The sequence below is a fragment of the Semicossyphus pulcher genome, unplaced genomic scaffold (assembly GCF_022749685.1).
Source record: "Semicossyphus pulcher isolate SPU_LCO1_2020_fin unplaced genomic scaffold, fSemPul1.0.p SCAF_11, whole genome shotgun sequence".
NCBI lineage: Eukaryota > Metazoa > Chordata > Actinopteri > Labriformes > Labridae > Semicossyphus > Semicossyphus pulcher.
This window is the reverse complement of record NW_027211615.1, coordinates 28,423,621-28,565,449: the sequence shown is the minus strand read 5'-3', so window position 1 is coordinate 28,565,449 and position 141,829 is coordinate 28,423,621. Positions and strand designations below refer to the sequence as shown.

At 41.4% G+C, this 141,829-nt stretch overlaps 9 protein-coding genes and 1 long non-coding RNA gene across 11 annotated transcripts in view; 5 read left to right on the top strand and 5 right to left on the bottom strand.

Moving 5' to 3' along the window:
• xrn2 (5'-3' exoribonuclease 2) overlaps positions 1-25,133 on the top strand; it is a 41,674-nt gene extending 16,541 nt beyond the window's left edge. Inside the window, exons 19-31 of the mRNA XM_069657651.1 lie at positions 1,292-1,399; positions 2,620-2,709; positions 2,924-2,996; positions 3,368-3,451; positions 3,860-3,957; positions 6,038-6,117; positions 6,258-6,314; positions 7,233-7,301; positions 8,843-8,971; positions 10,852-10,967; positions 19,546-19,609; positions 22,339-22,576; positions 24,762-25,133. Of these exons, the coding sequence (XP_069513752.1) occupies positions 1,292-1,399; positions 2,620-2,709; positions 2,924-2,996; positions 3,368-3,451; positions 3,860-3,957; positions 6,038-6,117; positions 6,258-6,314; positions 7,233-7,301; positions 8,843-8,971; positions 10,852-10,967; positions 19,546-19,609; positions 22,339-22,576; positions 24,762-24,824 (1,269 nt within the window). The 3' untranslated portion in view covers positions 24,825-25,133. The remainder of the gene's footprint in view (positions 1-1,291; positions 1,400-2,619; positions 2,710-2,923; positions 2,997-3,367; positions 3,452-3,859; positions 3,958-6,037; positions 6,118-6,257; positions 6,315-7,232; positions 7,302-8,842; positions 8,972-10,851; positions 10,968-19,545; positions 19,610-22,338; positions 22,577-24,761) is intronic.
• Positions 25,134-25,944: 811 nt separating this feature from the next.
• On the bottom strand, positions 25,945-27,772 carry nkx2.4b (NK2 homeobox 4b). Its single transcript, XM_069657468.1, has 2 exons — positions 27,289-27,772; positions 25,945-26,597 (listed from the first exon to the last, which is right to left on the bottom strand). Exons 1-2 carry the CDS (start codon positions 27,770-27,772, stop codon positions 25,945-25,947), a joined length of 1,137 nt encoding a protein of 378 aa, XP_069513569.1.
• A 15,218-nt stretch (positions 27,773-42,990) lies between these two features.
• Positions 42,991-44,489, bottom strand: nkx2.2b (NK2 homeobox 2b). Its single transcript, XM_069657695.1, has 2 exons — positions 44,261-44,489; positions 42,991-43,538 (listed from the first exon to the last, which is right to left on the bottom strand). The coding sequence occupies exons 1-2, from the start codon at positions 44,487-44,489 to the stop codon at positions 42,991-42,993; spliced, it is 777 nt and encodes a 258-aa protein (XP_069513796.1).
• A 6,231-nt stretch (positions 44,490-50,720) lies between these two features.
• Positions 50,721-57,493, top strand: pax1b (paired box 1b). The gene is made up of 5 exons (XM_069657479.1): positions 50,721-50,824; positions 52,212-52,775; positions 53,690-53,817; positions 54,873-55,089; positions 57,154-57,493. The coding sequence occupies exons 1-5, from the start codon at positions 50,821-50,823 to the stop codon at positions 57,222-57,224; spliced, it is 984 nt and encodes a 327-aa protein (XP_069513580.1). The 5' UTR covers positions 50,721-50,820; the 3' UTR covers positions 57,225-57,493.
• Positions 57,494-62,383: 4,890 nt separating this feature from the next.
• LOC138610871 (uncharacterized) lies at positions 62,384-85,969 on the top strand. Its single transcript, XR_011309585.1, has 3 exons — positions 62,384-62,654; positions 64,540-64,688; positions 85,924-85,969. It is a non-coding gene; the product is annotated as an uncharacterized lncRNA (long non-coding RNA).
• Positions 81,898-84,635, bottom strand: LOC138585231 (hepatocyte nuclear factor 3-beta-like). The gene is made up of 2 exons (XM_069657522.1): positions 84,561-84,635; positions 81,898-82,953 (listed from the first exon to the last, which is right to left on the bottom strand). The coding sequence occupies exons 1-2, from the start codon at positions 84,633-84,635 to the stop codon at positions 81,898-81,900; spliced, it is 1,131 nt and encodes a 376-aa protein (XP_069513623.1).
• A 1,918-nt stretch (positions 85,970-87,887) lies between the features above and the next one.
• LOC138585369 (protein CEBPZOS-like) lies at positions 87,888-89,958 on the top strand. Its single transcript, XM_069657680.1, has 4 exons — positions 87,888-88,014; positions 88,433-88,550; positions 88,663-88,707; positions 89,855-89,958. Exons 2-4 carry the CDS (start codon positions 88,433-88,435, stop codon positions 89,935-89,937), a joined length of 246 nt encoding a protein of 81 aa, XP_069513781.1. The 5' UTR covers positions 87,888-88,014; the 3' UTR covers positions 89,938-89,958.
• A 4-nt stretch (positions 89,959-89,962) lies between these two features.
• cebpz (CCAAT enhancer binding protein zeta) lies at positions 89,963-96,991 on the bottom strand. Its single transcript, XM_069657681.1, has 17 exons — positions 96,785-96,991; positions 94,757-96,261; positions 94,399-94,630; positions 93,923-94,091; positions 93,720-93,808; positions 93,492-93,545; positions 93,243-93,345; positions 93,006-93,065; positions 92,808-92,874; positions 92,581-92,687; positions 92,296-92,356; positions 91,987-92,183; positions 91,579-91,614; positions 91,144-91,239; positions 90,927-90,991; positions 90,725-90,806; positions 89,963-90,140 (listed from the first exon to the last, which is right to left on the bottom strand). The coding sequence occupies exons 1-17, from the start codon at positions 96,980-96,982 to the stop codon at positions 89,980-89,982; spliced, it is 3,282 nt and encodes a 1,093-aa protein (XP_069513782.1). The 5' UTR covers positions 96,983-96,991; the 3' UTR covers positions 89,963-89,979.
• Positions 96,992-97,611: 620 nt separating this feature from the next.
• ndufaf7 (NADH:ubiquinone oxidoreductase complex assembly factor 7) lies at positions 97,612-105,122 on the top strand. The gene is made up of 10 exons (XM_069685918.1): positions 97,612-98,015; positions 98,258-98,418; positions 98,539-98,619; positions 98,817-98,927; positions 99,275-99,488; positions 99,772-99,830; positions 100,390-100,503; positions 101,208-101,351; positions 102,540-102,713; positions 103,572-105,122. The coding sequence occupies exons 1-10, from the start codon at positions 97,937-97,939 to the stop codon at positions 103,794-103,796; spliced, it is 1,362 nt and encodes a 453-aa protein (XP_069542019.1). The 5' UTR covers positions 97,612-97,936; the 3' UTR covers positions 103,797-105,122.
• LOC138612563 (serine/threonine-protein kinase D3-like) lies at positions 104,880-137,201 on the bottom strand. 2 transcript variants are annotated; one of them, XM_069685897.1, is made up of 18 exons: positions 136,709-137,201; positions 124,138-124,276; positions 120,824-120,955; positions 119,963-120,120; positions 117,911-118,103; positions 117,733-117,810; positions 116,915-117,098; positions 116,342-116,465; positions 116,057-116,134; positions 113,982-114,258; positions 110,754-110,806; positions 109,484-109,556; positions 109,131-109,237; positions 108,880-109,041; positions 108,546-108,644; positions 108,199-108,466; positions 107,653-107,738; positions 104,880-107,036 (listed from the first exon to the last, which is right to left on the bottom strand). In XM_069685897.1, the coding sequence occupies exons 1-18, from the start codon at positions 136,979-136,981 to the stop codon at positions 106,863-106,865; spliced, it is 2,658 nt and encodes an 885-aa protein (XP_069541998.1). In that variant the 5' UTR covers positions 136,982-137,201; the 3' UTR covers positions 104,880-106,862. The 2 variants fall into 2 exon arrangements, with proteins under 2 accessions (XP_069541998.1, XP_069542006.1); XM_069685905.1 differs by having other exon boundaries at positions 117,911-118,100.
• Between the last annotated feature and the right edge of the window lie 4,628 nt (positions 137,202-141,829).

Here is a 141,829-nt window from a genome sequence, read left to right as displayed (position 1 = left end):
TAAGCTTCACACCGCAGAGGAACTTCAGCGTAAAAAGGGCAAAGAAAAGCTTTTATTTTCTTTTAATTTCCCCGTCCGCTTTTAAGTTTCCTTTCGCTTGTTCAGCAGGAAATGAGTGAAACGTGACGCAGAAAGTGAAGGTGTTTTGTAGTGTAACAGGAAGGGCAACAAAAAGTTTATCTTTGTAAAACAAAGATCTGTTGCTGGTTTGAGGATCAGATTTATTACCTCACATGTTTTACATAACAAGGAAGTCGGCCTGCTCTGAAAGTGCAGACAAAGATTATGTAAAATATGGTAAAAGGAAACTTATGATGGACAAAACAAAAATCTGCTTAAGATTGCAAACATTTACAGTTTGGAGTTTTATTTCTTTATTTGAGCGGCGACGATGCACAAACATTAACCTTATATAAAACAAGGAAAGCTGAAAGCACCGACTTTTAGCTAATTGGTATTTTCCGCCCGTAGTCCCCGGGTCGGTAAGAAAAATAATAGTAAGAAGAGACATTAAAAGAGTATAAAATACTTGTCAATGAATATTCTAAATTCGAATATATAGCCAAATAGTAAACAAAAAAAGTATTAACCTCAATATTCGATGTGAAAATGCTTTTTCTGTAACGTCTGAATGTCCCTCTGGGGATAAAACAAGGATTTCTGATTCTGAAAAAAATCAGCGCTACAGCGGCTGTCTCACGAGCTCTCGCGTGTTCTCGCGTGTTATGGTATGTGCTCGCGCGTTCATCTGCACCTTTAAATGCACACAACCTCACTTCATACGTTATTAACCTAAGTCGATCTGAAACGAGTGAATAAAACGGCCGTGTGGTGATGATGGCGGAGGATTCAAACCCAGCCCGGCTGGAGAGAGAGAGGTTCTCACCCCCAGCATAACAGACAGGTGGAGGTAGCCTGTGTGGATTTTTTAAAATTCTTTCTCAAAATAGTTCGAACCTTTGTGTTTTTTTTTTGAAGGAAGAATGGAAAGTCCCACTCCCCAAACACACTCGATTACACACAAAACTAGACATTGAAAGAGCACCCTGACCCACACACTCACAGAAACAGACATTAAAAGAGAACGATCTCCCGCCCACTCTTTCCTCATGACAATTTAACAGTCTAACTATTCTATAATAGAATGAATAATCATTCATGACGATTATTGTGAGCCTTGTTTCAATGGTAAATGCTGACGCCTGGTAGAGTCAAACACAAGCAGCTCATGTCCCGTGTGTGGCAGAAATGTGAAGTCATATTAAAGTCAGTGATTGTTTCCGTGTTGCAGGGCTGCGCCTCCTGGAAGTGGTACTTCCCGTTCCACTACGCCCCGTTCGCCTCCGACTTCAAAGACATCAAAGGGATGTTCACCGATTTCGAGAAGGACACCAAACCAGTAAGAACGGACTTAAACGTATTTCTCCTCCCTCCCTTTCTAGTGCTTTCTTTTGTTCTCTCTTGTACCAGAGAAATATTTGAATTGTTTGTATTAAAAGCCTGAGCATTTTTTGCTCCAAACAAATGCCAGAAAAATCGCACTGACTTGAGGTCATGTTAGTAAAGAAATCCACCAAAACGCCCACAGTTATAGCTTTTTAACAATAAAGGAAAAACACATGTTTTTTTTTTTAACTATAACCAATAGCAAAAAAATCACCATCTGCCGGTCTTTCATTTTTTGGCTGCACGTTGGTGAAGTTGTTAGCGCTGTTGCCTCACAGCTAGAGGGTTCCTAGTTCAGACGTAGTGTTTCTTTCTGTGTGGAGTCTGCATGTTCTCCCTGTGCATGCGTGGGTTCCCTCCAGGTACTCCGGTTTCCTCCCACAGTCCAAAGACAGGTTCACTGGTGACTCTAAATCGCCCGTAGGTGTGAATCTGAGCGCGAAAGGTGGTCTGTCTCTCTGTGTCAGCCCTGGTGACCTGTCCAGGTGTAACCCCCCGCCTCTCGCCCAATGACGGCTGGGATCAGCTCCAGCCCCTCTGCAACAGGATAAGCGGTGGTTTAGTGTTAGATAAGAATTTTACAGGCCATTGTAAAAAGAAGAAAATAGAGAAGAGAAATATTCTGAGGTTAAAGTCTTAATTTGGCAGATCCTCGCTGGAGGTCGTAGGGTAACTGTCATGTGTGATGTAACCCCTGGGGCAAACAGGGAGCATAGAAACGTGTGTTTCTGCAGCAGAGGGTCGCTCAGTCTTTCTCCTCTATGTAGTCTGCTTCTTGTGTGCAGAGAAAACAGGCTAAATATGCTCTGAGCTCCGTGCCATGCACGCCTGTGTGAGCAGCAGAGCCAACAGGGCAGAGAGGAGACACAGGTGGATCAGAGGGAGGGGGCCGGGAACCACAACAAACTTTTTTGGGGGGTCGCAGCTCAAAAAGTTTCCTATAAACACGATTTTACTAGTTTTTGTTTCTCGCAGGTTTATGACTTTATATTCTCATAAATTAACCTTTTTTTCTGGAAAATTACTTTTAATTTAGAATATTATTATTTATATTATTATTTATAATATTAATATTTCCCTCCTCCAGCTCTGTGTTTTTATCACTTAATAAGGCTGAGTTACTGAGTGATTGTTTGGATATAAGTTTTATAACGTGTGTGTGGTTGTTTGCAGTTCAAGCCCCTGGAGCAGCTGATGGGAGTGTTTCCTGCAGCCAGCGGCAACTTCCTGCCTCCAACATGGCGAAACCTGATGAGCAGTCTGGTAAGTGTCGAGTGTAAAGAAATCGGATTAGTATCACATTTCAGAGGACTTTAAAACGTGTGAGGTCAAGATAGGTTTGGTTAAAAGGGAATAAAATCTGCTGCAGAAGGAAACCTCTTCCTCAGAGAAGTTTTCTGTCAACCATGGCCTTCGTCTTTTTACAAACTGCAATTTCAAGTGTATCGCATTCTTTGAAACGCCTCTTTTGACACAGGATTCTTCCATCATCGACTTCTACCCAGACGACTTCGCCATTGATCTCAACGGCAAGAAATACGCCTGGCAGGGTGAGTCTCTGTTCTCAGTAATAAACCTGTGGGTCAAGGTGGGCAGGCAGTCTTATCAGCATGAATAAAAACATGCATATAAAGACTGTGCAGGGGACTTTTTCATGAAGTTAATTCTGTTTAAGGACTTTCTCAGAGTTCTCAGGCTCTGCTTTCAAAAGTATGGTACAGTCATGTTTTATTTGCTGCTTTTGTTTTATCACCAAGCTTTGAAGCCTTGACTGCAAACAAAGTAAAAAAATATACTTTATTAATCTGAGTAGATTATTTTCATCTAGTTTTTTCATGCAGTCACACACCCTCATGTCACTCGTTGGGCAGCAGAAGCTGGACTAGAGGTTCATTTATGTTTATGTGCTTTTATTTTGAAGGTGTGGCCTTGTTGCCTTTCGTGGATGAACAGCGGCTGAGGGCAGCTCTGGCTGACGTCTACCCCGACCTCTCAACCGAGGAAGGTGAGCTCAAATTAAATCTACCCACCAGACAAAAGACACTTCCAGTGCTTTTAATGTCCTTTTTACAGTTAAAAAAAACAAGCAATCACTGATTAGGGGTGCAACGATAAGTCGTCGTCAAGTCGTCGTCGTGATGACAATTAATAGTCATTCATTAGTTGGTTATGTCTTCGAGCGTTGTTCATGCTGTGTGCGGACATAACATTGTTTTCCGGAGCTCAGTTGCTGAGGGGTGAGCCATCTCGCATCCTCACTATCTCTGCTGAGAGTGAGACATAATTTTGAATGAAGAACTCATATTTATTATCTTTATTGTTAATCCCATCATCTCTCCTCTCTCTCCTCTCCTCTGCAGTCAGAGATTCTGTCTGTCCAGTTCTAACAGCAGCTCTCTGTTCTCTGTTGCAGTGAAAAGGAACAGCCTGGGAAGCGACGTGTTGTTCCTCGGGAAGTCTCACCCGCTCTTTGACTTCATCCACGAACTCTACCGCACAGAAGCTCACGAGGTAACCAGTCCAGTTAAACAGCCACTGTGATTTTAGACGTGAAATTATGTTATGTTTTCAAACCGGGAAACTTCCAACTTGCTGCATCTGAAAAGTTTCCCTGTAGATTTGAAGTTTGTGTAACTTGTGCAGATCAACATCGTTGTTGTGATGCATCATGCAGCTGAGGCCTTCCCCGCTGCACACAGTCAGCTGCCAGGCTCACACGTGTCTGTAATAATAGTCGTTCTCTGCATCAAACTCTCACATCAGATAAAGATCTGCATTTGTTGCTGCGTCACTCCGCTGCAGATGTTTGTGTGGCTGTGCAGGTGTCGTCGAGTCAGATTGAGTTTTGTTGATTGTACGTGTTTAAGCCAAATAGTTTTATTTAGTTGATGAATTTTTCGCATGACTGAAATTGCAAATTGCATAAAAAATTAAGCACTTAAAGCAAATCTGATCAGCTTCGGCTCAAACTTACTGAGAGGAACACATAACCACACATTTAAAGATGGGTTAAAAGATAAACATTTTTAAACCACAAAGCTTTTATAAAGAGCTCACACTTAAAACAATAAAATCAGAGCTGAGTTAAAAGGTTGAATATATTCTCTGGGTCACTGTTAGGCCAAAAGGGCGAGTTGAAATGACAGATCTTTGAAAAAAGAAGTGTCCTGCTTTACGAGACGTGTGCAAGGGAAACAACTAAACAACTGGACTATGTACCGATGACTGTATATAGAGATGGATGATGCGTCTCCATCTACTCTCATTGCACGAAATTGAAGCCAAAATACCCCCATTACGAGCGTTGCCATCGAGCTCTGGTGACGTCATTTGGAGCCAGAGTTGCGCAGTAGAGATCAGCGAGTGGAGCCGCTGTAGCCACTGCCGCAAATCAAAACACATAGATCCCGCATGTTGGCGTGTTTCCCTTGCAGAGCAGCTTCTTGTGTCGGTCTGAAGCAGATATTCATGCTTATGGAAAGTTCAATGACTGTAGTGTTAGTGTTAGTTACGTCTCCTCTCGCCGTTCCTCCTCTACTCTGCTACTCGGGAACAGAACGCTGCAGGAGCCCGGTTTGTCAACAGAGCTGTCAATCATGAGGCCACACCCCCTTTTTATAGCATCAAATAACTAACTAAAAGTTGTCAGAAAAATGAACACTTGGACATAAATCAGCATGTTAAGAACTAACTATAATGACAGAAACCATGTTGGAGAAAAAGGTATTTGACGTGTATTTTGATTTTATAGTTTGACTCATGTCCCATCTGTTAACATGGAGGAGGCGGGCTTTATGAGCTATTCTGCAGCCTGTCAGCAGGGGGCGATAGAGAGGGTTTGGCTTCACTTTAAGGGAGCTCTGAGTCGGCCATCTTTTTATACAGTCCATGATGTACACACATAATAAACTCAATAAAGATCCTCTGTGCAAAGCCGACACGTTAACCAGTCAGTGAATTTCAAAGCATCTTGTCTTGTATTCTCGTTATGCTCGAAGGACAAAATGCTTCAGAGTAATTCTTTTTGATAAGGCTTCATTCAAAGTCTTAAATGTTTTATAATTCAAGATCAAGATTCAAAGATCCTCACATCTGATATGAATCATTACTTTTGATACAAAATGATCCTTTCCTCGTTTCTGCATGCTTTTATCTACTTTTCTTTGTTTTTTGTGAGGCACTTTGTTTCCTTGTTAAGAGAAGGTTCATATAAATAAAGTAATCACAACGCGGGTGTCTCACACCAGACAACAGGCACACTAAAACTAGAGTAGCTGACATGGAAGCTAAAATGAGTGTTTTCCCTTTAAGCTCTGTGGTACGTCGAGGGTAAGCATCTGCTCTTGAAATACGCACACCTCCTCTGACCTTTGACATTTTGCATGCATGCTTATTTAAGGTAGTGAGCTAACTATTTTATCTGCTCATCCGCTTATTACAGAACAGGTGGATTTTGTTACCACATCAGAAACATGTCGGACAGAAAAGATCGACCTGTGTTCGATGTCTGCTCGATGCCTGCTTTTGGTTTGGGCCCCTTATGAGTCCTTGAATTATCTCTTAAAGCAAACTCGACCTTTCTCTCTTCCAGGGCACTGAGATCCCCGCAGAGCTGTGCCATGGAATCCAAGGTACAATAAATCTTGATGACGACCCTATTCTACCAGATAAGTAAGGAGACGCCCGCTTTACTCTCACTTTTGTACATTCTGTCCCGTGTTCCTCTGGTTTTAACTCTCCAACCGGCTTAAGGAGAGCATGCACAATGTGACAACACTGACCTGCTTGTTTTATCCTTTATTCTTCTTCAGGAAAGTGGAATCACCCATCCCAATGCTGCGGGACATTGCACAGAACAGCGCCATCGGGTAAGAAACATCTAAAAACAGAAACCCTAAGAGCAGAAAATTCAGGACTACAGGAAGAGACGTTAATATTGCTGTCAGAGATCAATACCTCTCATCACAATTCATTTTCACAGTGTATTTTTGCCGCGCTAAAAATAGTTGAGCCTCCTATTCTCTACATTTTCGGCACGTGTCACGCCAGCAGTGTGAAAATTAACACGTCCTGCAGCCGTCACGCTCACGCCACGCTTCCAGTGTTGCCCACTAAAGCGCACATTGACCTGAAGCGGTCAGCCACAGACTAGGTTTAGACCTGGTCTTGTTCAGCTGGAGTTTGCAGTGGAGTTGTTGTATTCGCTTGTGTTACATGTCAGGTGTTGTATGAGTGAAACCTGCGATTTGAAGACGAGCTTTATAAACATTACAAGCCTTCATACGCAGTTCAGAATCACAGCGTTGAGCTATAAATGGACAGTTAACACAGTAGTTTGTTTACATACACATGTAAACTTTACGTAAACGGCCTTTTCAGGTCTCTTTTCTGTATTTTCTCGGTCCCAGTGATTCGCTGAGATCTTTCCATGCAGACATTTTCAGCACAGCTCCACAGCCGATTATCTTCAGTCACATGGCAGCGTGGAGCCGTGTGTGTCTGTACACCCACCAGTCATTGGAATAATACGAGTGTGCAGCCGTTCTCGGAGGGTGAAATGACATTCCTGTTGAAAATGACAGGGTGAAGTAGACCCAGCAGGTTGAGAAGAAAATGACAACACTTAAATCGCAGAATAATCCTCGACATCAAACATCACAAACGCACCATCTCCGTGTTGAGGAGCAGATATTTCCTTTGGTAGAAATGTTCCTTTTATGAAAATATGAGCTAATGGAACTCGCTTTGTCCTTCTAATTGAAAGTGATTTTTCTTTTGCTTACCAGAGTGAAGTTCAAGGATCCGCTGTATGCAGATGACTTCGTGTTCAAGGCGGTCCTCCTTTCTGGAGCCAAGTGAGACTTGTTCTTTGTTAAACTTCGTGTATCTCAGGAATGTTTAACATTTAATCCCCTCCTTTTCAAGTGTTGGATTCTTTCATTTTGCTCTCATCATTATCAAAGGGCTGGTGCTGTTATTCAATATGTTTCTTATTCTTTATATGAGGATCTAAACCAACAATGTGTTAATCAGTCTGTCAGTACGGTCTGACCTCTCTGCTCCAAACCTGTTGGTTCCTACAGAAGACATTATCTTTAAAGATTAATACACACATTGTTTGATGTTAATTAAAGTTTTCACTTTGCTGCGCTCCTAAAACAGATACTGGCTGGAGCTTCCAGCAAACGAACAGGAGTAAATTGTGCAGTTTCTTTGAGGACTATTTTCAGCAGCGGATTAATCCACATTTGGAGCTCTAGGACAGTCAGGCGTCCTTTGCAGTGGGGTGGTCTTTTATGCATTTTAAATCATTGTAGTCTGTAATCTACATGACAGTAGAGTCTCCATGGTAAACTTAAAAAACAGATCTATTATCAGATTTTAAACCCTTAGATGTAACGCTGCACGATATATGCAATTAAGAGAAACACGTTAAGCTGCTACTTTAATGTTGCTCGGTGCAAAACGAAAACTCTCCAGTTTCTCGCACTACAGATCTGCAGAAAAAGTCTGTCCAATGTCGCGTTAGTGCAGCTCTTCACCAGAGCGCAGAGTGAAGTGACCGCTGAGCTGCAGACTCTGTGTCACCTGCCTGTAAACAAGCGTGCAACGCTGCTGCCGTCACAGATCATGTCGGCGAGATGGAGGCGGACTCTCCACTATGCAAGTGCACGTTAATGCTGTGGCTACGTAAATGGACTGTCCAGAGCGGACGTGCCGCTGAGTGTTTACTTTTAGCGGCTACACCTGCAGCGCACACACGGTGTGAGGTAGTGTAACAAGAAGTAGGAGACCGTCACAGAGCTCATCACGTTGATTAAACATTTGACATAACGTAAAGTAACACAACTGCAGCCCACTAGTTTGTTTGTATTTATTTATTTATAAAGAAGCACGTCGCTCCACGTGCACTCTCTTTATATTTCCATAATGGTGTCGCTGAACCAAGTGTGGTAAAAGTAGTGGGGGTGGTTCTGATAGAAGAAAGTCCCAAATAATACAAAGTATGATTGTTTATATGTATATGAAAACTTGTTTATCTGGTATAATTTCCTGTATTTTTAGATATCGCAGAGAGAAAATTGTCACAATGTCAGCTTTTTTTTTCGAAATCGTGCAGCCCTAATCGTATCCATAGTTAACTTTAAATACAGATTTTAAGCCCTCAGATGTGACGTGGTCAAACAACCTAGAGAGTGAGTGAGGAGAGGGAGCAGGGAAGCGAGAACAAAGCTGCAAACCAGAGAAATAAAATACTTTTATATTTTCTAGGTGTATATATGTTTGGTTTAACTCTTGTTTGATTGTGAAACATTTTGACTTCTGGAGGGGTTTAGAGTCATTGTTTTTTCATGAAAATCTCTGTCATTACTCGTTGTGTGTTTGTTTTATTCAGGATGCCCAATAAGGTCCTGAAGCCAGGGGACTGGGAGAGGGGGAACAGGGAGCCATGGAGGCCCCAGCTGGGCTTCAACCAACACAGGCAGCAGGCTCACCTGGACCAGTCCGGCTTCCGGGCTCTGGGGTAAATTTCTCTGTTAACCCCTTTTTCTGCAACTGCCATTAAAACGTCAGAGGAGCTTCATTAGAACCTAAAGACTATTTCTATCATAAAAATTAAGTATTATAAGAAAGATTTCAAAGTTGAGGACAGATGAAGGAGAAATTGGAAGAAATTTAAGCATCTTTCTCGCAGCATTTGAAGATTTACAACACAGTAAACATTTTATCTGCTCACAGTAGATTTCCATATAATTCAATTGCAGATGGAAAGAAACTGTGCAGAAAAAAACCTCTCAAACTGAGAGAATCTGCACGATGAAGCAGACTTAAATGTTACTCCTTTGTTATCGACCTCTGAAGAAACCAGTCTTATAGAATACAACCTGAAAATCTTCAGTCTCGGCTCTTACTCTGGTCGTTTTCCAGTTTTTACGCAGCTTAATAAACATGTAAACAAACACACCTGCTTCATAAACATCTGACAGTATAATTTTATAGTGAGGAGTGTTAAACAATGCCTGCTGATTCTGCAGTGACTCAGTATTCAGATTAGGAGGATTACAGTATTTTAAAATGAAAATGTGTTTAAATGTTTGCACCCCCCACCCCCCCCCTCCAGCGGTCCCCATTAACCAGCCGTGCTTGATTATGATCTAAGCTCTCTCCTCCACACATTGATATTATCATTAAGGAAATGTGAATAATTGAACATCTGGCTCGGTCCGACAGTGGCGTGTTTGGGAATTAATTATGCACGGATTTGAAGAAACACAATGTATTCCAATTTTTTTTTTTTTCCTCTTTTTGCGACTAAACTCAGTCGTTAATTCAGTAATTCAGGCAGTTATGTGCCTTGATGGGGCCAAACAGGCAGGTGCTCGGGGGCTGCTGAGCTGGGGACGAAAAGGATCCTTTTTGTTGCGTTGATTTCAAATCTCTGACTCCTCTGTTGAGGCAGGGTTGTGTTGTCGTCGGAAGCAAATCTTCACCGGTCAATGTTAAGAACAAAATACCAACTGTGCAACCTTTTTTCTTTTGTTCGTCATTCGGTGTCAACAGGTAACGTCTTCAAAGCTGCAGCGAGCAAAAGAGAGAGCAGCTGTAGTCGAGCGACATAGACAGGAAGTGGAGAGAGCGAGCGCCGTTAATGTCAATAAAGCAGTGAAACTGAGAAATAAGACATGATGTTCTGATTGTTTCACAGCGCTTAAACAAACTAACACGCCTGCACCTCCGTACGAGCGCGCAGGAAGGGACAGGGTTCAGTTTTTATAGGCCGAAGTCGACTGTGTCTGTCTGCTCCGCCCTCCGACACACCTGGAGCTCTGATACGGCAGCAGACTATTCTCCACAGAACGACACATGAATAAGTTTAGTGAGGTCCCTTTAACGTCTCATAAAGATGCAGACAGAGAGCAGAGCAGAGAGAGCGCCATGTTTTCATGTCGTCCCGACCTGCGGACTGTCGGCTGAGCTCCAGAACTCTGCCCAGCGATGGACGTCCAGTAACGTCCCAAACACAGCAGAACAATAAGAAGAAGAATAGAAACACAGACAAAGGGCAGATCCTCTTTTTTTCTGTAGCAGTGTGAAGGTGGGAAATTAAAAACCAGAAAATTACCAAATTTTTTGTTCCTCGGACTTCTACTTTTGTTGCCATGGTAACGAAACAGGAAACACGTTTTTTTACTAGTATCATAACGAAGTTTGACACTCTGGTGTCATGACGACCCTATTAATCGCTGGCTGCACCGGAAACCCAGAAAAGTTGGAAGTTGCTCCTAGAGACTATATCGTTATAAGATTGCGATTAGGCAACCTGAGATGAAATGTGAGCGTCTGTTGTTGAAATGAATGTTGTTGTGAATTAGTCTTTAAGTACAACCTCTCTTCTTCCTTCAGTCACAGTATGAACAGAAACCAACATGGTGGAGGACAGTACAGCAACGCCCCGCCGCCGAGCAACTACCAACAAGGAAACTACCGTCAACACAGCGGCGGCCACCAGCCTTTCCAACGTAAGACAAACACACACGCACACACACACACACACACACACACACACACACACACCATGGTTAAACTACAAGTTAGTTTGGATGTGTCTAAATGTCTTTCAATCACAAATTAACATGGTACTAATTTAATCTGAGCTTTTTTAACATGTTTGGAGATCGTTGTGTAAATCAGTCAGATTTCAGTGTTTCCGCTACAGTCATCTTGCAGCGGCGGCCCGCTTATTATTTTTGATTATTGCTGCCGCTGCTTCAGATTACTATAACGAGTCTTGAAGTTCCAATTAAAAGACAGAGATGTCTTTGCTCTCTGTCCGCACACAATCATATGCAGTTCTGTTACGGGATGTAAACAATCCTATTGTGTATCTCCGTATGTCCCTACTGTAAATGCAGTGATTGTCGCTGTTTATAAAGCTTATAAAAGGTGCAAATGTCATTTGGTAACGATTGATCGTTTTGAACACTACGTCATTAATAACGTCCCTCGTTAATTGCGATCAATTAATTACAAAGCCTGAAAGTAATGAGATGAAAACACTGGATTTGTGAGAGATAAGGTAACCGTTATTTTATTTATGAAATGTTTCTTAAGCAGGATTATTACGTCCTCTGTGTAAAACGCACGGAGGTGAAATGTTGGGGCGAGGATGTTTTGCTCTCATCGGAGGTAGTAAGTAACACGTGTCCTGACAGCATGCGAGCGTTGGGACACGGTGTAAGGGATAGTGAGCAGGTTCTCGCAGAATGGACCCCGGCAGGGTGAGCGGGACCCGTCTCTACATTATCCTGCTTATTACTCGAGTTATTATTTGACACTGATGATTGATTAGGAAATTATTTTATGAATTAAGAAATTTATTATTTTTCCATTTTCCGTTTAAAAACAGTCCATCACACTCGCAGTGAGAGCTGTGTCCATAGCAACGGTTAACTCTAGCATTCTTAATGCTAACCAAGCTAATATTACTTTCATTAACATGCTAAGCTAGCTGTTATTTCTCACATTCTGTCTCGTCACTGTCGGAGTCTGTTGACATTTTCTTTTCCACTCACCATCTTTAAACACCGCCGTATCCCGTCCTGTGTTCTGTTTCATGTTTACTTCATGTGCCGTCTTCAGTTTTGATTTCTGCGTCGTTTAACCTTCATAGCTTCGTCTCTGCTGTTTTCGTCTCTTTTCGTTTTTCCCTCGGTAAACGGACAGACGTATCATTTACCGGACTTCTTTCGGCGGATTGATATGATTACAGTTAGTCCTCCAGGATCGCAGGTGTGATTAGAGCCACATCCCTAGCAACCCCTAGCCTGTTCTTCATAACAATGGTCTGTTATCGAGAAATATCAGACCTTGGAATGCCGTAATTAACCAATCAGGTTGTGTCAAGTGTTTAACACAGCCTTGTAATAACAGAGTCGTCAGTGTTTCCACAACACTGGAACGTGTAAGAGCACACTGGGGCGGCTTGACGCCGGCGTTGCTTGGTCCAATGTGTAATGACAAAAGCAGCATAATGGTTAAACTTCGTTACGGCGCTGTGGCAGAATTGCCGTGTAAAAAGGGCTTTAGGTTTACTTCCTCTTTTAATTCATCATAAGACTCAAATTCAGTGTTCAGTGGCCGAGTAATAAAAACCCTTAAAGGAGCCGAAACATTCCTGGTTTGCAGTTTCTGTCCGCATTGTCCAAAAATAATTACATTAGTGAAACATTTTAGAGCTTTTAATTCAGAAAAATGTCTTGAATGATGTAAAAAAAGACGCAGCTGAATGTGGTGACACGAACTTTTCATCTGCAGCATCCCAGGCCAGAAGACTCTGAACAAACGGCTGAATTTAACACCTAAAAAAAGATGTAGTTGAAAGTTTAGTAAAAAATTAAGTGGACTTTTCAAGGTCGCGGATGAACAGTGAAATGGTGTGAATTGTTGGATTCAGAGCTGCAGCCTTGTGTTGAACAATACATTAGGATCTTTATTATGACGCACCTACTTACAGCAGTCTCATTAAATTCTGCTCAAACTTCCTTTCGGCTCGTCTTCTTGAAAATGTTCCACCTCTGATGAAAAGAAAACTGTGAAGAAAGGACCAAATCTCAACTGCCAAAGTTTAATAAGATTTCTTTATTTCCTTTTGATCCTGTCAGTAAAGTTTTCCCTACAAACCACAGCCTGAGCTCATCAACGCTACGTATCATACTCTCACAACTGTTCATCATATAGTCTCTTTACGACTTGATAAATTAGGTCAAATAATTAAACATCTCCATTGTTGTTCATCACGCGAGGGTTTGTTGAAGGGCTCGTCACATATGGAGGCAGGATCTCTTCCCCGGCTCCTAATCACGCGGTGTGCTCGCCCCGCCCTCGGCCCCGCGCTCCTCTGCCAGCTCTTCTCCAGTTTGACTTTGATGTGCCAATTTGCAAGTAGATGAATAATCTCATCTGCCCACTGATGGCGTGCGGGGGAGTCGCAGCTATTCTGGTGGCACTTGATGCAAATGGGGGTTTTTGGCTCCTCCGGATCGCGGCAGCACCTCCCCTGGCCTCTGCCGCTCGTTCTTAATGTTAAACTTGGCAATTAGCGCTCCAGGACAGTCTTTTTTTTAATCACACCTGCTCTGTAGTTTCTCCATCGTGCCTGGGGAAATGGTTACTTTTAACAGATTGGAAGCTTTATGAATGTTTAGCATGTTGTTAGTTCTGCCTGTTCCTGGAGACAGAGGATGGTTTGTATCACATCAGGTTTATTAGAACAAGTACCTGTTAAAGGAAGGACTGAGATCAGATTTTATTTCTGCTGATTTTTAAGGTTTAAAGGTGCAAACTGTAGACTTCCCATGCTCACCAGGTCTTTCCTGGTTTAAAGCCAGCAGCTGGAGGGGATCACATTTGTCTGCTTAACTGACAAATCTATACATTTCCTGTTAACTCTGAGAACGAACCACATTACATGTACTAATTAACCTATATCTTGTGGCGAGATGCACCTAATTTTTATTCCTATTTGAAGCCAATAATTAAAGATGTGTTCCCTTACTTTGCCAAGAGATTGAAAAGAGGGACAATCGTGTTTCCACTCATGCTGACGACTGTATGTTGCTCAGCCTGGCCCGGAGTCAAACAGACACACCTGCAGCCTTTTACATCCGTGTTACATTTCTGTCTAAGTTGTCGGGTTGTATGGCACCAGATGAGGAAAACACCCACTTTTTAATTAATTTAATACCTCTGTAAACATTGTCCTAACGAGTTTATGGTTTTAAATGCAGTCTCTAGTCTTCAATTCAAATAGAGGATAAAGCAGGATATCATTATGGCATGGCTACAGATTGCTACTCCAGGGACCTGTAAACCAGGATAGAGATGTAACGATGAGTGTAAACCCTCTCGTCTAAATATGGGCTCTTCTTCTTGCAAAAAAATAAGATGGCAGCGGACAAAATGTCAGACTCAAGGCTTAAAGTTGTAATCTCTAAGATCTCAGTTTCGTTCTCTTGGCGGCACCTGTGGTGATAAACGGTAATTACAGGAGCACACTTCCCAGATATCCAGACAGTGCTGCATGTGTGACGTCCACGGTCGGCTCCGGTTGTAACTCTTGATTTTTGCTTCATCTGAGCGTCGAGTTTGTTTCTTCTTCTTTGGATTTTCACTTCTTGTTGAAGTTGTATCTGTAGTCATCCATCTTTTCTTTGTTTGTTCAGCCATAGTAGATTACTGTTTACTCGCAACACTTGCAGAGAGCGGAAAAGCAGCCGCTTAGCTCCGCCTACCCTCTCTGGCAGACCAACCACTGCTGGCTGATGGAAAACGCGTCACTAACTGGGCGCTGCTTGTGATTTTTTCCCGTGAAAGTCACCACAGACAGCCAGTCCGTAAAAATGCAAAGGCTTTAATCACCATTGTTACCTCATTCAGTGATAGTGACTCAACAGACATTTATTTACTTTAAATTGTCATCACCAACCCGATGGATAACGTCACAGTCTATGGCTGGAAGTAAAGATCTCGTATTTAAGTTACCATCCTCCTTATTCAACAGTTGTTTCATAAATAACTAATTTCATATTCGTGGGGATTTGATTTACTATTTAAACTCTGTTTTTATCATTTAGCTGTTGGTAATTTTCCGTGATAATCCTCATAAAGAGCCAACATTTCCTCTGTGTAGGAAAGATTTTGGCCTTTTGAAAAGATTTTTAACAGCAACTGGAATTATTCTTTTTTTGAATAGCACAAAAGATGTAAATCTTCTTATTACTTTTTAACATTGATGGTTAACATTGGCCAGCTATAATATTGCCTTCTTTAGGAATGTGATTATCCAGACAAGTAGGCCTGATCCTGCAGCAGGAGGCCGGAGCTCGCCTTTGTCCAGATAACACTTTCTCAGAGCCAATCCTCTGCTCGGCCAGTAATCACTGCAGGCTTTTGTGGGGGGTTTCTGGGGGGGTTTGCTGCTGATTAGCGTTGTGGGAGACCTGGGCCGGTAATGAGACTGTCGAGTGGCTCCGCTGGACACAGTGGCCCCCTCTGATAAAAGCATCCGGGAGGATCCCGTTTGATTGGGCTGTGTGATGCGCTCTGAAGAGGGTTGAAACCAAAGTTAACTTCCCCCTTTGACGACGCTGCTACCTCCTGCGGTGATGTGTCAACACGCTGCCTCTGAATCGGGCTGCGGGGCTTTGTGTGCCGCAGCCGGACCAGCTGGTGTTTAATAACCAGCCGGGGAGTCTCTGCTGGTGGCCATTATTGTCTTGACACACAGTGACACCAAATTTTAACCAGGGCAGCAAAGTAACAGATTCACCCAGCGGCCACAGTGGCTGATAAGCCTCCAAACTCCCCGGCCACTTGAGAATAACAACTGCACATAATAGCTGCTAACACCGGCTCTCACCAAACACACGTGGCCTTGATGTTGCATTGTTCGTACCCTCTGTGTTCTTATCAAACTTTTCTCATGTCCAAAAACTCTAAAAAATGTCTTCTTAAAGCTTCTATGAGACAGTCGTTTCCTCTCACAAGAGATGAATTCGCTGAAGCCTCCGTTTTGCTTTTGCTCAGTGCTAACACTCTCATCCTTTGAAGCTCTGCAGCCTCACAGATTCAGCTTTAAAATGGTGCAACAGACACTTAAACACAAACCTTTAGTGTAGTGTGTCGCAGGTATTTCAGAGGACTCTACAATAGCGCAGTATTCTTGGTAGTCGTCTCTCAATGAAATCATGAATATGTATTTTATATCCTTTAATAATTCTATAAATTCTGCTGCGTGAAAGAGTCCAAGGACATTGTAATTAGAAAGAAAGAGGCCTGAGGTTTATAGTGTGAAAAGCTTAGCTGAACATTAGAGTAGCACAGTGAATGCATTGCACATTTTTGTGATTTACTGGCTTCTTTCTTTCAGAGTTTTGAGGACAGACCTGAACGTAAACACTGCCCAAGTTAAGTTCTTGTACAGCAGCAATGCAAACAAACACAGATGCCTTTTAGACGTTCAGTGTACTTTTTATTTGCACTTGAAGTCTGCCGTCAAACAATCACCAGCTTAAGAAATATTCAAATAGAACCGAGTCATAGAAATACTCTTCATTCAGAGGTTTTAATCTTTCTTGGGTTGTGCAGCAGCGACAGATGAAGTTTTGTGCGTCCGTCTGTCGGCTTTGTCCCGCGCACAGAAAAGTTACTGTCCTGCCTCGGTGACCGCTCCTGAGCCGGCTGGACGGGAGCTGAGTCAAATAGTCGCTGAACTAATTGAAAAGAGGGCGGAGAGAGACGTTTAGTTGTTTAGCGCGGTTGTAATCCCGGCGTTAATACAGTGGACGCAGCGTGTTTTAAGGATTTAAAGCGTAATCCTTTGTTGGCTTTTGTGCGGCGCAGACTGGAGGTCTATACACTTTCAGATCATTGTTAATTAAGGAGATTGACAGGTGTCCACTTGTAATTCTCTCTTTTGAGGCATCGCTGGCGATGAGGAAAAGAAGAGCGGAGTGTTGTGGAGTTATAATTGGAGCCCGACTGGGTGGTCCACTTAAAGTTTGTTGGTGGAGGAGATAATCAAACATGAAAACTGAATGACAAAAACCAGATGATGATGTGCCGACAGCAGTCTGCCTGCTGGCTCCTAATTGTGTCTTTTTACTACTTTTCCAGCAGTCAGACGAGAACTGGTGGAATATTTCCTGCTTGAATTCCCTTCAGATTATTTCAGTATAATATTCAATTTGAATGAGCTCTAAAAAGATATAGGATGATTATCAGATATCAGGCGGTCCAACATTCCTGTAAACCTGCACTGACGTTTTTGGTTTCCTTCTATTTAATTTCTAATACATTTCTGATGTTAATTTTCCGTAGAACACTGATGCTCTTTTCTTTGTTTAATGTGGTTAAGCAGTTATTGGACATACAAAAGCACAAATTCTGCTGTGAATTAGTGTCCTATGATGATCTGGATGTAAGGAACGTTTACTGGGAACTTGTTTTTGTGGAAGTATATAAATTAAAACAAGAGTTCAGATATTTTTAATTTTAAGCTCAAATCAAGTCTGAAGTTCTGCTCGCAGCTCTGTGAGGCTCTGCTTAGACACATCAATGCTTCACCATGAATGCTAACTGCATGCTAACATGCTCAAATGTAATATTAGAGAAGCAGGTGACGGAGTTTGTGACGGCCCTGGGTGAAGCAGGAAGTGGTTCGTTTTTGATGTTGTTTCCGGCGCGATGCTATGCTCCGTCAGTAACTTCTGCGACTCCTCGTCATCTCAGCTACAAATTCCGCCCGTCTCCGTCCGAGCAGCGCTCGAACATCGTTCCAAATGTGTCGGCTCCGAGTTTGATAAACAGACTGAATGAGTAACAGATACAATAAAGACCGAACCACCGTAACATCCTCACTGGTTACTAACCCTGTCTCCGGCGCGTTTGTGAAATCAGACGGTGACGCAGCAGAAAAGAGACAGACAGGAGGATACTTCACTGACAATGGGAAAAGACAGCATCTATAAGCAGGTCTTCCCGGGTCTGAAAAACCTGCGTCAACGAGCTTATTTCAGGTGGGAAAGGGGTATCAGCGTGCTCGCTCAGGTCTGGCTTGGTCTTTTTGTCATCCTGCTTGTACAATTTTCTGCAACTAAACAAGCAACCAGAGATTTTTGCTTTTACTGATGATGAGATCAAGAAAAGAGAGGATCGTGTGTTAACGTTTTCTTTTTGTGTGAAGATGAGTTTTTAATTAAAAAAATAAAGTGGTTTTTTTTTGCGTCGGCTAAAGTTGTAGACGTAGCCTTAAGTTTTGGGGTTTACCTTCGTTCACGAGTATCTGCAATGCCTGGAAGGAATTTTCTCACATCTATATTTAATTTAAAAATGAACGCCCTCTGTGATGGATCAGCGGACAGTCCCTCCTCGTGCTATCCCTCGCACACTGCAGGTTGACTGCTTGGTGAAGGCGTACAACTATGAGGCGGTAACTGTAGTTTAACTGCAAGAAGAGCAGAAGTTAAACTGTCACTCAAATAGTTCCATTATAACGAAAGTATTTTCTGTATGAAGTGTTTCCAGTGATTAGCTGCTCTTTTATCTTATTTTTGTTTCGTTGAGTTGTTGATTGGACAAAAAATCAAAGACATGTTTACAACCCAGCCTGATGATGAACTGCTCCATCTCTATATCTGCTCTGTATCGGTTTTAATCCTGACCTTCAGTATCGGCCTCTCTGACCTCTTATCGGTCGGATCCTAGTTTCTACACCGACTCCTCTCCGGGTTTCTTAACGTGGGTTTCTGGCTCTCTTTTTTTCCCTCCGCACCCTTCACCCGCCCCGAGCCGAGCCACTCAGCGGTCCTGCCCCGATAAACAAACAAGTCCGCGGCTCGCAGCTGGTCATCGCCTTGGCAACAGTGAATCTGGAAGAAGCCGTTAGCTCCTCTTTTTTTTTTTTTTTCTAAGTGTGTCTTTGTGAAGGGCCTGCAGCGATGGAACCAGGGTACTTGAGGCGTCCACAATGCTGCCGGCTGAATGCTTATTTCATTTTCTGAACAAAAAATGCAAATGTGGCGCTCCGGCTCTCCCTCGTCTGCCTCTCCGCCTCCACCCTCCACCTCCATCCAGAGCCCGCCGCAAATACAACCATTCAATAAGCTTAATTTTATCATGGCAACAGTTTGTTCTGTATCCATAACAGAAGTGAAATAGTGGATATATTTTTGATTTGCTTTTATTCGAGGTTAAAGCCGACTTGTGTTGGGTTAATTTGTCTCCATGTTTCATGTCAAATCCCTCCAGTTTGTTCTTCTAAACAATAAAACTGAAGGATTTTCTCAGGTTTTATTGCAGCTCAAGGCGACCCAAGGTGCTTTTAATGTGAAATGTTTATCCCTTTTTATGATCCTGTTGATTTTTCAAAATAAAAGCACCTTAAAGCACAAGAATAACAAAGCTGTCCCGCTCTGTGCTGCTGGTTTGCTCACATGCATGTTCTAGATGGAGCTCAAGTAGTCGTCTTTCCCCTCTGCTCCTTCTGAAACTTCACCGAGCAGAACCACTTCTGAACATGTCGTCTTTTGTTCTCCGCAGATTCCAGGCAGCAGAACAGTTTGTTGGGAGCGCCTCCCCCCTTCCACCAGCCCCACTTTCCAAGGTGAGTCGGCTTCATGTGCATGTTTAGGTCGAGCTGGGGAGGAAAGTTGACCGGCTGTTAGAGCCACTCTGACGGTAAAGTTTGGTGTGAACACTGCTCTAAAAAATAAAGAGGAAGTAAGTTCAGGATTTAGTCTTTGTTGCAGTTTCAGCCAAGGACTTTGTGCACAGTTGGTTTGATTGTGTGCTCTCTCAGATGTTATTTTACTATGAAATGTCCTCAAACGTCCCTCAGCTTGTTTCCTTTTTAAATCAGAGGTAGAATTAAACACGTCAAGGCCCTGGTTGCTGCTCATTGTAGCTCCTCTCCGGCTAAATCCCCCCTGTCTTCCTACACCAGCGCTCTGCCGTCCTCCGTCAGGGGAGCTTTACTTCTGGCTGCTGAATTAAGATTTTTCCCCGTCGCTCTAAAACAAATTTCTCTCGAGGAGGTTTGTGCAACTTAATGAGGCATCACTAATGCTGTTGGAGGCTGCGCAGCTCCCCGCGCCGCACAGACCGGCTATTGATTCTGGCTCCAGACCTCTCCAAAAGTCCTAATCAGGTTCCCCGGTTCAACTTTTCAGGCCCATTGTGGCTCGGTGTCAGCTCAGGTCAGTAGTTATTAGCAGAGACTGAAAACAGTTTCTTTAGCTGCTCGGGACCGGACCAAATGAAATGCAGGAGGAACTTGGAGAGGAGGGGGATTACGGATTCCAGCGCTCGCTTAAGTCCGGCGCTGGCCAGAGTGTGACATGGTTCAGTAATGAGGGATGGGGGCTGCAGCTCAGTTTCTCTTCTCTTCATTGTCCCTAAGAAGAGACTTTTAATATCAGCTCTGGATTGACACATTGTCCGCCGGCGGTTTGGAGGGCCGTGGCGTGCCGACTCTTCACTCGGTCCCACGGAAGCAATGCGGCCGCCTCATTTCAGAGGATCCGAGCCATATGTGAATATGTTTCATTTCATACTCTGCAGAGGTGCACATGAAAGAGGGCAAAGTCAGCTCAGAGGAGAGGCTGTTGTATCTGTTTGAGGGCTCGATCCCTCGGTAAACGCCCGTCGAGAGGGGTTTTAGGGAGGTTAAAGGTCACCTCGCTCCCTGGATCAGAAAGGCCAGCAGTAGATCTGTCGCTGGATATTCAAAATTACCAGAAAACATCTAAACCATTAAAGTCTGTTTGTTTTTTATGAATACAATAACACCTGAGGACTTGTTGGAGTAAGGACTGTTGTTAAGAAGCTAAAGTTGGCTCCAAATTTCTGTTCTCTCAGTTGAAACCTTATTTTCTTCAGCTAACGTTCTTTTACAGCCTTAAATCAAGTTAATAGTTTTGTTTAATTGATTAATATGCGTAAAGTTTTTTTCACTTCATGGTTTAATTCATGAACACAACAATGGATGCACGATATTGGATTTTATGCCGATATTTTCCGACCCTTTTTGCCGACTTCAATACCGATATATTGGACATGTTTTTTTCCACCTAATGCAGAGAACATGAAGTCTCCCCTGTAGTGGAGTTGATATCATGCCTGCTCTTATTGTAGTGGCCTGCTGGCAGATGCAGAAATAACATAATACAGTGCTTTTTAAAATGTGCACATTCACTGAGCGATATAAGAAAACTACTTAAACTTAGGTTTTGTACAAAATGCCATATTCATTTATAACATTTTCTTTAAAATAAAACTGTAATATTCAAACTTAGACAGGCTTGGATGATGCTCTCCCTGAGACAATCCTGGCAATAGTCACAACTAGGGCACATTTTACCTTTTGCACAGAACAAATACATAAATAAAATCAACCTTGCTGTCCGTTTCGGAAACTTTGAAAATCTGCCGCAAACATCTTGCACCCTTCTTCACGCCTGATGGAAGAGGCGTGGTGCAGGCAGTGCACGCACTCTCACGCTAAGTTGATGTCGTAGCTTTATGTCAAGATTTTTTAGGGAATCATCGAGCATTAAGACAAAATTATAGCGTTGTTTTATCGGCGGAAAATATCGGCAGAAAAATGGCATATCTGCCGATAACGTGCCGATAATATTGTGCAGCCCCAACACGAGAGTTTCCAATAACATAAAACTGAGAGGTCTGAACCTGACGCCGACTTCACTATTTTTGCTTTATAAGTTACTGAACCAATTAATCAGTGAATAAATACTTGTCACTTATTGTTCTCAGTGAGCTGAAAACTGCTCACAGTGAAGTAAAGTTTGGCGTCCTCTCAAACAGAGGTCGATACCAGAACTCCTGTTTCAGACGTACTATTGAAAATGTCTGAACGATAATGAAGCCCACTGATAAAGTAAGGAGTGTTTGATTTATGTATTTAAAGATAGAAACAAAGCTACCATCTGTCCAAACAGGAAGCTGAATAAAAACTCTCTCTGGTTTAATTTATGGTCCTTTGAGCCTTTAAGAGCTGAAGTAAATTTACATGATGCCTTGATCTGGTGACTTAACCTGTTTTCAGCTGGTATTTCTAACGTCACCCTGAGCTGACCTGTTAAATCTGAGCTCACATGGTTTTATTTTCTATCAGCTGCATGAACAGGTATGCGGATATTTCAGCTTTCAGTGCAGGTGCCTCTTCGTCCAAGGCCTCACATCCTCTTCAGACAAAAACGCGACCGGGACCTCTGCGTGTTAGACAATCTCTGCATGAATCTGAGACCTTGCTGTGTAGTGTACTTAACGGTGCTCCTGCAGAGGCTGACAGATGTGTTGTGTCCGTGTTTCCAGGCAGCAGCAGCAGCAGCAGCAGTACGGCAGCGGAGGCGGAGGCGGAGGTGGAGGTGGAGGCGGAGGCGGGGGCGGGGGTCACGGCTGGGATCGAGCCCAGCAGTCGCAGCAGTCGTCGTACCAGCAGAACCTGAACCGTGGCCAGGGAGGGGCGGGGCCAGGCGGATACCAGCAGCGCTACGATCAACGTAGAGACGACTGGCAGGGCGGCAGGGACAACCGGGGGCAGCAGCACCAGGTAACAAAAAAACAGACCAGCTCTACAGTTTTTAACCCTTCCTCTGCCGGAGCAGACGGGGGGGTTCTGTCTTCTTGTGATGTCGTTTCTTTATTGGCTTTTAGAACCACGTAGCTTTAAAAAAATACACAAACTACTTTTTCTTCAGATTTAGCAAAATACACGAGCAAAGCTTATTGTTACAAACAATGTTGTTCATAGAAACAAGAAGAAAGTATCTTCTCACACTATATTGAGATGAGCTTGTCAGTTTAATCTACTTTAATGTTTCTTTCCACGCTTTACATCCCTAGAATCTGCTCAACCTGAAGCTCATCAAAGTTATGCAAGCTGTGCTCTTACAGCTCGATGCTATTATGGTTTTTATTTAAGATGAATTCACGCTAACAACGATGTCCTGCAGCGTGAACACGAACCCCTGCTGTCGGCGTCTTGTCACCACATGTCACACCGCATGCACGCAACGTAGTGACGTCATCAACAACCAGAAAACACAAAGGACACTTTCAGGATTATGTCTTTAACTTTATGTTGATTTTAAAAAGGATTATGTAAGCAACAGCCTCTAGTGGCTTCACACTGGAGGCCGTTTTCATAGCATTAAATATACATACAGTTTAATGTTCACCTCATCGGGCTCGCTGTCCCTGTCTTTAGCTGTGTGTTTGTTCTTGTGTAGCCGCCCAACAATCTGATTCTGATTCTTCTAAATGTTTTATCTTCAACCCAAATCATCTGAAGTGGACCGACGACTTCACCGGCAGGTTTTAGTTCAAGACTTAAACAATTCACGAGCTTCAGTCACTGAAACGTTCCAAACTTATTTCCCTTCTCGTGTGTTCACAGCTGCACTAAATGAAACCGAGGAATCTGATTGGCTGTTTCTCGATGATGCTGAAAACTTAAAATGGTTTAAAGTGAATTAAATCCCTTTGACACGATCGAGTGTTCGTTTGAGGCATTTCTGTTGACGATCGTTTCATCTGAATCTTGTTTTTTTTTTTAAACATTTTAAACATTTAATTTCTTCTGTTAAAGATGGTTTGCTTCTTTAACACTTAATGTTGAAACAGTTTTAAGCTGTTTTTAGAAGAAGTAGACCTGTATGTGTGGACTCTTCTCTCCTATAATAACTTCACTGTGATGTGAACTCACTGGACTTAAAATGTTGGCCAGGTAACTTCCTGAATTGTTTCGTCTCTGTGCTGTGACTTCCTGGTGTTTAGTTTTTATATGTTGACCCTTGCGAGACTTTAACTCTGCAGAATGTAGGACTGAAAACTTTGACCCCACACACACACACACGCACACACACACACACACACACACACACACACACATACATGCAGACCGTCTTCTGATTGGTCGACAGCTTCTTACCTCTGTGGAAAATACAAAAAGGTTTCAGAAAAGTTATTTATTTTATTTATTTTTAAACTTTATGAACAGACTGCGTTCACTTACCTCAGAGCGGTGTGTCCCCACAGATACTTCTGCTTTTGTTTGGGTTAGTTAATCTGTCGGTGGTTTTAATGAGGACTATTTCTGCAGAAGAAAGTAGTTCTGTTTTTTTGTTTAAACCTCCACACAGTGGGAGCCAGGGATCGAACCACTGACCCTGAAAAGAAAACATTGTTTCTAACAGGACAACATGAAAATACTTTATGTTGTGCTGAAGAAATATTTAACAGCTTTTAAACTTCAGGAGTGTAAATGTGGTTCTGCCAAACATTCAGAGACAAAAACAAACTAATGCTTAATTTTCCTCGGCTCAACAACTTGTGCATAAAACGTGCGTGGGAAAAAAGAATGAGTTTGTGCTTTATGAATAAAGTTTGAATTGAATAAAGATGCACTGAAAATAAAAGCATCTTCACATTAAGTTAAAGATCAGGATCGAAGTGAACTTTACCTTTAAATATTTTATATCTCTGCGTAATAAATACTTGTGTGGATTTATATGTTAAGATCTTAAAATAGTTTTAATGTGAAGGAAAAGTGACGTTTTTACTGCAAAGAACAAAACAAAGAGGACGAGTTTCCTTTTTTTAAACTAAATTAAATCAACTTGTTTCTATTTTTGTATTATGCTATATTTTCTGTAAGATGTCTGATTGTATTTATTATAAATCTTTTTCTTTAAATGCAGAACTTGTTGTAACTGAAAGATGTGTGTGTGTTTCAGGGCTACAGCTCCGGCAGAGGTTACCCTCCTCCTCCTCCGTCCAGACGGTACAACTGGAACTAAAGTCAAAGGAAAGTCGGACTGTGGGCTGGATTTGTGCGGGGAGGGGGTTTGACTCTTTTTAGGGGAGACATGTCATCTTTATCTTTTTATTGTCCTCTTGTACAATGAATTTTTTTCTTTTTATTTTACTGACAAAAAAACCGTGTTATGTAACTTGTGATTTTTAAGATGATCAGCCTGTAAAACTTGTCAAATACAAGTGAGTCAAGGACAAAGAGTCCCGCTGTGTTTCTTTTTGAGAGAGATCTCCAAAGTGTCCGAAAACAAACAGGAAATAAAATGTTGGGATGTTTTTTTGTCTGCCAGGAATTACCTCCTTCATTTCCAGGGTTTTTTTCCTTGAAATTCACACTTAAATTTAAAAAGCAAAGCCACTTAGAAAGCCACTTATTTTTTAATAAATCTCCCATCAGAATAACAAAATGAAAAGTGATCGTTTGTGTTTACTAATTTGGATTCAACCAAAGCAAAATGCCTGGAGGATATTCGGGTACATTCATGCAGCAAAGAGGCATCAAACCACCGTTTGTATCCACCTCCGTCTCTACCCCGCTGTAACTGTCTCCATTGTTCTTGTTTCTTTTTAAAAACACTGAAAATCTGCAGAATCCCGCTTCCGGCTTCACAATAAAAGCATTAAAATGTCAAAAGAAAAAACATTTATTCAATACCGGAAATAAATTTAAAACAGCTGAAACAAAGAATATTTAATGACTTTTTACTTCTGTGTAAATATTTAATTTAAACCAGGAAGCAGCTGCTGCTTTACTTTGTGTGGACTTCATATATGAGCGCAGTGCGCGTGCCTCATCCTGAATCTCCTCAGATTAGATTTTAACTTTAAATCACATCCTCAGTAACAAAACAAAAAAAGCTTTATAACAAATATTTCGTTCATAATTATCAACCTTCGGATGAGTTTCAGGCCCTCGTGTACAGTTTTTATTTTTGCACCTTGTTGCTCAAAACCACCGAGTGTCTTTTGAGTCCCTGTGTGCGTAAAGGAACCAGAACTTTACGCACGGTACGAACGAACGAAAAAAACAAGTCTGGTGCGAGTTTGTTGTCCCAAAAAAATCCAACTCATGTCCGGATCCCGTCAGTCCTCCTCCCGGTGTCACTACCAAGTCCTCCCGTACAGTAAATTGGAGCCGATCATGCTGTTTGTGTACTCGATTAGCGCCGCGTCTGTCTGCGTCATGTTGATCTGCGCGTGCAGTCCCAGCGGCGGGCTCGGGGACAAATCATCCAGCTCCTCCGTGGACGACAGCTGGTTCACCTGCTGCTGCGGGGTCGCCGTCATGGCCTCCCCCGCGCTGCTCTGTCTGTTTCCAGTCTGGTTGGAGCCGCTGGAGTCGTTCCTGCAGCTCTTACCGGTCTTGGATAGAACCGGGGATACGGAGGAGGAGCGGCACAGACCTCCACCGCTTCCTCCTCCACCACCGCCGCTCCCGTCCTGCAGCTGCTGCGTGCTCTTGTCCTTGGCCTGCCGCTTCAGCTTGTAGCGATGGTTCTGGAACCAGATCTTTACCTGGTTCGGGGTGAGGTGGATCAGTCCGGCCAGGTGTTCCCTCTCCGGCGCGGACAGGTACTTCTGCTGCTTAAAGCGCCGCTCCAGCTCGTACACCTGCGCCTGGGAGAAGAGCACCCGCCGCTTCCTGCGCGGCGCCGCGTGCAGCGTCACCATGGACTTGGCGCTGGAGTCCATCCCAGCTAGGCTGCCCACCATCCCGGACATGTTCATCCCGGCGGAGGGGCCCATGAATCTGGAGACTTAAAAAATATTCCAAATAATAACGTTTGAATAAAAACTGCTACATTTTACTAGAGAAGACTGAAGAAAAGCTGCATCCCAAATCTATCCGCAACATCAGCATCACTTGTGAATCTAGAGTAATTAAAAAGCTTGTTTTAAAATATGAGAAAAAAAAACATTAAATACACGAATTAAATAAGCCGAAAAGTTTTGTGGAAAACGAGGAAACGTTTTGCTTTATTTTTAGGGATAGGCCTCCGTCCCGTTTTCAAAACAAATATGAAGCCATTAGAAATAAAGACAAATACGGAAGTAGATTCTTTTTTTAAATGGAACATTTAAAACAATTAGTCATTAAATAATTTAATAAATTGGTTTTAGCGCCACAGATACTTTAGATAACTTGTACTTTGACAGTGCTTTAATTGTGCTTTATATTTCTGGAGGCCTGTTCAAGTCCTGATAGAAGAAGATAATAATGATGCTAAAGGAAATATAGATGCCATAAAATATACAGAAAAGGTCACTTTAATCCCAATAATTAGTGCCAAAAACACGCACTTAAATTCAGCCTCACCACAACATGGCCGTTTTTATCATCGTGCGTAAAAGGAGGCCAAACTGTCCGGCGCGTATTTTCTCTCTTTTTAAAACTTTCCAGATTTAAAAAAACTTAACTTTTTTTTTTTTTTTAAATCAAGTTCTTACTTGTGGGGTATCTGGGCTCCGGGTTGCTGTACCACGCCGCCGCCCCTCCGCCCCTCACAGTCTCCTGGTAGGACGGCAGCTCTCCCACGTTCCCGATGCCGCCGTTGCAGAACCCTCCGACGGCCCCGGAGAACTGCGGCACCCCGTGGGGCACGTGGTAGGGCCCGCCGGGTCCCAGCGCGGCGGCCGCTGCTGCTGCTGAGGCTGAGGAAGAGGAGGAGGATGAGGATGAAGAGGAGGAGGACAGGTGGTGATGGTGATGGTGGTGGTGATGATGGTGAAGATGAGGCGGCTGGTGCTGCTGCGCCTGCTGCTGATGCTGCATACCCGGCTGGGAGACTTGCGGCTGCCGGTAGGCGCCCAGCGGGGACCCGAGGCTCCCCGCGGCGGGATCCATCCCTCCGAACCTCCGGTAGCTGTCCTCCATCGGGCTCAAAATGTCGCTGACTGAGAAGGGGGTGGAGTGTTTGGGGCTGAAGGACATGGTGCGGACCCCCCGGGCTCTGGCTGGATGTGGTCGGGTCAGTCCGGCGGCTCTCTGCCTGCGTCCCCCTCCCTCCCTCCGGCTTCGTGCTTCCTCTACGTCCCTGGGAAGAAGTCCAGCTGATCGGCTGCACGAGGAGACGAGTTGCCCTTATCCCGCCGGACTCAGACTCCAACACACGGAGGGGCGGAGCGACGCGGACACAGCGGCAGCAGCAGCCAACAATGGTAATTGACATTACAGAGGTAAGTGGAGAAAATGGTTTGGACCTACTTTCTCCATCCGCTGAGGCTGTTTGCTTCACGAGGTTTGACCAGAGTCACGAATTCCTCTAACCTCACAGATGAGCTTCACTCTGTCGAAATGATATATTATTAATAAGTCTATTGATCACTGAACTGGAGCTGGTGCACGTGCTTACTCACCTGCAGGTTACAAACTGTTACTGATCAGATGAGCGTCACATCGGCAGCGATGAGAGCGGAGATTTCTCCTACAAAGATGTTTACATTTTGGGAACTTAAATCTTTGGAAGCTTCAGTCTGATCTGTTAAAGTTTACATGTGAACATTTTATTATCACTTTGACCCGTTTTTAATCCAAACTCACCTGTAACATCTGCGCTACATCCACGTGTCTGACAGGCTGTAAGTCTTTCTGCGTCTGTTGTCTCACTTTCATCTCCAGTTACGCGCAAACACGGAGAGCTGTTTTCTATCTGAAGAACGACCTGATATAAACTTTAACACTCGTTTACAAAGTGTCTCCTGATTTATTCATTTAGTTTTAAACATTAAAATGAAAATAGTTTAAAATGAGTCAAGTTTCTTTAACTGTGTATTTATGTTTTAACGTTTTCATTTAAAGAGGCAGCGTCAGTTTATTTTAACTCTTTATATTTTTATTAAAAACTGGTGACGGCAGAATTGAGTAACTTTTCGACTTCCTGTTTATTATTTTCTTTTCTTTACTGGTTTTGAGGACAGAAGTTTTTATCTGTCTCTCGTCTCGTGCCTCAAATGAGTACTTGGCCATTTCTAAACGTATAAAAGAAATGATCCCAAATATATATCATTAAATATTTCATTTTTTTATCTCGTGTTTAGGCTGTAACTTGTGCTTCGTAGTTGTAAAACAAAACACTTAAATAATGTGCCATCATAATTTATTACTAAGATCCCGGTTTGGTTTTCTTAACTATTAATAAACTTCAGTAATAATTGTCGTTTGTTTAAATATTGTTAGGCTTTATAATAATTCTGCAGGCTGTGTCCGTCTGTTCTAAACAAAGTTTAAACACATTTAAAACCAAACTTTGTTAACAAAAGTAAATTATAAATTATTCGTTCATTTAAATAAAATAAATGTTCAGGGGTTCAAAGTTTGAGGCACACACACACACACACACACACACACACACACACACACACAGAGGAAGTCTTAACAACTTCAACAAATTAAAATATTTCAGATTTTAATTTAAACTTATAAACTGATTTAAACTTAAATAATTAATTTAATTACAGGAAGAAAAATGTCACATTTCCATTGAACGTTAAACTCCTCGTTGTTTAAAGCAGCGCTGCAGCTGAACGCACCTTTGCACGTGCAGCTTTAGCTCACTTCAGTGTAAACAGTCCGAGCAGCCAATCACCTGCTGACCTGCTGCGTCACGTCCCTTCACGTCCTCTTTGTAGTATTTTTTTTTTTTCTTGTGTCGGCGGATTAAAAAAAAAGACTCTTGTCTGTTTGCTCTCCGGTGTTCCGCTCAGCTGCGGGACACACCGGGACACACCGGAGCCTCTGCCCGGCTCAGCGCTGCTGCTGCCGGCTGTGAGAGAGGAAACCCCGCCGGGACCTGATGGAGGAAACAGGAGAGTATAAACTTTCAAACTTACCGTGTAGAGAGCTGAGGCTGTTCGCAGCTGCAGACAGTTTCTGATCAGATAACTACAGCTGAAAGCTCTTTGATTTCACTGTAATCATCTGTAGAGCTTCAGTGTCATATAGATTTACATCTCTGCTACTGTTTAATGACTTTAAGAACTCTTCTTACAGATGTTATAATATCACAATACTCCTGCAGTATTCTGAGCTAGTTTAAGGTGTTTTTTACACACTTAATATCTTTATATTTTTAATGCCCTCTGTGCCTGTATCAGCACTATTATACTCAGTATTATAAATATATCGTGTGTCATGAGATTATGCTGAAGTGATTAACTGGACTCTTTAGATTTCAGTGATCACAGATGAGTTAAAGGAGTTCCGGCCTTGAACGCATCTCTGCTACTTTTTAAACTTTATTTTGACCTAAAAGAAGTTATTTCATGATGTCATGTTACAGTGATGATCTCATGACTCTGAAGTTTTATGTGTAACATGTAATCACACCTGAACAGTGAATGTTTCCTCTGCTACTTTAAAGTGTTTTATAACCTTATTCTAACTTTAAGAACATTATAAACCTGTGCTACTTTAACACTTTAAACTGAAGCATATTTTAACTCTTTAAATACAGATGATGTTTTATCTCTAAATGTAGAGGTTTCATTCAGACACGCAGCAGTTTAAAGACCTCACTGAGACAAAAGAGGCTTTTTAATCAATCCGAACATCCTCACAGGATCTCTCATGTAACCATGGTGATTTGTTATGATATTAGGATGAATTATTTATACTGAATGTAGTTTTAAACCCTCAACATGTAACTTACATCCCTTTAATGCTCTGATGGAGACGATAATCATCTGATGCTGAAGCTTTAGTCACGTGTTCTGGAGACCTAAAGTTTCATGTCTGTGCGGAAGCTGACGATGAGTTTAAGATTTAATTCTAATAATGTGTTATATACTGTTATACATAATGTTAAATGTGAAGTGTAGCAGACTAACTGGAGGCTTAATTAACCTTTAACTTTTGTTTTTAATCAGTTTCCTTTCAGTATTTCGAAGGAAAAGTTCTTAAAGAGTAAACGTTTCATCGTCTTTATAAATTAAATCAATTTAGTATAAAAAGTAAAGTTTGCTTTTAAACATTCTCATAGTGTTTGTTTAATTATATATTTAAATATTCATAAAAGAACTTGTTAGTTTAAAGTTAACAGGGCTGCACCTTGTTTTTTTTGTCACCTTGCTGTAATGAAGAAGCCTCGCTGTGTTCTGCAGCGGTGGAAGAAGCTCTGCGATCTTTTGAACTGAAGTATAAAACAGCAGCACCACAGTGTAACCTCACTCTGTTATCAGTTAATATATTACATTAATTTAAAGTTTGTTTTCTGAGAAGATTCCAGAAGTTTGACACACAATAGGTTTAAATTGTGACGACTTCAAAACAACAATGAATCAATAGATACATTTATTATTCTGCATTTCTGCTCCTGGATTGTTTAACAGTTAAATTACAATCGAACAGTTAATTTAATTAATTTTTTTTAACAGTTTTATTGTAACTTGTGATTTTAATCTTTAGTTTTCAGATGACTGTAGTTTGACTTCCCTCAGACAGACGTGTTCGTTACTCAGAGCTCGTTAAAAGTCTTTAGTCGGTGTTTAAACTTGAATCTCTTCAGCTCTCACTTTCAGTATAATGTCACCTTAAAGCTGCAGACCAGTTTCCCTCTGCAGCTGTGTGGCTCCTGTTTTCCCTCCTGCAGTCTGCTTGTATAGAAACCAGGAACAGTGACAGACACACAAACACTCCCGTGTCCCTGCCCTCGTCTGCAGCTCCTCCTCTCTGCGTGCACGGTGTCACGGACCTCTGCAGGTGAGTGAACTCTCTCCTCTTCAGCGTTTGTGATCAATAAAAAAAATTCCTCCTGCAGATCAGAGAATAAAAGCGTTTTCACGTCCAAGCAGCCGCGTCCTCGACCCCCAGACGGCTCCTGACGCAGACGCTCTAATGCAGCTTCACGGTGTTTAACAGAGTTAATGTGCAGACACAAGGAAACACTGAGTGTAAATAAAGTTCAGCTTTCAAAGAAACAAGGAAACTTTATTTATTCCGCTTTATTTAAAACCATCGAGTGTTACAGAGAACTCCTGAACAGGATTTCATCTGTTCAGAATTTCAGATTAAAAGCTCAATTTTAGCTCAACTTCATAAAAGATGTGTTTATTTTGTTCTAGATAATCACCACAAAAAGGGGAACGTTTTGATGCCTTAGATTTATTTAATGTTGTGTGTGTTTATATTCACTTTATATTCACTTTGTGAGGTGAACATTTATAATTTTACATGTTTTTTTTCTTTCGTCTGCAGGAAACATCTGCTCCTCCTGCAGCGAGAGGAAATCATGTTCCAATAAAATCCTGTTAAACTTATTTGGCAGAGATTGTAGTAAAGATATTTATAGCTTATTTATTTATTTATTTTCACAATTCATTTGTTTTCTTGGCTTTTAGTTGTTAGAACTCCACTGACTTCTTATGTGCAGACGGTGTGTCATCATGCGTCACAGAGAGGAAAACATCAGGTGACTGACAGAGCAAAGAAAGGTCTCACAGAGGTCTGCTGAGCAGAACATAAACATCTTTTTTTAGGTAATTTATTAAACTTTTGTTGCTCCGGCCTCTCAGATGTTTTGCATTTTCTGCTCTTTGGATGATTTGTCTATTTTTCTGGATAATTTTCACCGCATTTTTTATTGTTTTCAAACTTTTTACGAACCAAACAATCAGTTGATTAAAGAAGAAACTGATCAGCAGATGAATCCATCTTGAAAATAATCAAACTCCACTTGAACCAGCAGTGAAATCCTGATTTTACATGAATCATAACCCTCTCATATGTTGAAAAACATATCAAATAGAGCAGTCACAAGAGACATTTAACTTTTCTTACTTCAATGACATTTTTCCAGATGATTCTTAATTATTTTTACTTAAAGTAATCTCCAAGATTTTCATTAAATAAATGTCTGTTAAGTCTCCGAATGAGGTAACAACGGTGTCTGAGCCCGCTGTAATACTGCACATGCAAAGGCTTTCATCAGACTGGATCTGGGTGTAAGTGTGCTCCCGCAATGACCATTTATCACCATTAGAGGCGCCAAAGAGAACGAAACTGAAATCTTCAAGATTTAATTTTTTTGTAACTTTCAGTTTTATTTTTACTTATTAAATTGTTTATTAACTGTGGTATTTGTACATTAAGTAAAAGTGGACAAACTGTCACTTGAAACAACCAAGAAGACGTTTATTTATTTCTACTTTAACTCTTTACAACTTTTCCAGCACATTCTCGCTCTGCTCCATTTGTTGCTACAACATTAAAATACTAAAATAACATGTACTTATTAGTAATAGAAACAATGCAACATTATTGTAAAAAATAATACACTTTGAAAAGAGTTGTTCTCTATAATGAGTGCTTTTATTTTGAAAGTACATTTTGCTTACGATAAATCTGCTCTTTATTTAAAGGATAACTTCGGGATTTTTCAACCTAGACCCTATTTTCCCATGTGTGTGTGTAAGTGACGAGTGGAGACAACAAATATTGAAAAGGATCCAGTATTCAGGGAGGGAGCACCGGCTGGCAGCCGCAACATGAGATGCAATGTAACTAAACGGGGCACCGGGCATAAGCCAATATACAGCCACTAAAAGCGCTTGTTTTTGCTACTGACAGGCTCAGATCGTTATGATAAGTGTCTCTGTTGTTGTCTGTAACCAAGTCTCGCTCACGGAGAAGTCTCGCACTGAAATCTCGCGTGAGACTATAGTTGCAGGAAGAAGGAGAGAGGAGTGAGAGAGGACGAAGACGAAGAGGGAGAGGTGCCGTTTGTTGTGTTGGAGTACAGACAGTGTCGCTCAGTGCTCTCTAAAAGATTGTCATGGCTGAAGATTTATCTGATTTCTATGATTCACTCCTCTCCTTCTTCCTGCAACAACTACGGTCTTGCACGAGATTTCAATAATTGTTGTCTCCACTCGTCACATACACACAAACACAAACATGGGAAAATATGGTCTAGGTTGAAAAATCCCGAAGTTATCCTTTAAGCAACATTTGGATGCAGAACTTGTAATGCCGTGTTGGCCGCAGTATTTATACTTTAACTGAGTTTCAGAAGTTTCTCTCCCTGCAGCACTTTTTATTTAACCCTTAAATCATCTTTCTGTTCCTCCACACGTCCTCAGGAGAAACCACCTGTGACGTCAGAGGCACCTCCAACTCCCCCCCCCCACTCACTCGCCCTCCTCCTTTCACTCCCGCTCTGCAGACTCTCCCTCCCTGTCCGTCTCCCCTCAGTTTAATCCTCGGCTCTCTGGAGGAGCTTTAGGCCAAGCAGCTGGGGCCCCTGAACGCCTCTTGAAAAGGCACCCCACTCCAACCAGGAGGGTGAGGAGGGAGGGAAGGAGGGAGGGAGGGAGACGGGGGGGAGGCGTCCAGACCACCTGGCTCCTGAAACATAACATAAAAAATCCTTCAACCTACAACTCCACTCTGAACTTCAGAGATAGACTTTTAGATCGATTTGTACGGTGGCCCTGAAGGCTCAATACACTGCAACACACGTGAACTTACAGAAAAGCTCCAAATTAAGTAAATGTCTTGAATCCCTGAAAGCAGCTTAGATGACATAAAAAGTGATGCACAATATCGGGGCATGCACGCTGTCTTTTTCCTACTTAGTCCGATCTTTCTTTGTAGTGATTGGTTAGTACTCATGTCCTCACAGTTTGCACACAGCTGTTTGTGTCTCATTTAGAAGTCAACACTGAGTTTTTATTTCAACCCAATCCACAATCTTTCCCTGAACATGATAGTTTATGGGCCTGTGTCCACTCACGTCTTTTCATTGCACTGGCAGCGCCTGTTTTAAAACCAGTGCAGCGTCCTCAGCATAAAAACACAGCGGTGTCAGCTGTTTTTTGTCGCTGCGCTCTCAGTTGATAATAGTTCAACTTTTTGAACACCGCCACGCTCAGCAATGTCTTCTCCCTCACCGACAAATCAGAATCAAGAAGAGGGCTGGATATCAACTTTGTCAACAGCAATGGCGCAGGAGAAGCTAATCCTTTCATTTGTTCGAGGGTAGAATAACGCCAGGACACGATTCCTTTACATCGTCTCTACGTTTCCTTGAATACAAGCAAATATTAAGCACACAGAGCGATTTAAAACGGACTGAATCATCACTACCAAGGGAAGCGGAAGTGCCGCCAGACAACTTTCGTAACCTAGCAACAGTAAGTGCCAGTGAGAGGGATGCTGACAGCGCATGAAAATGCTGTTAGTGGACACAGGCCCTTATGTTCCGAAAATGCTGTTTCACCACGTACTACAGTACACGTTTAGTTTCAGAAGAACTATGAGAAGGTTCGGTCAGATTTAAAGGAAGGTCAGATTTAACCAACGTGCTCCTAATAGACGATGTTAGAGTTCTGTGCAACTTTTTTACTTGCCAAACATTTTCTCCTCCTCAGCACATCCCGAGTCTCTGCTCCGCTGCTCCTTATTTATATCTTTAAATCAAGGTCACATCTCTTTCATATTTCAGCCTGTATCAGGAGGGAAGAGAAGGTTTTCATCTCGACCTGCAGCGTTACAGTGTGCACAGAAAAGGTCAAAGGTCGCGCCTTCAGAAGTGGTTTTCAGAAATCATTCAGTGTGTCTGCTGCAGGTCGACCGGGGGGGGGGGTCACGGCTCCGTCTCTGCACCACTTGGAAGGTTGAAGCTGCATTGAGAAACATGAGAAACATGGAAAACACTCCTGTGTGTGTGTGTGTGTGTGTGTGTGTGTGTGTGTGTGTGTGTGTGTGTTGAAGTGCTCTCTCCTGGCTGTTTAAGCGATGTGAAGACTCTGGAGCTCCAGGGCGCCATCATGAGGTGAGTCTGTGCTTCTAATTGTTCTTATTTTTAAGTCTTTTCTTCTTTTGTGTTGTCAGAATGTTTTTCTTCTTATCTTAAAAAGCTTTTTAACTCTTCCTTTGATTTTCTGGAAAATGAATCTTCGCAAAGTTGAAAACAGACGTTATTTTTCTGAGTTCATGAAAGAGAAATGTTTAGACACCTGGTTTCACAGAGACACTCAGAACCAGAGATGTGGACCTGAGACGTCCACTCGAGTCACTGTTTTGATGACTTGCGACTTGACAAAAAATAAATGACTTGACGCATGATGACTCGGATGACTTGCGTGTGTTCATAAGTTTGAATGTTAGCTGTTCAATACAAAATGATAAAATTCAATGTTGTCACGTTTCTGTCTAACTATCAAGTATGTACGCAGCGCAAACTGTGAATCATGATTGGACGACTCAAAAAGCTCCCCGGTATGTGATTTGTCATGATTGGATGACTGGCTGTCAGTCAAACTCCTCGCTATAGCAACACGCAACATCAAAGCCCCCAAAGAGAATCCTCATCAGTCGTACTCGTTACTACTCAATACGGTCTCAGAGCAGACCATCATCACGGCTGCGTCTGTGCCAAGATAACACAGATACAAATCACTGTCATACTTTGTCAACAGGTTATATAAACTGGCCAATAATATCATCATTAGACGGGCTGCTAACACCTTGTGTTTTCTCTTTATAAAGACCGGATACTACAGGTAAGAGTGCTGGATCTGGGGTGGGAAAAAAGTGACTTTACTCAGGACTTGATTTGACTTGCCCAAGAAGAAATGACTCGAGACTTGCTTGAGACTTGAGCAAAGATGACTTGGGCACAACTGCTCAGAACATATGATGACATTTAAAGTAGTTAAAATATGCACAACCTTAGACACTAACATTTAAATGCAACGTACACATAAATTCAGCTGCAACATTAATCCAGAAGCATCACACCTTTACCTTGTGTCCTTGGCGTGTTGGAGCCCTCAGGTGTCCTTGGCGTGTTGGAGCCCTCAGGTGTCCTTGGCGTGTTGGAGCCCTCAGGTGGGCTCAGTCTGCAGCAGAACAGCTTCTTGTGTCGGTCTGAAGCAGATATTCACGCTGATGGAAAGTTCAATGACTGTAGTGTTAGTGTTAGTTACGTCTCCTCTCGCCGTTCCTCCTCTACTCTGCTACTCGGGAACAGAACGCTGCAGGAGCCCCATTTGTCAACAGAGCTGTCAATCATGAGGCCCCACCCCCTTTTTACAGCATCAAATAACTAATTAAAAGTAACCTTGTGAGAAAAATGAACATGTGGACATAAATCAGCACGATAAGAACTAACTAACGTGTATTTTGATTTTATAGTTTGACTCATGTCCCATCTGTTAACATGGAGGAGGCGGGCTTTATGAGCTTTACTGCAGCTATAGACTGTATAAAAACACGGTTAACATGACAGCTCCCTTAAAGTAAAGCCAAACCCTCTCTATCGCCCCCTGCTGACTGGCTCAAAGGATGACTGGCTCAAAGGACCTCACTGTTACACTGGGTAACATGTTCCTTCTTTACCAAGAACACACACACTGAACTTTATTTTTCAATCACACACACACACCATCCTGCTGCCCTGAATACTCACTAGAGCTCCAAGTGTGGAGTAATCCACCTCTGAAAATAGTCCCCAACAAATGCCTTTTATTTCCTCCTGTTACTGTCGGTGCTTTTTTCAAAATAAGTGATTTCCCTCTTCATTAAAAAACAAAAGGCTCGCTGAGAGCCACCGACAGGAAGTCAGAAAACACGGAGAGATTGAATAATTGATAAATTAACTGATACTTGAAAGTATTATGTAACAGCAGCAGGTGCTTCAGGCGCTGAACAGGAACCAGAATCACACGGTAAACGAACACATCAACACTACAACAGAGAAATATATCAAACAAAATGTAACTTCTGTATGCTACGGAAGCCCTGAGCGGACATGTATCCATACATTTCGTTTACTCCATTTTCCCGTCATAACGAGTCATTTCCGGGTGTTTTCTCGAGATCTCGACTTATTTATTTCGGGATATCAAAGCTGGTTTTCTCTGATAACGAGATAATTTTCAGAACAACAGGCTGCTCACTGTGACGGCGCAGAGCAGGACATGCTGCCGTCGCCCACACTGATGAGGTCAGTTCAACATATTTGTTGTCACTCCGGTTATAACCGTACAGCTGGACATAAAATGTAATAAAATAAAATGTACATAACAAAATGAGGAAGCAGTAAAAAAAAAGAAAATGTGCATTTAGAGCTAAAGATACATCTAAGGCAAAATATATGTACATGTAAGACGCAGGCAGAATTATAAAAGTATATAAATACACTCAGAGTCAGGTGTGTACTGCACACATGGTTACATGGTTAGGGCTATAAAATGTATGTCCGCTTAGGGCTTCCGTTTTAACCTCCGTAAATATGATTCGGTACGTATCTACACATTAATATAAAGATATTGTAGAGATAAGATGAAACACGGTTCACAACAAGGTGTGCAGTGGTTTATGTTGTGCTGTGAGGTGAGTGACGTGTGCGGTAACTCCCAGCGTGTTTGTCCGTCTCTGTGAAGACCGGCAGCAGTGTTAGACTGAGGTGATGCTTTTCACTGTGGTGGTGGTCAGAGGAAGGGACGAGTTAATGAGGCTCCTCAACATTAAGTGAGATGATATGGTGTGAGTGTGTTTGTGTTTTTCAAGCTTATGCTGCCACCTGCTGACTGTGAGATGAACAGCAGGTATGATGTCTGCTCGTGTTTACATCAGAGGACGTCTAAATAAACTCCTGCTTTAACTATAACCAAACAAAGAAATCAATAAAGGCCTAAAGAAGACAAGAAATAATAAAGTAATGTATAAAGACATTTTAACATGCAGAAAAAAGAGATTAAGAAGAAAAAACATTAAAAACGTGTATTTATACTAAAGCATGAGAGACGAGACAAAGACGGACATGAAATAAGTAAGTAACTATTTTTGTTATTACAGAAATGAGACAAAATTAATGAAATATAAGATTGTACACCTGTGAGTTATTATAACAGGAGGAGGCTTTATGAATCTGTGTAGATTAATATTTCTGCTCTTTTTTCAACATGTTTCTGACTGTTGGTAAAAAGAAAAAGAAGTTTATTTAAAGAGCAGCCTTCAAATATCGAGCTATTCAGAGTGCAACTGTGGCTCAGCGGCAGCGTCTGTCCTCTCATAGTCAGAAGGTTGGTGGTTCGATCCCCAGCTCCCTCAGTCTACGTGTCGAAGTGTCCTTGGGTGAGACATAGGGCGAGGCCTCTGCCATCAGTGTGTGTAAATGTGTGAATGTGACCAGTAAACGCTAAACTAGAAAAGTGTCCACTTACTCTTTTATTTCAAATTGTTTAATTACAGAATAGATAGAAATGATTAATGGAGTGCAGAGAAGGTCTTTAAAAATATTTGAAATTAAGTTTTTAAGAATAAGTTTGCAGCCGTTAGAGAGCAGAGCGGTTGGATTCAGATTCAGAATACTTTATTAGTCCCAGAGGGCCGTTCATTTTTACACTCTTACACATTCATACAGAGAAGAACAGAAGAATAAATATATAGAACAGATAAAATGCATAGGCTGACGTCCCAGTCAGACAACAACAACATGTCAGTGATAAGAGCAGGTTCACGAGAGGCTGAACAGAAACAAAGGACATTCCCAGTCGGATCATGCATTCAAACTGTTTAGATGCTTGATGGCAGAAGGAATGAAGGAGTCTGCGTATCTGTTTGTTTTCCATGTCGGCACGTAATATCTCTTGCCTGAGGGCGTAAGTGGGAAATCCTTGAATAGGATGCGGTCAAGTTGACAGATTATTCCTTCTGCTTTCTTCACTACTTGCTTCCTCCAAAGGGAACAAAGGTCGTCTTGTTGGGAAGACTCTCCATAAAAGCTTGGTAGAAGCTGCATAAAATGTTCTCACAGACACCAAATGAGTTCAGTTTCCTCCACAAGCAGGCGGCGTGAAAGAGTTTTGAGCTTTGACTTTAAGGCGCTCAGAGTCGAGGCCGCTCTGACATCACCTGGGAGATGATTCCAGGTCTGTGCTGCATGACAACAAAACGCTGCTTCGCTGTGGTTTCTTCTAACTGTTGGGATGTCAGGTGCTCTGTGGTTCCTACTGAAGACGTGAATCTTTGTTAATCATCTCAAAGATTTGATGTTTCATTGTTAAAGTGTCAGCTCTTCCTCAAACAACTTTTTGTCCAACAGGAGGAAATGATGCATTTGTTGGGGACTATTTTCAGCAGCGTATTAATCCACATGTAGTGAGACGTCGGGGCAGCAGGACGGTGTGTGTGCACGATAATACGATACTTGTTAGCAGATAAAATCAGTGTTAACAATCGCGTGTTTGAGACCGTCTGACGTCTGCTGAAACAAACGAGAGCAGCAGACGAGTCCTTTAAACTCTGCTGGCTTTCTTCTCCTCCTCCTTTATAGCAGCAGGTGACACATTATAACTGTCTCAAAGCTTTCACACCCCCCTCGTCCTCCTGTGACATCATCCCTCTGAGATGAGCTGACCTCTGACCCCTCTGAATACAGAGACCCCCCAACACACACACACACGCACACACACACACACACACACACACACACACACACACACACAGGGGGGTCTTTCTCTCCTTTGTCACGTCATGGTAAAGAGCTGCTTGTGTTGCTGTGAATCGTCGTCTGCTGCTGTAAAGATGTTTAATCCTGTCACATGATTCAAAGGGAAACGAGAATATTCAGTACGAAGAGAATCAAACCTAAAGGGAGAAAGACGTAGCCCGAGCTGTCAGACAAGGTTTGATAAGTTCTTGACTAAACAACTTTGTTTCTGCAGCTTGTTTCCGGGCGTTTGTGTTTTATAAAGTAGGAACAGATCACCGCCAAACACTCGGCAGAAGCTCTGAATTTTGTCGTCACCTTTTCCTCCCTTTTCCTTCTTATTGAAGGAAACAGGAGAAACACTTTATGTGTGTAAAAAGTGTTACAGATGTTTTTATCTTTGATCCGCCAGGTTCAGAAAGAACCATCAGTTCCAAGTTCGGTCTACCTGCTTGTTAGTGGAGCATCTTGGTCGTAACGCTTTGTGCAGCAACCTGCAGGTTCACCTGCAGTTATGTGCCGGACCAGTTAGAGCTGTAGACACACTTAAAGGATGATTTTGTTACCTTTTAAAGAGAGTCCTGCTAGCCATTTCCCCTGTTTCCAGTCTTTATGCTAAGCTAAGCTAACTGACTCCTGGAAGGAAAGAAGAAAGATGATCTATTTGGGGTTAAAAATAAGATTTTACATGCATGTTAGCGCTGTCGCCTCACAGCTGGAAGGTTCCTGGTTCGAATCCCGGTTCAGACGTAGTGGACCTTTCTGTGTGGAGTCTGCATGTTCTCCCCGTGCATGCGTGGGTTCCCTCTGGCTTCCTCCCACAGTCCAAACACATGCTCGTTAGCTTCATTGGTGACTCTAAATTACCCGTAGGTGTGAGTGTGAAAGGTTGTCTGTCTCTGTGTGTCAGCCCTGTGATTGACAGGTGATCAGTCCAGGTGTGACCCCGCCTCTCGCCCAATGACAGCGGCGAGAGGCTCCAGCCTCCTGCGACCCTGAACAGGATAAGCGGCGTAGATGATGGATGGATGTTGAACTTCTGACCCCTGATGGACTTCTTTGAGTTTCTTTACATGGGAAGCAGGAACCAGGTGTGCTGTGAGGTAATCTGATTAAGGCTAATTAATACATAATTATGCTTAATGAACTTAACATCTGAATGAATGAGAGGAGCATGACTGAAGAAGAGGATAGGACGGGTTTTAAAGATCAGGTTCTGTAAACTCACCATTGATGCTGCGCTTCATATTCCCAAGTTATAAATCAGACGTGTGTTTAAAATAAGGAGTTTAGATTAACATCAATCAATTAGAAAAAAACAGGATAGCTAAAAGTGTTTGGGTCTGCAGCCCCCTGATGAGGAGGCGACATCCTTGTGACCAGTTGGGTTTTCTACAGACATGAGACAGAAAGTCGGAGGGATGCAAAATGTTTTTTTAAAATCCTCGTCGTCTTGTGACTCCTCAGGGGAATGACAGCCTTAAATGTTGCTGATGCTGAGTTTGTTCAGATGTTTGTGATCGAGACGAGAGACAAACAGGATCACTGTCAAACCATGACAGCCCAAATAAATACATGAAATTCATCACATTATTTCAACCTGCAATTGTACCAAACTCTATTTACTTTTTGATTAGTTTAAAGAATCGTTTACATAGTTTCTAGTAGCTGATTTTCTATATAGAGTTTAAACGGATGTAGGCTACATTGGTAAACAAAGATGTGGTTTTGTTCTTCCTTTTGTTTTTCTTTTAGTAAAACGCCGCACACAAAACACATTTACTCCAAGTGCTCAATGTAGAGAACAATGCAGAAATATTTCATCTGAATCAGGCAGCCAAACTGTTCAGAACGTTCATAATAACTTGTAATCATAATAACAGAGTCCTGCTCCAGGTGAGGGGTCTTTTTATCTCATGGTTAAGGCTCTGATTGAACTAAATCACATGTCTTGGTTGCTTTGATTTGCCATCCCTGTAAAAAAGATTGTTAATATTCTTGATTAGAATCCAAACAGGCTGAAATGAAACCACGTGACACCTGCTCCAACTTTTATTCACCATAAATATCCAGTTTATTACAAAACAACTCACCGGTCACATCAGTTATAAATAGATTTATAAAACACACAGAAAACATGTTCTCGCGATAAAAGTGACACTTTAAAATCACAACGAAAGCAACAACAATCAAAGTCATAAAGTCCCCAAATAACAAGTAAACGTTTGGTTCCATCTGTTTTATGATCAGCTCGACGTCTTCTGTCGTTTTCATCCAAATGTTTAAAAGTTTAGTTTTAAACGTTTACGCGTCTCAGAGGGAGAGAAAACCTTTTGATATTTGTGATGAGGATTAAAGTAGAAATCAACACATTTTCCAAGAGACAGGATCAAACCATTAAACGAGTAAATCGATCATTTCAATGAGAATCAATGCTGAAAACTAAAAGCACAACCGGCCGGAAGTGCGTCTTCAGTTTAAAGATCTTGTGCTTGAACTTTACATGTTTTTTTCTGCCTGGTTTAAGACACGTTTATTTTCTGGGGAAACCAAATCCTGATATAAACCAAATTCCTTTTAAAAAAAAATTTCTTACTTTCCGGGTCACGAGTTTGTCGCGTCAGGGAGCCTTTCAATCAGTCATTTCATCTCCGAACACGAGCTTTATATTGTGCACGTATTTTCAGCTCTCGTGTCCATCACTTAGGCTCGCGCTTCACCAGCTCCAGTGGTACATGTGCGCCAGCTGCTGCACCCCTGGGTGCTGCTGCGGCAGACCGGGATGCTCCGGGCCGTATGCGGAGTGCAGCAGCGGGGAGTAGGCGCACAGAGGCAGGCTGAGCCCGGACCTCAGCGTCACCTCCAGGTCCTGTGCTGTGATCCGGTCACAAGGTTTCCCGTCCCGCACCAGCACCGGGATGGCGACGCGGCGGGCCGGCAGCAGGTGCAGCGCCTCCAGGCTGTGCTCCACCCGGGCCCGCTTCATCTTGTAGCGGTGGTTCTGGAACCAGATCTTCACCTGGTTCGGGGTGAGGCGGATGAGTCCGGCCAGGTGCTCCCTCTCCGGGGCGGACAGGTAGCGCTGCTGCCGGAAGCGCCGCTCGAGCTCGAAGGTCTGCGCCTTGGAGAAGAGCACGCGCCGCTTCCTGCCGCGGCTCCTCTGCGCAGCGCCGCTCGCAGCGTCTCGCTCCGCGTCCGGGGACTCATCCGTGGATAGCTCGGGGGATTTGGGCTCCGTGCCGGGGTTTAAGGAAAGACCGTGTACTGCAAAGAGAGAGGGTGTATTGTTACGACTCTCAGTACTCTGATGTATTTAAATCCTCACTGAAACAGGCTGGAACCCAGAGACACTTCAACCACAAGTTATTTCTTTAAAACAACTGACTCAAATATTCCTCTGCTTGAAACAATCCATCTAGAATGTTGAATTGTTTTCAAACTTTGTCTCTTTTCCTTCTCTGTCAACAATCAACATGTTGAACTCTTTAAGCTCAACATGAGTCTGAATAACCGCACAGCTCCTGCCTGACGGTTCCTGCTAAAATGACAGAAAGTAAATATCAACAAACATTATAAACTGCAGGGATTATTGAATAGATAACATTAATAACGACGCAGTAAATTGAATGTTGATACGATGTTCATATACGTTGTATTTATTGCATAAACTCTGGCAATAAGAGAAGAGGGGACAAAGAGAGGCTCCAGTTACGCACGGATGTGTGGGGCTGCCCAGACACAAAGTAGGTTTAAATGATGAACTAATTTCATTTTAATAATATTAACAGTATATATGAATATTGGTATAATGAATATTTAAAGTAGATATCCATTTTTCAGGCAATTACAATAATTTACCAATGATTCTTGCATTACGCACGAGCAGAGTGCCGGATTAAAGGCTCAGAAATGAGGTAAATATGGAATATCAATGATGATTATTTCTGACATTTATTTTGGTATTTTTTCAAAGTCTAGTTCCTCACGTGAGAAGTGCAGGTTACCGGATCCGCGGCTCCACCTGCTGTAGCTTTCACCGCGGCCGCTGAATCCAAACACCGGCGCGTTTACGGAGCCTGAGACCTCCGCGGAGGCCTCCTCGGTATCGTCCTCCTCGGTCTCCTCGGTGCCGGAGCCGCATCTTCCTGTTGGATTCGGGAGATCCAGGATGTCGCGCACGGAAAAGCCCGTTTTTGTGCTCGTGACAAGAGACATGACGAAAGAAGGAGAGACAGGAGGAAAGAAAAAGGAAAAAGCTCCAGGTTTGGTGCGTGATGCTTCGGCCGCTGCAGCCCGTCAGAGAGGAGCTCACAGCGGAGTGTTCGGGTCCATGAATGCCGTCAAACGGAGCGCGAGCCCGGAGCTGCACGGGCCGACCGGAGAGGATTTACCAGCATGAAAAATACATGAGGGAGGACGTGAAGAGAATGTGTGTGTTTGTGTGTGTGTGAGCCGTTAAAAAGGACGGAGGCGGGTCCCGGGGGTCAAGTGGTTGAGGGTGTGAAAAAAACCCGGGAGCAGCGCGTGAGGGGAGCTGCTGGAGCTGCAGGGAGGAGGAGATGTTTAACGATGGAGGATTAGAGAGAAAGAAGAGACTCATTTACATTTATTACAGTCACTGATCCGCTTCCTGTTTGAGAGAGAACCGAGACGTGTCCCAAAAACACGCGTGCATGCTTACTGAAGATATGTAGTGATATATTTATCAGTTTTGTTAGTGTGGGATTTATCCAGCAGAACATCCGCATTAATAGCCATACTAATTCAACATTCTAATACCATATCATATTTATATTTATCTACAAAGTGCTCTCATTAAAACACAATCAAAATGTTACAATGTGCATAAAGTGACAAAATATAAAGAGAAAATATGAATATGAAAAAACTTGAGTCCATTTTGATTTAATTGAACAATTTTTCTATTTAGAAATATTTCTATGAATTTAAAGGACCACATCCAGGACGTTAGAAGGTCTGGAGCCCCCATCTTACTGAATTAACTCATAACAGTTTCTTCCTTTTAAAGATAAAAATAAAGATCCTTCTGTCCTCTCAAACTGTTTTCTACTGGTGAGGGAAAAGGATGTTTTGGAGTTTTAAAATGTGTCAACAAAACACGTTTTAAAATTCTGAAATCAACAACTATTAATAATAAGGAACAAATATTTCCTAAATTCCCAAATTCAAATAGAATTGATTAAAAGGTTCAGTGTCATTTAAAAATATGTGTGAAAATAAGATTTAATAAGAAAAATAAAAAAGATAAAGTAATAAAACACTTTCTAACTGGTTGCTTCGCATTCAAAACTCCCTTTAGAAATCTGTCGATTTAAGATGATTCTCAGAGCAAACACAGAGGAGTGTTTGAGACGGTGTGAGAGGGTTTCTGTGTTTGTTGTGAGGATTAACTCAAAGTGTTTACACACCCGCTGATAGACTCATTGATACACACACACACACACACACACACACACACACACACACTGTTCACCTCTTTATCATCCAACATGATAAATCCTTTGTGCACCATAAACACTCGTGGCTTTTACACTTGTTAGAAACATTTGCACATCACTCGTCTGCATCAAATCATCATCAAAATCATTTAAACTTCTGCCTCTTTCCACATCTATTCATTTACATTTAGAGGCAAAGATTGTGTGTTTAAACCAAGTGTGTCTCACAGTTGCTTTGCAAATAAAGAACCCATGTACAGCTTATAAAACATATCGTTAAAGATTAAACCACATGTTTAGACGAGTAACTATCAGCTCCATCAGAGACACATTGTGCTTCTAAACTTCACTTTTCATTCGAATTATTGTTTGAGAGAGTTTTAGAAGCAATGTGTTCTTAAAGTGTGAAGAGTCAAAGAGTCATTGTGCAGCAAAACTGATGTTTTTTAATTTTACTGTAATAAAGGACAGAAATAAGACAACATTCCCTCTGAGATGAGCTCAACTGTAAGTATAAAGTGTAAATACTAAAGTAAATAAGAAGCATGGATTTAAACATGAATTTAACTTGTAAGTTGCCATAAATCCATCCGTCTGTGGTGTACTTAGTTTACATGCTTATATGCTGAAGCGAGATGTTTGCACCTGTTTTTACCTTGTTTTGTATTTTATGAATTGGCTGTGCAGTTTGTGCACATCAGATAAACTAAGGTCGATTGTACACAGCAAAAAAAAACTACATTTTGACAAGATATCTGGTAATTAATGTTTTTAAAACGTGCAAAGAATGAACAGTTTTCTGTGAAAGTTGACTTGTGCTGAGGAGTGTTCACTCTCTGTGCAGCCGGCTTCTCTCTGTTTCTGGCCCTAAAAACAGACTGCTTTCTGAGGGGCCGGGATGATGTCACCTCAGTGACAGTTTACTCACATTTAAAAAGAAATCAGACTTCAATGTTAAATATGGGATTAAATGACAACAAGAAGCGTTTCTCAACCAGACCTCTGTAAGATTTTTCACATTTTTTGAGACACATTTGTTTTTTACAGTTTCTGTTGTTTGCTTAAGTTCTGTTTTCTACTTTGTGTGTGACAATGAATTCAGCTCTGTCTCTCTCTCTCTCTCTCTGTGTGTGTGTGTGTGTGTGTGTGTGTGTGTGTGTGTGTGTGTGTGTGTGTGTGTGTGTGTGTGTGTGTGTGTGTGTGTGTGTGTGTGTGTGTGTGTGTGTGTGTTGGGTCCTGCTGGGTGGTCGGACTCTGCAAACAAACACACGATGAGCCGCTGGCTACAAAGACCGCACAGCCTCCACATTTATCCCATTTATTCCCCCTGAACACTTTATAATGGCCTCACACACACACACACACACACACACACACACACACACACACACACACACACACACACACACTGCTGGGAATACATGTGAGGCTGCTGGGAGTTGTCATGGTATTCAGACTGCTGCCTTCAATAGACTGTCCTCTATATTCATGACCACACACACACGCCGAGCAGATCCTGTTTTCAGCAGTCGACTAAAACTCCGAGTTTATTTATCCTAAAATAAAATAATAAAACTTTTAAAAGTTACTTCTTAAATAATGAGTGAAACCTCAAATCAAACCCATTAAAGCTTCTGATTGAGTAAAGGCCTATGAAGTGCATTAAAATAAAAAAGATACAATAAAATGAAAGCTATCACAACTTTAATCAGATTAATATATTACTACATTTGAATTAGACCATCTTTAAGCTACTACGTAGAACAAGAAATTTAACTAAAACAAGCAATATAATAACCATAAAAATAAAGTTTTAAAAAATAAGATTATATTTAAATATAACCACAGAATTAAGTACATTTAATTAAATAGACTCAGGTTTAGCTATAGACTTGATAAAACTGATGAAAACAAATTATAAATAGAATAAATGCAAATGACAGAAAAAAATCTCAAGAAAATAAAGATAATAAAATAAATATAATACAATATTTAAATAATGGCAACATAGTGATCAAATTCAAACTAAGATTCGGTTGTAACTCGTAATAAACATGTTAAACAGTTAAACAACTTCTGTTTGGGATCAGTACATCTATCTATGTTTAACATGTTTATAGATCTTAAATTGTTTAGCATCATTTTAGTCTCCAAAATTATCAAAAAACCCTTTTAAAACTTATTATCTGGTCTGGTGTTTATTTCCTGTGTAGAAACATCCCACACCTCCTGACTGCCTCTTCGATATCCATCAATGTGTCCAACTGTCAACGATCCAGACCGTCTGCTCAAACCTGAGCTCACACTGCCCCCTGCTGGCAGGCGGAGGAACTGCAGCTCTTATTTTCACTTTAAAGGTACATTCAAAGGTAAAACAGTCAATACAGATTTCCTGAAGACTTTTACAGAAAAGGACGGCTGCTTTTATTGAAAAAATATTCGAATCTAATTAGTTTTAGTAACTTTTGTCATATATTTAAGTAGAATTCATTGACAGGAAGTGCACCAACTCCACCTATAATGACCTAAACAATAACACTGAATTACAACTTGTAGATAATTTAGGATTTACCAAGCTGTTAAATAAAGTTTTAGAAGAAAAAAATCATTAATAATTTATTCCACCTCAATTAAAAGTTAATGAAAGTAAACCTGAGCTTTCACTGATAATTTGTCCATTTGAATAAAACTGTAATTAAGAAAATTGACCAAAAGGGGGCGCCATTGCATTGACATTGCTGCCCTAAAAAACGAACACTGAACTGGCTGCTGCGGTGGAATAATGTCACAGTCTGCCAAAAGTAATGAGGCGTTCAGGGACTTCTCTTTAGCTAATTCAAGATTATCACAATGAACATGTCTGCTCCTAAGACAAATTCAGCTATACTGAGCTTCATACAGCGTAGCATGTTAAAGGTTAATTGTCTTGCTATACTACGGCTGAAATATTTTTCCTCCAAGACTGAATTTTAACCACAAGTAACAAGTCAAAAGAAAAAATATCTAATATATAGGCCTACTGCATTTCTGGGAATCTCTATGGTCTCAAGGAAAAGTCAATAACATTCATATTTAGAGTGTAAAGTTTGTGAGATTGAAAAAGTCTGCATGAAGGACTCCTGACTGTCAGCGTGTAGTAAACGTTCACATCTGAGACGTGTTGGCTTTTTTCTAACCTGTCTGATAGTCTGTCCCCTCTGTTTGCTATGGAAATAAGTCCCAAGTGGTCATAAAATCATAATTTTTTTATTTTTCAGTTATAGTTTACATTCACTGAGCTGTCAAGTGAACCTAAACTCTTTCATTAGCATGTCTCTTTCATTAGCACTTGTCATCATTTCTAGCTAATTATTTCAACTTTTTAAAATGACTTTTAGCTTACTTAACGATTCAAACTGTTTCTATTACTTAAGCTAACTATTTTACCCATTACATTTAGCCAGTTTGTATATTGGAACTGTTAATTTATTACTCTTGGCTAAATATTTACACTGTCACTTAAGCTTACAATTTAAACTGTTAGCTTACTAATGTTTTTTTTTTTAGCAATAAAACAGCTCGTCCTCACTTACTGCTAACTCTAACGCTGTTTATCAGTTAAACTATTTTAACCATTTATCAAATACTGTTAGCTAACAATTTCAAGTGTTCATCAAACGTTGGGTAAGTATTTTAACAGTTCATTCATCTATCTAACTAGTTTAACTGTTTATCTCTAGCTGTTAGCTAACTATAGCTGTTGGGTTTTCCCATCACTTTAAGCTAGCTATTTCACCGGTTTATTCATTAACTTTTCAGCTTACTATTTCAATACTTTTTAAAAATAATCTTCACTTTTATTTAAGTATTTCAAGAGTTTGTACATCACTTTAAGCTAACTAGTATCACTGTTTATCTGCTGCTGTTAGCTTAGTCTTGTTCTGTTCATGCAGTATTTTTAGCTACGTTTTTAAACAGCCACTGCTAGCTAATTATTTTTAAGCTGTTTATCATTTACCTTTAGCTAACTATTTCACTGTTAATAATCAGTTCTAGGTAAGTGTTTCAAAAGTGTATTCATCATTTTAAGCTAACTGGTTCTAGCTGTTAGCTAACTGTATCACTTTAAGCTAGCAATTTCAACTGTTGATCCTTTGACGTTAGCTAACTATTTCATGGGTTTACCCATTCATTTGTCAGCTCACTGTTACAATACTTTTTCATCGCTTTTGGCTAACCATTACAAGTGTTTATCCTCACTTTGATGTACGTATTTCAAGATTTCGTCTGTCACTTTAAGCTAACTGTTTACCTGTTGCTGTTAGCTAACTGTTTCAGCTGTTTATTACATTCATTTTAGCTTAGTGCTTTAACTTTTTGTTTATTGCTTTGAGCTAACATTAAGCATTCCATCTGACTTCTTATACGGTAGTTTAATCTTACTTTTTAAGATGTTCATACATAAATTATAGCTATTAAAATGTTAACCCATCACTTTCACCATTAATCATCACCTTTAGCTAAGTTTGTCAACTGTTTATCCATTTGTTTAAAAGGTAACTATCTCCTTAGCTTTAAGCTAACTATGTCACCACCTTGTCAAACCCTTAAAGCTAAGTATTTCAACTATGGGTCCATCACTTTGGGTAACTATAACTATCTCTGCTCGCTTGCTAAATAGTAAAACAATGAAGTCTTTACAGTTGTTGTTCAGGTGTGACTGCTGACTCAAGGAGAGTTTTTTTTCTTTCAAATTAGCTTAGCTAGCCCAGGTTTCCATGAAGCCACCAAAAGCAGTTGTGTTCTCTGAATTTAAGGGAAGAAAAGCAGCATTTCTAAGTGAACCTGGACAGAGCTTCATCAGCATGGTGTGACGTGTAAACATGTGGACTTCAGGGGAATGAGGATGAAGCTTTAAACTCACCAAAGAGCCCTTCAGGAGCTCTCGTTTTTCTGGGTACTGACACCAAATGATCCTCCTGCTTTGCAAACAGGAAACGAATGACATGACTTAGAGGAGGAGGAGGTGGAGGAGGAGGATCAGACCTCTGCAGGCTGCAGTCGGAGCGTTGGATGGTGGAGCGGTGAGACGCTGGGGACGGCAGCTGATGGGTGAGACGACAAAAACTGAACTTTTACCCACAAACAGTGAATTTACTCTCCATTTTGGATGCTTTACTCAGGGAATGTTTATTTCTTTGTGCTACTTTTATAAGCTCTGTTTTATTGTTGGGACAGAGCCCTTTAAGATCCTCAGTAGCAATTCAAGTAAAAGAAAACAAAAGGAAGAAGCTTTCATTGCTCTGTATAACTATTACTGTAACTTCTTTACTTTGTGTTTTTAGATTAACTGAAGCCTTTAGGTGTTTGCTTGTAGAAAAGATGGAATTAATTTTCCTTAATTGAAGAGTTATTAAATTGTAATTACTTTCCTGTTATAAATCAGATTTCCTTTTAGACAGGAAATTATGTCCAAGCTGCTTTTGATTTGCATGGTTGATTGTAAATTTAAATTTAATCTATATTTGTATAAAAAGTAAGAAAGTAAGATAATATACAAAATAAGTTACAAATAAATAAAAATGTGTAGTTTGTGCTGGTGTAAAAGTTTCTCTAAAAAGACAAAGAATTCGTGCTGGAGAAGCATGAACTCAGTGTTGTGATGGACTCTCATATTTACAGATCAACACATATTTGTACCTGCTGTTGCAGAGCGACTCCTTTCAGCGCTCACATATTTAACATACAATAAACCAACAGACACTTTGATTTAAGGAAAACAAAATCAGATATATTCCTGCTTTGTGAGGCCAGTTAACATGAACAGTGTTTTAAGCAGGTCAGTGTTTTTAATTACAATCAAACCAGAAACACCAAAATGCAGATTTTGCTTCTTTAAATTGAACTTTTAAACAATAAGAAGCCTAAATTGAAATCACACTTATTGTCCCTCTGATCATCTTGTTGCTGCCAAACTTAGAGACACAATAAACAAGAGTTTAATCCCAACATAGTGCATTATATGATCAAACACATTCTGCTGGAAAACCAGGAAAACAGCAGAAAGAAATCACTATTTGTTCTTGCTCATTTAGCAGCAGTTATCATTAAATAATAAAAATAAAAATATCTTATTAACACAGATTCTTTACACACATCATCGTTCCTATTTTTATTCTCCGAGTTTATGATTTATATTATTAAAAGCTTCACATATTTAAACCTCAATTTTACTTCATAAATGTGTAAAAAAAAAAAAAAAATCCATGTCTCGTTTAATATTCTTCTGTGACTTTAAACTACTTCAGGTTTTATGATATAAAGTTAAATTATTTCAGACATCTAACCTGTAAAAAAGAAAAGCAGTAAATTTGTTTTTGCACCGCTGATTAAGCCGCGAGCAGAGACGTGATATTACCTGCAGGTACATATAAATAGCTTATAATGAAGCTGCTTTACAGTCACAGTAAACCCTGTGTTACCTGCCCCGTGTGATCAGAGCAGAGCTACGGGGAGGTGAACCAGCTCGGCGGGCTCTTCGTTAACGGCCGGCCGCTGCCTCACGGGGTCCGGCTGCGGATCGTGGAGCTCGCGCAGCTCGGGATGCGGCCCTGTGACATCAGCCGCCAGCTGCGCGTCTCTCACGGCTGCGTGTCCAAGATCCTGGCCCGGTACCACGACACCGGCTCCATCCTGCCCGGAGCCATCGGAGGCAGCAAGCCGCGGGTCACCACGCCTGCCGTGGTCAACAGCATCCGGGACTACAAGCAGGGAGACCCGGGCATATTCGCCTGGGAGATCCGGGACCGGCTGCTGTCTGACGGCGTGTGTGACAAGTTCAACGTCCCGTCTGTGAGCTCCATCAGCCGGATCCTCAGGAACAAGATCGGGGCCTTTTCACAGCCTTATGAGAGCAAACCGGGCCCGGACCACGTCTACCCGTACTCCTCTTACACCGGGACGGCAGGGATCCACGCCGGGACCAGGACCGGACCGGGTCACGTGGGTCTGCCGCGGAGCTGGACCAACATCCTGGGAATCCGAGCCTTCATGGACCCGACAGGTAGACACTTTAAAATATTCTGATTCATGAAGTTTTACAGTTTTCTTTTCACCACACCATGTTTATGTAATCAAATTAAACCGACTTGAACACGTTGCATTGTCTGATGGTTTGTGGACTCCGTTAAAAGTCTTTTTCGGAGACTTTTATCCTACAATATATTATTTAATTTGTTTGTTTATTAATGTTTTTCTAGACGGCACACGTTTGTAAAAATGGAGCAAACTGCGGAACCAAATGATCTCATTCAGATGTTAAAGTTAGTCAAAGTCCAATGACATCACTTTAAGATGATTTGTGCTGTTTTAAGAAATGTTTTAATGCATTTCTTTGTTTTCAACCACGAATTATCCCGCAATATCATAATTACAGAGTTGTTGTTTTTTATCCAACCAACAGTCCAAACCTGTAAATTAATACGAATACATTAAATGGTTGAACAAATTTAAATAAAAGCTGCAAATCCTTGTTATTATAATTATTATAATTATGTGACTTCAGTGATCAAAGCTGCAGACTAATTTTCTTTGAATCAACTATTCGATTAATCTAAAATCTAATTAAACTAATCGATTCAGCACTTGAAGAAAGGTTGTTTAATTTGTAACATATAAAAAAACATATTTTATAAACTTTATCTTTTTCTATCAGACACCTTAATTAGTAAAGTAACTGCTGTCAGATAAATGTAGTGCAGTAAAATATACTTCATGCTTAAACGAGAGGAGGTATGGTGGCACGAAAAAGTAAACCACTGCATTAAATCGTCCGTGCTGTTCTGTCACCTTCATGGCACCAGGTAAGTTTGATCAAACACATTTAGGTTTGAGAACTTCTTTAAAGGTTTCACTTGTAGTTTGTTCTTCGTACATAAACTTTAAATTCTCGATTGTTAACTCCGCTGTTTGTTTCAGCGCTGCCTGGCTCTGATGGACATGTTGCTAAATTGGAGGACTGGACCAGTATGACCAGTATGAGACCGTTTCCTTCTGGATTTAACGCGGAGAAAACCAGCGAGCAAGACATCAAATACACACAGCAGGTAAATAACACGAACTCTTTTTTTAGAAGATATGTAAAGAAATGTTTTAATCGTTTCTATAATTGATGTTTAAAATAGAAACAAAAATACATGTCCATCAGTAACAAACAAAAACAAGAAACGTTTTAAAAATGAGGATTATTGATTTTTTTATTCTACTTGGATTCACCAGCTGTTCTTTATCTTTCTGCAAACTCTGCTTTTACTTAATGTCACATGAGGCATTTATGTGCGGTGTCATCCGAGCTCTGATTGGCTCCTATCAAGGCCCACTTCCTGTTTACCGGCTTGTTTAAGGAGTAAACTACAAACAGCTGCAGGCTCTGGATCAGTGTGCACTGATGCATTATAATAAACAAAGCTGAAGTTACATCATATCTTAAATGAGTTAAACACAGGCTGTTTGTTTGACCCAGCGATCGTAGGGAAACATGCACTTTCTTTACATCACGATCTGCTGCTTTAACGGTTGAGGAACCTTCTCTAACATATTGTGTCGTGTTTGGATCTTATAAGTGTTTTTAGAAAGTGTGAACCTTTTTAAAAGTTGTTATTTCTCTGGAGAAGCGTACATTTATGTGAAGTAGAGATTTTAAAATGAAAAGAAAATGTTCTTGGATTTTTGGACATCTTTGGAAAGGTCGGAGGTTTTTGGAAATGTGGATGTTTGGGGTTGTTTTTGGAACAGAGTGGATCATTTTGGACAGTGTGGGTATTATTTAAAAGTGTGTCGTCTTGTGTGGAAAGGAAACAATTATCTGAACTGAGGATATTTTGGAAAATGTGAATACATTTGTGGAAGATTAAGAAATGTATATAAAGTGAGGACTTTTTTTGTAACCTGCACACACTTTAAGAAAGTGGAATCAAAGTCTGATTTCTGGGTTTAGTCTTGTTTTTAGGGTCGACAAACTTTTTAAAATATACCAGCAGCAAGATTTAAAAAACCGTGCCACTGAATATAATCCTGTGTGTGTCCTGACGTCCTGGTTACCGTGTATTAAAAAACATTCTCTTATGTTTCATCATACATTTCTTTTCCTTTTCCTCCTCAGTCTCCGTCCGGTCTGCCCAGTTACGTCTCAGCTTGTGCGTATCCTCCGCCCAACCAGTACGGCCTGTACGGAGCTCCAGCTGCCAACTACATGAGCACCGCACACCACTGGCAGCCCCAGTCCTCCAGTCTGACCCCCGGTCTGACTCAGAGCCCGGCTCCTCTGGAGGCTGCAGGTTACCACCCTGCACCACCTTTCAAACTCCAGCAGAGAGACGGTGAGACTCATTCAATAAATACAGAGACTGTAAACTCAAACTGGGGATTTCTTCTGCCCTTTTTTATATCCACAGTGTTGTTTTAGTCTGACATATGTCTGCTTCAGGGGACGCTTGTGGCCTTACTTAAAATTATATATAAAGAGCCACAGTGCTTCTATCTTTTGTTTTAAGATATTAAAACACATGAGGGGCTTCATTTTCACGAATGTTTTTTACAAACAGTGTTGGTCTTGTTGAGCAGAAACAGCTCCTGGTTGTTGCCTTTGTTTGTACTCAGCTCATACTTAAGACATAGATGATATAAGGAGCCATAAAGGCTATGAAACTGTTTTTAGAAATTAAAAGGCAGAAGATGTTCATGGGTTAAGTAGAAAACTACACGCACAATCAATGTTATGTGTATTTAAAGGGTAGCTTCACTCGTCATAGTGATATTCCTAAAGAGAGCTCAGTTTTCTGCAGCTGAAATGCGACCTGGGAAATAGTAATCAAAATGTGATCTCCAACCAGCAGCTTTAAGCCTCATTACATCTGCTCACAAACACACAGCAGGAAGAACCAGTTCTTCATCGAGCAGATAACATCACCTGAGCTCAGCAGGTCCACTCAGTTCTGTAACGTTACCTACCTGTTCGTTTACCTCCTTTGTTTTCCAAAATGGGACTTTAAATGAGCTTTTTGACACGTCATCATTATAATAAACACATTTTACACCAAACTTCACTGTTTGACTGATAAAGAAATACTACAAATAAAAACTCCTTCAACCCATTAAAGCATCTACAAAAAACCAACATTTCTACATTGTCTTTATAATTGTGACTCAGCTTTACAACTTTTTTAAAGCTTTTAGGCAGCTAATATTGTTTATTATTAATGTTATTGTCAATAAATCCCATGAAAACACCAGAAATAAGCAATATATCTACTGTATTTATGTGTTGTGTGTATCACAGTGTCTTTGTCTGTGCCACAGAGACGAATGTACGCTAATCCGCCGCTGAAAATAGTCCCTGTTAGAAATCGCTCTCATAAAAACTACAGTGAGCAATTGTTTAAGGAAATTATTGAATTAAAAATTACAAAAAATAAAATCATATATTTGTGTTTTTATTTTGTATTTTGTGTCTCAGTAGGAGCCAATGGGCTTAGAGTTTAAAGCAAAAGACAGGAAGTCAGGAAGTACTGAGAGGCGGACTAACACTTTGTTATTAGTGTTTTTACTGGTTAATCGTTTGTTTTCTTAAAAAATATTTATTAATAATTATAATAACTTTATTCATATAGCACCTTTAAAAACAGACGTTAACAAAGTGCTTTGACCAGGAAGTTAACAGAACAAACATTCAACAATCAGGCCAAACAGAGCCGTCTTCAAAATTCAACAAAAGGACACAATGCAAACGAAAGGTCGGCAAGAATAAATGCAAATAAAAGGAATAAAACGAGAACAGATAAAGAGATAAATAAAAGAATAAAAGACGATAAAATGATTATAAGAAGACGACCAGCCGTATCTTTTGAGTTTGGGACAGTTTATTAAAGTTCAGATTCTGTCGTCGGCTTTGCTCTTATTTAAGAGATTAATGAGACATATTTTCTCCCACATTAATCTGACTGTTTTAGCAAGCTCGTTATTAAGACTAGATAACATTATGTGCTGTGCATGATGTGAATAATTCATAGTTTAAAACAGAGAGAGAACTTCAGGTCAGAGGTAAACATGAGAGTTTGATATTTCAGCGCTCTGTGTTTAAAAAAACTAAGTTAAGAGGAAAACAAACTGTGCTGACAGAAAAATGAAATATTATCTGCTGATTTTGGTTTTAATATTATATGTTTTGTATATATTTAAATGCATCTTTTGTATTAATAAGGCCAACATGCTGCAGTTTGGATGCAATGTTAAGAATATTCAGTGTTTGTGAGAGTCACATAAGTAACTGATCAGATAAAGGCTGTAAACACCCTCAGACACCACCCTGACTCCGGTGATGTAATAATCCAGATGTCGACATGCGAGTGATCCTGATGACTTTATGTCTGTTTTTCTCTCTGCAGAGGACAGAAAACCTCAGACTCCTCTGTACAAACATCCTCCTGCAGCTCACAGATTGTCTTCAGCCTCGTGACGACGCAGATGAAACACAAGAAGAAGAGGATGATGTGAAGCCGAGAGACTGTCAGGGTTTTACTTCTGAGGAAAGACGAGACGCAGTGAGCAGAACACATCCAGGATCGGCATCAGGAATAACAGTATTCCTGTTTATCTGTTGCCTGTAGCTCCATCTCTCTCCGTCTTCTTGCCTTGAAAGCGAATGTTTAAACATCCTTGTGATTGTATCATCTTGTAAAATATATTTTTGTATAAATGTGCTTATTAAAGACCTGCAATAGGAAATGTTTGCCAGTGGTCCAGATGTTTGCAGCAGAGAGGAATAACAGGTGGTCAGATTTAGTAATAGAAATATTTTTATGGCCTAAACTTGAGCTGTTAAATATCCAAAGTATTTATAGGCTCGAGTACGTTTCCATTTTCTTTTTCAGAACCGTCCAATAACAACCTTGTGTCTGGCATTATGTAACAAAACAATTTATTAACCTGCTGTTAACCGCTAAGCTAACATGAGCTCATTTCTAAAGCCATATTAGCTTAATGGGTTTGACGATTATTTTAAGTAGCTCAAACAAAACTACCAAAGAGCTGAAATACTCAAACAAAGTGATCATGTTACATGTTACATACAATTTCATCATAACATAGCGTAACGTAGCGAAGCATAACATAGCATAGCATGGGCTTATTTCACAGTGGACATTGTTACATCCAACTGGAGGTAAAGCACAGGTAATAATAATAATAATAATAATAATAATAATAATACATTTTATTTGATGGCGCCTTTCAAGTCACCCAAGGTCTCCTTACAGAAAATAAAAGCATAAAATAAAACAAACATTATTAAAACCAGACATCAACCTAAAACAAGTGTAGTGCACAGTGTCACAGTTTGAACAGGTGGGTTCTGAGTTTGGATTTGAATGTTGTGATGGAGTCTGACTGTCTTATGTGTGGGGGGAGAGAGTTCCATAGTCTGGGTGCCGAGCAGCTGAAGGCTCGGGCACCCATGGTGCTGAGGCGTGATGTGGGGATGGTTAATAGTCCAGCGGAGGCTGAGCGGAGGGTGCAGGAGGGGCTGTGATCTTGGAGGAGGTTGCAGAGGTAAGAATGGGCTAGATGGTGGAGAGCTTTGTATGTGAGGAGGAGGTTTTTGTAATGGATGGGGTATTGTACCGGGAGCCAGTGAAGTTGGATGAGAACAGGGGTGATGTGGTCAGACGATTTGGTGCGGGTGATGATCCGGGCGGCCGAGTTCTGAATAATTTGCAATGTTAGTGTTTATAATAACTGTAACAATGGTTCTGTTCTATTCAGGGGTCTGAGGAAGCCATGACAGGCAGTCAGCATGCACTGAAACTGGAGCAGCTAAATGGAACACAGCCATCATTAATGCTGCTATAAACACCTGAGCTTATCCTCCTGCTGGATGTAAACATGTCCGCTGTGAAAAAGGCCTATAGCATAGCATAGCATAGCATAGCATAGCATAGCATAGCATAGCATAGCATAAGAAATGTTCCAGCATGTGTGATTTTGTTCACATCTGAAACAGAATTTCATGCATTAATTTTACACTTTGAATTGTGTGTGTGATATTTTGCTTGTGCAAATATATGAAAACATTATTTTACAATATTCTTCAAGTTTCAGCAACGCAGGTAAATTCCTCTACATTTATCCGACTACTTAAGTTACTTATAAATGAACATGTCTGCACACAAAGCAAAGGAAAAGGCACATAAACAGCTGAAACAAGTAGTCAGTTGAGAGATAATTGATTGGCAACGCCGCAAAATAGATTTTCTGCCTGTTCTGGTCTCTGCAGGTCTGAAGAAGCCTCCTGCAGGTAAAGACAAAAAAAAGGTGTAAGACGATCCATCAGCTAACATCTCAGAGTAAACACAACCGTCCATTAAACCCTGAACAATGAGAGCGATGGTGAGACGCAGACTGACAGAGCAAACATCAGATCTTTGTTTGAATCTGTCTCTTTAGTCTCTTTAGGAAGCGTTTGAGTCATTTAGGAAGCCAGTTAAGACCTCGTTCTCTCTCTGTGATCTTCAGCAGCTTCCTGTCTGCAGGCGTCCTCCTGCAGTCACATTAAAGGATGATTCTCACATTTCTGGGTCTAACTTTGGTCATTTGTGCCATCAGCCCTGCAGTTATAACGACCAATTTCTGTAGACGCACAGAAACTAAACTTTTGTCTGACAAAAGAGCTGATAAGATTTTGATGATGTTTAACAGCTTGTGTCTGTAAGAAACACGTTCAAGGACTCGTTAAACCTGTCCATATAAATAGTGTTTCTGTTGTGGGACCATCAAAGGAAAAAGCTGCAGAATGCAGATAAAGTTAAAAGTCAAAGGAACAATAAGGCATTCCTTCATCAGATGCAGAGCAAGACAAGTAATGACTCTGTATTATTAGCAGTGAGTCCGAGCGATGGTTCCCACAGATCTCACCTCTGCTGCTGCTGCTGATAGCATCTGTAACGTTTGTCTGCGTGTTCTGCATGTGGTGACAGACGGACCAAACAAAGCAGAGAGAGGAGGAACAGGTTCAAACACACACGCAATCACACACGCCATCTTAACTATTGACTGTCCGCCAACCAGATTAATTTAACTTTAAGTATATAACAGTTCATATGTTGTCCTTCAGCTGCAGTCAGTAAGAGCCTGAGCTGTGGATCCATGTCAGCCGATCTTTTCTGGCTGCTGTTGATCTGTTTAATCCTCCGTTCAGATCTATGAGGAAGAACTGAGCTTAAAGAAACTCTCCCAATATTTGACCTGAGGATTAACACCCAGAGGCTTTTAGAAAAGCAGAGCAGAGAGGAGGGGAGGGGGTTCTCCCAGCAAGGTAAAAATCTCAGGTTTCATACTACAATTAAGGTGAGGAAACTTTCCTGTGGTACCTGAAGGCATCACGCTGCAGTAGAGTGACTACAAGTCTTTGTAAAAACCCATTGGATTGGCAGTGAACTTGTTTTTATCTCAGACTTTCATCTTGTTCTACAAAAATAAAGGCGTTAAACTTTTTCCACCTGCGCAGGTTTCCTCTTTAAAGGAGCAGTGAAGCGTTCAGAGTCGCCGCTGTGCTCTGATTCTCAGCAGGCATGCTGCAGCTGCTCAGGACACTGTGAGAAACACTGGAAGCAACTTCTAACACTGGTGCTGTAAAAGCTTTGTGTTAGGTTTTAGAGTTGTGGGTTAACATTTACTTCAGTTTATTGTTGAAGAAAAATGCAGTTTTAATCACATCCTTTTCAAACGAGGGTCTGCTTTCTATAGATTCAGGGTTTGCAACATCTGTTCAGTCACAAGGATGAACTTGTAGACAGGCAGCAGAGCAGCATATTTTAAAGAATTTAGAGCAAACTATAAGATTAGAAAAATAAAAAGAAGTTAAACACTATGCTAACGCTAACTCCTGCTTCCGTAGTGCAGGCCTCTGCAGGCATCATTAGCTGTGTCCCTTCAAATACGGCCTTCGAAGGCTGCGGCCCCTGGATTGGGACACAGCTATAGACTATAAAAAGATGGCTGACATGACTGCTCCCTTAAAGTGAAGCCAAACCCTCTCTATCGCCCCCTGCTGACTGGCTGCAGTATACGTCATAAAGCCCGCCTCCTCCATGTTAACAGATGGGACATGAGTCAAACTATAAAATCTAAATACACGTCATTTTTCTCAAACATGGTTTCTGTCATTATAGTTAGTTCTTATCATGCTGATTTATGTCAAGTTGTTAATTTTTCTGACAAGTTTACTTTTAATTAGTTATTTGATGCTATAAAAAGGGGGTGTGGCCTCATGATTGACAGCTCTGTTGACAAATGGGGCTCCTGCAGCGTTCTGTTCCCGAGTAGCAGAGTAGAGGAGGAACGGTGAGAGGAGATATATAAGGAGCACAATAATGTGCTTTAATTTTGTTTTTTGCACTTATTGGAAACAGACTGGAGTGAAAATGAAAGGGATATAGATGAGGAGCTCCAATCAAACAGGAGGTGAGCACACCTGTGTGATTGGACCCTGGATGTTTTAAATGCAGCATGGCAGAGACACAAAAAGCACTCATCATTCAGCAGGGAGTGCAAGAAGAAACAAACACTTTATAACATGCATAGTGTTGTTCGCTGTTAGCTGCAGCCACTATTTAGTTTTATTCCACTCCATCACAGAGATAAATACTGTTCTCTTACTCCTCTACATTCACTTGAGCTGCTGGTCTTTGTTTGGCTGGTAGGTGGTCTCCATTGACTTCTTTTTGCAGGCTTTCCCCTCTGCGTGACCTCTGCTGGTGCCCGTGACCCCGCTGTGACGTCCCAGGAGTCAGCAGGGAGGAAGGAAGCAGATGTCACAGGAGTCCCTCAGCTCCCGTTTAACATCAGCTGTTTGTTTTCAGAAGCTTTTCTGTTTCCGAGCCGTTAAAACATCAGCTGGTGTTTTTGGGAGACGAGCAGAGAGGAAGAAAACAGCATCACACGAAATCCAACCAGGTATGTTCTCCATTTCTATGAATATGGTATAAAAACTTTCCTTTTCCTTTAAAAAATTAAATTTAGACAAATATAATATAATATAAATCATCACTTCTGGGCCTCTATACATGTGTGTTGGTGAGTGTGTGTGCAGACCCTTGTGAGACCCTTCCCTCTGCATCTGTTCTGTTGTTTTGCTTTGCACAGGACGTTTTCAGGAGGGGCGCTGTTGTGGTTCCCTGAGCCAATCACAGCATACAGGTGAGTGTGTGAGTGGTTCAAAGTAGCAGCCGGGCCCCATTCAGACCGGCGAACATGGCGAAAGAGTGATGCAGAGTTGGCCTTCTTTCTATTGGACAGGTAGGTGCCTCAAACGGGTGGTACAAGCTAACTGCCGGTTAACATGATAGCGCAAAGCATGCCAGCGCAAAGCTAACCAGCAGTTAGCATGCTAGCGCAACGGTAACCGGCGGTTAGCATGCAAAGGTAACCGTGATGCTGTCGGTGTTAGCTCGGCGGGTTGGGCGTGTTCTCGCACGAGAGAGTGAGAGTGAGCTTCTGGTGGCGAAGAGCCCAGGAGGAGGAGGGGCCCAGTTTGAATGTGTTGTTGACAAAATGTTACTTATTATACCTTTAAGAGCTGACTTTGACCTTTTTGAGATCCAGTGGAGCTAAAAACATCCTTCATGTGCAAAATATCACCTTGCATCACTTATCTCTGTGCATGAAGAAATTTAAATTTAGATGTTTGTTGTTTGTGCAGCACCAGAACTATACAACTTATTATCTAACAAAGCCAAGTCAAGCTAAAAAGCATACGTGTTTATATAGCCTGCAACAGCAGCTATGCTAACTTGACAGCATGTCATGAAGTGAAAAGTCATTTTGTCTTTTTGCTCCGCAGCTTCACAGGTTCTTCATAAACACAAGAGAAGAGGAACAACTGGAGCTTCAGGTAAGAAATTAAAGTCTGCTGTCGCACACAAACACAAGTAGTCGCTGTTAGCTAACTTAGCTAGAGCTAACGTACAGACTTCAGACACATTTAACATGTGCGTGTGTTGTAGCTGTGCTTTTGTACACAGAGCAATCAGGAGCGTGACAGGCTGTAAACTTTACAAACTGAGTCTCAAAATGATCACAAACCACTAAAATTAAAGCAGAGACGGGTGGGCTGTCATCTATCAGCCCAACACTATCTGAGGCTCAGCAGTAAGATCTGCGTCAGCATCTTTCCCACTGTGTAGAAATAATAACCCCACACAGTCTGTCCTGATACACAGCGGCTCTTTATTTCTTTGTAACCTAAAAGCTGAGCTCTCCTGATGTCACAGTCATCCGGATACTCTGAACATAATCTCACAGCTGATAAAGTGTCGAATGCTTTGGAGGAAATGAAAGTTTCCTGTTCCATCAGCTGTCTGTACTGTATGAAGGTACAGTAAATCTCAGGTAACCGGTGCTGAATTGAACCACATTTAAAACCTGTCCTGCTCTCCTCGGCCAAACATTTATTGTCACCTTGATCTGAAGTCTGGAAAAACAATAAAAATTCCTCATCTGCACTAAAGCGCTGCCGTGGCTTTCTTCAGCAGTAATAAAACATGGATGTGAGAATAAAATGTCACTTTGTTCATCATGTCTGCTGATAGAAAACAGCCTAAAGTCGTCCATGAACAGGAACAAACGGTGCCTAATGATGAAGAGGTTTTATGGCTTTACAGGGTTTGATGGACAGATTAGCTTCAGTGAAGTACAGCATTTACATTCATCAATAACTTCTGAAAAGCAGGATGGATTTTCACCTGCTATCTATAAATAAAATCAAGAAATGTAGCCGGTTTTATTCAAAGAACCACACAGAAATGTACTGATTGAATACAAAGAACTGCAGTAATTGTAAAAAGGCCTAAAAAAGCAACGTAATGGTATTATTATTATTATTATTATTATTATAACCTTTATTTAACCAGGAAAAGTCCCATTGAGATTAACAATCTCTTTTTCAAAGGAGTCCTGGTAACACAGTTACAGACAGAACAGAACAGAAAAGCAAAAGCAAATCACATTTTAAACGTTCGATTTCTTGCTGTCGGTTTTGCAACCAGGTGAGTTAAAAGCATCTGAAAGAGAGTCCACCTCTGTTTCTTTAATTTGGGATTTAAAAGCACTTATCGAGATTAACTCATTTAGTTTAAAGTCGCTTTGTGATGTATTCCAGGTGGCAGGTGTAGGATGCACAAAAGCCCTTTTTATGCATTCTGTACGGACATTAAGGACAGAAAGCATAAAACGACCCTGAGAGTGTTGCAGGCACTTCTTTGTGTGATAAGGGCACAAAGGTAGGAAGGAAGCAGACCAAGAATTCCCTTGTAAATAAAAGTGTGGCAATGACAGAGCCTACGAGTGGCCAGAGCAGGCCATCCTACCTGAGAGTATAATTCGCAGTGGTGAGTCAGTGCGTTACAGTTGGTGATAAAGCATGGTAAGCTGTGTCAACCATATGAAGACACCGAGCAGAGGTGTGCATATATAAGAGATCACCAACACAGATAAAAAAGTAGCAGCAACAATTCGCTTCCTTACATTAAAAGAAAAACACAAAACTGTTTTAAAAATCAAAAGCTGAATTTACTCCAACATGTAGGCCAAGAAAACAACAACCATACTTTTAAGTTATCTCAGTTTTAAAAAATGAAAGTTGTTCTTAATGCAGTTTAAACCTTTTATAGCCCCCTTTTTCTTTTGCATTTACCTTTTTTATAATCCTGTTTCTTTGTAACCTGTCTGTAGCTGATGACCTGCCCACATTAATACATGTTGAACCTGTTTACGACCAGCGTCCTGTCGAACCTGACCCCTGGACGCTCTGCGGGAGGAGAGCAGCAGTAAAAGCTGCGGCCCGACATTAAAAGAGACGACTGATCAACAGCAGATGAGGACGAGGGAACGCTCAGGTCCAGCGTTGCGTGTCGATGGTTTTAAGAAGGTGAGTGAAGCCCAGAAATACACAGAAATACGGCGCCGTGAAACTCATAAATCTACAGGACAGTAACTAAACACTGGACGTTAGCATGAACGTCTAATGTGTGTACTGTAAGGGAGACGCAGAACAGTCAGTAACTGGTTGTAGTCGTTGATTAGTGCAGTAAAAGAGATTTATTAAAATGTTAAATGCCATGAGTAAAGTTCGATGATACGCAGACGACATCCTCCTGAGCTTTGATACAATATTTGTGTTTTTTCGCTGATGAGGGCGTTAAAAAAGTATAAAAAGGACACAAGAAACAATCGGACATCATCCATCGGATTCATCCACAGATTAGATTCTCCAAACACACTGCAGGCGCTGTAAAGAAACATGTAGTGGAGAAATGTGAACGGACCACCCACCCTGCCCGTACTGAAACAGGGTCCACAGAGGGCCGTTACTCTGTTTCCACACGTCGCTCATGTCCAACTATAAAATCTGTGAACCAGGAGGAACTCTGTGTGGTGTGTGTGTGTGTGTGTGTGTGTGTGTGTGTGTGTGTGTGTGTGCTCTTCAAATTGATCTTTCTGCTTGTTCCAATGAGAAGTTGTAGCGTGTTGGTTTGAATCCAGAGCTGTGATCAGTGGTCCGCGTGCAGGGGAGGATAAATCTGCTCTGAGATGAGTTACTGCCTCTCGGGGACACTCGGGTGTTCTGGACGAGGAGGGCCCACATGTGGAAACCGTCAAGATAATCACACCTTCACTGATGGAAAATATCCAGCCACACAAAGAAATAGTCCCTCTGAGGATTCTCTGACGTTCTCAGACACGGGAGGAAACAAGACTGATGTCTAAAAACTGAAGCTCTTTATGACTTCTGAGTTATTCACGTTTGAACAAAGAAGAAATATCTCATTTAGATTGTTTCTTTAATTGAAGGGAAATCTACCGACGGTCAAGTCAACAGATCCCCTTGAATGCAGGAAACAAGACGCAGCAACAAAAAGAAACGTGTGCACTTATATAAAATATTGATCGATGATCTTTTTTGTCTTTGCTGTACCTGATAGTGAAGTTGTTGCACATAAAAATACATCGTTTTGAGACATTTTTTAATTGATTAGTCTTATCAGAAATGTTTTAAATTCCAGCTGTTTTTGCTCGTTTTCTCAGGTTTAAATGATTGTAAATAAATAAATAAACATTAATTGAACTTGGACTGTTGGTTGCTCAAAACAAAAACTGAGCTTTTTTTCGTGCTTTACTACGGAAGCCCTAAGTGGACATGCATTTTATTTACCCGTGTTAACGAGTAATTTCTGTTGTTTTCTGGAGATCTCGACTAACGAAGCTGGTTTTCTCGTGATGACGGGATAATTTTCAGTCGGTCTAGAAAACAAACAACACGCTGCTCGCTGTGATATTACAGAGCAGGACATGCCATGCTGCCGTTGCTCTGCGCATAGGAGTTCTGATCATCTGATGAGATGAAGAAGCCGAGATTGAGAGAACAACTCGTTATCACAGTAAATAAGATGTGTGGATGCTTGTCTGCTCAGGGCTTCCGTACAGCTGGAAACTGAACAATAAGTAGAGAAATCTTAAATACTTGACGCACTCATTCATAATACAATAATCATGAGTTCCAGCCGAACCTCCAGCTGTATAAAATCAAAAGACCCTGACACGATCTTGGCAGACATTTCTGTTGTTTTATCCGTCTTGATGTTGCACACCTTTTCAGCTGCACATGTAACCTCTGCATTGTGCTCAGAATAACGGCCATGTGTGGACAGCGCCTTGTCCAGCAGCTACGCCAGACCTGCATGTGGAGGCTGTAAAAACAACATGGCAGCCAAACCGGCCTTGAGCTGGTTGCGTCAGCGCCTGCGGTCCTCGGGTCCAGACACTGACAGGTCTGAGGGAGTGGTGGGATCTCTCAGCCCTCTGTTTTGTCTGCGGTGCTCCTCGTGTACACTCGCAGCCCACCGTCGGGTCTTCAGTCTGACGTAGACGGGCGGGGGCACTGCTACAGACCTCAGAGAGCGGCGGCACGTCGAGATCAAAGGCGACCAATCGCTGGCTGAGCTGCTTCACTTTAAACAACAGGCAGAAGTCATAACACGCATGGGTGGAGCTGACTTCATGACATCATGGTGGAATAATGGAGACGTGGGCCTGTTTTTTTTCTTCTCCTCTGCTGCAAAAACAAAAGAGGCTTGTAAAGAAGAGGTTTCAGAGGAGAGGCAGATATGATCTCACATGTGGGTATTAATGTTTAAGCAAACATATGAGACACGCAGCCGTCTGAGAGGCCGCACCAGAAACACAGACCCTGAACATGAGGATAATGAGGACCCGGTGAGTGCAGGAGAGGAGCCAGAGGGAGAGCGGGCATCGTTTTGTGCCCACCTCCTGAGACCTAAGCAGGAGAACCACCTCCCTACTGTTCTCCCTGTTGTCAAACGGACCTCCACTAGTCGCTTAAGCATCCACCCCCCCCCCCCAAAGGCCGAGAAACTCTCTCCTCCTGATGACCAAAATGTCCTTTTGTAATGAACAAGGGTTCGCTATAATCTGTGTCCTGTCAGCGCCCCCTGCAGGCCTGGAGCACGTCTGTTTTGATGACTGGATTTGCAGTTTTCTGGGTTTGCAGTTAAAGTCGTTGTTTTGGCTTTTTGCAGCACATTTTTCGGGCCTATTTTCGTTGTATTTGTCTCAGACTTTAGTGTGTGGTTTGATTTTGCAGTCCGTTTCTCTGAATGAAAGTCTTCCGGCTGTTGCAGCTCGTTTGCTCTTGTTGGACACTGAGAAAAGATTCATAAAGGCTCAGGTGTTATTTCTTCACAGACAAAGATAACTATGAGAAGTTCAAGCCTGTCAAAAACAGCTGTCTCAGTGAGTTAAAGACAGGAAGGGTAGAAGTTTATCTTTGCATACAGAGAAATTAAAGCCTTAAGCTTGTATGTTCACTCTGCACCTTGAAACTCTTGCAGACTGCTGCCCCCTAGTGCCAAATCACATACTTGCATGTAAATTTGAGAGTTCTGCGTGTGTAGAGCAACAAAGATGGAACTGTTTAACACTGTGTTTGAGGGAAAGTTAATGCGTGCAGTAAAGAAATGTTTGTGCACTTAAACTTCACTTCAGGTTAATCCCTAATTTCCATCCATCTTGTCTTCATACTTTACTGAATTTTCATGCAAAATAATATTTAAAATAAATGAAAAATCATAATACGGCAACACTTTGATGCCAGACATCTAAATCTAGTTTGTGAACTTCACACTTCTTCAACAGACTCTGCAGGAGAAGCGAGCAAACGTCTTGTGAGGGCTGAACTCTCTCTTTCTTCACATTCAAACCAAACGATGCAACAGGGAGTAAAATGGACGCCGTAAAAATAGACTAAAAAGAGAAAATAGTTCCTCTGCAGCGGTCTGAGCTGCTCCCGGACGGTTTGTGCACAGCTGAAAACACTGACTGTGTTTATGTTTCTCATCAATCATCCGTCTGAGACACGCTGAGCCGTCAGAGGGCTGATGGACCCAAGATAGACCGACCGGGAGAGTCACTCTGGAAGCTTCTAATTTTACAATTCATGCATGTTCTGGGCTGCTCGGCGGTGCAGTGGTTAGCGCTGTCGCCTCACAGCTAGAAGGTTCTAATCTGGGTTCAGACGTAGTGGGCCTTTCTGTGTGGAGTTTCCTCCGGGTACTTCCTCCCACAGTCCAAACACGTGCTCGTTAGGTTCGTTGGTGACTCTAAAATTGTCCTTGAGCGTGAAAGGTTGTCTGTCTCTGTGTGTCAGCCCTGGTGACCTGTCCAGGTGTAACCCCGCCTCTCGTCCAATGACAGCTGGGATAGGATCCAGCCTCTCGTGACCCTGAACAGGATAAGCAGTATAGATAATGGATGAGCTACATGAACTGGTGACCTGTAAGGATGGTCTGTTTTTCAGTAAGTTTGTCCTCTAGAAGTTAAAATGCAGTTTCTGCAGACAACACGAGTTATAGTCTTTACATCTGATGTGTCAGCCTCTCGGTGAGCGATGAGTACGTCACAGTGGCCTGTAAATGCTGCTCTTGTAGTCGTCCAGAACGCGACCACCGTCCAGCCATCCACACAAATATCCTGGTCTCAGACCCACACGGTCACCGCCCTCTGGATGTTGTCCTTGGCCTCTGAGCGTACAGAAGGTGGAACACACTGCACGTTCACGTTCTCACAAATGCAGAACCCGAGCAGAACTTCCCTTTACTGCTTTGTTCTTTGTTTTGTTGTGTGTGTTTCTGCTTCTGTTTGGACCAACAGACTCTTGAACTTGAAGCCCAATGACTCATCTCAGGTGCCTCAGGTGAAGATCGTCCTGCTGTTATATATATTCTCCTGTACTGCACATATGTTCACAGCAGCTTAGCGTGTCGAGTCTGACGGCTTTGCAGAAGCTTTTCCCTCTCGGGCAGGAAACGACTCGTGGGCTTTTCCAACATTAAGACTCGATTCAGGAGTCTGACACAGCAGCTGGTCGTCATCTCGAGTCGTCTCACCTGCAATCACGTCTCAGGGTGTCTGACTTAGAGGGATTTCTCTGCCAGATTCCCACGTGGAGGCAGACAGAAGCACCATGCTGCTGAATGTCTTACCTCAAGTAACTCCTCAGTTCCTTCCCTTTGTCCTCTTTCCCCTTACTCCCTTTCCTCAGTGGTGTTTTAAATCTTTAGGACAATAATTAAACCTTTTTTTTTTTTTCGTTTACGTCCAGTGTTTCCCTCCAAAATAAAATGTCTGTCGATTTGCTGACCTCCAGTGATTTAACAACTTGATGCAGTTATTTGATCTGCTCACTTCTCCTGTTTACACACTCTTCCTTATTTCATCTGTCATTGTTCTTCTTTCTGTTTGGCACGTTTCTTCGTTAATGTTCCTGCGGTTGCATCACATACATCCTTGTGCATGTCCTCGTGTCCTATTGCAGAAGTTTTAACAAGACAAATAACTCACACATCAAAACATGGCCCCATAGCATCACAAGCTGTCAAAAAGCCAGAGAACTTTTAACTTTTGTTTTTTGGCCACTGGGGGGCAGCAGAATCAAAGTAACTAGAAATCTCTGTAAAGAGAGAGACAGAGCTGCAGATATAGACGATATCTTTTTGCAAGTTCAACATTCATCCATCATCTACACCGCACTGCCTTTCAGGGTCGCAGGAGGCTGTCCAGGCGGGGTTACACCTGGACAGAGACAGACAGCCTTTAACGCTCACATTCACACCTATGGGCAATTTAGAGTCACCAATGAACTTAACGAGGATGTCTTTGGACTGTGGGAGGAAGCTGGAGTACCCGGAGGGGAGAACATGCAAACTGCACACAGTAAGGCCCACTACGTCTGATCTGGGGTTCGAACCAGGAACCTTCTAGTTGTGAGGCAACAGCACTAACCACTGCACCACCGTGCTGCCCTGCAGGTTTAACAATAGAACAAAAACCTTTCATTTAGTCCCGTTGTTTTCACTTCATCATTCATTTCATTGTAACATAAAAAATATTGATTATAGCCGTAAAATTCCTTTTATGTTGTCGATCGCTGTTAATGTGTTGGGACAGAGATGAGTTAGTAGATCCGTTTATTTAGGAACCTTCTTTCTCTACTAAACTTTACGTATAAATAGTTATGACAGAAGAAGAAAAGTTTATTTTTCTTTTGACCTGAAATATGTCAGAGACTCATCTGTGTCTTTTAAGTTAAAGTATTTGTGATCATATCTTCTTAACTTTCCTCATCTGAACTTTTATATCTTAAAAAAACTTTTTTAAAGAGATTTGAAAAGACAAACTGTCTTTAAACATGCTCTTAATCTCCACTTAATCTCCGTCACTTTAATACAGAGCATGAATATTAAAGTGTGACTGTGTTATTGTGTCCCAGCCTGAAGATGGCGCTGCTCGTCAGCTGCTGAAAGAAGACTTTCTTTATCTGCTGAGTTTGACGTTAGAGTCGGGATCAGCTTTACAGGACGAGCGTGTTCACACAATTCTCACAGGAGGGATTAAAAACTGAATCCAAATTATTTATATTTATTATTTTATAATTGTTAAGATCTGCTAATACCATCTTCTTTACGCTGTAGGAAAATATATGCATTAAATACTAATCAGAAGATAAACAATATTATTATTTTCTCTATAAATATGTGCTTTTTAATATGTAAATATACCACTGAGACAGGCATGTGTTTGTTCATGTTGTGGGGACATAATTTAACACAGTCACATGGTGAAGACTCCTCATAACATTTAGATAAGATCATCTTTATTTATTAACCTGTTACAGCTCAAAAAGACAGGGAAGGAAAAACAGGCATAAATAGCCAATAATAACAGCAACAACAATTATATCAATGATAACAATAATAAATAAAGAAGTTCTATTATTATTAATAATAATAATAATAATAATAACAATAAAATACACATTATTTACACATTTCACTTATATGGTTTGGAAGAATGCACATACATTTGTACAGTTGATTTTAGTACACACATGGTGTAACATTTTTAAATTGAATTAAATGAAGATTGCACACTATGAAAATACAGAAAATAAATGCACATATACACCCATACAATTATACATATATATATATAGTTAGTGCATTATAAAGGTCATTAGGTCATTACATTGAGAAGCAAGACTAGGGTTAAAGAAGATTTAAGGGTTTAATTTAGGGTAACATGTCCTCTGCAGTGATGGAAACACGACTGTGAGCGTGCATGTTTGTGTGTGGATGTGAAACAGACTGTAGTGACTGAGTGAGCCGCTGCTCACCTGGAAGTTACTTTTTCTCCTGCAAACAGCAGCAAGGCTTCAGTCCAAACGACTGATGTCTACACGCTATCTCTGCGCTGAAAATATTATATTCCTTCAAATTTGTAAACGGTACCTCCCGGTGCTATCCATGACTGAATCATCTGTTAAACATGCTAGGCTACATACACCTGAGAGTGACAAAATCATAGACTCTATATAAGAAGTGGACAAGGCCTCAGGGTCTGAAAAGTGATTCAAACCTGCATTCTTTCTAACGTCCAGCAGGAGGCGACTCCACTGGTAGCAAATAGAAGCTGATTATATCGATTGATTTATTCCCTCATTAAACATTTTCCTGATGAGTTTATGGTCTCTCTCTACTTTCAAGTCTTCTTCAACACAGCGTGATCATTTAGTCAGTTATGCTCCCATTTAGAGTCAAATACTAAAAGACACACTGAGGGGTCTTTACTAGTTATAATTATTATCCCAGTTTATATAACAGTTACTTTGTTTACAGATGCTCCTTGCTAACCAAGCTAGCTCAGCGTTTGCTAGCCCCTCGCTCCTCTCAAGCTCCACCCTCTCGTCCAAATATGGTCACTTCTGGCTCCAAAAAAAACCCAAGATGGCCAAACTTGCTAAATCCACTTCTTATTTACATTCTGAGGACAGAGTGGCCTCCTCACTACCTTTGAAGTTAACTCAGCATCATCTGGAGTCTTACTGACATCTCACCTGCTAGATTTATAAAAGTCTACAGGGAGTTTGTGCACAGAGCAGCTGGTTTCCTGTCACTTACGGAGACAGCTGGATAGATTTTCTTCTCAGTGATCCTTTGAAGATTTGAAGATTCCGAGGGTTAAACCCGAGAAGATGCTCGCTGACATAGATTCTCTCAGTAAACTCCACCAGGATGGGCCTGTGTGAGTTTCACCTTCTGATAGGAGCTTAAATGATGTCTCTTAAGTTGTGTTGGGATCGAAATTGACCACCAGACTCCACTCAATTTCTGCCCATTTTTGTTGACATAAGTTGAGCTGGTCTACCAGTTTTTGTTTAGAGTCAATTGGCGGCAGAACGTTTAAAATATGGTGTATTTGAAGATTTAGTCCGCTCTATGAATAGGACTTTTGTCCAGCTAATAACTCTTTATAGATTTACAGATTCTGTTAGTGTTTAAAGGCTGGTGTTCAGCACTGAGGAACCTCTTATTTTATGTTGTTTCTTGGTAAAGTCATCACATTTGGCTCACCATGAAAACAGTGAGATAAGGTCTCAATTAAAGCTATTTTGTGAACCAGGATGCAAAATCACCAGCAGACTCCATTTAAAAATTGGTCGTTTTTTGTTTCTCTTTGTGTAAGCAGTTTATTTATAGGTACAGGGTAATATTTAGAAATCAACTCTAAAATATAACTCTAAAAGACTCATTCTGGCTTTTTATTTTGGTGTTTGGTAGAAAGGAAACTGTGTCTTTTCTAAGGAGAAAACCTGCTGCATTTCTTTAATATTTAACCCCTGAGGATGCAGCTTTATCCTCGGCTCTCTCACATTCTTTGTTCGGGAGTTTTGATATCTCGCTCTGTGTTTGCGGCCTCGTTAACAAAGAGTCACTAATCTGCTGATAACACTCAGCACAGATGTGTTTATCAGCACGCTGTGGGCTTTACATTGAATGACCCTGAACGTGGATGTTAAGTGGAGGTCAGAAACACGGCAGGGGGGATTCAAGCACGGTGTAGCTTTGGAGGGAATTAATCAGCCTGTACTCTAAGCGACTGTTTCAAAAGCTTACTCGAAGGCCCTTTAATTCAAATATGTAGGATGTAAGTACCTCTTGAGTGTAGTTTCCAGAGGCGACTGTTTTAAGTGCTGTCGGAGTCTGATGACGCAGAATAAAGAGCACATAAAGCCTGTATAGGTGAGAGGTCGAGGTGGTTTAGTTGGTCAAACAAAAAGGACTTTAGCTTGGCTTTGTTTCAGCTTTTACAGCAAGTTTTATTTAATTTGTTTGTTGGATTTGCATTCATACTGCGGGCCTTCATGCTCAATTCCAGTTTGGGGCTCACTGTCGCCGATCATATCTATTATAGAATGTGACCCATCAAAGTGAACAGGAAATGATTTTAAAAAGACACATGTTCGATGGCTTTCGGGCGTTGGGACTTCGGATGTGCATAAACTTTTGTGCAAATATGCGACATCTCCATCAGAGACGGGCGAAACGGACAGAAGTGGCAAAGGCATCGTCCTTGTTTTATCTGCCACGCTTCGGTTGCGGTATTAGCCTTCTAGTTTTGGTTGGATAGAGGCATCTACCCAAATCCCTGTCTCTCCACTGCTGTGTGTCGTTGTCCTCCACTTTCAAGTGGTACAGGAAGTCTTCTCCTGGAAATCACTCCTGGAAATGTGCATGTTACCAAGGCAATGCGGACCAATTTCGATTTGAGTGTTCAAATACAAGTTGCATGTTTTGGATACAGATTTTGTGCCACATATTCAAGTAGCCCAGTTCCAGATTTAAAAAATGTTCATACGGATTTGAAAAAATCAGATCTGTGTCGTGTACGGAGGGAAAAATTCAGAACTGCAGTATGAATGCAGCCTAAAAGTCACGGTACCTCAGCCTCGCCTGCTTTTATTTCGATCACTTCGTCTTACCTTTCTACTTCCCCCAAGACTTTAAAGTGTCACCATTCCAGAACAGCAGAATAACAGAAAACAGATGCAAGCCTGATCTACAGGTTATTTTCATTCTGAAAGAGCTGCCTGAAGTTAAATGTTCTTATGTAGAGAGTATCATCTTTGGTAAAGGGGCTTTAAACTGCCGTTACAGTGCTCTGGCCACTATGCTCATTTTCTTGTGCACCTGTCTGTCTCTGGAGGAAATGCAACCAGCAAAATAATCATAGACATAATCCTTAAAAACGTTGGACTAAGAGAAAGCAAAACATCCGCCATTTTCTCCTGCAATGATTGAAAACCATAAACAACAGAGTCTGCCTGTCTCTCTGCCGCGCGGTGTTTGTACACCTTGTGTAACGGGAAAGCTTTAATAATCTCAATAAAACATTTCGGGGAGCGTTTGGTGATGGGTGGCCCGCCCCTTCGGCTTAAAGCAATTAATTCAGCTTTCTGACATCAAACCCTCGGCTCAGCTCGACAGCTTGGAGCTCAAATAAAAAAATAGAAAAGGCAAGTTCTCCTGGGAACAGAGTAAAGATGGCAGGCTCCTTTCTCCACTGTTTGCTCAGTGGCTCTGAGAGCAATCTTCCCCCCGGCCTGAAAGAAATGCGAGGGCACAAACAATGTGCGGGCGGAGAGAAAGGGCCGGCGGGGAATGAACAGTTTGGAGTATTTGCTCAGTGGAGGAGCGACCACAAAGGCAGAGCCGAGGCGTTCCCATGAATCAAGGCGCCGTCTCAGGCGCCTTTTTGTTTTGTGGGTCTGCTTTGCCGGCTATTAGACGACACTACATATAACTGGTTTCATGTCATTTAGAGGCTTTTCTCTGTACAACTGTACCGTCAGCAGACCTGCTCAGGCTTGTTTTACTTGGCTGGTTGGCTGAGTTTAAGGCCGCACGTGGGGCTGCAGATCAACTTTCAAACAGCTAAATATTCAGCCTGATACTCAGCCCTCATCACTTCAAACGTGGGAGAATGAAGACGACATTCAGGCCAATAACGCTGACGTTTAGCCGTAGTTGACCGTTGCCCCGCCAAATTTTTATCCCCACCCTTAAAAAAAGGCCCGACTCAGAGCTCTCTGGGTGGCCGGCTGGAGGTCTGAAAGGCATCCAGAGTGACGCTTAAGCTCCTTTCACCTTAAGAAAGCGTCATTGTACATGTCCATGAATGGAAAACTGCTGTTTATATAAGATGGACCTGATTTTCTTCCTTTTCTGTCTTTAAGTATCTGCAGTTCAAAGACGTCACTCTGCAGTTCTCACCGCTTCAACGTGCAGCAAACTCTTTTTAAACGTTGAAGATCATTAATGTGTCTCTCTGCTGTTTTCGGATGTTTAAGTGTGGTGATCGTTACAGTCTGAAAGTCTTTAAGTTGATGCTGTAAATCTCTCATCTGTGACTCAATCTCATCTTCTTTTCTGCCTCTCAGATCACGTGACGCCTCCCCAAGAGTCTGAGCTATTGAGTACAGTGAATACAACACAGTCCAAGTTTGCGTGCAGTTGATGTACTAATCCTGAACATTGACTCCTGTGCAGAGCAGATGCTTACGTGCTTCGTTTAAAACCGTTTTATTTAACTTAAGTTTAAGACATGCAGGAAAGAAACAAGTAGGTACCACTGTCTGGGTAAAATTGTTTAAGCTGTTTATTGTTGACTCACTTCATGAGTCAGTTCTGTTCTGTTCGTCAGATGTTCATGTCGGCATATTAACACAGAATCTGTAGACGTGTGGCTCGATGTTGGATGTTTGAACCTGTCTTCCCGGGTCTGAAAAACCTGCGTCAACATGCTAATTTCGGTGGGAAAGAGGTATAACATTCCTAACAGCCAAACTGGAGGCACTTAGCTTAAAGTACCTGTTTAGCAGTCATTTAGGCAGGTGACTGTAATTCACCTATTTTCCTTCAGTTTTCCTGCATCATCTGATTCTCGCATGACCTCACCTCGACCTCCTGTAGCAGTACACGTCATGTCTCCCTGATACACCCCTAAATAAAGCTAATACAAACAGTCTCTGCCTTTTATAAAAGAGACCTGTCTGCTGGTTTTCACCCCGTCAGCAGAGTTTCTCTCTTTCTGGGGAGTTTGCTCTGAAACCAATCAAGGGCCTGATAAAGCTGAGAGCAAATATGAGGAGGATGGTCATCAGTCTGTGGAGGTTTACTCAGCGCACACACAGTCTGACAGCAGCTGGAGAGGAGAGGCCGAACTCTGCAGAGGAAACAGGCCTGAGGGGGAAGAGAGGCAAAGAGTATGGTACTGTTCTCAGTGTGTAGTCCTGGAACCTCGTCTCGTATCCTCTGATCGCTGGTCATTTTAGGGGAGTTTGTCAGAGGACTGGACTCAGCTTTCATCAATCTTAGCTGGACTTTAAGCTTTTTAATACAAACTTGGTTTAGTCGTCTTCAGCTGCGGCAAATTGAGCTGTGATCTTATGTGTTTCCAAATCGGCCTCATGACAATCGAAGCATTCTTTACCAAGGTTAGCAGAGCTTTGTTAGCAATTCTGTTGCTTAATAAAAGTTAGTCAACACACAATAAGACATGAGAATGAATTGCACTCTTTGAGAAATGGATCTAACTTTGCAAAGGAGTAATGTAACCAGAGCAACAGCGACCAACAAGAGGCTCTTACTGCTGTTTCAACCCACTCTTACATCAGCGCATGGGATAGTCACACATGAACAGGACTCTCCTTGGACAGATTTCAGGCTTATACAGGCTTTTCAATTGGAAATAAATTTGTAAATGTCTGCTCAACTATCTCCTCTCCAATCACAAAATGTCACAAGTTTTCCTCAGCTGCCTGTCGACTCATTTAATAGGTGCTAACATGCCTCTAGTAGGCGTGAAACACGAATCCTGTTAGCATGGTAATATGAGTCTGCAACATTTAACAAGTAAGCTTGTTAGCATGCTAATGGCTACATGTTCAGCATGAGTAATGTGGCGAATGCACACTTGTCATTGTGACGGAGGACCACACATTAAGCTCTAACAATTGTAATTTAAACCTTTAATGAGAGCCTGACACATCAGTAATGATAATGTGGTTACATGCTAGCATGTTAGCATTTACTTCCAAGCACAGCTGCATCTGTACAAAACTTAAGTAAACATTTGTAGAGATATTTCAGACTGAAAGTGGAGGGCAGACAGAAGCTGTGTCCCAATCCGGGGGCTGCATCCATGAAGAACGTGTTTGAAGGCCGACGGCGTCACAGCGGCACGTCAAAGGCTGTCCCATTTCAAAGGCTCCTGCAGATGCGGCCGACAAATGCGTCCTCCTTTTCCTGGATCCACCGCGTGCATCCTTCACGGCCTAACATATCCCGAGATTCCCGAGGAATACACTTCAAAATGTAAACGTTTTTGGATTCAACTCAATCAAAGAGCTAGAGGTACAAACGTTAAAAAGAAAGAAAGGGGCCGTGAAACAAATCTTTAAAATAACAGGTTACGTGACGGTAGTTATGATAGCTAATTAGCCAGCTACCTACCTGTTACTAGGCGACAGGAGCTGCATTTGGTGACACAAGGCTAAGGGCGAAAACAGCTGGTGACGCAAACAGGAAATACTCCACAGACCAGACCGTCTTATTTCAGTTCAGCTTCAGAGTCTGCACAGACTACAGACTCCTTCGAAGGATGCAGCCCCTGGGTCGGGACATAGCTATGGTTACATGCTAGCATTTAGCATGGATTTTGGCATGTTAGCATTTACTTCCAAGCACAGCTGCATCTGTACAAAGCTTTATTTAACATTTGTTGAGACATTTCAGACTGAAACTGGAGGAAAGACGTAAACTCACACACATACACTCCTGTGCTAATCCTTCACTGCCGTGTTTCTTGTAGCTAGTCAGACAAACACTTGGAATTATTTCTCTGCCGTCTGACTGACCAGAAACTGAAAAACAATGGAAAGTGAAAATCTATAGAAATATTTATGTATTTAATTTATTTAAAAAGGGTCCATGTTCAATATTAAACATGAATGTTACCATTCGATGCATTTTACTAATGTTAGCTTAATATTTTCATCCGCAGTCCTTCGGCAGGTATTAAAGAAAACATCACCAACTTACAAGACTACATGTCAGGTCGTATTTAAACATATAACAATATATGTGATACCTCAAGAACCCTTGGACAGTAGCTAACATTAGCGGTCCACCATTTCCTAGCTAACTGTACCATTAGCTTACCTTATGGTTAGCTAGGGAAGTTACACCTTTCATACCGTATCATGTAACACTTTTAGTGCTTGTGGAGAGCAGAGATTAGAGGCATTAAACAAAAGGTGGAAATGGCATAAATTATGAAAATCTGCAGCACTTTGTTTCTTCTCTAATCTCTCGTAAAATTTTGTGATACAAGCACAAACCCTGTGCTTTTATTTCTGCACAGGTTTGTGCCGCACTGCAGGAATAATGGTGCGTATACAGCTTAAGATAGGACATCCCTCATATGTATGCATGTGTGTGTATGTGTGGTAAACGCTCCTTGTCCAAACACAGCACCACTGGCTAAGCTGTGACCTCGAGCCGCTCTGCATGCAGCCTTCCCATTATTCTGGACAGAAAGAGGTCATTATTATTCATAACAGGCTGATTGCTTTCTAAAGCAAACAGAGACGCTGAGCGAGGCGGAGGCTCTGAAAACCTCCTCACACCTCGGTGTCCCTCTGTGCCTTTGTTTTATGGGAATCAAACACTTTAAAGGCTAAATTTTCTCTTTTAAAGTTATATTTTATTCTAGTGCAAAACATATATCCTGCATCTTCTTGTTGCAGTTCTTAATGGAAGCTGTAAGATGTTAACAGTGAGTGAAATATTCAAACCCAGCGCTCCATGTTTTCACTGCCCTCGTGACGCTGGATGACGTCATATGATAGTTCAGACTGAAATATCTCGACACATATTTGATGGATTGTCATGAAATTTTGCAAAGACATTTATTATCCCAAGAGGAGGAAACACTCTGACTTTGGTGATGCCCTGGTAGTTCCTCAGGCCGGGCCAGGAGGTTAACATTTACAGATTTTAAGGAAATGTCTTGAGAGCTAGAAGTTGGTTTTTCATTAAATCTGGTGCCAACATTTATGTTGTTTTTTCAACCGCTACCATCATAAATTAAAAATCTTAATTTGTTCATTACATGTTCAACAACCTGCAAATTTAGGGACCTTGCTTTGTGTTAAGGGCTACTTAACTCGACAGATATATCTGTGTGGTATGTTGGTATCTGTCTTTATGTTGGCAGATATGTTAGAATAAACTGCTGTACCACAATTGCAAAGTCCAGGGCATGGATCAGGCTATATTTAGCATGCTAACCTGTGACTTTGGTGGTAAACATGATAAACAATTTACCCTCAACATGTGTGATGGTAACCCTGGACCTGTAAGACTCCTGTGAGGTGCTCATGCTCTGTTTTCCTCATGCTGTGTCGTGTTTGTGTACCTCCTAGTATAAATGTGTCGGGCTATTGAACAGATTAAATGCTTGAATGATATGTCAAAAGTGTGTGAAAGAGAGCGCATAGTGCACATGTGCAGACTTTCACAAATCTAGGGTAACCATCTAGATGGCCTGATAGCATTAGCATTTAGCTCAGCTTAGCTTTGGTCTCCTAGTCTAGGTTGAAAAGGAAACAAGGAAAGGCTTAAAACTACTTAAATACTTAAATGTAATTCCTGGCTGTATTAAATGATATCTTGCAGGATGTTAACTGTTTAATATTCAACTCAAGCCTGTGCTGTGTGCTGGCAACATGCTCTGATCCTGCAGTTAATAACCAAACACATTTTTCTCTGAACGCTTCCCAGACGGGTCTGAAAACCAGTTTAGTGAATATCACAGTTTCACAGGCAGCAGCTTTCCTTTCATATCATCTCTACTGCCGTCAAACGCTCAGCTTATCACTTCTGTTTTATTGTTCCTCCCTGGAAAAGGGCTGAAGTGATGAAAAGAGTCAGACTGAGGTGGCGAGAGGTGCTTTCTGTTTGTTTTAAAGTGACCCTATCAATGCAGGTCAACGTCCTTTCCTGCACAAACCCCCCAGAAATGGTTAAGTTAAAAACAGTAAATAAAAAACATCTCAGAATGTATGAGAAATATATAAAATGTACATATATATATATTAAAAAGGGCTGTTCAAATAACCTGCAGATGTTCACATAAACAGCCTCATGTTTGCATGTTAAGCACGACTCAGAGAGAGCAGTGTGTCATATTTATTTTGTCTCATATTTCAGCACCACGGACAGAGAACAGAGCTCTGAATGTTTACAGAAAATAGAAATTAGATTGATTAAATGCTCGTTTCTAGTAACCAATGGTTGTTCTAAACATAGCAAATAAACTGTGGCACAAGAATGGCAAATTTATTGGAGTTTAAGCACTAAACCTCCAGACATTAATAACATGTTTGAGTTCATTCTTATCAGGAAACATTTAAAGGATGTTGGGCAACGATGAAGCAACTGTGCGGGGAAAATGTTGCCATTTATGTCAGCGGTTGTTTTCATGTGGGACACAAACCATAGATAAATAGTGTAAAGGAGAGAGCAGAGTGCACAGGTGTGGACCATAGACTGTGTAAAAAGATATATATCACTATATATACAGTCATTGGTGTGGACATTTACAAATCTAGGCCGAACCGTGATAGCATTAGCATTTAGCTCAAGTTAGCTTCGGTTGGAAAGGAAAAGAGTACGCATCAGTTTCTCTTACAAACAATAGTTTTCTGATGGCTGATGGATGCTTTTAATTCCTGGCTGTAATTAAAATGTACAATATGATAAGCTCTGTTTCTTTTTTTATTTTATTTTTATATTTATTTATTTAATTTAGACCTTTTTGTTTTTGAAGACGATGATTCCAACTGGAGCTGTCCTCTTGGGCTCTCAGAAACTGTGACATTTTATAGACTTAATGCTGCTTAACCAGAATATTCAGAGAACATTAGACATTTTGCTTTTAGAAATTTAATTATTTTACAACCAATTTATGTCAGGAAAGACTCATTTGTGTCACTGTGCTGCCATTGCTTAATATATTAAATTAGTAAGCGTTGTGTGCAGTGCATTGATCCTTGCTGGTGTATTAACTCTCAGATGTACGTCGCTTTGGACTAAAGCGTCTGCTAAAAGAAATTGTAACGTTGTAACATTGTAACCGTGCAGTTTTGATATAAATGCATTTGGAAAAATACAAAATATTTACATTAAAAAGGGACAATTTAACATAAATCCAAAGTTGCTTTTTGTCACATATTGAAAACCATATTTAAAGTGACAGGCCCTGACACTGTGTGTTATCTGCTGTCTGATGTTAACGTGCTTTAAGAGGAAACTTTTCACCTCCTTCCCTTCATTGTTCTTCTCATCAGCTGAAGCTCTCACGTGTCTGTCGCCCTGCGGCTGATTATTAAACCATTAAGTGCTAATAAGGAATTTCTGCCAGAGAATCTGCCAGAGACTCTTAATGTGCAGCTCTAAAAGAAACAGACCTCTGTGGAGAATTAAATAAAACATGAAATAGGTTTTTGTATAAAGATTTTTATCTGTTGCACACAAACAAACAAACAAACAAACAAATAAACACACAAAAGATGAATTCTAGAAAAACACAGAAATCCTCCAGGCCTCAGACAAACACTTTAACGAGCCTCTGTCTCACTCTGTAAAAAGTCGAGTGTTCTTTCAGGAGTTCATGATGCTCCTGCTGTACATGCCGCGGTAGTAGCTGGTGTCAGTGTGCGCGGGATCCAGGCTGTTTTTGGCCGCCACGAGCGCCCCGGACACCGGGCAGCCGTATCCCCCATACTGCACCGCGAGCTCCGGCCTGTGCTGCTGCGGCTCCGACATGAGGTTGTTGATGGAGAACGGGTGGGTGAAGGAGTAGTGGTGGTGGTGGTGATGGGGGTGGTAGTGGTCCGGTTTCAGGTGAGCGGCCTCGTGCAGCAGCAGCGAGTGGTGGTGGGAGAACAAGTGTTGGGTGTGCGCGAGCGGGGAGGGCACGCGCACGGGGCTGGAGGGACTCAGTTTGTGGTCTGCCTTCGCATCAGAGGATGGAGGAGAGGAGGAGGAGGAGGAGGAGGAGTGAGGGGAGTCGGAGCCGGTGCTGCTTGAGGTCATCGAGCCGCCCTCAGAGCCCGGCTTCCCCGCCGCCTCCCGGGCCCCTGTCCCGGCCTTCTTCCCGGTCTTGAAGCGCTTCTGCCTCCGGAGGTAGCAGCCGTTCTCGAACATGTTCCCGGAGTCCGGGTGAAGGGCCCAGAACGAGCCCTTCCCCGGTCTGTCCGGTAAGCGGGCCACCTTGATGAAGCAGTCGTTGAAGGAGAGCGAGTGTCGGATGGAGTTCTGCCACCGCTGCTGGTTCTGCCGGTAAAACGGGAACAGGTCCGTGATCCACTGGTAGATCTCGTTTAACGTCAGCATCTTACTTCCGGACTGCTGGATCGCCATAGTGATCAGGGAGATGTACGAGTACGGAGGCTTCGCGTGCGTGTAGCTCCTCCGGTACGGGGGTTTGGGCTCCCTGGGTCTGACCCCGCAGGCCGGTCCGTACACCGGGCTCAGCACCGGCACGCTCCCGTACGGCGGCGGGCTGAGGGCGCTCTGCGACACCCCGGCGGGCATCGAGTGGTGGCTGACCCCGGCCGGGTTCACGTAATGCGCGTTCATGTGTCCGGTGTTGGTCATTCCAGGCGCATTCATGTAGCTGCTCATGGAGTTCATGTTTCCCGCTGAACTGTAACACTGAACAAGAAGAACCAACAGTTAGCATAAACTGAAATACTTAAATATATTCCTGCCAATTAAATCACCAATCTAACAGTTAGGCTGTTATACAAACAGCAAGGCCTCATTGTATTATTTAACTTAAACAAACAAACAAACAAACAAACAAACAAAATGCTTTGAATTAAACAATTCTAATAACTGATTTTAATTTCGGCTCCTCTTAATGTTTTAATGTCCTCGCAGCTCTGGCAGATAAATAACATTTTAATTTCACATTTCACATTTTTATTTCCATTATCAGAATATGTTCTGATTATTTTCTTCTTTTTTGTGTGTGTTAATTTTGATTTAAAAAATGCCTGAAAAAATCTGAAAACTGGGTATATCAAAACCCACAGCTCACAACTCTGTTTGTTTAAAAACCTCAAAGAGTCACTTCATAATAAGTAAAACACGCAGCAGAAGCTTGATGATGTTTGTAAGACTCATAACAGACCTTACCCAAGCAACAAACTTCATGTTAACCAGCTGATGACAGCTGCAGGGTCAGAGACGGCCCCTCTCTTATCCTGCACTTTGTATTTAAAGTTGGTGTTTCTTTAAGAACTCCCCATAACAATGATAATAACTATAACAATATAATCTAAACTATATAATATAATATATATAATATAATATATATAAAATAATGATGGAGCTGTAATCTTTTTGTCTCAATAAAAAGGCCTAAAGTGTAAAACGGACCTGAAACATGTGAAACACAGAACATAAAAACATGGACTGAAAACATCTGATATTATTTGTTTGTTTATTGTTGATATTATTTTAAATTAATAAATTAATGATGAGGAGACATTTTAAAGGAGAAGTCATGATTTTTTCCTCCCTCAGTATTTGCTCAGTATATTTACAATGATTATAATTAGATACGTTTGCACATTTATAGTATAGTATATATAAAACAAACAGGCATGTTGGTGCTATTGATGCAAAGAGTGACATTTCCTTAATTTTACTTAATTAACGTAATTAATTCTATTTTACTGAGTTATCTCAAGAGTTCTGCAATAGACAGACTAAAGAGAGACGAATTACATTTTTAAACTGAATTCACTTTTTTATGCGGTGAAAGAAACTTAAATAAACATTTCATAGTAAAATAACAGTTTACTATGAAAGGTTTTCTTATGTTATTTTATTTATTTATAGCTTTTAGCATAATTATTGTTTTTGCTACAAAATTCACATAAAAACTCCCTTAAATGTCTTTCTATCAAAGCACTGCAGAAATAACAGTTTTAAACGTTAAGATCAATTTATCTAGAATAATAAAAAGATTCAGTAAAAACAGAAACAGTAGGCTATAGGTATTAATTGCGACATCCGTGTAGCTGTGTCTGGTTTAAAAGTTTAGCTTTGTTACAATAGAATAAAAGTAAAATAAGTAAGTAATCTAGGCCTTTACAAATGTCTGATATCATTAAGTTTGACGTTTATCATCTTTTTCTGAGTCAGAAAGTTTAATTAATAAATGAAAGAGTTAAAATCCTCTGAGGACCAATATTCACTCTGACAATCAGCGGAGAGCCGCTCAGATAGAAGCCGGGGTAAAGCGCACGGACCTCGGTCTCTCCGTAGTAGCTGCTGCCGCTCCAGTCCGCGTGCTCGTGTCCCTCCATCTTAACGGCTCCCAGCATCGTGCACGTTCCACCGAGAACTCATCCAAACAAGCGTCACGCGAGGCGGGAAGCTAACGCACGCACCGTAACCTGTCCTCAGCCGGCGACGCTCCGGTGTCTCCTGCTGTCCGTTCAGCACCGGGACTGGCTCATCCACCGGAGCGGAGCAGACTGAGAGCTGGGACCGTCTCCGCTCAGTGACAGGCTCTGACACCTGCGCGCGCTGCTGCTGGAGCCAGGGACCAATCAGATGTCTCCATCTATCCCTCCTCGAGCTGCATTTAAATAATCAACACATCGGTTTACTCAGTGAGGCCATCTCTACCGTGTGAATACTTTAACAGGTAGAAAAACTCGCTTTAAAAAGTAGGAATACCGCACTGAGAAATAGTTTGATATTCGTACCTTACTTCACAACTACTCGAGTAAAAATAAGATTATTACCACTGTAAAAAAAACTGTTACAAGTAAAAGTACAATTACAATACTGTTAATGAACTGTCTCACGAGTACTAATACCAGCACATAAAAATATAAGTTGAAGTAGGCCTACTTATACCGCAGAGTGAAAAGTAATATTACTACACTGTTAAATAATCTGTTACAAGTAATAGCACCAACACCAGTCTGTTAAAATACTCTGTTACATGTAACTAATACCTCGCTGTAAAAAGTAATATTAACACACTTTGTAAAAACACTTTGACAAGCACAAGTACGTTACCGCACTGTAACAATAGTGTTAAAAGAAGATGGACTAATTCTATTCTGTTACAAGTAAAAGTACAAATAACAGACCGAAAAAATATTCTTTAATTAATGATAGAACTTAATCGTGCAGCAGAAACACTCTGTTACAAGTACTATTAGCACTATGCTGAAACAAGTAAAAGTACTATGGACTTAGAAATGACTCTGTTTCAATTAGAACTGTAGAAAATACGGTTAAAAGTTCTAATACGCTGTGCAAAGTACTCTTCCTTTAAATGCATAATACAAGACTTTCACTTGTAATGTGGCATAACTATACGTAAGCTATTTCTAATGTAGGCCTTTACGTGGTTTTTTTTTGCTTTAGAAATGCTGTAACCAGCTGTTGGAGCTGTCGATCACATGGTTTAGAATATTATCTCTATATTTCTTATTGATCAAGTGCTGATATGACCTTTTCTGTCTCCTGCCTTGTCTGTCTTCAGTGCTGTTAGATTTCCTGTGTTGTGCTTGCAATGCATTGTGGTCTTTTGTATTCTACTCTTATACTCTTGGTATTGATTGTATTTTTTCTCTTCCACTTTTCTCCCTGTAGGATGTCAGCAATCTGAAAACATGGGAACCCACATCCAACCGTTTGGGGCTTTGGGATGATTTTTGTTCACTGTTTTTATAACAAGCAGAGTGTAGAGACTGTCTGGATTCCTCCTCCTCCTCCTCCTCCTCCTCCTCCTCCTCGGTGACTGCAGCAAGTTTTACTGTTTGTGCCCGTCCTGCGTATTTACCTGGTGATGACTCTGAAAAGAGGAGAGGACAGACGGTACACACAGCCCGAGCAGAGGAACAAGAGAAGCTGCAGGACCACCGTGCTCTCTGCACACACCCAGCCCTCCCTGCATGTGTGGACGTCAAACAACCTGAAATATTTGAGCTCTTTAGTGCTCTGGTGCAGCTCACACAGACTCGGACAGGAGAAAGGAGTCTTCTACTGGTGCAAAACACCTGAAAAGACTTACGAGTTACTGATGAAAAAGCACCTCGGGAATGTCTCTTCTAATCTTTCATTAAACAAAAGAAGAGTTTGGAATGTATTTTCTTGTGTCCAAACATCACAAAACACTAAAATATTTAAATTTCCTTTAAAGTAAGACCCAGAAACCATCAAAACAACGACACTGAGAATCAGGAACCATCCATTTTTAGTATTTTTTGCTTTTAAAACAACAACAGCAACGTTTCAATTAATCAATTTATTATGGTTCTAAAAATAAATTATGAACTTGTGACAGCTGATTTTGTTTGCCTACATTGCTTTCTCTCGTGGCTGCTGAGGCTCATGGGTAATGAAGTGTAAAACAGCAATTTAAAACTATAATAATCCAGTGTTGAATGACACGTGTCTGTAGAGAAAGTTCTCTTCAGATTTCTCCCCTCACTAAACTTCGCCTGCAGCTGTAAACTGGAGAGTTTGAGATTCAGGTGAGCAAACAGAGTCAGTGAGTTTGGACTTGTGCCTCTGCAGCAGAGACCTGCTCTGAGGACCTGCAGCAGGTGCAAACTCACCTGAGAGATTTCTGAGTCTACATGAAGGTAAATTACATTTCCATATACCCATAAACTGTTGGTTTCTCTCTGAAAACCCCGGAAACAAAATAGTCTGCTCATTAATTTGAATTTCTTTGCATGTTTGATGAGCTGATTAAATAATTTTGGAATCAAATCTAGTTAAAATTAAGTTCTTGAACTTTTAAAAAATAAATAAATCATTAATGTAAATCCTTCTTGCTCTTCCCTACCGAACACTTTCTTTTATTTTATGTTTCAGACTGATAAATAAGCTCCCATTAAGGTACTGATAAGCATTCTGTTTATAAATGTGGTTAACCCTTTCTGCAAATTACATTTATGAACCTTTTTTTTAATCTGGAGTAATTTGCCTTAATTTTATGTTAAATAGTTTATTTTACCCATTTTATATTTAAAATGTATTATGTATAATGATTTTTTTTTATTGCTTTCATTTTTTTAGTTTTGCAGATTTTATTTATTGTTGTTGATAATTGTTTTACGTCTTTGTTGTTTAAATAGTTTTAAAGGTAAAGTTCTTGCACTTTTTCTGCACAGAAGGGCTTTTCTGTTTTTGTTCACTGACCAATAGGCCTACTCCTTTTTTGCGGTCTTTCTCCGGTAAATCATAAATTTAATAATGAAATATTAAAAAATTAAATAAAAAACTTTTTTCTCGCACGAAACCTTAACTAGAGCCGTGTTTTGTTGCATTGTGTCAATGCTGACACCTAGTGGTGAGCCCTTGTAACTACAGCTGAAATACATGTTCTGTTTTGGCAAAGCACCTTTTTGTTTACGTTGTTTCCCCCCCATTTCCCATCTATCACCAATAACAATAATAATTATTAATATTTTTATTATATGTAGTTAGTAGTGGCAGTACTGTAAAAAGTACTTTTACTAATTGCGATTCAGTTGAAGTGAAAAACGCGATCATGTTGTTTGTATCGAACGAGCTTCCGTACTCAGGAAGTACCAGCTGCCAGCATAGCTTGCACAGCACACAGCACAAGGGCAGATTATTTTTTAGCGTTATTTAAGAAACTTAAGCCGTTTAAAGTCATTCGTGAAGACTTATTCTTTTGTTTTCTTTATCGCGAATCTCTATCGACTGAAGGTAAGTTTATTTAAATATAAGAGTTTGTAAACAAAGGCTTAATATGTTTGCTAACTTTTAAGCTAGCAGCCTAAAATGCACAGTATGTCCTACCCCAAATAGAGATTTACAATTGATTAAAGTCATGTCACTTTGTGATTAAAGTGACTGGTTATGGAAGTCCCTAGTTCTCTAAAAGAAATGGTTGTAAATGTAACAATTTGAAAATAAGACATTTTCTTCTCCGTTAAATAGAAGTTTAACATTCATGTTCACATCACATTAATTGTTGGATGGTAGCGTCAGGTCTTTGTAAATTGACTTAAATATTGAATGAAGGAGAACAGTGATGTATAACAGGTTACATTGATTTGTGTTTTTTTTAAATATTTTATAGTTGTTAGTAAAGTTGTGTAACTTCGTGTTGACTTGTCCTCAGATGGCTCCTAAATCTCTGAATCCTCTGGCCATGAAGCTGATGAAGGGGGTGATCGCCCTGGAGCTGGTGGGAGTCTTCGGGGCGTACGGACTCTTTCAAATGATGAACAACAGCCCAGGTGTTTGTGAAATACAAATTATAAATAATCCATGTCGATTTCATCTATGCTGAGGAACACTTAGATCTTTATTTGTTGAACAAATTATGATTTTATTTCCCTCCACCTGCAGATTTCAGGAACACCATGAACAGGAGGTTTCCATCGATTCTTGAAGGTGAGCAGATCAACCTTTTTCCTTCCTAGTCAGGATTGAATTTGAGTACTTTTTTGAATTTTTGATTAGTTAGTTGTTGTTGATGTTTGACATTTAATTACAACATTTTATAAATCTCAGTTGTTACCTCAAAAATGTTCAAGAGCCTTTAAACAAGAAACAGTTTATCTCTCATATCAAATCTCTCAAATATCCAAGTTTTATTAACTTAGTCTGCTATTATAACAACTCCAAACAGACGGCGTATTTATTTAAATATAAGAACTATGTTGTGAGTTTAACACAGGGGGCATATTTATGTTTTTAACAGATCCTATTTAACCATTACCCTCATAATTAAATTATATTCCAATCTGGATAAATTCTTTAATAAAACCATAATTCTGGCAGTGTGTTCCTTAAACTATAGACTGGACTATATGATCCGTTACATGTTAAAAGAAAAAAATATCAGTAAGTAATGGAGCTTGTATAGCTTATTAATTAATTGGCCATACTTGTATAATATGAAAAGTTGATTGAAATTGAATTAATTGATAACCGTAGTTGAATAAAGAAATACTTAAACACATAATCTCACATGCTTAATATTCCCATAAACAGTGTCTATAAAGGAAAACAAATAAAAATGAAAATGTGTTCATTATAATTAATTTAACATATAAAAGAAAATTGATCTTTCTGAATAAAGTTAAAGAACATTTTATCAGATAGATGTTATAATTTCACTTTTTGCTCTAACTCCTCCCTGAAGTCCTGCCAGACATTTAACCCAACTTAGTGGGAAAGTTTGTCTTTGTAATTAAAGGAGAAAAATATTCACTATTTGAATAATTCATACATAACGTTTTTTTTTTAATTTAGTTTGTTTCTAATAGATCAGAACAAGATATATGTGTATTTGTGTCTGCTGTCTTCAAAATTCCACATGAATAAATCAAACTTGATCAGAAAACAATAAGAACTTTAATATGATTAATGAGCTCTGTACAGCGTTACGATAGATACAAGAACATCTGTTTTGTGTTAAATTGGTAAATGTATCAAACATAATGACAGCGTTATCGCCTGTATGCCAAAGTCCTCCTCAGATCAGAAACATCCGTGTTTCTCCTCGATCTGAACACCAGTTTCTGTTTCCTCCCAGTTTACTACAAGTCCAACGAGTGGTCGGGCATCTACGGAATCCGGGAGAAAGACCACGAAGCCTGGGCTGCCAAACAGGACTGAAGCCGTCAGTCATTGAAATCCACAACAAACACACGGCAGCTTCTACTTCCCCCTCTTCTTGTTCCCGAACGTCTTGCCTCCCGCCCTCGCTCGGCCGAACGACTTCCTCTTGTTGAACGCGGTCTTCTTCCTGCGCAGCGTCTTGGCGTCGCGGCCTTGGATCCAGTCGTCGCGCTGAGCCTCCCACTTCAGCTGCTTCAGGCCTGACGGGACAAACAGGAAGTGTTAGAAAAAACAAGGACATTTAAATCACTGCCCACCTCTGGTTACATGGATCTGATATAAGCACACAGCAGGAAGTGACGTATTTGAGTAGAGTTATGGTGGACAAACGCTGGAAATAGAGCTTTATTTATAAAATGTTTTAAGCTGATTGTTGTTGGTCTGACTGATTTTCTCTCTGTGGAGAAGTTATTAAAACAAGCTGGTATCCAGCACACTGAATAAAAACCTCCCAGCTGATTTCTGGCCTCGTCTCATCTTTGTGCCACATCTTAAAGGTTTCTACTGAAGAAGTATCTGATGTATATCGGACAAACCTGCAACTTCTAGCTTGCCGTCTACACTCCTCACATGTATGTAAATGTAATCCATTATTTCAGCTATGCAGGAATCAAAAGGTAAAAATGACAAACAAGTGTCCACTCTAGATATGGCTTACCAGTTAAATTATTGTAGTATTTTATTTATGCTAGGTTTTGTAGTTATTCAGCTGACATAAACATCTTAAACATCACAGGTAATCTGCTGTCTGCTGGATGAGGTGTTGCAGGGTTTGTTCACTAACCTGCTTTGTCTCTGTTGGCCATGGCGTTCATCCCGATGTTGTCAAACTTGGAGCCGGCGTTGTCGTCCAACAGGGAGCCGAACTGAAACAAACCACATTTAACAGGAAGTACTGTGAGAAATTACATTAAATACTTTGTAATAATTTAAAGCCCATCTGGTAACCTTTATTTCCATTAACAATACAACAACAATATACTCACCTCATCAGCAGAAGCAAACATGGCGGCATCTTTCTTTCCTTTCTTCTTCTTCCCCTGTTTGGAGCCTGAAGGAGCAGCAGCCAATAAGACAACTTTAAAACCTTATTTGTTTTACTTTGCTCGCAAGAGCAGGAAAGTCAAAAAAGCCTGACTAAACTCTGAAGTTAAATCACTAAATCCAAATAAAGACCAACACTTGGAATGAAGTCAAACTAACCTAAAGACCCAGAGAAGTCGAGCTCCTCCGTTGATTTCCTTTTCCCCTTCTTGGTGCGAGGAGTGATGTCTGGAGCGTCCATCTCCTCGTCTGAATCTGCAGAGAACACAGCGGAAGTTTAATTCATCATGAACTTTAATAGTAAACTGCTTCTGTGAATTTTACATTGTTAATGTATGCAAGATTTTGTGCTCTGACATAATCTGTGACATCTAAAATTAGTCGTTGCTTGAATGTTTATTAATTTCTTTTTTATAATGTTTCCTTGATAATTTATTGTTTGTATTTGTTTCCTGCATGTTTGTGTCCAAGGACGATAAAGAAATGTGTTTGTTTTCCATCTTTCTGTTTTTAATGTTGTGTGTAAAGCCTAGTCTGTGACAGTATCTACAATATGAAACTGAGATGAAGGTTTGAATGTAGACTTGTTCTCACCACCAAATGCAGCGTCGTCTTCGTCCAGCTCCGGAACTGAAAGAGGAAACAAATCAGCAAATAAATAAAACAATGCTGGACAATTAATTAGCCTGTTCTGCAAACGTGACTTTACAGGACATGTTATGAAGCTTAAATAATCCTCTAAAGTCTATTTTCATCTCTCGCTCTGGTTCTGGGAAAGCAGTCTGATTATTGACTTGTTGAGCCTGGATGAAGTTAGCATAAAAGATAGGGGGCTTTTATTTTGAAATACAGGCTAATAATGATCAGCATAAAAGTTGACACACACAAATAAGATCGTAACTGTTACAGAACAACAGGAACAAATCCAATCGTATGTCTGAACCATAAACAAACTAGAGACCAACTCTGATTAACTTCTTTGAACGGTTCGATGTTCTCTACCTTCATCGTCGTCGTCATCTCCGCCTCCATCAGGATCCATGAACATCCCTCCGTCCTCCTCCAGCTCGTCTCCGAAGTCTTCCTCGTCCATACTTCCCAGAGACACCTCCTCGTCGTCCAGGTCGCCCATGTCCGAGTCGTCCATGTCCGAGTCCGAGTCCTGCACGCCTTTCTTACCTTTTTTACTCTTCACATTTCTGGCAGACGTGGAGGGAAACACACGGAGGAGAGGACACACGAAGTCATTTTCCTGCCAAAACTTTAATTAACCCTGTAAGAAAACAGAAACCTGAGAGCTGCTCCGCTCACCCTGCAAAGTCCAGATCCTCTTCTTTCATCTCAGTGAAGTACGAGTCTCCCTCACAGGAGTCTGTTCAAGACAAGGTCAGAGATCGAGTTATACAATCACTGAATATAAAAGCATTTATAGTAATAGTACAATAAGTGGAATAAATCATGAAGACTTTTATTTTGAAATTTTAAAGAATTGTTGGCTGATTAATTATGAGTAGTTTATGTAATGAATGTTTGCTGCAGTCAAACCTTTGCTAGCTAAACATGAACTGAAAAAACTTTCTGAGCGTCTCGACTCACCGAGTATTTTCTCAAACTCTTCATCGTCCACGTCCTCCACGCTCTCGTTGTCCCCGTCTCCTCGCGGTCGACGGAGCTGCTTCTCCTGCTGACGTTTCTTGAAGAAGCTGTTGAGAAAATACGACATCACAAACTGCATCAACCTGTTGACCTGTATTTGTGTTTATTCTGAAATAAACAAAAACTAAAGCTCCTCAAGTTCTGTCAAAAGACTCGTTTAAACTCACCGATGGAAGAAGACTTCATCGACAGGGATCTGACTCTCCTCTTTAGACAGAAACTCCTCACAGTTCACTGACAGAGACAGACAAATGTTCATTTCACTGATGCAAAAGCAGAGACGTTTTTACTTCATGATTTAGTTTTCAATCAGACAAGAAACAAAAATCTTTCCAATCGTCAAAAATAAGAGATTGAAGCCTCACCTGGTAAAGAGCTGGCAGGTAGCCTCTGTTTGGGCTTTGATGCTGCAGCGTCTGTGTTCTCTGGAACAAAAGGACAAATAATAAAGCTGATATTCATTGTTAGTAACAGACTGCCAGAACATATCGCTTTAACATGTTATATTCTGTCTTTTACGTCATCTTTTCACCAAAGATTCAACATAAATATCCTTGAATAAACCAGACATTAGTCAGTGTAATACAGTGTGCATTATTTACGTTTTCCCTTCAGCTGTTTGGGGTTTCTGAAGACGAATCGATCGAGGAACCTGATGAGGGTGAAGTCCTGCAGAGGGTCCCCTGAGTACAGGATGGAGTCTCCCTGTGGAAACAAAAACAACATGTATAAAGGAGGAAACAGGAAGCGCGTTTACGGCAAAGAACTACCAGAAATAAGGACCCAGAAGAGTGGGAATATTTAATACACCAGCTCCCCTGAGGGATACTGTAAAAGCTGTAAAGGTTTACCTGCAGGATGGCTTTTGCAAACAGCGACACAGACGGGTGGAAGTGCAGGGAGAGCTGCAGAGACACAAACACAGGAAGCAGTTTAGATGTGTTTAGATTATTAAATGTAACACCTGCTGACAGATTCACAAAGGAAACTATTTCATTTTCTTCAAATAAAAAAAATAAAAAAAGATGGCAGTCAAATAAGAGTCTCAATTTTTGGTTGTTGACATATTTGTGTCTCACCCTCTGAAGTTCCCATAAAGTGGCGTGGTCGGCGCCGCAGTAAAGCGGGTTCCTGTGCAGCGGGTCGTAGCTCTGAATGCTCTTCCCTCCTGGATGTAAACAAAAAGTACGAAAAAATACACGAAAATAAACACTCCAGAAGAAGAACGCGTAGAGCGAACAACAGACACACGAAGAAACCCGATCTGAAGCAGCTCACTGACCTTCCAGGTTCTGGTGATGTACCCATGATGCCGCGGGCTTTGCCTCCCCCGTCTCTGCACTTGTTGCTCCTTCTTCCACTTTGTCTGCGTCCACGAAGTGCTCCTCTTCATCATCATCACCACCATCGTCCTCTTCAGCGAGGTCTTTGAACTCCTCCTCGTCCTCGTCCTGAGTGAACACAGCAGAGTGACGTTACAAATCTTTGTCAACACTGTGAGGACTTAAAAAATCACAACAAGGTTTGACGACATGGAGAATCAAAACAAGAAACATGTGTCAGCTATGATTTTTTTCCTGCATAGTTTAAAGTTGTTATTTAATTAATATTAAAAACTGTAAAATAAATATACGGAGGCCAATTCCTGCCAAGCCAACTAAAAATAATAATTCAAATATCACATTTAAAATCCAAACAAAACACATATTTTGTCATAAAAAGTAAACAATTAGTGTGTAAAAGAAATCAGAATCTTACCCCGTCCTGCTGCAGCATCACTTTCAGGCTGGGTTTGGCCTTCATCACCTCGGACACGAGGAACAGCGCCCCGCAGGCGAAGCTGGCGTTCTGCTCGGCGCTGACCTGCAGCAGCCGCTTCACGAAGGCTTTGACTCTTCGCAGCACGATGTCGGCTTTCAGGGATTTGTACAGCAGGTTGAGGAACATGCTCTGTCTGGAGGACGACGACAGACCGGGGTCCACCAACTTCCTGAAAAAGAGGAGAAGAAGAAAAGTCAACATTTCCGTTTTTATCACATTGTTTCTTTAAATGTAGAATATGATCCTAATTAATAGTGCAGGCATGGTTCAACCTGACAGGTGAGGCTGGTGTTACCTGTACAGAGCCACGTAGTATCTGTCAGAGACGCTCTGCTGGGAGTCCATCACCTGGAAGAGCAGCATGAGCGCCTGCACGGCCGTGTTGAACTTCACCAGGTGTACCACTTTGAACAGCGTGTCCAGCTGCTCCTTCACCTTCTCGTCTCCGGTGCCGGCGTAGGGATACGCTCGGTTCACGCCCGACAGCAGGACGCTCAGCATCTTGGACTCGATGTCCTTCTTTTTGACGCAGGCGCGGAAGAAGGAGAAGTAGATGGTGATGAGTTTGGCAGCGAGCTCGGCCTCTTCGTGGCTCAGCTTCACCTGGCTGAGGAAGCAGACTGCGTAGTACTGCGCCTTCGCGCTGATGTTGGGCCGGAACATGAGCCGCTCCACCTCGCAGCACACCACCGCCTTCATGTTGGGGTGTTTGTACAGCAGCGTTTCCAGCAGGTACGACGCTTTGGCCGCTGTCTTGTACTCAGGGTCTCCCAGTTTGTTGACCACCTGGATGAGCAGCGCCCGCTCCTGCTCCGGGCGGCTGCACAGCATCTCGTGGGCGGTGGCTAGCGCCTTTGCTTTGGTGGCCGCCACCGTGTCGTGAGCCACAGTGTCCAGAGAGGCAACAAACTCGGCCACATGGTGCTTCAGCTGGTGCTCAAAGTACCAGAGGACGAGGCGGCGGTCGCGTGCGTCCCTGTTCCCGCTGGCCTTCTCCTCCAGCTGGTCGAACGGGTGCTGGGCGAAGGGGCGGAGCTTCCTGTTCTCCGGTAGCAGGTCGGACAGCAGCAGCTCTCGCAGCGTGTCCAGAGCCATCAGACCCATCCGCCGGCTGCCCTTCTTCTTCACCATGCCGACCAGGTTCTCCACATGCTCCAGCGTGTGAACGGGAGCGTCCTGGATCAGAACTGTCATGGCCGCCATTCTGTCAGCCAGCACACCAGAAGAAACCACCGTCTTCATCCAGTTGGAGTTGGCTCCTTTCTGCAGGATCTTCTTGCTCTTGTAAAGCCCTACCTCGGCCTCGTACAGCTGCTGGGCGAGCGTCTTGTACTGCGACACCAGGGAGGAATCCTGTGGGTCCGATGAGCCCTCGGCTGTGTATTCCAAGTCGAACCATTTCCCTCCAGGTTTGATGAGCAGGACCTGCCTCTGCTGAAACTCAAACACATTTACATTCTGCTTGGCCTTTTTCCCAGCGCTCGTCTGAGCGTCTTTTGTCTTCTTTGCCTTCTGTTTGTCTGCCTCCTGTTTATTGTGGACTTTCTGCTGAGCGGTGGATGGTTGTTCCTCTGTTGAAGCGTTCTTGTCTTTGGCCTTTTTACTCTCCTTTTCTTTGGCGTCTGCAGCGTCGCCCTCAGGCTCGTCTGGGATGGCCTGCAGTCCTGCGAACGCCCTGATGCCCAGTTTGGTGATGAATTTCTCCAGCTCCCCCTCCTCCAGGTCATCTATCGCCCCTTTTTTCCCTCCGTCAACGAGCTCGTTGGAGTCGTCCAAGCCAGCAAGGAGGATGTAATCGGCCTACAGACGGACAAGAGAAGAAGTTTTACATAAAATATACAAGTCATCACTTTATAATGGTTCTAATAGACTGACCTGTACGGGTATTAAGTAGTATTAATGTCAGTTCCCTACACAAAACATGATTCAGTTACGGCAATTACAGCAAAAAATTGACATATGATAGATTAAAATGTTGCTCAATTACTCGACAATAACCAGATTAATATACGAATGTAGTGGTGAGTTCCAGCCCTAGTAATGATATCATAATAATTATGATAACCATTTATACTGGGAATGAAAACACCAGTTAAATAACTCATGTGTGCTTTTATAATAAACGTCAGAATAAAACAGAAGATCGCTTAATGTGTTATGTTCTGAAATTATAATGTACTTTATAAAAACTTGTGCCAGTCTTAAAAACAAAAAATAACTGCGCTACAGTCAAGAAAATAAGTGTGTTAACGGGTTTTCGTTTGTTTAACCATGTTTAGTATGAAGATATAATATGTAGTTAGGTTTTATGTGGTGAACTCACCTGTGTTCCTCCCAGCCGTAAAACCTCGTCCAGGCTGAACTCTTCTTCTGTCTTCGCTCTGTCTCCACCTCCATCTGCTGCTGAATCCTCCTCTTCCTCTCCTCCGCTGTTTTCAGCCTCCATGTCGTCTTCTTCATTCTGAAATGTCACTTTGCTTGTGGGTTTAGATCTTTTACGGTGCTTGTTTTTCGCAGCCATGCTTGCTAACACATGAGGAGACGTGACCCGGATGTGGAAGGTGACGTCACATCCGCGTTTCTTGTAACTAAGTTGTAAAACCGAAACATGTTTTTTTTTCAAATTCAAAAGCATATATGAATAAAACTATACGGAAAATATTGACGTAGTTGTATTTAATTTGTTTTTATTTGAATTGTTCTGCAATTATTCACCGAACCACTTCCTGTTTTTGATGTCACTTATCAAGTTTGACAATATACAACCTATGATACAGGAAATTAAGGAAAACTCTTTCAAAATAATTTAGTCAAGGCTATTGAGGGGCATAATCTATTGTAATTTAGAGATTAGATAACAGATGGAAAAACGTATTTGAGGAATATTCTTGGACCACGTTTAGTCTTTTTTTTCTTCTGTTATTACATTTAAAGTTTTTCCCCCCCGGAAGACCGTTTGACCGTTATGTGTAAACAAACAATCCAGGCTATGGCCCATAAGTTTCTGTAATTTTTTATTTGACTGATATTTTTGACTGATATTTGTTTACAATTACTTACGAAAAATGGCATTACAAATTTGTCAACCTTGTTTTATTTTGAAAGATTAGCCGGATGTTACATATGACTTGATGTTCCTAATATTGTTAATGTTCGCGTTTCGCTCTTGCACAAGGACTTCTTAGCTGTTAGCCTCTTTAAAGGACAGGCAGAGACATATAAACATATTTTGATTTCATAATGTGTACCCGAAGCTAAGACGTTATTTCCGGCTGTATCTCGGTTTATCTTTGACTGATAATGTACTTTTAGCTAAGTTGGCTAATGCTAGCGGCTAGGCACCATCCTGTCAGACGGGACAGAGAGTTGGTCCATGTGTTTGAAGTTCACGTTATATTTTAGTGACACTTGTCTCGTCAAATAATGCAAATATTAGAAGAGTGTCCAGGTTGTATTTAATTTAAATCACGGCAGAATGAGGGCTTGTTTTGGTGTTAAAACACAGCAGTTAATCAGGAGAGTCTTCATTCATCCCGTCAGTCCATCAGCAGCGGGTAGGTGCACTGATTATCTGATAAATACTTTAGATTTGGAGACGATTTAATTTAAATTAAAGACAAATAACCCACAAAGTTCAGTGCTCGTTATGTCTTAATATTACAGTTATACAGTTGCTTCAAAATGCAATTGCCAATGGATTTTGCATGGAATTAAGGTTTTACTAAACACGTATTGCCTGTTTTACTAAGTTATTGTTGATCTCTATGTACCATATTTAATGCTTTGTGTTTGACAGTGCGATGGCGAGCAGCTCAGACCAGACTCTTCTGCAGCCCTCCAACAGGTGAGGAAAAGCCCCGCCCCTCCATGCTGAGACACCTGACCTCCAAAATAAAAGCCACAGGTCCTATAACAGTGGCAGAATACATGAGAGAGGTCCTCACTAACCCTGTGACGGTAAGTGATACATCTTGTAATATGTCACTACTGCTACCAGCACTACAGAAAACACATCATTACTATCCTTCCAGTTTATATCTCTTTTTTCAAATCAGAGTGATGCGTTTCCTGTTTCAGGGTTATTATGTGAGGAGCAACATGCTGGGACCTGACGGAGATTTCATCACGTCACCTGAAATCAGTCAGATTTTCGGAGAGGTGAGAAAATTCCGCCATATAAGAAAAGAAAAAAACAGACACACAAGGAGATGAATGAAAAGTCACTCTCATAATTGGTTATTATCCCACTGACTGACTAATTGGTTAATAATATAACTGTTTTACATCTCTGACCATTTCCTCCAGCTGTTGGCTGTTTGTTTTAACTGTTTGAACATGTTTCGTGTCTCTTCCAGCTGCTCGGCGTGTGGATCGTCAGCGAGTGGATGGGAGCAGGTCAACCCAAACAGCTGCAGCTGGTGGAGCTGGGACCTGGGAAAGGATCTCTGGCCAGTGACGTCCTCAGAGTACGAACTTTATTTAGTACAGCAGCAGCTTCTTTGTGCTGATCTGTCATCAGACCTAAGAAATCAGGTTTTACAAATGGGAACCTTTTTTTAGAAGTAAAGCAGCGAGACATATCCTGTTAATTGTTGGGGAGCTGTAACTGTGTGAACATGAAAGTAGAATCGACCTTCTCCCCAAACTCTCAGCAAGATGGAGAATAAGTTTATATCCCAAAATGTCAAACTGTTCCTTTAAAGAAAAAAAACATGGTGTTCATCTGTTGCTGTCTGTACTCCTTGTAAGTTGTGATATTACTGTCTGTTTCTTCCCTCAGTGTAAATGTGGTGTGTGTTTTGTTTCTCTCCAGGTGTTCAGTCAGTTACGCTCCGTGCTCGGGGAGGCCTCTGTGTCTCTCCACCTGGTCGAGGTGAGTCCGGCTCTGAGTCGTATTCAGGCCGAGAATCTGACCGGGAACCAAAGCCAGGAGGCGGACGCAGAGGATGAGCTGGTTTACCGCCGCGGGGAAACGGCTGGTGGGCTGCCGGTGTCCTGGTACCGCCGCTTAGACGACGTCCCCAAAGGTACACGAGAAAAACAGATTTGGGTTACAGATGCTGAAAAGTCTGTTTGGTGATGATGCTGTTATTAACTACTTTTCAACTACTTCAATAAAACTAACAGAACTGCTTACATATAATGATTTAGTTTATTTTTAACATTTTAAAATTACTTATTTTACTCACCATGAGCACCAGTGGATGCTGGGGACCCAGAAGCGAATATATTCTTTTTTCAGTCCATCATATAAGGAGGTAAAAATGTAATAACCTGGTTAATCATCATCTTTCCCTCTTCCTCTCGCAGGATTCAGCATCTTTCTCGCACACGAGTTCTTTGACGCTCTGCCGATCCACAAATTTCAGGTAAAAGTCCCCGAATGAAGAATTCTTGTGATTAAGTCGTGTAATTATTAGTTTGTCTGTTGAAAATAGTGTTACTCTCAGCCCCTATATCTCCCAGTTTCCCTGGGTTACAATAACCTGTACTGCGTTCTGGCTCGGTGTCATTACGTCATGCTACCACCAGATGGCGCCAAAGTGAAATATAGTCCTATCACTTATGTAGAAACAATAACTAAAGAGATACGAGACTCAGGCAGGTGATCAAAGGTTTACTGTAAATATCTGAACTATTATATTTTATGAGAACTTGATGAATATAAAAATCACTTTAAAGTCTAAATTTAGGAGGTCAAGTAGCTTATTTTGAGTTTTAAAACCTGCCATATTGAGATTTTTCTTGTTTCTACTTTCTTTAAAACCTTTTGTTGATTAAGAAAAACTCTCCTCTCGTATTCTTCTCACGTATTTCTCTGTGGTGTTATTTGGTGTTGTTGAGACCTGCAGCGCCCTCATACAAAGCCGCCTCTCTTTGATTCATACTCAGCAGCCTGTCTAAGTTTTGTATGTTGGTCTTTGTTAGAGGACGCAGAGAGGCTGGAGGGAGGTGCTGGTGGACATCAACCCGGAGAAGCCGGAGCAGCTGAGGTTTGTCGTGGCGCCGGCTCCGACTCTGGCCTCGTCTACGCTCGTACAGGTAAGACTTCGTGCTCTTACACCTGGTGTTTAATGTGTGTCATAAGACAGGGACCAACTAACACATACCATTAAACTGATTTTAATCGTTTGCGATAGTACAGACAGAACATTATTATTTAAGACCTTGAAAAAAGAAGCATGAAAAGCGAGTAGACCTGCCTATAAACATAAAAACAACCAAGGAGCTGTAACTCGAACACTTAAAAGAGCTGATGGTCACGTTTGACTTTAAAGAATGAAGAAAGTCTGTAATCTTTGAAACGTTGTGGAAATGAGCTCCTCAGACACACGCAGAGGTTTGTTTTACAGCCTCCATCTGGTTTTTACTGCCCACATTTAAACCAGGCAGCTCCACCATCACAGACTGTTTGATTTGGCCTCTCTGGCTCAGAGCAGACACTTTGAACTTCCTGCCAGAGGCCTGACATCATCATCGTCTTCATCACTGTCCTTCTGTTTGGATAAAAAGCTGCTCTTAGATCCGGTTTGAGGGCCGGAGCTCAGAGTTCAGCCTCCGTGACTTTAAACCAGACTCAACTTTAGAAGCAGAAGGACTCATTTCTACATCCTGCAAATGATCAACGTTTCATCCTCTGAACATTCAGTCAGTCCGGTTTTACTGACCAGGCTGTATACTGAAATAAGCCTCTAACTAATGATCATTTTCTTTATTGATAATAGTGTAATGTTTGTGTGTGTCAGTTAGGTGAGAGGCATAATCACGTGGAGGTGTGTGCAGAGGGCGGAGTCATCGTCCAGCAGCTGGCCCGGCGGATCGCAGAGGACGGCGGTGCAGCGCTGATTGCCGACTACGGACACGATGGAACCAAGACGGACACGTTCAGAGTGAGAATGAGTCCTTACACTCAGAGGCCACTTTATTAGTTACACCTGCTCAATATACAGTCAGCTCAGTAAGCACAGTGAGTGTTCTTTCAGTGCAGAATGTCAGCTCTACCTTTTGGGCACTGAGAGCAAAGTTGGGTGAATTGTGCAGGAAAAACAACCAAGACTGAATATTTTAGGGGAGATAAATACGAGATAAATATTTGTATGTAACTTTTGTCGCCTTTAAAGGATGCACGACAAAAACAGACTCCTGCGATTCCTGCATTTTTATTCAATTTGAAGACTCAAATTAAAGCTGAAAATCTGCACTTGTGATGCATTTTAAATCCTCTGTGGCGATGAGCCGAACTTTCCTTCAGGATGAATTAAGTTCTGTCTTATCTCAACTTAAATGACAAATAGTTTCAGTGTCCTGACACTTATTATCACCCTATCATTCACGTTGTAGTCAGAGGTAAGAGTGTGCTGGACTTCATCAGATTATTTATAGAAATTATGTAAAATATTATCATAGCATCAAAAAAGCTTTAAAGTTGTGTAAGACTGCAGCAGACTGTCCTGAGGGCCACTGAATGAACATCTGAATATATTCAGTTTATGTATTTCAGAAACTGTTTCATGGCATGTTTGACGTTTTGAATTGAATTTAAATTCCTAACAGCTCCCTCAGCTCGTGTTCTCGGGGCTCTTAGTGAGGAGCACTTTGAGATCCTCTCTTTCAGGTTTATTTGGAGACTTGGTACATTCTGTCCGCTCGTCTCTTCAGTCGTAGTTGAAGGAAACAGATGTAGGAAGCAGTGAAGCCCATCTGCTGCAGACGGAGAGGAAACCAGGGTCGCTGCTCCTCTTCCCCCCCCCTCCTCCTCCTCCTCCTCCTCCTGCCTCTGACTTTTATTTTCCCCGTTTATTTCCGACCTAATCTTTTATTAATTTATAATGTTCTCAAACCTCTCTGAAGAGATGCTTTTCTTTCACTTAAATTCTTACAAAGTGAGCGAGATTATCTTGTAAATTTGGATTCACTGCAGAATTCTTTCTAAACTATGTGAAACCATCATGGCCATTAAACTTGTTGCAGGTATTCGAGCTTTATTGGAATAACAGGACTCATTTCTGCTGCGAGTGTTTCTTTGAAGTGAACAGCCTCCAAAATAATGAAAGCCTCGACCTCTTTTCATGCCACAGGGTTTTAAAGGTCACCAGCTCCACGACGTCCTCTCCTCCCCAGGCTCGGCCGACCTCACAGCTGATGTGGACTTCAGCTACCTGCGGAGGATGGCCGGAGGGGGCGTGGCCTGTCTGGGACCCGTCACTCAGAGGGTGTTCCTGAAAAATATGGGCATCGACTCCCGGATGCAGGTGAGTGTGACGGCCTTCTGTTTTCATATGTGAGAATGATCAATCACTCAATAACTGTTATTATACATTATTTTATTGCTTTGTTAGTAATTAAAGAATTCCAAGCTGGATATGTACAAAGAGAGACATTTTCCATCCTTCCATTTTCCTCCCCTTATCCGGAGCTGCGTCTTGATGGCAGCAGGCTAAGCTAGTTAGCCCAGACGTCCCTCTTCCTAGCAACATTTTCCAGCTCCTCCTAGGGAATCCCGAGGTGGGATATAGAATCCCTCCGGCGAGCTCTGGGTCTATCCCGGGGTCTCCTCTTATTTAGGCGTGCCTGGAAAACCTCCACAGGGAGGCGCCCAGGAGGCGTCCTAATCAGAAGCTCGAACCACCTCAACTGGCTCCTTTCGTTGCTAAGGAGTAGCGGCTCTTCTCCGAGCTCCCTCCAGACGTCACAGCTCTTTACCCTCTCTCTCAGGCTGAGCACAGACACCCTGCAGAGGAGACTCATTTAGGCTGCTTGTATCTCATTCTTTCGCTCCCCAAAGCTCATGAGCACAGGTGAGGGTTGGAACGTAGATCAAAAGCTTTTCCTTCAGGTCAGCTCCTTCTTCACCACGACGGTCCGGTACAGTGCGTTACTGCAGAGGCTGCACCAACACGTCTGTCAATGTCACGATCCACTTTACAGATGTAAAACTAACTTGTCACTGCTCAAAAGTGGAACATGTTTTGGCCCTCCTTGTTATTCATTAGATCATGTATACGTGGTGAAACAGAAATCTCTCTTACAGACTAACAGACACATTTAGCCATTTGAAAGAGAAACAAACATTCAGCTTGATGGTTAACCTCCCCTGTTGCTCTCTGCAGGTTCTTCTGAGGAACTGCAGCGACCCGTCCACCAGGAAGCAGCTGATCGGCAGCTACGACATGCTCACCAACCCGGCCAAGATGGGCGAGCGCTTCCACTTCTTCAGCCTGCTGCACCACAGCCGGCTGGCCAAACCCACGATACCAAAGGGGCTGAAGCTGGAGAAGAAGCCGAGCCCGGCGCCGCTGCCTGTGGCCGGATTCACCGAGCTCAGCTTCTCCTGAGGCTCACATCAACGGGTCAGAAAAACCTGGAAACAATCAGAGAGGTTCTGGAGCTCTGAAAGACATTTGGATCATTTCTCTTACATTTCAAATACTGTGATGTAGAGGACGATCATGTGATGTGTCTGAGTGTTTACGCTAAAAGATGACAGAGCGCTCGTCTCTTATTTATAGGAAAGGAAGGAAAAAGCAACTTGTTGTCTTAAAGTCGACTGCTACGGTGTTTGGATGTAAAAATTGCAAGAAAATAAAACTTGCTTTGGTTGAACTGAGGAGATTTAAACACTGACCTAAGAAAGCAGAGGGACAGTCTGTATCGTCCAAATCCAAACAATCTTTTGAATTAGAAAGTTTTAAAGCCATTATTCCTACGCTGTGTTCGAACACTTGATACAAACTGACCGGAGAAAAGTGTGACACCACTTGAGGTCAAAGGTCACTGGGCAGCAGCAGGAGGATCCTTTTCCTCCCCGTTCCTCCGTCTCTCAGCCGACCGCCTCCGTCCACATCTTGAAGCAGTTAGCTGAGCTCACAGTCGTTCAGCCGCCGCCGCTCCTCCGGTAGCAATTTAAAGATTCAGTTACACATGTCGGGGGGGGGGTCGCTGCTGCCAAAACAAGCAGCCGTCCTCCAGAGGAGCGGCGGAGCGAGGTGATCGTGTTCAGGATCGGTTAATTAAATGATCGTTTCCAAACATCCTGCAGCAGATCGTTATCGGCTCGTCCTCGTTCAGGAGGGGCTGCTCTTCATTCAGAGCTCGTTTAACGAGTCTGACTCCAACATTTGGGAGAAATTAGAGGATTTCATTAAACACCGACTGAACAAGGATTCAAAATCGGAAGTGTTTGATTTTACTATTTAAGATTTGAGTTTGGGATAAGACATTTTCCTGCTCAGTGTTTTCTCTTATTGGCTCATCCTAGGGCTCCAACATGATCGTTATATCATCTTTGAATCATTTGACTCGTCATCGTTTCATCAGTAACCTAAAAGATTTCAGACTTAAAAGCTCGTCCAGCCAAAGATCAGAGCCTTTTTCCTCTGCAGGAACTTCAACGTAGAAAACTTTAACATCCTGATATAAAGTATTTTTATACATGACTTTTAAAAAGAGGTTTTAAAGGAGAGAAACACACAGAAGTGATTCTCAACATCGTGTTCTGTGCTGGAGACAGTTTGCGTTATATGAAGCTGATTTTCAGGAAGCAGCTGTTTGAAATGTTCTGTGACGGAGGCTTTTCGTTTCCTCCTTCTGTTACATCCATACATTCCTAATAATCATAAAAGTACCAGTTGAATAAAATCAGATTTTCCCAAAGTAAACCATTCAGCTTTAATATGTTCCTTCAGTAAGCTCGTCCACATGACAACATTTCTTGCAAAAATATAAAAGGTGTGAAAGTTCTCAGGTTGGAGTCGGATCAGGATAAACAGCAGTCTGTTCATCGTCTCAGGCAGGTTTTCACAGAAAGACAAAGAAACACTTTTAGCAGCTCGAGTCTCAGTTTGTCTTTGTGCAAAGTTTCAAAGAGAATCACTGAAAAGAACTCGATTTGTTTCTCTGCAAAAGTGTTGTTCACATCAACCCGGTGTCTTTAAAGTCTTTAAATCATCCTGAGCGTGTGAAACTAAATCACTTTCATTCAGTCATTTGCTTTTTAGAGGATTAGAAGAACAGTTCTGGGTTGGGCTCCCAACAGGTAAAGTTTAAAATGACATGTTATATACTGGGCCGGTTTAGCTCAGCGGTTAAATCGTGTGTCCCATTCACGGGGGCCTGACTCCCACCCTCAGCCCTCAGCCGCTTGCTATCCCCACTCTCTCTGACACTACCCACCGTCCTCTCTCGAACAAAGGCATTAAAAGGCCAAACACATTTAAAATGATTTACTATATATAAGATTTAAGATCAATTAGGAAAACAATGAGGCTAACTCTGCTTCCTCCAGTTAATATTTTTGCAACATAATCACGTTCTGACATTCAGCATGTTGGGATGCAAATATTAGCATCATAATGCTACCATTTCCTGAATTGCTAATGCAAAATTAGCGTGTACAAAGTTAGCATGACAGATTAACTCGAACAGCCAGAACTATAAGGATACCAGAAGAATCCTTCATAACATTTAGCATGTCACTGTTAGCATGTGATAATGCTAATGTTTCCTCTATAATAGATGTGTTGAGTTAGCATGATCCACCAGCTATGGGACTATACAAATGTTAAAATGTAACAGTTCAATGCAGGATAATAATCTGTTGTGTAGCATTAGCATTTAGCTCAAAATAAAAACAAGCCTGTCGGGCTCGAGTCTCCTATGTCCTAAAAAGGCCACCGTACAGAGCATTTTGGTAACTGGTAATTTGACCTTTCCTCCTCCAAACCATCTCAGCTCAAACTAAACGATAATTCTGATCCACTCTTCATCCTTCTAATAATGATTTCTTGTTGTATGATGAGCAGCAGTTCTAAATTTCTTCTAAAGAAATTCACATTTGCAGATAAACAAACCAAAAGTTAATATCAGTGAGGTCCCTCCTTTAAGTAGTTTCCCAATAGTACAAAGACATCCCAACAAGGACCAATGACAGACATTACAGCCAGCACGTATTCAACATGTTTGCTTCTGAAGAATATCTCCTCTAAAGCTTCATGAGACAAACAAAAGTAACGACGACGTCAGAAAAAGATTCTGTTTAAGGTGAAAAAGTATTTAAAGGCTGTGGATTTGTTTAAGCTGCATTCTGGGTAAATATCCCAGAAGTCGTCCCTCCAGCTCTGAGCTCTCAGGGTCTGTTTGTTTTTGGCTTGTATAAAAAATGCAGTAAAGCAGGAAAAAGGTAAGAAGTGTTCAAATAAAAAAGAGCTGGACCTGAATATTTGCTGCAGTGAGCATGTCACAGTGTCCTCACACAGCTGCCTGACCGCCGCGTCCACGCACACACATCCCCGGGCCTGCTTGGAGAAAAACCTGCTGTCTCCATTGACTCCAGAGTGTCCGCTACACCCGCCGAGGGACGCATCAGATCTGCTTCCTGCTTTCTCGTAGGAAACGTTTGCCCTCTAGGGGTCCTCCTCCATGTCGTCCAGGTTGGGCGACATGATGAAGTGTTTGGGGCAGTGCAGGCCTCTCTCGTCGGCGTACTCCTCCCAGCGGGCGTCGTCGCTCTCGTGGGTGATGTAGCGCTCGCCTCGCCGCGTCTCGAACTCCCTGAGGTCCATCCAGGTCTGGTAGTCCTGCAGAAAGGACGAGAGCGACAGTAAACACAAGTGGAAGCAGAATTTATTCCCGGTCCGACCTCGTCTGAATTAGACTTCACCTGGAGAAAGTTGATTTATTGGCTGTATATAAATGTTAAACCATCACTGCTTGTCTTTGTAATCTGAATAACTCCAATTAAACTCAGACTAAAACACAAAGTAGCCTTTAGATTCCAGATAAGTCCCATTCAACACAGTATATTTGACATTTTGTGACATTCAAACTCATTCACGCTGTAAGACAAAGAACACGAACATTATAAAAATCAAATACTACACGTGACTAAGTCATGCATCGAACATGAGGTGTATGTCAGACTCCCTGCATGTATATGAAGTCTTAAGGTGACAAGGTCAGTGCAGAGCATGTAAACTGTTGTCAAATTACTGCACAGGTGTAACCTGAGTTCTCTGAGTAACCAGGATACTTGTGGTCTGATTGTACAGTGACTCTCACATACAGCTCAGGTGATCTCTGGATGATGTTGTCATGAGATCTTTGACTCTTATTAAAGCTGTGTGAATGTCATCCACCCTCAGACACCTCTCTTGTCAGCTGCAGTGTTTCCAGAGTAAAGAGCAGTTTGTTTACCTGCAGCCAGGGGTGGCTCAGCGACTTGTCCACGCTGTAGCGCTTCCTCATCTTCACCTGCAGCAGGTTATTAATGAGGTCTGTGGCTGTGAGGAAGAGCAAACACTCTGTTAAAATCCTCCCTGGGCATCTGCTTTGGAGTCAATAGTTTATCATTTCAAACCAGGAAAAAACGGTTATTATAAAAAAGTTAAGTCAGATTTTCTTTAGTCTTTCACATTTCATCACGACAGGTATTTATTCATCAACAATCATGTCGCAGCTGTATCTCCAAAGGGACGGTGAAAAGGGAAACATCTTATAAATATTAAAAAAGGATGAAATGGTATATACAGTAGGCAGCTTATATCTCTTTCAGGCTTTACCTCGAAATGCTATGGAATCATTTTGTCTATAAAATGTTAGAAAAATTCATTCTTTTGCATTTAAGCCTCATGTTTCAAACTTTTTCTGAACTTTCAGCTCTGGTGCTAAAGTCTCTTTCTGCACCAGAATGTGTACTTTAGTCACTGATAATTTACCACATAAACCCAGAACGTCCCTTACCCGGCTCTGAGATCTCCTTCCAGGGGTTCGGTGGGTACATGAAGGCAGCGTTCTGGATCTGGTCGTTGATGTCCTCGTCCTCGTTGAAGGGGAACGTCCCGCTCAGGCTGACGTAGATGATGACACCGACTGACCACATGTCCAGAGATCTGTTGTAGCCTTTGCTGCGAAGAACCTCGGGCGCCAGATAGGCCGGCGTGCCGACGACGGAGCGACGGAACGACTTCTCGCCGATGATACGGGCAAAGCCGAAGTCGCAGAGCTTCACCTGGGAGACAGGGGAGGTGGATGTCAGAGGTGGGATTGTGCTGCAAACATTTAAATGGTTCAAGGTGAGTTCTTCTAACCTGAGGGAAGGGTTCTGCAGAGGCCAGGAGGACGTTCTCCGGCTTCAGATCACAGTGGACGATGTTCTTGAAGTGGAGGTGTCTGAGGGCCACCAGGATCTATGGATACATCAAGTACATGTTTATTTAATACTCTATGAATAGCTGGTGAGAGCTGAACAGCTCTTTGAATGGCAGGTAGTATACAGTGGATTTGTCAGTTTGCTGGAATAGCTGGGGGAACTTCACTGAGTCGGGTGATGAATCTCTGAGGTTTAAAGCTTCATCCTCTTCAGAGAGGAGGCACTAATAACGAGTGGCCTCCATCATTCAGATTCTCCTGGTCGTCTCTCACCTGTGTGACCAGGAACTTTGTGAGCCGTTCAGGCAGTCGGCTCTTCTCGCTGGATAAAATCATCTCCAACATGTCCCCGTGAAGCTTCTCCATGACGACGAACACCTGCTCGGGCGTCTCGAACATGCACTCCAGGTTAACGATCCCCGGGTGGTGCAGGTTCTGTCGGACACAGGAGGGGGAATATTAAAAGCTAACACCGGTTAACACCAGATGCTGCTGTATGAAGCTGCTAAGTGTCTGTGTCGTACCTGCAGAATGGCGACCTCGTTCCTCAGCTGGCTCTCCTGCTTGGTGGGAAACCTCATTTTGTCAATGATTTTGATCGCCACGTCACTGCCGGACTTCCTGTGTTTACCTGCAGAAGACAGAAGAAATGTCACCCCCTACTCTCACTGTTTATACTCCGTAAGTTAGCTATTTTAGAGCCAACAAAGTGGAATCAACAGGGATCATAAAAAACACAATGATGATCCACAAAACATTTTTCACTACTCTTTGGCACATTTGGTAACAAGACTGACTCAGACTTCCTGTTTTCATTGGGTTTGATCCACAACTGCTGCCAGCAAAGTTGTGTTACATTTTCTGCCATGTGTCTCACCTCCGTAGACGATCCCAAACTGTCCAGAGCCGAGGACCTCGTCAGCAAAGATCTGATATACTGAACTGATATCCTGGACAACAGAGAGACCAGCCAGGTTTCAGATATCACCGAATATAACAGATAGAAACATGAATAAATACAAGGTAATCAAATGTTTTGCTTTGACACTAGAATATGAAGATTATGTTTTGTGTATCGACACTAACCAGTGAGTTTGGAGGTGCAGAAGTTTGTCTGCCACACTCGCAGGTGTCCAGATCGAAACATTGCAACAAGTATTCAAAAGATTCACTTAGATATTTGTTGGGAGATAAATTGTGTTAAAAAAAGAATCTAATTTTATATTTTAAAGATTATTTCTGCAGCCTTTGCCTTTATTGGATAGGACAGCTGAAGTGAGACAGGAAGTGTGGGAGGTAGAGACTGGGGGATGACATGCACCAAATGATGGGCAGACCAGGAGTCGAACCTGCAGCCTCTATCCATGGGGCACCTCCCTAAAACGCCTGCGCTCCCTAAATGACTTTAAATGATCCTTTAATGTTTGTTGTGGCTCCAGTGAAAAGTAAAAACACCTTACATCATAAACTGATACGTCTCAAACTTAGGCTTAATTCCAATTAAGCTTAGCTGCACTTTGCTGACACAGATAAAAGACATGCTACTGTACACATGCTGATAATCTTAACACACAGTGTAGCTTTGAACATGTTAACAGGGTAATTGTGTTATGCTAAACACCACTAATACTTTGTTTGCTAAACATGCTAACTGTGGTTATGTTAGCATGCTATGTGAACATGCACATGTAAAAATGCGTTCAGCAAAGATTGAGGAAATAGAATAGAGCTTAAGTACAATCAGGACATTTTACTTAAATAATTGAAACAAGTATGTAATTACTTAATGCATAAAAATACAAGCTTTCACAACCTGGAAGGAACTGAACACTCTGAGTGGTATTATTATTAATAGTAATATTATTATTACTTTTGACTGTTTTAGTATATTTGGTATTTTTAGTTCAATTTTACTGACAAAAAATATTGAATACGTATTTTTACTTGAAACAAACTATTTTTACAGTTTGTTATTGTTACTGAACTGGGTGAGGTTTGTTGCTCTCGGACTCCATAAGCATGTGGCTATCTTTCTAAACCATTTCAAACATGTTGGGGTTTGTGGGTTTGGTTTAATCATATGAACATTTGTCATAACCTCAGTGATTAACTCTAACGAGGAGAAGATAAAAGGAACGATGACTTACCACATTCTCTTGTATCTGGGAGTTGGACACTGATATGCTGATAGAAAGTTCCTCTGAGGAGACAAAACATACAGTACGTAAACGTGGGAGCTGAAGGTTCTGTAACACATAAACACATGTATTAACCCCGTCACTTACAGTTCGGACGTGGAGACTTTTATTTTTCTAACCTTCAAATCATTAAAGTCTCATTTCCTACGTTTCCTCGTTAACGAGAGATGAAGGAGGAGATTTCCAGCTGAGATCAAACCAACAGATGTGTTTGTTCAACGTGTGATGAAAGAACAGCGAGGATGTTTCCAGCTCAAAATCATTTTCCAGATTTCACAAAAATAAAAGCCTCTACTTCCTGTCTCCCTCTCCCACAAAGTGTCACAAAGTGTTGCGTGTTCTGTTCATTCTGCCTGAAATAAAAAAGCCGAGGGCACGTTCTGCGCGGAGGGGACCCGCTACTGCCAGTGACTTTCCACTGAGGAGCGAATTGATTTCGGATCGCCGGCAGAGGTGTGATCGGGTCATCCCTCTGCAATCAATACAGACAGTCTGTGGTAGGCCTGCAGCCTGCTGATTTTCAGGTCAACAGCTGGGTCATCATTCAGGGAGTTCATGAAAATATATCGACATGTAAACTGTGGAAGTCTAGATCAACTGTTCTTTCTTAAACAGCAGGGCCATCACTGACCTCCATTTAAAAGGCTTTTTTTTTTAAACAGGAAATTGTTTCCCATTTTATATGAGATCATTTAAAAGTCAAAAATCTATAATCTATAATTTGCCCTTTGTATTATCTTTGCAGGTGATGTTGCACTTCCTTCAATAATTTCAAATTAAAAGCCTCCAGTGCTTCAAGGAGCTGTGTCTGTTCCCATCCGTACAAGGAAGTGATGAGTTGGGGAATTTTTTAAGAGTTACACAGGAAAAAACTATCAATGACACGTCTGTGCTTTAAGTATGGAGGTTTAGTTGGGCTGTGCTTAGCCTAGCTTAGCATAAAGACTGGAAGCAAGGGGAAACGGCTAGCCTGGCTTTACCCAAAGTCCAAAAATCAACCAACCAGCTTATCTTAACTCACTTATTTACATGTTTTTGAATGCTGTCTTCAGATAATACATGCTAATTAGCTAGCTTTAGCAATGCTGGTAGATGTATTTCTTTACTTTGGACAAAGCCAGGCTGTTTGTCCCTGGTTCCAGTCTATTCTTAGCTAGGCTAATCTTTGCTGGACCCAAGACTCCAGACTATTAGAGAAAAAGGCTAAGAGTTAGGCAGATAGAATTAATTCTTAACATATTCACAAAGATTTTAATTAAATTAAGAGGAACTTAACATCACAAAGACATTAAGGAACAGCTGAAGCGACATTATATTGTTCTGCCTTGCTTTCCAAATAAGGACATATTCATGTCTCCATAACTGATTGTGTTCCGAGGCCATTTTTGTAAAGTCAACATTCAATTAGCACTCTAAGAGGAAAAGGGTTTAAAATGATACTAAAAATAATAAACAAAGTATCTAAATCATCTAAATAATAATAAACATCATTCGTGATTCTGGATTATTTCACTATTTTTAAGGATTATTTAACAATTTAAAGGCAACAAGTTTTGTTGATTGAAGCTGAAGTGTATCAGTGCTTCAGAACATGCTGACTGTGGACGCAGCTCAGTGTGTGCGTGACTGTTTATCACTCTGTGATCTTTATTCATTTTAGTTTATGTAACTTTATTGACACAACTGTATCTGAATTAAAGCTTCACTGAGTTTGATGATGTAATTAAATGTGTGTGATGTTTGTTATGTTCAGTAATCTTTTTAGTTTTATTTACTCCTGCTGTTTATTTAAGTGTCTTGTTGCTCTAAACACACAGAAACAGAAACACAAATGTTACATCATCCGTCCATTAACTTATTGATCTGTTGCTGTAATTTCATTACAAAACAAAACATCTATTTATGGAGAGATTGAAGCTTGATGTTAATTACTCATCAGGTGGAAAACACAGCTGAGTGCATCCTCTGAAGTTGTTTTATAACAATGATAATCTTCTATAATTGTTCATGGTGATTTTGTTTAATGGTCCGTTCAGGCATTAAGCACCGGAGATTTCATTTTAGGATGAAACTTAAAACTATTACTCTCAGACAAAAGGACACTTTAACCTGACATGAATCAGAGCGGAAAATCCCCTGAAATCCCTTCAATCATGTTAAAATGTCAGCAGGCAGTCGGCGTGTGTGTGTGTGTGCGCGCGTGCGTGTGTGTGTGTGTGTGTGTGTGTGTGTGTGTGTGTGTGTGTGTGTGTGTGTGTGTGTGTGTGCGTGCGTGTGTGTGCGTGTGTGTGTGTGTGTGTGTGCGTGTGTGTGTGTGTGTGTGTGTGGGGAGGTGGGGTTGTATAACGATCCCGTGAAACAATATTTGGAAGCTCTTCACAGAAAAACCAACACATCCATTAAGACATGAAAAGATCTCAGAGTCTGATCTGATTCGAGAGACGACTCAATCACTGTGTCAGGGGATGAAGACGTGCGGTGAAATAAACGGGGTTACTGGGGGTTAAATTCCTCGAAAAGCTCAATGAGCAGGGTTTTATAATTATCATTAAACTATACCTCAGGGACGTCTGGAGGGAATAGTTTATAATTTTGTACAAAATTCCAGTTGGACTCAAGTATGAACTGATTCGATTTCGGGGGTCAAAAAGTCAATGTTACCTCACGTCTGTCCCATTTTTGGAGAATACGAAAATATCATTATTCTTTTTTTTTATTATTTCATTTGTCATCCTGAGGGACCTGTTTGTTTTGTTGTCGTACGGGCCGTAAGGGTCTACCGACAATGACATGCTCTGCCTCCCTGTAAATGACTGTAGTGGGAGCCCTCATGTCCTCTGCAGCCTTGAAAACTCGTGGAGTCCCTCAGGGATCGATTTTGGGACCCTCTCATTTTATTAATGTGTCCTTCAGAACACATCACAGGATTTTTCCTTGTAAAAGAATAATTCTAATAATATTCTTAATTTCTCTCAGTGTCAACAAAGGCCATGCTAACAACAACATAGTCGTCCTGCCATAAATATTAAGGATGTCCGATCCTGAACCGAGTCTGCCAATACTACTCCTGCACATTGCACACTTGAAGTACACTTAAATATCCCCAATTAAAATATAGCTAAGGCTTCAACAGAACATGAAGCTGGTCTAAAGTGGCTCTTTCAGGCGTTTACTCACTGCGGTCCTTCCCCTGGCCGGGGCCGGTGCCGACGCTGGCCTTTGGCGTGACAGGCATCATCGCCTGTCGGATGGCCTTCTCCCAGCTCTGGCCAACGTCCCGCCCCACGCCAGACGCCGCCAGCACAGGGTTGTAGTGCAGGCCGCCGTTGTTTTCCCCGACATAGTACACCATGTTTGCTGTGATCACCTCGAAGCAGTGAGGGTTGCTGCCTTGGGGCAAGTTTCCGAAGTCCTGTGGCGGCTCCACCTGGAGGATCTCGGACAGGGGGATCTCCTGTGAAAATAAAGAGAAAGAAACAAAAAAATAAGATAGTAGTCCTTCTTATAGTTCAAATACAAGCATTCTTTTCTTGGACACACTTCGACTTTCAGCTCATAAACCAAAATCTCTTCGCTGAAACTCTGCCTTCAAATTCTGGTAAGTTTGATGTATTTTCAGCCAATAAGAAGCATCCACCAGGTCCTGAAATGATCCAAAGGACTCAGGTTCAGCTCCCCTCCATCCTAACACCTCTCCTCTCTTAACTGAACTGTGAGACACTCTTTTCATTTCAGTATTTCAAACTTCCCTTCCTTCCTTTCCCCTCCTCCACCCCTCTGAAACCCACAAACTCTGCCAGATCAAACATATAAATGAGAGCAATGGGCCCCGTGGTGTCTTGATGCCCCTCAGTGTCATCTGAACGTTTTGTGTTTTGCCAAGTTCGCCCCCCGCCCCTCTTCACCCTCAACCACAAACTCCGATCAGCATCTCTTCATCCTGCCGCTCTGATTAAAAGGCAGGACGTGCCTCGGCCGCTTTGGGCACGAGGCAGCGTGGCCACGAGCCAGAGAGACGGCAGGGAAGCGACCCGACGTCCCAGAAACCACCACAAACCCCCCCACCGCCACCTCAATCACCCGGCTCTCGCTTTCTCTTCAAAGGAAGGTCTCTGCAGCGCTTTGTGGTAAAGGTCAGCAGGTCGCTGGCTGACACGAGATGAAAGGAGGTGGAGTATGAAAGAGGAAAATCATTGAGAATGAAAAGAGCTGCAGCTGTACCGACCTCGACTCACACTGAATTTTCCAAGAAATCAAAGTTTCCTTCGTGGAAATTCAAAATTGGAAAGTAAAGTTGATTTTCATGCTTCGGGTAAGTAATGCAACTGTATGTTTCTATTGCAGAGAATTACAAGGTAAGTTGAATTAAAAGAATATAAAGTTGAAGTTATTCTCCGGTTTCAGCTTCTTATATTGAGGATTTGCTGTTTCGTGCTTTCTTCCTGGTCCATAACAGCTAACACTGTATCGATCCAGTCCAGTTCTGGTTCACTGTCAAATATTACATAAAGAAGAGATGATCTGATGGACTTTTCATGATGATTTTATTGCTCATTACGCCTTTAAATCGGCCGAGCTCAGACAGTAAAGCTGGGCCTGTGGATAGAGTTCATGCTCAGGCTGCATTTGTTTGTATTTAGGATTCTATGGATATGGCTGACGTAGCGGTGTTCCCGGGTTACTAGTCAGAATAAAAGGCCGCTCTTAAATGTGCCAATACTTTCAGTGTGGACACATACTGCAGATCGTAACAACCGAAGCCAAACAAAAGCGTCTATTACAGCCAAAGCTCAGTCTTGGTATGGCTCCAGTAAAAATCTAATCTACTGTCTTAGTTAACCTTGACAACAACTGGTTATAACTGGTATATGTAATCACAGTGACGCTTGCTAAGCGATAACTTGATCCACTCGTCAGTGAAAAAACATCCCACTTTGAACTTCCGGGGAATCTGTAGATTTATATCTTTGCATCAGGCGTCCGATAGTAACTCAAATAACCTCACCAAGCGTTAACATATGTAGTTTAACTTTTCATTCAAGTATTTTTCCCTTTAAATTCCCCTTATAGACCGTTAACACTCACTGCAAACACACAGCAAATAATGTGGTTTTAATAATATAGCGGAGTGTGTTATTGTCTCATGAATATTACTGTTACTGTAAACCCGACTCCCTCCGGTCTTCACTTCACGCCGCTGCTTTGTTTGGCCGAGCGGCTGAAACCGGAGCCGAGCAGACCGGGTCTCCTACCTTGTAAAACTTGGCTCCACTTTCATTCTGAAACAGAGTCAGACACTTGCTCTCCAGCCTCCAGTAATGTCTCTTCCTCTGTGAACACAAAACAAAACATTCATCAGGATTAAAACAATTTCAATGTTTTTTTTTGACTGTTTATGGTCTACTTTTTTATGCAATAGCCTTTCAGTATATTAAATGTAATTAAAGGCTCTATATACTGTAGAGGTTACGTGGTGGACTCCATCATTTCCACCTGTATGTAGTATATACATGTGTGTGTGTTGTATCTCTTTTCACCAGGTTGTCGTGGCTGGTGTAGTGAACCATCCAGCCCTCTTTAACCACCGTGGAGCTTTTCCTCTTTGTGTGTTTGATGGACTGAACTACTCGCATCAGAGGGATGTTAGTGCTGGTGGACGGGCTGCATGCAAACAAAGAAAAACAAAAAACACAGGAAAAAAGACATTTTTTAAAACACAGACATAAAAATACAATAAAATTAAAATAATTATAAAAACAGCATCAAACAATGATTAAGTAGCTGAGTTTAAAGTGAGCCAAAAACAAATGTAAGAGTCATAAAATGACCAAGCTGACCCAGCAAAACAGGTATATATGCTGCAATACTTAGCCCATTTAACTACCTTTAAACAGGATAAGCTACAAGTCATACCAGACCAAATAAAGGTGTCGCAATGAAATGCTTGATTTATGAGGAATCTATATTAAACAACCTTTTGTATCTTTTGTAAAGAAGAATGTGTTCTTTAACACCGACAGGAAACTAAAGTTTTGTCTGGATCAACAGTATGAATGATTTTTGTTTAATGTGTGTATCAAAATATAAGTAGCATAATAATCCCGCCTCACCTGATGGCTCTGAGCGTCTCGTCGTCCTTCTCGCTGTCCGTGCAGGGACCCTCGATGAAGAACAGTTTGTCGTCGGGGTTCGACAGCTCGTCCTGCTCATCCATGCTGTGACCTCCGTCGCTGTTCATGTCGCAGTTGTCGACCTCCATGGTCACCTCGGAGTCCGGGCTGGGACTGGCTGGTTCTGAAAGAACACAAAAAAAACTTTAAAACTTCACAACAAAATAAAACAAACAGGAAAATGAAAAAACCTTTTAGGGAGTAATTTTTCTATATTTTATGACCTGTGAATAATTGCCTAATTGCATAGAAAATTAAACTGAAAATAGATTTATTTTCACAACATATTTTCTGCTCTGTTTTACTATCACACAAGGCAATTGTGGTCGTCGTCCTTCTTTAGCCTCACTTTCTGCCAAAAACTGTATCCAGTAGAAAGGATAAACGCCTATTGTGAAGTGGTCTTTAGGCATGTCCCAACCTCAGTACAGTCCCAATTCAAGTTCTGGTTTAAATGTCTGGAGAGGTTCTTTCTCGGCCTCTTTTCACAGGGATACTTTTAAAGAAGGTGCGTATCATAGAATGCATTTTGTATGAATAAAAGGAAAAGGGAAGGGCCGCCAAACACACAACCCCACCCATTAACACCCATTTGTTTTGTGAATTTCAGAGGTTGTTTTTCCTACATTTACCACTTATATTTCAGAGAATTAAGTAGCTTTAATATTGTTAACCTTTTTCGTTAATATATATGACATTGTGGATAGTTGGTGTACAGGTGTGTTCTGTCAGAGCAGCGAACAACAGAACAAACTCACCTCCGTTAAAGTCGACCTCACCGAGGCAGTCTCGAGGAACTTTGGCCGCACATCTCTTATGGCAGTTAAATTTACAATCTAAGGGTAAAAAGATGAGTAGAATGTAAAAGGTTTAGTCACACAGACATCCATTATAGCTACATTTATTCTATTTTTCTTCGTGTGTGAGTGTCGTCACCTTTGCACTGCATCCCCTGGCGGAAGAGGCCCTTCAGCAGACGCTTGCAGAACTGGCAGATGGTGGGGCGGGTGTAGGTGTGGACGGAGAAGGTGTGTGGGACTTTGACTCGACCCAGGACCATCTTCTCCATCCAGATGGGACGACCGCTCAGCAGGGAGTTCCGCTTCCCGGCACCCAGGAGGGGGCGCTGCTTTGAGAGAGGAAGGAGAGAGAGAAGAAAAAAAGGATAATATAAGGAGAGGTAGAAACACACTCCAAAGAATTACATTTAAATATGTAAAAATATACGACCAAATACTAGATTTGATATCTCATAGGAAAGAGAAAAGACTTTTGTTAAATACATTTAAGACTTTTTTTTTACCTTCTAAGACCTTCACGTTTTTAGGGAAGTGAATTCAAAAGTTTTCAGGACCTGCAAATATTCTGTATGTTTTTTTCTATACAAAAAAATCCCCTAAATTCTCCAGGAGATTCTAGATTTGGAGGATTCTCTCTGACTGTGAAAATACACTACAGATGAATCATTTTTTATCCACTACAACAATGTCTGTCCTTGTACAACACAGAGCTGGATAGAGAAGGAAGCAGGTAACAACATAATGAGCCTGAATTAGCACAGAGAAGTTTGATAACCACCTCCTCAAACTGTCTTATTGATCTCCTTTGAAGAAACCTTGTGACTAATCAAAGAGCAGATGATCTGCAAAGAGCTTTGAAAATGAGAAATATACAAATATGTGTCGATACAAAGACTTGACATCACAGATAAGACATCTTAATGCGGAAATGTTGCACATTATATCTTTAACAAACAGGGCTTGTTCTCTCTGTGTTTGATGGTTCAGTGTGTGTGTGTCTGTGTGTGTGTGTGTGTGTGCGTGTGTCTAAGAGGGAGTTGACAAAAGTGTGTTTGCAGCAGTTAGCATGAAGCTCTGACTGTGAAACACTTTGTTCACTGGTTTGAACGGGATGGAAAATCCAGTGGCTAGCCTCCAGCCATTTGAGAGAGAGAGAGTGAGTGAGTGAGTGAGTGAGTGAGTGAGTGAGTGTGTGTGTGTGTGTGTGTGTGTGTGTGTGTGTGTGTGTGTGTGTGTGTGTGTGTGTGTGTGTGTGTGTGTGTGTGTGTGTTTGTGAAAATAGCTACTGAAAATGGCTCACTGGTTGCACATTGTAGATCTGCTTGCATGCAACTTGTGTTTTCACTACTTGTCCATCTCAAAACTTACTTTCACTTCACTTCTCAAATCTTCAACATGCACCTGCAGACTCTGCGACTCGACTGAACAGATGTGTGTCTTGTGTGAATCAGTCAGTTAAGGTCAGTCGATGACACAGCTTTGGCCCCAAAAGTTGTTGTTCCTTATTGGAGGCAACAGGTCCGAAAGTGTGATTATAACGGCACTGAGTGGGCTTGTGGTTAGCTGTGGTGAACCTGTGAATGTAGACGAGTAGGGGGGAAGGCAACGTCTTGCTAGCAGACTGATAGCTTGTTATGCTAACCCAGCTACATACGCTTATGGCCACAATTGCAGGAAAATGTTAAATACTTAAAAATACGTCTTTTTCTGGTATTGCCGTTCAAATTTGTTGTTGCCCTACAATTTCTTCACCCCAACACGCCATAGACATTGATTAATCTCTTTTCTAAACTACTAAGCCTGTTAAGGGTCGGCTGCCCAGCCAAACACAGCATGCACTGGGCGAGAGAGTCAGGGTACACTGTGACACACATACAGCAAAGACCGAACAACCACTCACACTGACAATTACACCTTCAGGCAATTTAGAGTTTCCAGTTGCCTCGACCTGCACGTGTTTGGACTGTGTGGAGGAAACTGGAGCGCCCAGAGGAAACCAGCACAAAGGGAAAATATGTATACTCTAAATTCAAACCCAGGTGTTTGTATCTCTGCAGTAAATACGTAATAATGCATTTACTTGATGGTGTTAAGATAATTTACCGAGTAGGAAGGAAAACACACTTCTCTGTAGGTCCAGAGTAAAACAATGACTGAATGATGCTTCATGTGATCGTCATAAACTCACCTCCTCCTGTGGTGTCGGGGTGAACTCTGTGGAAGGTGGACGAGCGACGGACATGATGGCACCCGGCAGGGACACATTGGACAGCCGTCTCTTCCTGACTCCAGTGCAGTTGTTGGGGATTTTGAACGCACAGCGTTTGTGGTAGTTCAGTCCACATCCTGAAGAGGAGAGATTTATGTTCACTCTTACACCACTTCTTACGTCTTTATGCTAAGCTAGGCTAATTAAATCCCTGCTCTTGTTCCAAACAAAGGATGATTTCTTGACAAGAGAAATAGTATCTATTGGTACCCCTCTGATGTCTGTCTTTTTACATATAAACATGTTACTGTCTCTTTAGTTGTAAACTATTTTCTTTGTAGTAAGGACAAAACGAAGCCTTGTGCTGCTGTTTTTATTGACTTGTCAAAAGCTTTCAAACTTCGGATTATTTCCTGATTATTCAGACTCTGTAATATTGGGATTTGTTCGATTTATTGCCCATGGATTCAGAATTACTTTTCTGAAACTTAGTGTGACAAAGCTGGAAGTATACAATCATAAATAATACCACTTACAAAAGGTGTTCCACAAGGTTCAGCTCTGGGCCCGTCTATATATATAATATTGTCCCTTCAATACCCAACGGTAATCACCACTTGAATGGAGGTGATGCTATCTTGTAATGTTTTGCTGACTCTGACGTAGGTGCTCTTAACAATTCAGTTTTACGTGCTTTTAGTTTGAATACAGTCGGTTCATTCAAGATGTGAGGGCGATGGAAACCACGGCAGTACAAAGTACGCTGTAACATGAAATAACCATAAATAACCTAGCATGAGTAACCTGTGGCCTTGAAGCATCTTGTAACCACATCCTTACCTTCACATTTGAGGCCCTGTCTGACGAGCCCCCACAGCATCTCCCCGCAGTCATCGCAGAAGGCCGGCGCCTTGTAGGAGTGAACGTACAGCGCGTGAGGTCGGATCTGAAAGTCTTCAGCTGTGGCCAGAGCTGGAAGGAGCAAATACAGAGCAGACATGTTACGTTTCCTGTCCTGCAACTGATTATAAGAAAACCTCTACAGCTTTCTTTGACGACCACAAATATTCTTATGTGTTTTGGTCTTCACAATTAAAGCTGTGTAGACAGGATTCTGTTTGCCTCACTTTGTCCTTAACAATGTAAATACATTAAAGATTCTGCGATTAGATTGAAAGCTTCAGATCAACGTTTGTACATAAATGCCACGTCTGGGGAACAGAAATAATACGATAACAAGACCCTTTGTGAGGCTGTACATACATTCAGAGATGAGAGTTAGATGCCTTTCTCAGCATGCTTACACACTCAGAATGCTGCTGATGTTAAACCGTCTAATCTGTTCACGTTTAAATTCAGCATGTCAGCATACGGAGCAGATTACATGTAAGTAGATTAGTTAATTAACTCTTAATGAAAAGTCAGATCAGATCACCAAAGTAGCTCCAACTCAGGGGAACGTTAATGTGAGCACCACACCAAGGATCTCTAGTCTCTCGCTTTTGAGATATTTAACTCATAAGCTTCAGCTTCATGATGGCGCAGGAAGGAGGGTCAGGGGACAACCACGCAGACAGCTGAATAAATGATCTGGGGAGCATGAATGGATGTGCCAGATTTCATGCACATCAATCAAACAGTTGCTGAGATATTTCAGACTGGAACCAACTTTTGGAGACGCCGATGAACCAACACTCCTATTCCTCTGTACATTTAAAAAAGACCCTTTTTGGAAAAAGACATCTTGACAGTCAGATACATTGGTGTCCTGTTTAAGCGCGTAAAGTACGACTGGTATTTTTCCTCTGAGACAAAACTGACAAAAGTAAATCTGGAGGAAAATTGTGAAAAGGAATTTCAAACCACAACATTGAAACGTAGCCCTTTTGTAAATCTAACTACTTTTATACCTATGACTCTAAATTTGGATTGATTGTAAAATTGTCAAAATGTTTGGTACTTCGATATTTTTTGATACCACGTGTTTCAAAACGATACAATCTCTCTGAGAGAGAGAGAGAGAGAGCGAGCGAGCAACATAGACAGGAAGCGAAGACAGCGAGCGCCGTTAACGACAACAAAGCAGAAAAATAAGACGGTTACGCTCTAAACAACAAGCTAACACGCCTACACCTCCTTACAACAGGGTTTAGTTTTTATAGTCCGAAGTCGACTATGTGTCTGCTCCGCCCTCCGTCACACCTGGAGCTCTGATACAGCAACGACACAGCGGACTGTTCTCATCCACAGAACGACACATGGAGACGTTTTGTGAAGTCCCTTTCACGTCTCATAATGATGCACAAGTTACGTTAGCGCCTGTTGCAGACAGACATGGAGCAGAGCAGAGAGACAGCGCTGTCACCTGGTCTCTACGTTTTCATTTAGTCCCGACCTGCAGACCTGCTGTGAGCTCAACGCCACTGCACGATTACTGACACCCAGAAATGTCCCAAACAGCAGAATGAGACGTGATGAGAAAACACAGATAAAGGGCAGATCCTCTGCAGATACAGACAACTAAACACTTCTTATATTAAGTTCTACTATATTAGAGTATCAGAGTTTTTTTGTATGTTTAAAATCTGGTATTGTGATATTTTTGTTGTAAGATTTTCTGCATTAAGATACTTTCATACGTTGGAATATTCGTGTTACTCTCCGTTGCTGGGGCCTTGATGGTTGCAGGAACGCTCAAACCTCTTTTCAATGGTTGATCATCACATGTTTGTGATGGCAGTCGTAAATTTGTAGCCTGACATGCCTTAAAGAAAGGAAAATATGTTTGTAAGCTTGTTTTATCTTTGTAACCAGATCTCCAGTGCATCTTGCATCAGGCATGTGTTGTCACTAGTACTTCTCCTTAAAAGGCATGTATAGTTATAGAGAAATGAACCAGCTAAGCTCTGCAGGGTTTTGCAGCAGCAGGAGAAGGAGGAAGTGGTCGTGGGTTTGAGCCCGCTGCGGTTCAGGCTTCGACTTCAATTTCTTCCTCCTGTGTAATTTAAACCTGCCGCTGCTCTGCGTCTGGGTGTTCAGCTGTTAAGGTGTTACTTTGGTTTTTACAGCCCAACCTGTCAACACGACTCAGGAAATGACAATCCTATACACAATATTATGGTTAGAGCATGCAGGGTGACCCGGGTGACGCGTCAGTGGAGGAAACAAGATCTGAGGCGACCTCACTGCTCTCTCACCCAGAGGAGGATTAACACGAGAGAGAAAGAGGAAGCTGAGACAGAATACACAATAAAAAAAAAATTATGTTGTGCTTAAAAACAAACAAAGCTCATGTATGGGTATTGTTTTTTTTTTACATGTATGAATTCAATTCTATGGTTTAGCAAAGGGTAATGTCAGTCGGTCTGTCAGTAGGTCCACACCATAGAACACACCGTCTGCACCGTCCCAACTCCGTCTCTCCAACGAGTTCCTCGTGTTCCTTTAGTTCTGCAGGTTTCCACGTCGACTTCTAAAACAGAGCTTATCTGTCTGCAGCTGTTTGACAGGCATGTTTGTCTCTGTGCAGTGGCAACGACACATCGTACACATGTGGATCATTGTGGATTTGGTCTATCAGCTTTCTGCCATTGTAGTCCCTGCTGCTGTGTCGACCCTGTCACATCCCCTCTGCCTCTACACTGCTCCTACTGTTCACGTACATACTGCATCTCACGGCCACGTAGCATTCATTTTTGAGGACATGCACAGCCGACGCTCCAAACTGATGCAGGGAACGCGTAGATAAAGGAAAGTATATCTCCAGCTTTAGTCTTGTTTTAACTTCTGCTCAGATTGTTTTTGTGTTTCTTTTTTTTTTTTGCCTAAAAAGAGTCTCAGTCTAAAACAAAACAGAAAACTACATCTGACAGGCAGTTTCGAAGTCTGAGCTGCTTCCAGCAAAGATAAAGATTCAAAGAAATGGTGGAGAAAAACAGACACTAGTTAACAGATATTTCATGTGGTTGCTCTAACGACTTCAACCCCTTGACCTCCGACATTAATCCTGATCCTGTTGGATTTGTGAAGCTGGTAGTGGTTTGATTCCTGATCTCAGGGTCAGCAGCTAACAAGCTAATTGGACTTATTGAGCAGGCTTACAGGCTACAGGACTGAGTGATTCATAAAAATAAAGAGAAGATTCATGATGTTACCTGAGAGAACCACCTCCACCAGGTCCCCCTCATGGATCTCGTCCGCTGAGGTCAGACGCTGCAGGATGTTGTCTGAGTTCAGGTCGTGACGGAAGAGCAGGATCTTGTCGTACATCCCGAAAAATCCACATTCAGGGAACTGAAGAGGAGAAACAAGAGGTCAGGGATTCATGTAGACTCGGAGTGACGTTAGTGACACTGTTACTTCTGAAAACTGTTATAACTTAAACACAAACTTTGAAGCTACCAAGAACAGCGAGCTGAAATGTAGAGTATTGGGATATATTGCAATAAATGAAAATAAATAAAAAAGTCTTTATTTAATAAGATCGGCGGGATCTGCATTTATCAAAAGCTCCAGAACTGAAGCTTCAGAGCATTCGAGCAAACGACATCAAGAGTATCAATATCTTCTTACCACCCCGGTAACAAACACTACTTATAAAATCTACTACTGAAAAAGGGTTATACAACATCTATTGAAATAACTACCATAAACAGGTTGTGTACCATTGTACTGGCTAATGGGACGTGTTTTAGGTGTGACCTGCAGGTGGCGCTGTGATTTAGGAAAAAAAAGGAGCAGGTTGAGCTTAATGGTGTTTTTAAAAGCATTAAGTTGTCTAATCCACATCTGTCAAAGGGCTGTCAAAGGGCTCAACCGGCTGACCTTTGACCCCTCTCATTAAGTGTCCTGATGTTCAGAATGAGCAGCTTGTCCTCTTAACAGTATCATTTCCGCTGATAGGGACTTTTTTTTTTTAAATCATCATGACTTCATCCTGGTTTCTTTCTAAAGTTAACCATTACCTAACCTCTTCATGTGAAGAACACATGACGTGTGATGAAACCAGTTCAGAGAAATACCACACTGGGAAACTTCAAGCAGCTCAATGCCGCAGGAATATCTTTGTACTGCTGAATGAGTTTCGACTGCAGGCAACCAACCATCACATCCAGTCTGTTTCAGAAAAATCAAGTTTTCCGCTTTAAAACGCCAGAGGTTGTTTTCTTCCCAAAACACCGAGGTTTCCCAGAAGCTACATCCTCTTTATGAAGAACTTTACACACCATGTGATGGTGGTTCAAGTCTGGGTCACTGTCCTAGTCTGTTTGATGCCTCCTCTCTCTCTTTCTGTAACCATGAACAAAGAGAAACAATCTAACAGTCAGACGTTTTAGCATGGTCACGGTCAAAGGGACGGTCAAGTTAACCGACCAGGTTCCTTTAGTAACACAGGTCAAAGTGACTTGTGTAAGATGTATATTATTATTAGTTGTTTTTTTTTTATGTAAACCGCAAGCTGGCTTTACAAAAATACACATTCCACTGACAAAAAGGAGAAAAAATAACTATAGAGTGAAATCACAAGTAAAACATTTGGCCTATGAAAAAAATGAAACCTTCTTAAAGGAGCAGTCCTCCCCTGGACAAAGCCGCTGTCAGTCAAAGCTGGTGTTCTCTGTAATCGGTAGAAGCAATAATATTTGAAATTGGCGCCAAGGCTGTGGAGAAAGTTGTTCAAACAGCTCGTGGTTTCACCCATTCTACATTCCTACAACACCCAGCGTGCATTGCGGCCCTCCGGGAGACGTTGGAGTGAAATGCTACTGTTTCCAGTCAAGGACATTGATCGCTGCGGGCAGTGGCTCAGAGCGGTACAGAATTCAAAATACGTCGAGAATATACCGGTGGATCGTGTAAAAAAACTTCAGGTCTGCAGTCGACATTTCACACCTGATGATTTTGAACGAGACATGAGTCAGTCTCGGAGGGAAAACAGGAGAGCAGGCAGCGTTTCAAGGCACCTCACACAACAAATGATTACATTTTACACTATGTGGTTCTTTCAATTAGGCTAATTTGTAGGTTACATTGTTATGAAATGAAGATTTATTTTATAAGTCTGTATTCCTCTGTTCTTTTTATTACCTGCAGAAATGAACTATAGCATGTTTTTGCAAATGGCCAACAGTGTTTATATATAAAATACGACAATCATTTGTAGTAAAGGGGCTTTAATATCCAAAAAGATTGGTTTGCTTCTTTGTGAGTGAGACTGTATGAGAAAATCGTATCGAGTTATTAAACAAAAAGCCTAAAAAACAGTTTTAACTCCTAACTGTCTAATATATTTAGTCAAAGATTCAAAAGACTACAAAAAAGCCCAAATGAATTGAAATCAACTGTATGTGCTGTTTTAGTGTGGTGAACAGTGTGTGTTGTTATGGTAAAGTGTGTGTGCTGGATTTGGTGTTCAGCAGCCTCTGCAGCCTGCAGACATGCAGGTGAAGCCGCTTCCTGCCCCGGGCTGCTCTCTGTGTCAGCAGGATGTTAGCAGAGTGCAGGTAACATGCAACATGGATGCACCATTGTGGAGTGCACAATGACAGCAGGAAACTCAACAAACATGTGATGAGGCAGCACGGCTATCATAAACACACACACGCGCACACACACACACACACACATACGCACGCACGCACACACACGGAACGTCCATCATGAATTATGGCTGAGGTCCTGACACGGATACCTTGCAGTCATTAGCCACGTGGCTACACACCACCGCTCAGACAAATACACAACAGACCGAGATATAGAGAGCAGGAGAGTCTGAGCCTAAACAAAGTGAAGGAACAGTCATTCCATTGTTTCTGGACAGGAAGTGTTCTCTGAGCAGGTGAGGATGAGCTCACGTGTGCCAACCTGAGATGGCATCTACCTTGAAATGCCACTGAGTGGATGATGAGGGAACAGACCTGTGAAAGAACACGCTACCTAGCATGCAACATCCCAGAAGTAAAAGAGATGCAGCAAATCAAATGTGATGGCCGAGTTTAACAGAGACACCCGAGTCATTTCATACCGCTTACTGGTCGTTTTGTTTCTCTTTGTGGATGTTTTTATCGCTCTTGTACTTTTTTTGTTTGTCTTTGTAGTAGTTTGTGTTGATTTGTAGTCTTTGTTTCTCTTTGTTTGCTGTGCATAATTTTAAAGCCATTTTCTTTGTTTTTATTTAGAGTCATTTTGTTTCACTTTGTAGTCACTTTGCTGTCTTTGTGGTCACTTTTTTTGTCTTTGTTGTCATTGAGCATCTTTTTGGAGTCATTTTGTTTCTCTCGTCGTCTCTGTCAACATTTTCTTTCCATCTGGAGTCACTTTGTTTCTTTCTGTAATCATTTCTTTCGTTGTGTTGTCATTTTCTTTTATTTTGTAGTTTGTTGTCTGTAGTCATGTTGTATCTGTAGGTTGTTGTGCATCTCTTATAGTCATTATTTTGTCCGTCTGAGTCTTTTTGTTTGTCTTTGTTGACGTTTTTATGGTCTTTGTTTTTGTTTTGTTTCTCTCTGTGTTGATTTGTAGTCCTTTTACTTCTTTGGAGTCACTTTGCTTCTCTATGAAAAGATGATTTGTTTCATTTTCATTTGTTTGCATCTGTGTTGTATCTCTTCTATGTGTTTTGCATCTCTTGTAGGCATTTTTATGACTTTTCGAGGTAGTTCTCAGTGTCTTTGTAGGCTTTTTGTTCCTTTTCATGGTCTTCTGATTGTCTGTAGTTGTTTTAGCTGTAGCATCATTTTCATTATTTGCCACCTTTACATTTATTTTATCGATCTATGTATCTATCCGACAGAAAGGAGCCTTTTTGTGTCTTTTCTTTTGTAGTCAGAATAAAAACTAAATAAAAATCAGTCTAGAAAACACAGACGTACATTTAGCTGTCCTCTCATTCTGCAGCAGCTATGAAACTACGACCAAACAGGAAGCTGAATTTAAAAATCCTCCATGCGGATTGGAAGAGGTCTGAACCAGAAGTGAAAACGCTTCTGTTCAACGCTCGGATCCAATCATGTTAGAGGCCGACGTCAGCCGCTGCGTTCTCTGAGGTGAGCAGAGAAACACAGTAAGAGTTCTGTTAATGGACAAGAGTGTGTGCTTAATACACACTGATCCCTCTTTATGGTTAATCCTCCATTAACCAGGCTTTAACCTCCACACACACACACACTCATACAATCCCTTTTGACTCTTCTCCCTCCCTCTCACTCAACTGAAGCCACATTTCTGCACTACACAGTTCAGTTTTGGTTGTCAGGGTCACAGAAGCCAAAACCTCCCGGCCCTCACACATGACCTTTGACCCTTGGAGCTGGAGCAAGGGGGCAAAGAGGTCTCCGTCTCTGACTTTAGGCCCCGTTTGTACCGCCAAGGGGGGAATATCCATCACCTCTTAATCTGTGCAGCACTCAGGCCATTATCAGAGTGACTCAGTGTTCACGGAGCCTCAATAATCCTGCTTCTACAAGGGAGAACGGCACCCAAAACATCCGGCAACAAACTTCTGATTAAGGATGTGTTAAATATTAGAGATAAGACACGAGTGTAGATAAACTTCTGCACCTCCTCTTGGCTCCGATCTCCAGGTGATGGGAGACTTTGGCCCGCTCATTTCAGAGAGTGAGCGTTCCCATTGGCTGTCTTTGGGCATGCACGTCCCTTTAAGGGGTGAAAGTGAAAGTAAGTTTCAATGGAAGAAATCCGTGCTTTGCTGCTTACGTTGCAGGCAGCCAAAAAGATGGAAGACAGATTTAGCAAAGAACTTCTAGAAAGGACTCTGACAGATGAATGAGAGTCTTGTCTCGATTCACTGATTATTTTTTGATCTCTTGAGAAAGTAGTAAAAAAAAGTTTCGAAAAGTTAAAAGGAGAAGTCTTCAAATTGCTTGTTTTGTTATGACAGACTAAAACCCCCATAAAACTCAGTTTTCTGCACGCATCCTCACAGATAAGGAGCAGGAAACAGGAACAGCAGCCTCTTTTATTAACTGTACATGCATATAGTCTGTACTGTAGCACATGTGCTCTTTCTCCCTGATACAGCAGCTTATTTCATTATTCCCTCACACATCTGACAGCCGGATTATAAAAACACTTCATCCAGCAGCGATAAGAAGAGCACAAAGAGATAAAACACACGTTTGTCTTCCGCTGCAGAAGCTGAGAGCGTTTCAGCTCCAATAAAACTCTTCAACTGTTTCGCCGTACGTCTGCAATTAGCCTGGAGGGACAGCGCTAAAAGGGGCTGATGGGAAATATGAAGGTAAACAGCAGCGCGCCTGGTTTCCCTGCATCCGCTCCGCTGTCACCTCGCTCAGGAAACAACAGGAAGCAGCTCCGAGTGGGTCAAGGTTGTCAGTGGGTGAGTGTGTGGGAGTTTCATTCATCCACTCGTCAAAAGGCTGAAATCACTGCTGAAGGCTGCAGATGGAAAAAAACACACATACCTGAAGCTCTGTGTGTTTTTCCACGAAGAAGAAAAGGTGATTTCTTGACGAGCAGTGAGGTTTTCTATTGTTTAAAATTTGGCAAACTTCATACTTTCCAGGTGAGTTTGGCCTTTGACCTCTTGAGTGTTTGCTTTATTATAATTTGGCTCCAATTAATTTAAGATTCATTGTTAATCTGACATTTTGGATGAGCCTCTCCCTCAGTAATCAATCAATGAACTCAGTTAACTGATTAAAACCTCTCCATTCAGTCATTAATCCCTTTTAATTACTTAACTTGTTCACTTGCATCAGTAATCTCCGACCAAAATAAATGGGACAGTGCCCTCTGATTTGAAACCTTCATTTAGACACACCACCAAAGACAATCTTACTTAGTCTAAAATTGGGCTTTAAACCTCTTATTACATTAAATGAAGTCATTAAAAATCCATCAGATATGAACTTGTCTCGTTGTTTAGTTACTGACATGTTTTATGAAAGTCTTGAGCGAGCAACTGGAACCTGCATGATCCAACTCAAACTGCCCGTTCCTATTCAAGCACGCTTTTAATCGTCCTTTACAGGTTAAAGGGCCAGTTGGCTGATTTTCAACCTCAGTCCTATCATGCTATTACGGGGAGCTGATGCCATTATGGTGGGAAAAAAATGCAATTTGGAGGACGCTACCCACTTCTCCAATGGGCCGTGGAAAACCTCCGCCAGACTACGTAAAACATCTGGCGGAGGCCAGGGAGCTCGCTAAACTACACTTCCTCAATCTAGGACGCCGCCTCCGATGTCATGTCTCGTTTAGAATCGTCAGGTTTGAAATGTAGACTGCAGACCTGAACGATCCACCGGTATATTCTCGTCGTATTTTGGATTTTGTCCCGCTCTGAGCCACTGTCTGCAACAAAACGGAAGTATTTCACTCCAGCGTCTCTCGCTGGGCCGTTCCTTTCAGAGGGAGGGGCGCAATGCATGCTGGGTGTTGTAGGAATGTCGAATGGGCGAAACCACGAGCTGTTTGTACGACTTCCTCCACAGCTATGGCGCCAATTTCAAATATTATTGCTTCTACTGATTACAGAGAACACCAGCTTTGACTGACAGCGGCTTTTTCCAGGGGCGAACTGCTCCTTTAAATTGACCAAGCGGATTACTGAAGAAAGCAGACCATGAAGTTAGAAAATAAAATGCCAAAAAAAACAAAACAACAAAGACTCGCCAATACCTAATCTATATATATGTCCAATCACATACCGGTATCTCCAATAGGAATGTTGTTAGATTTGCAGGAACTTGGTCATAAATGAAAGTATTGGATAAAACCTGCAGGTAGCACAAGGTGAAAAATCAGAGGATCACCAACGTCGTCAGGTTTCATCCTCTGGGTACCATGAACGTCTTTATACAATTTTATAGAGATCCATCCTATAATTGTTGAGATATTTAAAACCAAAATATCCTGTCTGTGCTCTACCTGTTGACCTACAAGTGTTTATCTCCTCAGTGTTACAGCCGCGTTATCAGGATGATGCAAACTGAATAAATCATTAGACCACATGACAAACACGGTGCTTAATGTTGTTCATCTGTCACTGTGACCACAACAACATCCTCCCTGCTCGGATACATCACTGTGCGTGTGTGTCTGAACCCAGAGGAAACACTGAGGTCACTTTAACACACACGTACATTCAGCAGCAACATGACCACACATAAAATAATCATCTCATCGACACAGAGAGTTACAGAGGCGTTAATCTGTGAAATGTGACCACACAGGTTTGCGATTTGTCATTGATTAACACAGCAGCAGATCTCCTGTTTATCTGTCCAGGAGTGAGGCAGATCTTCATTTATTCTGATTCAACAGATGTGTGTACATTTCTAAAGAGACACTACGATCATGTTGACTAGAGTCTTTATCAGTAAACTAAATAAAATCCACTTTCCTTTAAGATCTCTGTTATAATGAAGTCCTGCGACTGTCAGTTGAATAAGAACAAAACAGGGAAGCAAAACTAACAACACAGCTGCTGCATGAAAACCACAGAGCGAGAACACGTACTGCTCTGCAGACTCCAGCTGAAGGAGACACACATGCACCCTCTTTAACTCCGTCAGCTCTGCTCCGTCTGTCGTCTCAATGAACAACTTGAATCAAACAAGTGAAAAATAAACGTTAAAGTTTGACGAACAGAATTATGTTAATTATATCACCATACTACTGCAATTATAAGCCAAACAAAGATGAGCATGTTTCTCCACAAGAGATTAGTGAAGGCGACCATAGCAGTAGTTAAAATGTGTTCACCCTCCAGGTGAAATCCAGTGTTTAACCTCGTAAACATCTCCATGTGGTGTTCTTCATGTGCTACAGGACATATCAGGGACAACATCAGCATCATCTCCATGGCTGGGCCTGTCTGCTGTTAAACTGCAGTGTACCAAGGACAGGCTGAACAACACGTGTTCAGATTGGCAGGTTTGAGATGTCACAAACCTAAGGAGCCAATCCCGTTAATGGACAGGGTGACGCTACGCATATCATTATGTGCAACCATGGCAACCACTTCGGCGATGCACGAGACAGCTGTAACCGTCGTCATTTTTGCAAACTCACTACTGACTGCTAACGTTAACGTTACTACTACACAATTTTCAAGCAGAGCATTTTATACGTCTTAAAACATGACTGGAGCTGCTCTTTAACAGTTTGCTCGTTTGCAGTCTTTTTTTCCCCCAGCTTCACTTTAAAAAAGGTGCATGCAAGCACAGTAAAACCTTCACTCTAAAACACTACAGGTGGTAAAAACTCCACAGGGAGCCTTTGTCATTTATTTACTCTTTCATTTATCTTTAACAACCCAAAGAAAGTCTAAAACGTTGAAATAGTGAATCGACAGCAGAAATACAACAGAAGACAGAACAACAAGTCATGCATTTAAAATAAGTCACATTGTTTTGTGTTTAGCCTGAAAATCAGATTCTTTTTCAGTTCTTACATGTTAAAATTGTTTCACAAAGCACTTCAACATTTAAGAAGTTTCACATTCAAAGTGAAGTTACCTGTTTTGTTGCTTTAAGTTAAGGACCTATGATTAGCCGGTAGCCATGCGGCAAAGCTCGTTTAAAATTCTCCAAACACGAACAGACCTTTATTTGTTTAGTTCTTCACTACCTCTTCTTCACTACTTCTCTTCTTCGTCTTCTTCTCTTTTTTTATTTCTAATTTCATTACTTACTAAATATAATCTTATTCTTATTTATCTGTTTTTCCCTTCCCTAAAACACACACACAGGCCTACATCTTCCTCATTTTGTTAAAAACGGATTGCTATTAGATTTAAAAGCACATCAGCCTCTTATTGTGGTCATTAGAAATGACAAATGGCACGTAATACCCCTTTAAACTCTCGCAACAGACTGAGCTGCTCGCCCGTGTACATGATGTCACCCCACGAGAAAATGTAGATGCAAACGAGCGTCAGATATCCTGGTTAGATTCGACCCGCTGGACGGAGTAAAGTAAATATCAAACAATGACCCATTTCCTGTTTCTGATCAGGTGACATCAGTGAGACGGAAACAAACCCACTTCCTGTTTCTTATCTGAGCCTCAGGTACGGCAGGAGCAGGTGAAGGAGGGGGGATAAAGGTCGTTTAGATTGTGACATTCAGTGTATCAGTTGGATCTATTTAAATGTGACTTTTGCGCTGCTGCCTTTTTGAAAATTGGGATATTTTTGCCCTCAACTCAGACTTCCAGGAAGCTTCTTACACCAAGGCTGACCATCACATTTCAGTAAAGTTTGCCTACATCTGGCATTTACAAAGAAGCAGTCAATACTGGAGGAAAATGACCCTAATTAGAATATATCTAATGGTGGACAAAAAATCAGTCGCTTATGAAAACTTAACGCTGAAGACTGAGAAACTTCTGGCAGGTAAATGAAGCCGTCTAGCTGACAGACTTTGCTCATTAAGTGAATTGAAGATACAGATTAACTCTAATTTTACAGATGCAGAACAACTCTTAACACACATTTATGACTTTCTGACGGGATAAAACTTGATTTAAAAAGGCCTTTTAGTTTCAGAAAGCGGCTGTGTGTGACCGTCAGGATCAGAGCTCAACTGGAGACTTGAGATTATGAGACGACAAATAGAGTTTGAAAAGTTAAGCCGGGATTTTAAAAAGTTTAAAGAGAGCGGGCGAGAGTCAGACGGAGAGACTCTTCTCAAGGGGAAAAAAGGGCGAGATTAAACCTTCTCACTTGATATTAAATTAAATCCAAGAGCCTCTGATGAGCTGTCACTACAATTATATATTTGTCATTATTATTAAATCCAGTTTCAAACATCCTCAGTGATTTAAACAGTGATTGTAATGTGTTTTATTACCAACAGAAGAAGTAGAAGAAGCTTCATCTTCTCTGAACTCTTGAAAAGCATTAGAGTCCATACAGGAACACATCATTCATGTCATGTTGAACACACTGAGCGATCAGTGGGAGAGTGGGAGTGCGTTGTTATTCGAAGCTAGGGAAATGTAAGCAGTCAGTGTTTCTCCACCAATATTGTGTTTATTTGTCTTATTACTTAGTATCGGCCAAGTCTCAAGTTTAGGTATCAGAATGTGTATTGGGAAGGAAATGGGATTATAATAATTAACCCTTTAACCTCAGTGTTTCCCACAACCATAGACTACACCTGGGTGGGCCAACCTGCTATATTAAGGCCAACCAGGTATATATTGTTCTTACTTTATCTGTATAACATCACCATCAACAATCTAATTATGAGTTAACCATATCCCCTCACTTCTACCCCTGGTGTCCCTGTCCCGAGCAGCGTCTCCTGTGTGTTTTAAGTGAGGAGAGGTGCAGGTGTGTGCATGACTGTCTTGGAGGTAACTAAAGGGAGGCAAGGTGAGCACATTCAAGTCGTTTTAGAACTAAAAGCTAAAATAAAGTGGAAAATAAAGTGGTGGGAAAATGGTGAAACTCCTTTAAAGGGGTCACAGAAAAGAAGTAAAAAGTAGGCTATATTTTGAATCAACACACTAGAACAAAAATATCCGGCTCTTTAGCTGGTCATGTTCAACTTTTAGCTGATAAACTAATCCATCCTTCTTTCCTCTGACACGGTCTGCTGTTTGGTGCTGAGCAGGTAGTGTACAGTCAGAACTGAAACTGTAAATATGCTATCAAAACTACCAGCTAAAAGAGGCTAAAAACTTATAGTAAAAACTGAAACGCAGACTAAGAATTTCATGAGACAAGAGGAAGCTTCTGTGAGTGCTTGTAGGAGTGGAGGTGGTCAATGTGGCGACTTACAAGGGAGGGGAACTTCCCCATTTCCACCACCACCCTCCATACTACTACACAGACACACACACAAACAAACACACACATACAGCAGTGGGGAGATGACATAACAGCAGTCATTTCAACCTGAACTTTAAAACCCCCACAGACGGAGCTCACAGCTTCATGCAGTGGACACAAAAGCAGGAAGGAGTAAATTCCAGTGATGATGTCATTTTGTAGGCCAAACTGGAATGTAGTTCCTGCAGGGATTTTTACTCCGGGTTTCAAATCAGTGAAGAAAACGAGCAAGTAGGTGTGAAATACAAGCATGTGGTTAAAGGGATGGAAAGACAAATATTTGCTGTTTCAAAGCCAGGTAAGAGAAAATTAACTATATTTTGTTTGGATGTAATGTAAGGACATTACTTTGGGCTCCAGGAAGAAGTCTAAGATTAGTAGACTAAGCAATTACTCAAATACTCTTTCACCAAATTCAGCAAATATCTCCTTGTTTTACAACAAATGGTATCAACAATATACATAATATTAACAATCTTTCTCCAGAGTCAGACGTCACACCTTTGATAAAAAATGAACATCATTCAGTCGTCAACAGCTGATACAACAATAATGGCCGTCATCAAAGCAACAGCAACCCCACCTCATCTTGAAGTGTTTAAAGCTGCAGTTCCTCTACTGACCACTAGGTGCTGGTTCAGATAAAACAGATTAACTTAAGTAAATGGAGAGCAAGCCATTCCTCTCGCGACAAAACCCATTTCACATGATTTTGATCATTTAAAGAGTACAAAAGTTTATCTTTGTTTGAATTTCAGGAATTACACTTCCTTGACAAAGTTTAGAGAAATGTTTGCAAAGTCTGCAGCAAACAAACCGACCACCCTAATGCTCACCAAACACAACACAGAGCTGTGAAAGGGGAAGTAGAGACCGCTGACGCAGCAACAGCGACCAGGAAGTGGCATTCCCTGAGAAAAAGAGTTTTACTCCGATGTTTCTCTAAACCAGACGGTGACCAGAGACAAAAAGTGAAAGTGGTTAAGTTGGTCAGACTGTTAACCAACAGAATAACCAGTCCAAACAATCAATCGATCAATCAATCAGCCCAATATCCAACCAATCAGTGAAAAGGATGGAAAGGTAACAACAGCGGGAGTCCCAAGAACAATTTAGATCATCTGTTTTTTCTTTCTCAGTCTTCATGGCTTGAAAAACAGATTAACTTATTTAGTTTGCTGCAAAGTGTGTGTGTGTGTGTGTGTGTGTGTGTGTGTGTGTGTGCAGTAAACACAGGTGGTGGGTTTACTGTGTGAGCGGTAAAACCAGTAGATTGTGAGAGATAAAGTCTGTCTGAGAGCAGATGCCTGCACGTGAAGCCTGCGTTTCTTTACCCCATAACTCTGCATCCAACACAAAATCAGCCCAACTATTAAGTTAAGTTATTAAGTGTGAATCTGAAACTAAATACTCACCAAATAATGGTGGAAGCTTATTGTGTTTGCCAAAAAAGGGAGACTTCTTATGATTCTGATACCGTTTCTCATAGTTACAAGATGTTAAGAAGGGCTGATTTTTAGCCATGTGCTCAGATAACTTTTGAACAAACTGCCAAAGAGGAGTTTAACAGCTCCCTACAAAAGAAGAAGCTCTCAGAGCTACTGTGACTAGCATTAGCATGATAGCAATCAGAATCAGTAACTCACTAACAAACCCTGCAAGTTGCCACCAATCATCTGGAACAGAATATTTAGCAAAGAGACAATTTTTCTTTTTCACTTTTTGGGTTGACCAGGTGTATCCCATGATTATGAGATCTTTATTTTGTATTTTAGTAAAAGATGAAGGTCTCATAATTATGAAGAAAACTTCTCTCAAGTTTTTTCTCATAGCTCATAAATGTGACGACTCCCGTCTCTACCATCGGAACCCAGAGGCCAAACTAAGGTCACCAAACGTACCTTCTGGTCGACGATGGAGCAGACGAGCTCCCTGACAGCAGACAGCGAGTGGTCTCCAGGTTCGAGTGTGACCGTCTCCCTGGTGAGTCCGATTTGCAGCAGGAAGGAGACCCCGAGGATGGACCCCCGTGAGCTGCCATTGGACAGCCGGCTGCTGAGGGTGGCGGGCGGGCTGGGCGACGGCGATGGGGTAGGTGGGGAGGCTTGCTGAGGGAGGGTGGAGAAGGACCGTGGGGAGGCCGGCGGCAGCAGGGGGCTATTCTCGGCAGACATTGGCTGTTATCTGTGACGTCGTCCAGGCAGGAGGAAGACGTCCAGAGAGGCTAACGACATCAAACAAACGTGTCCGACTGTTCAAGTTCGTTCGTCAGCCAAGCGTTTTCAGGCTCCTTGTTTGTCTCAGGTCACAGTTTTCCCCCTGCAAGAAAGATTTCCTCTCAATGCCGAGCATCTCTGAGGTAGAAATGAATTATAAAAAAAAAGAAAAAACCAAAACAATGAAGTAGAAGCTCAGGATCCTGGGAAGTTAGACTTTAAATAGTTCTATAACAGAGTTAAATCCTCAGGCCTGCTGCTGCGTGACACTGTGGATCGTGTTGTGAGCACAAAAACAACCATGGAGCTCTGCAGATCTGATGTTTATCTTTACTGTCTTCACGGGCTGCATCTGTTGAGAATCAAAGACAACGTGTTAAACAGTTATTCCCAAAAGTTTATATTTGCCTTTATATGGCAGAAATCATTTAAACATTCAAAATGTTAAGCTGTGACTTTGAGTTGAACACAGGTTACTTTTTGATCCCTGTAATATCTCTCCAAATCAGCAGAAGAAAAGTAAACTACAATAACCCACATTTAAATATTTACACGTTCCCCCCCCCGACACAAGTAACACTGAATTCCATTCGATATTAGTCGCCCAAGATAATGTCCTCAAATGTCCTGTTTTGTCCACAGTGTCTGTTTAGTGTCATAAAGGAGGAAATTAACCAGATCGATATTCACACCAAAGAGCTCAAAACAGTGAATTTTCATCTTTTGTTTCCATACATTTTTTTACTCAAATGATCAATGGTTATCAAAATAATTAATAGTTGACAGCTACTCAATATCCTTACAGCTCTATGTACAAGGCCACTGAGGAAACGTTCTTAAAGATAAAAGGAACCCAGTTAAAGTAAGGAAGTGCAGTAAGGTCATTAAAAAATTATATTATATCAGGAAGTTTTCTTAGGATTTATATCTAAATACCATCCAGTCCTAAAGTCCTGTCTCTATTTAAAATGTGTTAGTCTTGAATGAGACTCTGGTGAAGGAGTCTGTGGCTGAAAATATTCTCATTTCTACAATATCAGACCCAAATTCAGTCCCAATGAGACTAAAAAATAAGCCACGGCCTCTATATTTAAAGTAATAATCTCAAAGATTTTCATTAAGTCACTACCTATCGCCGAATGAGGTAACACAATAGTGATTGCCTTTTTGCATGTGCAGTATAACAGACTGGGTGTCTGTGACGACTTTCTTAAAGCAAGAATTATATCGATGCATATTTTCATCTGAAATCTTGCCAAATATCACGCAAACTTTATTTGCAGAAACTAGAACTCTGCAAGCACATCATGGTAACATTTGATTTGTAAAACCCTTGTTGACGACAAATTACCTAAAATGAATATATTTTAGGCTTATTTAAATAAATATATCATCTTTTGTTCAATATTTTTGCTGTAACTCATTCAGTTTTAAGGGAAATGTAGGATTGTAGCTCAATAACACATTAAAAGCCTAAGAATCTAAGCTTACTCCAGTAGTACATTTTAAAGTACTAGTACTTAAGAGTGTTTTTATTTGATGCTAGTCTATATTTCTACTCAACTACAGTTGGGAAGCCAATATAGCACTCTATTTACCAGCATAAGCTACATAATACATTAACAAATATTATTTTGATTAAGACACCAAGCAGTAGGCAATAAAGTGATTCAAATTAGCACCATCTTTACCAGCTGTAACATTAGTGATGGTAACAAATGAAAGTATTACAAATCAATATATAAAAAACAATGCATTCATACTGTATATATACTTAAAAATGTGCCTGTGTAATGGGTACGTTTACTTGTGGTACTTTAACGTATAGTTTCAGGCTAATATTAGTGCAATGTAAGTCAGCCTAGGTGAGATTTTGACTGGATACACAGAAAATTCGAAATAACTGAATGGTATAAAGTTTTACATATGAAGCAACAGGCTGTTGGGCTGTGTTTGTAACATTAACAAGAATGAAAAGAGACATTAAAGGCATAGTTACCTCTGAAAACAGGGCGGTTTTTGCGCTTCCATGGAGGCAGAAAACGAGTCAGAAAAATGTACGTTAAAGTCCTAACGGCAGCTCGACCACCCAACGGCTGAATTTAACGAGCACAGCCTCAGTTCGTCCGCTTAACTCGATTATTCCGGGTCTAAGTCTTAGAAGTAAAGCAGGTAGACTGAACCGTTACACCTTTTTTTCTGGTCTCTGTTGTCTCCAAAGTTTCCTCCCCGACGAGAAGCGGGTCTGGTCTGACCGAGCAGCAGCAGCTTCATGCGGATCTGATTATCAGAGAGACTGACACACAGAAGCAAACCACCGCTCACACACCGGGGAGGAGAAGTGATAGGAGGAGGTCTCACTCTGACGGAATTTCCAGGGACCGGATAACTCGACATAAACAGAACAAACAGCTAAGTATTCAGATCTTTTACTTAAGTGGAAGTACTAAATAAAACCCCACCTTAAAATTACTAAATGCGAAATAAAATATGAGTCTGCTGTTAGCTTTTGATTACACTTTTCTGATAAATTGTTCCCTCAAATTGTTGACTCTTTATTTATCTCAGAGGTATTCATCTTTTAGTAATAGACAATCATTGCCTTTTCCCTGCTATTAAAATTCTTTATCAGATAATTCTGTGGCGCCATCTCCTGGTGGAAATACTACATTACCCAAAGTGCAATTCAGTTGACTTCTTAAAGTTCATTTTGGCAGTTCACTGTTGTGGCAGTGTTTTTTTTGTTTGTTTGTTTGTACAGCATTTTGATGTTGTGGTGGTAACGTTGGAGATAATTTAAAATACTTTGTAGACTGCAGGTGAGCTTAATCGGTAATACTAAATCACAACTGTTTTAAACTCCTTTTAAAAAATGTATTTATCTTGCTTTTATGAGAGGTTAAGATGTCTATTTCGTTTGGTTGAGTTTTCTTTTCTTTTCAAGAGCAGTGCTTTCAGGCTCTCTGACTCCAAAACACTACAATAACTCCACCAGGCCTCTTCCTGTGCTGCTGTGTGTATAATAATACATATTGTTTCTTTATCTGCATCTATTGTCCAGCACAGAGCTGCAGCCGGCTCAGCGTAAATACTGCGAGTCTGTTACTGCAGTTAACCCTCCTCTGACAGGAATCATGACGCATAAAGATCAACTGTAAATGTTTTCAGAGCGAGGATGACGGGAACAGATTCACAGTCAGGAGAAAAATGATAACTTAAGGCCAAAGGTCAAATGAGGGAAGACAACAAACTAGCATAACTGAGGTAATTAATAATAATCTGTTATGATTTTCTGTTCATGGAGGATCTTGTAATAAATGGATGTTTATATCTTAGGTGCTTAAGATGGTTTTAATGTTTATTATCAATTTAAAAAAACACCAATTCAGTATATGTATTGTTGATTAAATATAACCCCTTAGAGATAACATTAATTTTCTGGCAATCTGGCAATTTCATGTACTCACTCTACTGTGTCTATGGCCATGTGTTTACTGATTTGTGTCAAAGGAGGGCGATGTTTTTCTTTAAATAAATCAGCTCTGGTGGATTTATGCAGATTCAAAGCAATAAGTTCAGGATGATTTCTTTCATATGGGAAAATTATTGAATTTGCAGATTCAAAATAAAAGTCCCACTGGCATGTTATTGCAAACATGAATGATTAAAAATGTTGTTATAGGCATTTAGATCTCCCTAATAATATAAGAACAAACCTTAACTTTATACAACTATTAATCATCTTTATAAACACAAATTGTCTTAACCTCCCTTATTAAATAAAAACTTTAAAGGGGCCTTCAACACTCTGGACCCAAAATCAGAGTAGAAAGCCCCGCCCATATCTGCTTTTTAAAATGCTGCATTCAGGCGCTGTCAGACATATCGCTTTCTACTTGGGATATGTTGGTTTTTAAAGTTCCAATGTAAACATGGCGATGCCGACGCTACAATTTCATTTTGCACCATTTTGTTAATATCATTAATTGATTGATTGGTTTTGAAAATATTAACTCATAAACTTATAGTTTCCAACCTGAGTATCATATGACAGAAAAATGGGCTTATGACCAAAATCAGAAAAATAGACATTATTTTTATGCTGCACCACATTACTTTCATCTTTTTGTTTGTCAATGCTTTATTTCCTTTTGAATTTCATGATCATTTTAACATTGCTTTGTCGGGTCACAAGACAAAAAGGGGGGGCGCAGATTTGAGTCATGGTGGCATCTATCAAAATATGTGTGCTTTACACAGAAGTGTAATCCAATGTATATAAAAAAAGTTTCAAAAAGTTTAACTTCAGTATTTTCTGGTTAAAGTTGTTAAATGACATGATTTATGGCTGGATGAAATGTTTCTGACCCAATGACATTTCCTTTTAATCCACTTTTAGGACAAACTTTTACTACATTTTTATGATATATGTTGTCTTTTCTGATCAACATTTTCAGGTTGTACATAACAATAACATATGTCTGTTCTGTGTGTTTTTACTCTCAGTTGATGTTCTTCCTCTCAGCCTGCACACTTCAAAGTCTTTCTGTGCTCCTTCCCATGGGAAACATCTGCAGACCCTAAAAAAGCTGAACAAGCCAACACCCAGAACACATGAGAAATCTGCTCTGGAGCTCAGAAGATGAAAGACATGCTTTGAGGCTGAAGTAGGCATTTTTTAAATGTACTTTTCTGTCATACAAATGATTGTTCTTATACAGGGGTCAAGACAAGGCCGGGCTGTATTAACACTTTATATTCACATTCATTTATCCATTTTTGCATGATTACCAATCGTGCAGCCCT

What these genes read in the sequence shown, in the direction of transcription:
- nkx2.4b (XM_069657468.1), bottom strand. Translation starts at nt 27,772, where the DNA reads ATGTCCTTCAGCCCCAAACACTCCACCCCCTTCTCAGTCAGCGACATT. An exon ending in GGAGCCCAGATACCCCACAA is followed by an intron (nt 26,598 to 27,288) that starts GTAAGAACTTGA and finishes ATATTTTTTAAG; the next exon opens with TCTCCAGATTCATGGGCCCC.
- nkx2.2b (XM_069657695.1), bottom strand. Translation starts at nt 44,489, where the DNA reads ATGTCTCTTGTCACGAGCACAAAAACGGGCTTTTCCGTGCGCGACATC. An exon ending in CGGTAACCTGCACTTCTCAC is followed by an intron (nt 43,539 to 44,260) that starts GTGAGGAACTAG and finishes CTCTCTTTGCAG; the next exon opens with TACACGGTCTTTCCTTAAAC.
- pax1b (XM_069657479.1), top strand. An exon ending in AGCCTTCATGGACCCGACAG is followed by an intron (nt 52,776 to 53,689) that starts GTAGACACTTTA and finishes TGTTTGTTTCAG; the next exon opens with CGCTGCCTGGCTCTGATGGA. An exon ending in CAAACTCCAGCAGAGAGACG is followed by an intron (nt 55,090 to 57,153) that starts GTGAGACTCATT and finishes TTCTCTCTGCAG; the next exon opens with AGGACAGAAAACCTCAGACT.
- LOC138585231 (XM_069657522.1), bottom strand. Translation starts at nt 84,635, where the DNA reads ATGCTGGGAGCCGTTAAGATGGAGGGACACGAGCACGCGGACTGGAGC. An exon ending in GCTACTACGGAGAGACCGAG is followed by an intron (nt 82,954 to 84,560) that starts GTCCGTGCGCTT and finishes CTTCTTGTTCAG; the next exon opens with TGTTACAGTTCAGCGGGAAA.
- LOC138585369 (XM_069657680.1), top strand. Translation starts at nt 88,433, where the DNA reads ATGGCTCCTAAATCTCTGAATCCTCTGGCCATGAAGCTGATGAAGGGG. An exon ending in AATGATGAACAACAGCCCAG is followed by an intron (nt 88,551 to 88,662) that starts GTGTTTGTGAAA and finishes CTCCACCTGCAG; the next exon opens with ATTTCAGGAACACCATGAAC. An exon ending in GTTTCCATCGATTCTTGAAG is followed by an intron (nt 88,708 to 89,854) that starts GTGAGCAGATCA and finishes GTTTCCTCCCAG; the next exon opens with TTTACTACAAGTCCAACGAG.
- cebpz (XM_069657681.1), bottom strand. Translation starts at nt 96,982, where the DNA reads ATGGCTGCGAAAAACAAGCACCGTAAAAGATCTAAACCCACAAGCAAA. An exon ending in GAGGATCTGGACTTTGCAGG is followed by an intron (nt 92,184 to 92,295) that starts GTGAGCGGAGCA and finishes CACGTCTGCCAG; the next exon opens with AAATGTGAAGAGTAAAAAAG. An exon ending in AGATGACGACGACGATGAAG is followed by an intron (nt 91,615 to 91,986) that starts GTAGAGAACATC and finishes TTCCTCTTTCAG; the next exon opens with TTCCGGAGCTGGACGAAGAC.
- ndufaf7 (XM_069685918.1), top strand. Translation starts at nt 97,937, where the DNA reads ATGAGGGCTTGTTTTGGTGTTAAAACACAGCAGTTAATCAGGAGAGTC. An exon ending in CGTCAGTCCATCAGCAGCGG is followed by an intron (nt 98,016 to 98,257) that starts GTAGGTGCACTG and finishes TGTGTTTGACAG; the next exon opens with TGCGATGGCGAGCAGCTCAG. An exon ending in CCTCGTCTACGCTCGTACAG is followed by an intron (nt 100,504 to 101,207) that starts GTAAGACTTCGT and finishes TGTGTGTGTCAG; the next exon opens with TTAGGTGAGAGGCATAATCA.
- LOC138612563 (XM_069685897.1), bottom strand. Translation starts at nt 136,981, where the DNA reads ATGTCTGCCGAGAATAGCCCCCTGCTGCCGCCGGCCTCCCCACGGTCC. An exon ending in GAGACGCTCAGAGCCATCAG is followed by an intron (nt 116,466 to 116,914) that starts GTGAGGCGGGAT and finishes GTTTGCATGCAG; the next exon opens with CCCGTCCACCAGCACTAACA. An exon ending in GTTTGGGATCGTCTACGGAG is followed by an intron (nt 109,238 to 109,483) that starts GTGAGACACATG and finishes TGTCTTCTGCAG; the next exon opens with GTAAACACAGGAAGTCCGGC.